At 31.5% G+C, this 121,896-nt stretch overlaps 2 protein-coding genes and 1 pseudogene across 9 annotated transcripts; 2 read left to right on the forward strand and 1 right to left on the reverse strand.

Annotated features, from left to right (window-relative positions):
• Positions 1–12,398: 12,398 nt before the first annotated feature.
• Positions 12,399–80,449, forward strand: LOC113548785 (teneurin-m). Of its 4 annotated transcripts, none has more exons than XM_026949847.1 (32): positions 12,399–12,699; positions 46,188–46,463; positions 61,900–62,121; positions 62,556–62,640; positions 63,873–64,075; positions 64,303–64,437; positions 66,234–66,511; positions 67,326–67,542; positions 67,934–68,128; positions 68,203–68,412; positions 68,570–68,905; positions 69,204–69,411; positions 70,084–70,110; positions 70,959–71,175; positions 71,254–71,430; positions 71,541–72,202; positions 72,277–72,512; positions 72,595–73,038; positions 74,334–74,514; positions 74,595–75,178; positions 75,259–75,504; positions 75,582–75,750; positions 75,833–76,010; positions 76,073–76,355; positions 76,418–76,589; positions 76,676–76,933; positions 77,011–77,239; positions 77,359–77,678; positions 77,741–78,084; positions 78,171–78,331; positions 78,405–78,680; positions 78,777–80,449. In XM_026949847.1, exons 1-32 carry the CDS (start codon positions 12,666–12,668, stop codon positions 79,230–79,232), a joined length of 8,019 nt encoding a protein of 2,672 aa, XP_026805648.1. In that variant the 5' UTR covers positions 12,399–12,665; the 3' UTR covers positions 79,233–80,449. The 4 variants fall into 4 exon arrangements, with proteins under 4 accessions (XP_026805648.1, XP_026805650.1, XP_026805651.1 ...); XM_026949848.1 differs by lacking the exon at positions 12,399–12,699 and adding an exon at positions 22,642–22,669; XM_026949849.1 differs by lacking the exon at positions 70,084–70,110.
• Positions 80,450–83,857: 3,408 nt separating this feature from the next.
• Positions 83,858–96,902, reverse strand: LOC113547828 (soluble guanylate cyclase 88E-like). 5 transcript variants are annotated; one of them, XM_026948348.1, is made up of 14 exons: positions 96,587–96,902; positions 93,150–93,406; positions 92,924–93,050; positions 90,859–91,037; positions 90,610–90,791; positions 90,298–90,421; positions 90,081–90,216; positions 89,813–89,939; positions 89,458–89,662; positions 89,256–89,402; positions 89,032–89,164; positions 88,643–88,846; positions 88,301–88,555; positions 83,858–85,637 (listed from the first exon to the last, which is right to left on the reverse strand). In XM_026948348.1, exons 1-14 carry the CDS (start codon positions 96,738–96,740, stop codon positions 84,772–84,774), a joined length of 3,096 nt encoding a protein of 1,031 aa, XP_026804149.1. In that variant the 5' UTR covers positions 96,741–96,902; the 3' UTR covers positions 83,858–84,771. The 5 variants fall into 5 exon arrangements, with proteins under 5 accessions (XP_026804149.1, XP_026804148.1, XP_026804152.1 ...); XM_026948347.1 differs by having other exon boundaries at positions 88,619–88,846; XM_026948351.1 differs by having other exon boundaries at positions 84,772–85,637; positions 88,619–88,846; positions 93,150–93,324.
• A 17,757-nt stretch (positions 96,903–114,659) lies between these two features.
• On the forward strand, positions 114,660–115,157 carry LOC113550272 (annotated as a pseudogene).
• Positions 115,158–121,896: the final 6,739 nt, after the last annotated feature.

Genomic DNA, 121,896 nt, shown 5'->3' on the forward strand with positions numbered 1-121,896 from the left:
CTGACGGAGCTCAAATACTCGGTAATTCAAGGATACTAACGTGGATCGTTCCTTGTATTCGGAAATTCTTGCGTTACAACCTCCCCGACCGCGGTAATACTTACATACATCGGTCATCGGAACACGCGTATAATTATAACGCAGCGTACGTACACATAACCAGCCATCGCGGGTACCGCGACTATCAAGTTTTTGTTTTTGATTTTCTCCGGGAGAATTCCAACCGAACAGTTGAAAGTATTCGGCAAAGTTTTGAATAATATAAATAAATAATGTAGTTGGCGAATCCTGTAATATATAGAGTGTACCCCGGATAATTTTACCGAAGAATTTAAATGATAAATTGTTAAATCTACCATATTACTATTATTTATTTATTGATAACTCAACTTTATAATATTAAATATTTCATTTACCACTACAAGTTCCTATCTATACACTCCTTATGAGCACAGTATATATTATATTTTTTGTGAACAAGCAATAAAACGAATGCATATAAATTAAGCAGTATCTTTAGACTATGATATTTGTCATAACTTTTTAGGGCTTCGTAAAACGATTTAACCTGCGCTGCAGTAACATAATATAATATCAGTACCTTTAGCCATAGAATACACTAAAATATATAGAGCAATCCTATAATGGTAAACGGTATGATTTCACGAACATTTCATCATGCCAAAAAATGAAGAGTAAAAAGAAGAAACCACATCATCGTCATCATGATAAATCGTGAGTCCTAAATCTCCCTCTCTCTTTATCCGCTCGTATAGTCGTTACATCGTTATTGATACTCGTATACGCGGTAGTCGTAAAAATATAATATAAATTACGATGTCTTAAAAAGGTCGAATAAAAACCGTTCTCAAAGCAATGACAGCAGTCGATATAATGCGGACTTGAGTAATTCGCGCGATATTACTATAAGCACATGTGGGGGAGATTTGATTGTCACAGATGAATTTCCTACAGTCGTCCTCGCGCATATATACATATTATATCTAATATAATATATCGCGGGCTGATTCACCGCGCCGGAAACGCGCGACAGAGGGTCCGGATTACTTCTGTGAAGCACCTACGCGCCGCCGCCGCGGCAGTTCCCCCCGTTATTCTCGTTGCGTTTGCGCTCGAATTATATTATTATTTGGACCGCGCTGTAACTGCGTGCCGCCGCCGTCTGATTTATGCCTAATAATGCGGACTTGGTGAAACGCGTTTCCAATGTCGCCAAATGTTCCGGAGCCGCAGTCGACGCCTTTTTGCAACGGCACTGTGTTGTGTATTATTATTATTTTTATATAGTCGTATTATAACGAAATGTGCAAATGCGAAAACTAATAAAACTCGTATAACCCTCGCCCTCGTCCGACCCGTGGACCGTACACAGTCTCGCTCGACTCGCACTACACGCAACTATTGCAGCGCGCGATGACATTAGTCTTCGGTCGTAAACAAATCGCCAGAACCGTGGGGGGAGGGAGGAGGGTTTAAAACAGCCAACTACATCATACACCCCGCGTATATGGCGACCGCCACCGCGTGGAAGAGAAGTGAAAGACGTTTTTTTGGGGGTGGGCGAGGTGGAGGGGGAAGGATAGCAGTAGCGTCTGCGATGGCTAATTAAAAGCGATTAATCAAAGCGACGAATAAGCCGTAAGACACCTGTGACACTATAAAGCGATCGGACGTACAAGCATAATAATATAATTGTTATTGTTTTTTCTTTTTAATCATTATATTATCGTAAAACCTACCCGTTAAAACGACGGAAGAATAAATTGTTTTATAATTATATTATTATTATTATTATGCTTTGGTTTCGCGTTTATGTATACCAATAAAATACTTATACAACGTACTATTTCATCGACGAGACTACGCGTAGTAAACAGATTCCGCACCATACGTTATTTCGCCATCACGTTTGAGTACGTCACATTACTATATATATTATTGTATATTTTATATCTTATGACAAAAGTTTTGATATTGGTTTGTGCGCGCGCAATATGGGTATTTTAAAGTTTTATATCGTGTGTGTTGTGCGTATACATTATAATATATTATACATGATATCCGTTTAATAGTTTTGATTGCTGCTGTCGTGCGTATATACGTATATTAATATAGGCAGGTATACAAGAGCCGCGGGCCGCGTACGTCATAATAATAATACATACATAATACGCGGTCGAGTGGAAACTTTTTAACATGTGTAGTTTATGTCTGCGCATCCTATTAATAGCTGTTATTGAAAATTATTATGATGGAACTTTTGACTAGAATCGTTTAATTACAATATAGTGATACAGTATTTCATAATAGTCGTGTCGAGGATAGTGTTTATGAAGAACATGATACACGTCGCGGTACCGGGTGCAAGTATTATATAAAGACACCAATACATTACATAAATATCGAGTTATTTTTATATCTATAAACAATAATATTATATTATAACCTCAAGAGTGTAGTGGTTAAAAAATGTATATATATTTTTTTTAAATCATAAAGACCAGTCGCATATAATATTTTTCGAGTGCGCGTGGATAGCGAATAACGATTACCACATTAAATATATACACACGCGCACCGAGCCAGCCGGCGTATTCAATACAATATTATAATCTAATTTCACGTTTTATTTGCCTCCTCCAAAATTTCGTTTTCAGAACAAATAACACTAATTTCACCGCACCGGGCTCCGAAAAATATTTACTGCTGCCGTTATTAAATATATACCTACGCGTTATGGCCAATCATTACTATAAACACGTACCACGTAACTAATACGAAAACCGTAGTAGTAGGTCCGCGGAGGAGTTTATCCTGTCTTTAGACCTAATATACAGGTAGAAAGGGGTGTACAACAGAAAGAAGAAGAAAAAAATAAAAACGGACGAAATAGCTGTTGCAGATGTGGCCCTCAGACTATCATTCGTGCCCGCCTATCGTTTTGGAGCACCGGTATCGATTACCTGGTAATTTTAAAGAGACCCGGCTAGCTACTATATACTAACAATCCAGAAGAAAAACGAAACAAACGCACGGTACAAGCGTATATAAGTATAATATTCCTACAGCGTATAATGGGTGTTAGCCGTGGGTCATTCCAGAACCGAATCCGTACGCCCACACACACACACACTCACACACACTCACTACTCATATATACTACTACATATTATATATATATATATATATATGTATATGATTTTTTATACGTATATTGTGTACGCGCATGTTGTCATTATCTCGGCGGCCAACGACGGTTTATTGAATACTTAAGTGGATTTAACCCGAATCCTGGCGTTATTATATACACGCGTATGTGTACCTATACACATAAAATGTGTATGTATATATTATAATACGTTATGTATATAATATGTGCACAGTGTTTAGAGTGCCGTCTGCCAGAACCGCCTTTAAGTCGTTATTATTATCATCTTTTTTTCGTCCTTTCATATTTTATTATGTTATATAATACATATATATGTATAAACGTGTGGTATGTATATTATATTTTTTCTACGGTCCCGCGGGGCCTTTAAAAACGTGTCGTTTTCATTCCATAATCATTTCGGTCGTTCTGTGAGCGTTCCCCGCAGTGCCGATAGTCCTCGCAGGCGATATGACGACGGCCACTTTATTATAAACGTAATTATTTGAATATGTACACGGAAGCTTAGATACGACTGTTATTCGAGTTCTAAAATAAAACGTTTCGAACCTTCAGGCCGAGCGGTCGTATTTCACACGATTTATTTTATCAAAACGTATAGGGAATAAGAGAAGATTATAATTTATAATGTATAATATGTTTACTGCAGTCTTCACGTGTTTGTAGTTTTGTGGCTGCATAAAATATGCTCATATTGTTTCAACAATCATTCGAGGCCGATAATAGTATTCAATGTTTATCGATTGAAAATCGGTATACACCCAATGCATATACGATATCATTTTATGATACGTACAGCAGGACAGAATGTATAGTTGTCCATAAAACCTGACGAATATCTTACGACAATCTAATATTCGTGTCCGGATTGAAACGACTGCAATTAGTTGCGTGTGTAGGCCGTTACGTACCATAGTGTACTAACACTCGAGTGTACACCGGCCGCAGGCTATAACATATTGTTTAAAATCATATAGATACATCTGCAAAACGAATGATACAAGTGAACATTCCACGTTCGTGGCTTAACGCAACAGTCAAAGCGCAAGTCGCAAACAATATGCGATATATTATTACCGTTAAGAATATCCGTGATGCAGATAGACGTTTTGATAAAGACAATAATCATAATATATACCAGGGGTGGCCAACATGACTATGTACGCGAGCCACGAGCCACATATATTAATGCGATTCTATCATATCAAGAGCCAAATTATCTAATCTGTACTTTTACACCACAAAAACAACTAACATCCGATGATCATATGAAATTATAAGATAATAATAATAATAAAAGCATTTTTTTTTTTTTTATAAATGTATACAGAAAAATTAAAATTTTGGTTTTTGTAATTAATTTGGCCACTCCTGATGTATACCAATAGGAATATACATAAATATTTTATTAAGAAACGTACTTTTTTTTTTATTATTATTTAAATCAATAATTTATTTTTATCGGTTACAACTTACGATTTGTTAACGAATTACAATATTGTTATGATCAAATATATTGGGTACAATAATCTTTGGTACTACCTATACGCTGCAGTAATGACTATTATTGCTTTGCTAGTATTTGTATGTATGAATGTATGTATATATGTATGATATATATAAGTATCTACCGAATTGTCAACTGTCAAGTGCTTATTTCATTATTCGCGTGTCATTTGTAACGACAATCATTCGATACGTAGGTACTTGTCTATGCAAATGATATTATTTTTTTTTATCCTATGTCCTGGCGGTCGTCTGTTGGGACAAATTACAATATGCAGCGACGTCAACGCATTTTGTATATAAGAATGGAGACTTTGTGATGCCACCATTAAAAATATCGTCGATTCATGGTCGTCCATTGTGTATATGTATTATATACATTATACAAGTGAATAATATCGTAATCGCCTAAAGTATATATTTATAATAACAATAATATGCATGCCATGCACATTGCGCCGTCTTCAACGCGGTCGGCCATCATGTGGCGGGCGACGGACTAATGAGTACCGCGCGTGGACCTGGCTCTGCCGGCAGGAGAACCGATTCGGAACCGGCCGGATGTAAAATATTATTGTTACGTCAACGCTTTAGCAGCGCCAACCCGACGTCCGGGGCCTCGTAAACGCTACATAATAATAAACGGACGATGGTGACCCACGACTACTGCAGTGCTAGGAGATTTGCATTATGCTGGCGCTTTCGCTGACATCGTCTCTATATCACAGGCTCATCGGCTCTAGATGTCGAGAGGTAATGATGGTAATCGCGAATGGTTGTACACAAAACTCGGTGGGACACGGGCGTGTGCGAGTTTTGACCAGGAGTAATGCGTCGTTTTGCGGACCAAATGAGAAAAATAAATAAACACGCCAATGGACAGAAACACAGAGAGAGTGAGAGAGAGAGAGGTTGTAGAAATACTTGCCAATTATTGCGATCCGAGTACAAAAAAGTAAAATAAGAAAATAAAAACGTGCGTTCGGTTAGCAACGACGAACAAGCACGCAACAATGTCGTCGTACAATATTATTAAAACATACATAGGTAACCGTCATTTGTTTGATTTTCTTCATTGTTATTATTATTATTATTATTATTTATTTACCTTGCAGATAAAATATCACGCCACCGGTCGGTGCCCTGTGCATATTACTCATCACTGTCGGGTTAGGAGGTAGAAAATCAAATAGCAAGTGTTCATATTTTATCACCACCAGCGCCTACCTTTTTAATTAAATTAATTTTCATTCTGACGATTCTCCAAACTGCCCCCTAATGTATGCAAATTTCTAGTTAAACAATCGCACTTGGCAAAAAGCGTCTACACACAACAAATGGCATACACATATACATACTCGCATATACGTTTATTTCTGTATGCTGTTAAAACAAATATAACATTTACATAATAATATTATTACAAATTTACGTCAGCCGTAATAAAAATTCGAAAATTAAGCGTACAACGTTCTAAAGGCTTAACAACACGCTTGTATTAATTTTTATAAAAGCATAACACATAATATACGTACACGTGTTAGCAATTTCCATATGCTACCTACTTGCAAATTCCGATATCCCTGTGCAGCACACACATACATATATTTATCTTTGATATAATATTTTCCAAACGAAAATCAACGGCTTTACGTAGAATGGCACATCATTAAACTTTAAACTTTGCTAGATCTCAATTTTATAATACTCTTGTTTTCCGAGTAATGTGTTGTTTTAACTTTAAAATCATAAATTAAAATAAATTAATAAAAAACGTCAAGATTGCATAGTTAAAATATAATCATCTATAATAATAAAAATAAAAACATTTTTAATGATATATTCAAAATATTTACTGAGATAATTAAAAAATAACTGTAATAAATGTATATATGTATTTATATTATATACACTTACGTCTTTTAAACAATATATTTCTCATTCACTATTTCAAAGACTAGTATTTATTTTTTTTAATGAAGTTACGAAAATGATAATTAGATATTTTTATTTTAAATTAATATTTTTTCACAAACCATTATGGCATACGTATAATAAGCGATGTGGCGTTATAGGTACTATGCAATACACTATTTTTTACACCAACGCATGTATTACAAGGGCATGTAAAATTCAAGTTTTATATGTATTTCACGTAATCAGACAAAAAAACAATACTCGACTGTAGCAACTCGTTTTTTCTTCAAATATATTTTGTAAGTTTTTATCGGAAGACGTATACCTCTATATCTTATATCCACAGATGACAGATAAACAGATTCTTTGTAAATGCATTAAACCGTAAAGACGAGTATAACACGGCCGCACGTGGTTACAAATTAGATAAAAAAAAAAAAAGAAAAGAAGAATAACGATAAAAAGATGTTTATAAACTGTTTTGTCCGTCTATGCTATTGTTGGCGTTTGTATTATTTTCTCGATATGTTATTATAATATTATACGTTCGGCGTGCTGTGAAGACGGATAATAACGTAGGGACACTATGTAATTATTATACGTGTAGTACGTGTTCACAGTGATTAAAACAACTACGATTACACACACAATTATACCATTAAACATTGTACGAACCGAGTATTTTTATCGAATTTTGTTATGTCTCGTAAAAATAGCGTTTTCTGTTTAAGTAAAAACGATTTTCTCGCGAACATTTCAGGACAAATACAGTAATAATGACGTTGCATATTTTGCACTCGGTCATGCATTTTTCCGACAACAGCAGTGTACATAATATTGTCACGCTGGTTAAAATGTTTTCAAATGTTTGCGTTTAAAGCCGAATCCGCGAGGATACTATTGAATAAACATTGCGTATTGTCTCATTTTGCATTTTTGTGGTCAAATGTACATAATAGTATTATACCAAACTCTCCGGCAGCCGGTCGACTGTATTATTATCCATTCTCTTTCTTCCTCTCTGTGGCTCACTCTCTCTCTCTCTCTCACACACACACACACTTAGTCTCGCACAGTTTCCAACACACTCGCATTCATACTCGTTTTTATTTCGTAGTCGCTGCTGCAGGCATATATTACACTCAAACACAATTGCGGATCTATAATACAATAATAATAATAATAATAATAATAATAATATCCATACAGGTTTCGGCGGCTCCCTAATAATATCGGTTACAAACGATATGTTTTCATCTGAGTTGGCACAGCCATACATACGCGTGTACAATGTGCATAATATTCAAAAAAGGGAGAAAAAATGTTTTTTTTTTCGATCCTCGATGAGGGTGCGTCGTTCTCCCATACGGCACATACATTTTGTACACACACACACACACACACACACACACACATATATATATATATAATGTATGAAAACGGTATCGTCCTGGTGTACAAGTGATCGGTTGGCGGGTGGTGGGAAGGTTGCCCGGATAGGGGTATATATCGCAGCGATTACGGATTTGTCGTCACCCCCGGGGTACATGATGGATCGATGACATGCGGATGATGAGTGAGCTCACACACACGCGCGTTCCGACCTGCACAGAGGCTCTTTCCCGGTTGCACTTCGTCGGCCATCCGATGCTAATATCCCGACAAACATCCATCATCGGTTTTCCATTTAAGATTATATACCGTTTTTATTTTTTTCCTCCTCATCTCCTTTCCCGCGGGGTTTTTTCTTTTCTTCGAGATATTGCCTTCACGATGGGATACACACAGGTCGAGGGATGATATTATTCGGACCAGCGGCGGAGAGGGTATTTTTCTCGTGGCCCTGTCCGATTGAATTCAGTGATGTTGGCGGTGGTGGGGTGGTCTTTTCTACGGGTCATTTATTTCATGACCCGTCCAACAATATTCGACCTCTCCTACCCGCATTCATTCTTACCGACCATGACGTGAGCCCGATTTTATTCCTGCCGTTCGACCATACCGTTTTTCGCGGTCGTGGTGACAGTGGTGGGACTTCAGGGGGGATGCTTCGAGGAATTCCGTCACATCCGTAAATAATACGCACAGGATCTACGTATAGAGATTAGAAATCTAATTTATCGATGGACCTGTCCTGCAGCACGCCATTGCCATGGCTATATTATTTACTATATATATATATTATATATATATGCATAGGTTGAACATAAAAAAAAGCATTGCATGAAGTTGAACTTTTATTTCTGCACTACATATTATGTCTTTAAGTAAAATTATATATTAATTCGTAACCGGTAACATAATAAAAATACGAGTATAATTAGAAATATTATTATACATTTATCATTACAAATAAAAATATATCATTATAATTAGTAATAATTATTTTACCTATTTATTTTGTCTTAATGGTCAATCTTAATCACCTTGTTTGTTAATTGTTATTTCTTTAATTTAAACGTTAATATAAATATTTTTAATTCCCATACATAGAGTTTGAGTTGCATTTTATTTTATTTATAATAAGCTATATTTAAACTTTAATTGTTAATCGAATACATTTTATATTGTCGGTTTAAGTAAAAACCCTCGTGTTACAACATAAGTATAAATAATAATGCGTTTTACAGCAAAAATATTTCTTTGTTCTCTATAGTTTTATTATGTGGTTCCAGTGAAATAATTATAATATATATTAAAATTATTGACGTTTAAATTTTTCACTGGGTTCTCACCTCGCTTAGCTTTAATAATTAATAAAAGTAAACGACAGAGCACAGAGAAAAACTAATATAAACAATTTAAATAGTATACCTACGCCGTGGTATTTCATTTAGTTAGATATCCTTTGAGCCTCGATGTTTGTCTGTAGTCAAACAGTTTCATTTTGTTTCTTTTTGTTTCGTATTTCTTTTATTTTTTCAGTAGTCAGCGAAATTGCTCAAGTATCCGTTTTATTGTCATCCTGCAGTTTTACCCTTTAAGTGGTCTCCAGGTATCCGCCGGGTTTTGTTTCTTTCCGACGGACCGTCTAAATATTAAAGTGGTCTTTTGCCAGAGAGATTTCAAAGCGGAATTCAGACAAACCTTATAACCTGCTGACTTGCATATAATATATATATATTAGTAATATTAATAATATTACTGTTTACTTATTTATACAATATAAAACATTCTATATGCGTATACGTATTAGTATGGTATTAGAGTGAAAAGTGGTAAAGATAGTGGTAGTGGCGCTATAAGCAACTGGCTAACTGTTTCTTCTTTATCCACAGTAAGTATATGTGCAAATGAGACTGATATGAACTTAGTTTGTAAAATAGTAATGAGCATTAGTAATAAGGCGGAAGGTATTAGATTCGTACATACAAAATAACGCAGTGGTGACGAATCCTAATGTACGACACAAACACGTCGGTGTACACAACTCTCTTAACGATAATGGTCTGGAGTATTGTGAATCCCACACATGCAGAAACTTTTTTTTTTTATTCAATTCTACCGTGAACGCGTAATAATAATAATAATATAAAAAGCGTATATGCGTCTGCCACACAATCTTTGTGACATACGACCTATTATTATGGTAACGATGTCGGATAAAAATAAAATAAAAAATGTAAAGACGATAGCGGTCCATATGTCGAAGTGCAGAAAATATCGGATTCGCAAACGCTCAGACGTATAGCGCGATTGCTCGCGCACTGCAGATGATATCATCGCGTGGCATCGCATTTTATACAACGCACACTGCAGACCGTTATATAGGATAAAATATTGATGTCTCCATTATATTATCGGTCGTGTGTCGGACCCATTGTCCGGCGTCATGGATTAAAGGCCTTATACTTTTCTCTTTATTTATATATATATATGTGTGTGTGTGTGTGTGTATAATAAAGAAAACGTATAAAATATAATATATATATATATTGCTTTTTTTTTTACACAGATACGGTCTTCCTTTTTTTCACAGTATACGTGTTTCTACGTTACAACAGGAGGCGCATGACTGTGTCCTTTCTAGATCGGCCAAAGATATCCTCGTGTCCTCCTCCCCTTGACAGTTCAGGTAATAATAAACGCTCGTGGATCGCTATCGAAGACTAATCTGATCCTAAGGGTGTTTTTAGTCGCCAGAAAATGTACTCGAAACACACAATAATGCACGTCAGCAACATTTTCCACACTCCTCGAGCGACCGTAAAACTCCTCAGTTTTTTCTAAAAACATTTTATTGAATTTAAGTACGAAATTGAAAAATCGGTATTGTTTATGAATGTTTATCGCTGAAATGTGACATGAGTAATGTTGGAATTTTGTCAGTATACTATTATTAGCGTATAGGTACAATACACTTAATCTATTCATAAAATACACATTGTAGGCGCCTATAATTTATAGATTTTTCCGTGTAGCATTACAATTTCATAGATTTCAGAGGGAATTGAACGCAGACTATTTATTTTACCAATAACAAAAATATGCACTTTAATGGATTAAAAATGAATAGTTAAAAGCTCGTTTGTGAAATATTATTTTAAAATAATCAATTACCGATATTGTGTTTTAATATACATTTGTTTGTTCATCTGTTTATTTTGCATTCTTTGTGGACTATGGTAATGGATGTTTAGCCATTAAATTGTATTTTATTTATTATGATTTAATGCCGTCGTTCGTGTATATATTTTTATTGTAATTAAATTACTACTATTAATGTTTTCTTAGTCTCGTGGCTTTTTTCCGATTTAACATAAATACATTATACACATTTAAATTATTGTTAACATTATATGGATATCGTTAAATGACAATTGGATTAAAAAATATCTGAATCGGTTTTATATGGGTTTGTAAGTGTCCAACATTAATAATATATTAATTATAGTATATTATTATATATAATAATATATCGTCGAACAATAGAGCAATAATAACACATACTAATATATAACAAATTATACGAATCGAAACACTAAATGAATATACTGAATAATAGCTTATATATTAATATCATCTTATCGTATAGCAAACAATTATTATTAGTCAATATTAACAATTATGAGGAATGTCTATTTTCGTATTGTTCATCGGATACAAATGTTATAATAATATATAGTGGAACAATATTACAATAAGATCTGCTCGAAATGCGCAAAACGAATAATATAATAGTAAATTAACGTAATAAATGTACGTTTTGGTTTTTATTTTATTTTTTTTTTCGTTTTTATATTTATTACGAGTATGTAGTTATTTTATATTTTTTTCCGGGTATAGGTACTTCCAAAGGTTTTCCAAATAATGTTCGTCGATGTTTTTTACTTTTTTTTGAATACTTCTAATGGCCGGAGGTCAAATGTTTTCCGTATACTTCCCCCTCCCTCTTCCACCGGACCAAAGTACATTTCCCAGACACGCACTTAGGATTTGATTTTTGATTTTTCCATCTTACCGCGGTTGAACATTGTCAGCATTGGCCATTGTCGCCACTGCCCCCTCCCCTCTCACCACCACCCACACCGTACCGAACTACGCCGAAACAGGCCGCCCTGCCTGACCGTTTCACTTGTCTTCACCCTTCTGCTGTTCTGCTACAAAACGGGGGGGGAGACGGTTTTTACGAGTGGCGACAAGAGAGGGACCCGCGCGCACTCTCGCCGCACCGTACCGTCATCGTATTATTATTATTATTATTATTACTAACGTTCTCACCGCCGAAACCAGTGCCGCCGCCGCCGCCGCCGCCACCACCGCCGTTCGTCGTCCCGGCGCGTATCCAGTCAGTTAGTTTGACGTCGCCCTGCCGTGCGCATCTTCAGACCGTTTCGTATTGCCTACTCGTCGTCGCGGTAAGGTTTGCGTTCGAAATCGTTTACGTTTCGTTTCGGGTTACGTGTTATTTTTTTTTTTCATTTGTTTTTCCTAAATAATTTATTGTAATATTTCCGGACAATCGTCTTTTATGTTTCATTCTTGTTAAAATATCGTACCGTGCCAATCGTGCTATGTTCACTATTATTATTGATCTAAACCACCGTGATTTATGAAAAGCATGATACTTGGATATCCACCGTATGGTAAGCAATCCGAGGCTTTTGGTTGTTATTTTTGTTTAAAAAAAAAAAATCATTTTCGTCTCTCTTTTTATTGATTTTTAACGATGTTTGTTATAAATCCGTTTTATTTTTATCGAACGGCGTGTGAATATTGTATTTTCGTCACATCAAAATGCCTGATGTATACCTATGCTTCGTATGAGCGATAGGATTGAGCTTTGCAAGTTGAGAACTAGGGTCAATATTTATATGTTACCTTTTTTTTGGTACATGACATCAATAAGAAAGAAACTCGGAGGAATAAAATGTCATGTTTTATAGATGTGCGAGATTTAAATCAATTTTGTATGTACAATATTATATATACATGCATACATGCATTTCTATCAACGATTGCCCAACGGGATGTAAAATCGAGTTATAGACAAAATCGATCTCTAGGGATTTAAATCCCTAGCTTCATTAAATCAGTAAGGGGAGAAAAAGTCGTAAGTTGGAAAATCTAAGTAATATAATATTTCAATTGAAATATTTTATGTCATATTCCTAATCTCAATTTGAAGATATATACCATAATATCGTAAGTTTAGTAAAATATTAAAAAATAGCTATTTCAGACTTATTTTCATTTATAATACTTAAGATAAAATAATATTTTTTAAATAGGAATTTATTTTGTTTGTTTAGACTTTGTCACATTATTTTAGTCATTATTGATTAGTTAGAAACAATACGTCGTGTGCTGTGCACACATATCTAAAACAATAAATAATAACAATAATATATAATAACTTAATAATCATCAAGTTTTTAGTTCAAGTTCCGTTATTTGACGGGAGAAATATTCTGGTATATTGACATAAGCATAGGTAGTGTAAAAAAAAATGAAATCAAAGAATAAATACTGAATGAATGTGTGTGTACTGTGTATGTGGAGTCGTGCGTTTCGAGGTATATAGACCTAAACGGGAAGAGCCATTAATTGACCGCATTGTATGGTTGACTGTAAATCATCTAACAATAAATAACAAAATAATAACCATTACGTTTAGAAGAATGAAAAAAACAACACATCGTATTATTATTATTATTATTATTTTCTAAATCAGAAGTTAGGGTATATAGGTACGATAATACTTATACAAACTAAAGCCATCGCCGACGATTACGATCGCCACACGTCTCAGTGCTAGAGTAGGATTTTACCGGAGATTGACGGCTCCGATCAAAGGATTTGTTATTTATTTTGGTTTATTTTTTTATGATCGAAACACCCTGTATGTAAAAAATAAAAAAGATATGTGTACAATAAGAAGAATGTGGTTTTCGGCAGGGTGCAGGCGGGGGAGTATTTAATAATAATTTCGACCTGACAATGGGTGCCCCGGAGCTTCGGATGATACTGATATTTTTGTATTCTTTTGTTTTACAGGTAAGTGTTCAGATTAACAAGCGCATTGTCTGTGTGCTATAATGTAATATACAAACACGTCGTAATACAATGGCGACCGATAAGATGAGACGGCCGGCGACACTGGTCGACGACCGAGTGTCAGGCCGTCAAACATTGTTACGTCCGTCACCGCGGTAAAGGACGACAACGATGGTCACAGCTCATCGGACGAATCCCGGGCGAAAACTAATAGAAGACAATGGACCGTGTGCATAATAATAATGATGATAATAGTAATAGTAATAATAATTATTATTATTATTGTCAGTATCATTGCTAACAGGGACATGAGGGTACCGTGGGAAATTTGTGAGCGGACAATGACCGGCTGTCAATTAAAAAAAAAACAACGAAATTTCTAGCAAAGCACAGTACAGTAGTAGTGTTAGTAGGTAGTCGCAGGAATAGTGGTGTAGAATTAGTATAGAAGTAGTAGTAGTTGGATTTAAATTTCTGTGCAAGGTCGAATTCTATATTCAGAGATATTTGTAAAGCGCCGATGGCCAATCCGGTTTTGAACTTTGTGCTATACAACCATATGGCTTATATTTAGACATCGTGAGATTTCGCTTAATGTGCGTTTCTCGCTAAATTGTACGGTTTATCGTAGGTAAGATTTAAAATATAAATATACACAATTTTATTGCTAAAATATTCGGTTTTATTTTTGAATAGTTTTATTTCATTCCAAACTAGTTCGTTGAAAATAAATAATGAAGTTGCGACATTTCTTTTAAAATTATTGCAATTAGCAGCTAAACTTACTATTACTTAATAATAAATTATACATTTATAAAATATATTATATTAATTTGTACATGTAATAAATGATAAACATTATAATAATATTAACAAATTAATAAATGTGCGACTATTATAACAAACGTGAAATCCCAATGGCCATGATGCCGTGGGTTATTCTAATAAAAATAATAATAAAATTAATTAAAGATTCGTTTGAAACTTACCGGTACCTATTTTAGTACGGCTGCAAACGAATAACATAATATTGCTTTATTCTTTTTGTACTGTAGAAACTGAAATTTTCATTTGTAGTAATTCAAGCGAAAAAATTACAATGATTTTCAATTATTTTGTGCATCCGAGAATGGTAATAGGTACCTATAGTCAAAGGACAATCGTTTAAAAAGTGATAACGGTTGATCGAATATCATTAGATTTTAAATCCGATTAGAAATGGCTATGGCCAATATGCTTTGAATGAGGGTTGTAATCCTACTCAAACTATTCTTACACGACGAAGACTGAACGTAAGCGTAAACCCAAAATATTTCTCAAAAAATCTGGGCAGGTAAGTGAGTGTTTGATCTTTTCTTCAAAAACCTTAATGAATTGTAAATGTCCATAGAATTGCTCGTCCCGGTGGTTCCTACTACATCGTGTACAGTATACTCTGTTAAATCCGACGAATCATAAATGTATATCTATGTATGTAATATTGCTATTCGAACATATTATTATTTTGTGTCATTTTTATCATTTTGCGTGTTATGGTTGAAATATGGGCAAAATTAATTATGGAGGTAACACGGTCTCGTGGGATATACTAAATATCAAAACCAAGCGTATAATTCAATTAGTCAAATTTTGTACTTTATCAATTTATCAATAATGTTCGTATTATTTATAACGCAATTATACTTCATTCGAAATACGGTATACTCTATAAATATAATACTTAGCTAATAAACATTGCCGTCAAGTATTTTTCTCGAAATATAGTAAATACTCAATATATATATAAATATAAAATATTGTACGATTTGTGCAAACCTTCAGGTTAACCTAATAACCTCTTCATGCACGAGATTTTCTACAAAACGGTTGATTTTTATTAACATTATTCATATTATGACAACATTAACGATAACGTTTCGTACAATAAACGAAAACACTAACATTGCAACTAAGATTTCTCGATTTTATATTTTTATCGCCGGTGTTCAGTGGCATCATAATAATATTATGATACCTACCCACATATAGCATGAAGTACACGCTAAAGTATCTTTTTCTTAGCGCATAATATTTTTCGTTTTCATTTCTCTCGTTCGTGCAATACTACAATACGAAACCATAGATATTTTTACGATCTCGACATTAAAAACAATACATAATATTTTCCCTACGTACGTGTCCGTTCTGTTCCACCACGATTTATGGTCGTTTACTATATAATAATATTATAGTGTCGTATTCCGTTTTAAACACCCGGTCGCCAGCCAATCGTTTCAGTTCAATTGCCTCGGAATGCTGCTCATCCGCACATGCAGCTCGAGGGCAAACCGGCGCATCGTATAGGTTGATTTTTTCCGTATCGCTCCCTTTCCGCAACCCCCGCCGCCTTGTTGTCCACCCTTCAAAAAGGGTTTACATCTGCATACGGATTTTTTTCCGTTTCGTTTTGTTTTGGCAAATTATACCTTCGGGGAGGTAGGTACGTATAATATGTGCGATGGCGTATATGGTGTTTTTATTTTTATCTATCCACGGTAATTACACGCTGTCTGCTCGAAACCAGACATCTAGATACGGTTGGCCGCGGAAACAAAGCTAATTCGTTAGGAATCCCTTCAGCGGCGCGTTGTGTATTAAAATTATTATTATTATTATTTATAGCACTAAATGTACGGGGGTAAACATTACCGGGATTAGTGAGTACGTGCGTGGAAAGAGAGGGGATATTATTACACTCTACTCCGGGAGAAACAGAGAGAAAAAACGACTCGTATTTAATGGCACTTAATGTCGTGCAGCTGTAGTTCCGATTAAACGAGAGAAATATATTCTTATATTCTTATACCACGACGCACGTGAACGCGTACTGTTATGTATTATAGTTGATTGATTGATATTCGAATCGGTGACTACCGGTGTCCAACACATGGCTGTTTGTGTGTGTGTGTGTGTTTTTTTTTTCGTCTTACCGGTGGTAAAAACAATAATGCCTGTTGTACTAAGCCGTTATTGTATAATATTTTAAACCATCAAAGCCACCGATTTGTATCGAGACGATTGTGATCCAAGGTCGTCCGATATAGTGAATAACATTTCTCTTCGGCCGAAAACATGATATTTTAATTATTTTATTCACACAAATGGTTTTATTTGTATTAAACACAATGTAAGGAACAGAACATAATAATATTATAGTAGAAAGGTCGCGGCTTACTGATAATCAACAACGAAAGTATTATTTACAATAGACCTTAGACGGTAAACATTTAAATATTACGCGAGTTGTTTTAACACGCTACAAAAGTATTACCTACACTTGGTTCCAGCAACTTTTCGTCGACAGCCAGTGTAATATATTATCCCAAACACGGTTGGCTTATTGTATGCTTAGGTCGTTTGGTTAATATTAATGTGTACAAGTTTTAAAAATTAATTTTGTTCTATAACTACGTAATCGTGTAAAATGACACAATAATATTAATAACTCATGTCAGATATATCTTTGTATAAATACCTGCAAAGTAATCTTTTTTGGATTTTTGTTTTATTTAATCCGCGTGATAATTTATTGTTTATTTCGTCGTATTTAATAATAATACTCTACGATTATATTCGTATTATAGTGTTCGAGTAAATATTTTTTTACACTGCGAAGTAACATTACTGAGGTTGAAAAACTCGTTAGTCGGTACCAAAACGTTTTGCTACGTATTCATTAGTGACAGAGGTTGTAAATGACTTATTTCACGTCAGCCCTCCCTCTCCCCAACAATCCCTCACGATCTTTAAGAGTTCACGAAACCATCCACAAAATAATATGTTCCGCGTTTCAGATAAGTTCGCAGTATATATTATTTTAACAACATAATGAATAGTGTTACAGTCACAGAACGCGCACACAATATTATAAGAATGTATAAATTAAAATAAGTGTAGCGAATTAAACTTCAATCTCAAACCTAACCTAGACCGTAACCCGGTACTTAACTATTGTTGTGCGTAATGCTCTCGTGTTAATTTGTTGTCATTCAACGGTATTGCAATCAAAGTACAGAGACCGATAGAATTTTTCAAAAGTGTATTATATTATATAAATCAGGTTTATACAAAACGACCATATGGTCTCTTGGCTCGTACGGATTCTTCCGTCTATTAAATAAATTCTTTATCGTCGTATCTCGGACATCGATACATGCTAGTTTCGCATAGCATAGGTACATGATTTTTTTTTTGTTATAGAAAATAAATATATGTATACATATATATATCTATCATACCACCCTTTTTTTCTTCTATAAGGTTAAACAAACAATGTAGATTTGAAAAAAAAAAAATGTTTCATATTGTTACCTAAGGTATTATTAATTTTTCACCGTGTTTTTTTTTTTTTTTGCTACTCGCGTATACGTTATTGTTATTCCAGTTTTGTAATTCGAGAATTATCTCAACGGGACGCCCGGGCCAATTCCCCTTTCGAATCTGCATTGTGTCCATTGTTGTTCCACATTCAGCAACATCAACAAAACAATATAACCGGCTCCATCTGTAAGCCTTTGCGCCGGCTAATAACATGAAATATTAAGGGACCGTGTATTATGCACGAGCGTTTGAGGAATTCGATTTGTATTATACATGTACGGTTCCTCGGTGGCGGTTTTAAAAAGGCGTGCGCGTGATTGCGATTCATAATAATATTTTCGGTTTACTGTTAAACCGTGAAAAACGGAATAGCAGCCACTTCAGACGCGATTCGGCCGGTCGTCGGAGAGGCGTGACCCATTGTAGGACCTCACCATGTTTATTTTATAGTGTACGACGCACACATGCGAGACGTTAGTTTCTTTGCACCGTGTTCGTACACAACAGCGAATTTATCGATTATTCGCGACCAGCGAGACGAATCGTAATGAGACACCTGGAAAATTAGCCATAAAGACCGAGGCGGCGGGTGCGTGAATGAGAATACCTTCGAGCGGAGGCTATCTTGGACGCGGTGGTCGCGGGACGAGCGTGTGCGGAGTCAGTTTCGAACGTATATTATGTTATTTTTCGCGGAGATGGGCCGTTCAGGTACATAATATAATATAATAACTGCCTATTATCATAATAGGTGTCGTGTATGTATATACCGACCGGGTAATTAATTTTATTTTAAACTCTCGGCCATTGTTCGTGTGCACTTGACTCGCAGGTCGAGTTTTGAGAACCCTCGTTGGTACGTATAGCACATATATAGGGGATAACGTGACGGCAACAGCTGTTCAAGATGTCGAGTGATCTTGCGCGGACAATGTGCGATTGTCGATGCGATTAAAAGCCGCCTCTTTAGAGGTTCTTATAGTCGTTTCGTCTCGTATTATTATTATTATTTTTTTTTGTTGATTTAGCTGCACACATATTTATCCGTTCGTGTGGAATATAATAATAATAATATCCTCCCGTCCCTTTCGATTCTATCCGTGTGTTATTTTAACGCCTCCGCCTCCAACCACTGTCGCGTCGTACCGCTCACACGACCAATACGATATACATATTTATATATATTTATGTGTGATGCGAATTGCTATCGATCCTGGGGCGGTTATATAGTATATTTATATATATATATATACACCTAATATCCGTTCCGGTTTGACGGACCACAGCTGACAACGGATACTGGCAGCATCCGGTCGACGCGTGATAACAGTGCCGGAGTTTAAACGCCTACGCGTTATTACGATATATTATTATTATTATGTACTGCGCTGTTCTATAAACGGAATATCCATTTCAAAACTAAGGGTACGGCACCTGGCCCGCCGTATTGTCCCCCATTTCTCTTTACACGTTTAATCCCAGTTTAAAGTAAAATCAAACGCGATGCAGGCATTATATGCGTCTTGTAATACGCTAATAATATATGTTGTACGCGCCGTATAGTATAACATCAGCTGCCTCGGTTATGTATACATCTCGTACGAACGTATCGGATTTCAGAGGGATGCCGACGTCTAAGGTTTTTTAGGTACTTATATATAATAATGTAATTGTAAAAAATATGTATAGGTATACGTTTATCAGTGTAATAAAATCTTTTTAGACAAATTGTTACGAACGCGACGTATTTTTTTAAGAAGACCATAGCAATATATATTGTATACGATTGGCATACTATTTGGGTAGGAACATCTCGCGTTATATCCACGGATGAACGGGGTTATATAATATATATTATACACACGCGCCGTATAGTATATTAATACCCCACACTATCGATGGAAGATAAAAACTTGGCAGTCGAAAACGGTCCCAGATAATATAACGTGCGACGTATCGACGCGGAAGTACGCGGCTGTATTCAAAATGCGTTTCTAGTGTACCTAACTCACGCTGCAAAAATAATATAAGCTATCCCGGGAAAGCGCTTTTTGTAACAAAATACACAATATACAGAGAAAGATCCTATTCTGTTATTTTCCCCTTTCCGAGCCGGCGTGAAAAATGTCCTAAGCAAAACTAATGGATGCACGTTTTCGATAAATTGTCCCATTTAGTGCTTACAGCAGATGTTTATCCGGTCGGCGGGCGACGGTGGACTTTCGCAACATCCTGCGATGTATCTTTACACTTCTCTACCGAGGGAAAACCGTCATATTCTATTTCAAAAACTTATTTTCATTTCCTCTTACAAAGGTTCGGCGCAGTCGAAGTAATAATAATGCCTACCCCGTAACCACTCAGATCGTCCGTAATAATATGATCACTATGTCCTCAGTGTTGCAATAAAAAACACATAGTGCGCGTTGTACTTATTTATTTTACCTTCATACATGAAAGTATACTCATCGGAGTATAACACATTGAAGTACTTGTGTGATGTAAAATATAATAATACGCAATCTAGATTAAATAGTTTTAACTCGACGTTAACATAAGCGAAAAAAGTTTTATATGCAAACCACCGAGGTAAATTATGTTTTTGCGGAATAAATGGGTTATTATTTTCACTAACAATAATACATATATTAGATGTCCTGATATAAAACACAAAAATAATTTAAAAACAGGGTAGAGAACACGGCGTTTTTATCCAAAAGTATCTGAGATCGACAAAATATACGGTATATAACATTGTATATTATTATTATATAAAATATATATAAGGTACAGGCTATAGACACGAATAATACACGACGTACTCTGGTATTGTAAAGTTGTTGATAATATACTCTTTTAGTCTGTAAACGGTTAATTGCATCGTGTTCAATATCTTACCCTAATGTATTTTTTTTTACCTGCTCCTTGACAAATGAAAACACATTAGTTTATAACAGTGGGTAAAAAAAAAAATTATAATAAAATACGTACGTGCACTAGGCGAGAGAAAACAACTAAACAAAAAGAGTTTTTTAAAATAACATGTTAGGTATATAATATAATAATGTAGTTTTGTAATATTGTTTCTCGGTAACCATATGTCGCCGCATGCACAGGTACCTGTGGTCCGCCAGGATCGTTAACTCGTTCCACACCCTTTCCGACCTGGCAAGATTAAAACCCTCGTGTATGTGTATGTAACAGATTGGAAATTCATCTTTAAAAACCCCTTTTACACTTTTTCTTATCCGCACCCATATGCTTTACCAATATTACGTCGGGCAACAGATGACGGCGAGACTTAGCTGGCACTCGATACCGAACTGTTAATCGATGTCCCCTTCGGCACACCTGTTTGGTCAAATGTTACAAATATATCATAACAATTTTACAGTATACGCCTACACATTGTACAATAATACAGTTCTATTTTTTTTTTGTCTCAGTGTCGAAATCTTTTTAAATGCCTTAGGCATAAACTTAAATGTTCAGTAAATTATTTTGTGTATTAAAATTTTAAATCGATCATTAAATTTTTATTTTTATTTTATAATAAATTATATTTGTATTCACATTGATTTAAAAATTTAACGTTCAACACAATATATGTCTTCGATAAAATAATAAATATATAAAATTTTTTAATGACACGGTTAATAGCAAGAGCAAATAAATATGTTTGCTCTGTATAAATAATTTTTTTAAATAATTTTGTCTGATAATTCGTTGTCGATACTTTTTTGTAGCTGATACTATGAAAAAAAAATAACTATATCAACTGTAGTAAAGTAGTTAATGACTTTTGTCCTATTTTATAACGATAAGAAATTAATGTTATGAAATGTCAACTACTGATAAGACATCAAGGCTAACCCGGAAATTATTTAAATTTGATAATGAAGTATTAAAAAGCAATAATTTTATCGATTTATTTTTAGTTTAAAATAACACTGAGAGTTCGATATCTATAGTTCTAAATTGCCGGATGTTGTGCAATTTCCATTTATATTTTTAAGAGCTCACGATAACACAAAAAAAAATGTATATCCTGGTTGTTTTTGGCAAGTATCACGACTAATTGGACGTTGTCTCTACTGCTTGCATCAAGAGTGTGCGCAATTAATTATCTCAATTATAACAGACAAATGCGACGTTTCTGTGCCGGGAACAATTAGGAGTTTTCGGGGATGAAGGTGGCAGGTAAGAAACTGAAACAAGGCTCCAAGTTCGTTTAATCATTACCAAAAAGCCTGTGAGAAAGTTTGTGAGTTCCCCACTCCCCCCCGTCCTTTATTCCATGTATTTTGTTGCCGTGTGAACTTTTTGATAAATAGCTTTACGTCCGAACGATATTCGAATCATTTAAGTCTTTTTAAACCGACTTGCCTTCTACCCTGCCTTCGCTAACTCCGGAGATGATAGTCCGATATTATAATAAAATTGCAATTAAAGTTTCACGTTGACGGTGGATACATACATATATATATATGTATATATATAGTTGTATTCGGTGTGTGACGTGTGCGTTTTCTCTCACAATTAGTTTGGCGCACCGGTGGCACGCTTCAGTGTGTGGTGGTCGGGCGAGGACACTGCAAAAGTTCTGCCGACGTTATACACCTTCCGTGCACCATGCCGGCGAAGAGAGTTCGCAGAGTTGACAGAAAACCACCGCCTCCTTTGAGTTTATCCGGACCCGGGGATTTTCCGACCAATTAAAGTTGCAACCTAATTACTACTATACCCTTTAAGGCGGATGCGCGTGTGTATGTGTACAAGTTTACACGTACATATATTATATACAGCTGAGTCGTATGCGTGGAGAAAGTGTGTGACGGTAGGCGGGGGTAGTATGTACGATGTTGTTGGCGGGGTCTTTTGGAAATGATTTATCAGCACAGACGCCGAGGATATTATGAATCCGACCGGAAATACGCTTAGACTGGCGAAACATCCGGTCCGATGAATTAAGTATAAGAGCTCTCTACTACGGGCTTCGTATTATAATATACTCCGCTGTGCGATACCAAACCGAGCTCTAATGAATATTGAATTGTATTTACTTTCGATCGTGTCGCGGTGTAGGTTTCGCGAGTTTCCGTGCTGGCACGCACCGATTGCAATCGGTGTCAAACATATTATTTCACGGCTAATTAAATTCTCAAACGTCCACGTCTTATCATTATAACTTATTATATTATCACCGTCGTCATCTCATTAATTCTTTAAGGAAACTGTATGGTAATGCTATTATTGTCACCTATCGCATACAATAATGCTGCTGTCGTGGCGGTAAAGTGCTAAAGTTTGGTGCTCGTATACCATGAACTTTAAAGCGCCTATTGTTAATTTTTTTGTCGCGCAAGTCATCGAACGCATTAATTTTTTATGTTTTTTGTAATGTACTTATATTTTTTCGGAAACATAAGAGTATTTGCCCGCTCGTGTCATTTCTATACGTCGAACGTTGATAAATGAGATCAAGAATATTTTGAATAATTGTATACAATCGCCTTATTAAATCCGCCGTCCTCTGAGTTCACCCCCGGGGACGTGAATAGTCTCGGCGGACACACAGAGTTGGTGTAAGATTTATGGCGTCCCGCGGTATCTGCTCGGGCAATAAGCCGGCCATGCGCGACGGGAACGTCGTGTGCCGGTGGGATGGCGAGGAGAACCGGGGAAAACCATTGTCGTTGGGCATACACAAAAATGTAATTTGGAAAAGCCGTTAATGTCAAACGCCCGAGCAACGGCACATAAATATCACTTCTTACAGCAAGTAGTGTTCAGGGGAATGGGACTCTGCGGCATGTTGAGCGGGGTCATTTTTCGGCGCGCTTGAAATAAAGATGATGCTAAAATATGAATTACGAGTTTTCATTAAACGCCATTCGGATGGCGGTCATAAAAATGGCCAATTGACTATGCTCCAACAACGATCCGGAGGCGTTATAAATACCTGAACACAAGGCCACTTGTGAAATATTATTCAAGTTGGTTCATTGACGCGTTCGATGTGGTGCCTGTTTGCGTATAATATTATGTTATTTTGTTTTAAAAATTCAATACTTATAATTTGAATATCGCCGCCATTGGCTATAAACGTATAACATTACAAAAATAATCGTGTATAAATAGTAATCTATATCGGCTATATCGATACTTCCATCACTTGGTAAGCAATGAGTTATATTTATTCGCGTTATTTCTGTATTCTCACGAGTTAATGTTTCAGTATTGAAAATAATATGATTTAAGTAATAATACAATTATTTAAAATTTTATATTTTATTTTAATATTGTAGTCTAGTAATTTAATAGGAAAAAAATCACTCATTTGTTCGGTTGAATAAATATATTATGAAGAAAAAGAATGCATAAATCTATCATTAGGTAGTTTTTGTTATAATTTACAATTTAAATAAATATAATTTAATAATGAATTACATTTTTTTTTCAAATTATATTATGTTTATAATATACACTTTACATTGTATAGTTATTGTATCAATATGATTTATACATTGATTAATTAATTTTCTAGATTATTGCATTTTAAATTACAATCATTATTGTTACCTATACTTAACGCGAGTATTTATTTTTATCTTCATTATTTGGTGTAGATAAAAAGTAAAATGTGGATAAGTAGTATAGTTATACGTCAGATTATGAGCAATTATTAAATGTGTTTTACAACTATTAAGGTACTATAGTTATGACGTGTCATGTGGTAGGATTTTAAACAGTTTAGAATTTTTCGTTCTGTACGTAGATAAATGTATTCCTTTGTTTTGTATTTTGGGACTACTTCAATTGTATTACATCCCCTTTTGTTGACCAAGCCAATAAACATACGAAAGCTTCCCGATTTGTGTCAATTTGTTCCGAACCTGAACCCTCATGGGACACATTCACCCATAAATCTAGAAGAATCTGACTTTTCTGTGTGCCTAAGATTATATTTTAACAAATTGATTTCAATGGGACCCAGAAGTTTTCGAAATATGGTCGAAGTAAACATCTGGCTGGCATGTTGCGTAAGTTAATACCGACTTCCGAACATTGAAAAGACAGATAGGTAAACTATGAAAAAAAAATCTGCATAATTATATTGTTCGTACAGAGTATTAAATTTAACATACTAACGCACGAATAAGTTTGTAAGGCCGGATTTGCCACCCGTTTTAACATCCCCGCCACCGTAGTCGTGTTTCATAAATGTCACAGTAACAAACTTTTTCCGCGTCCTGGGAACAAAACTTCCAGAGAACACGTTGTTCGTTGCGTGCAATACTACTATATACCCGATACACACTATATAGTGTATAGTATATAAGCTATCGAGAAGCTGCGAAATCCGTTTAGCGAACGTTAAGCTGACAAGCCGACGTAGGGCGTATTCGGTTACTAATGAAATTCTAGCAAAAATAAAATAAATACAGAAAATAAAAAAAGAGAAAAAATAAAAAGTCTATCCCAGGGGTTACGCCGACTGTATATATATAAATATATATATATATATATGCACGGAATCGAATGTCCCGCAGACCTAATTGTGTGCTGAGCAAGCGATAGAAGAGACGGGGGGCCAGGAGGGGCTTAACGAACCGCCCGGACTGCGATGTTCTGTAACATTACAATCCAGAGGGAGACCGTGTCGTAATTAAAGGCTTCGATGGCCAGGTCGAGTTTGCGGGTAGGGGTGGGTGGCAAATTCAATGCGACTTTGTTCGCCCTGTAATTGTAGTTAGCCGAAGTTCCAGGGAGAGACCCCGCCGTAGCAGCACCCTCTACACGTCATCGTGTACATCCGATACAACTCCGCCTTGCCACTCCACCGTGACCATAATATTTCACCAAACCTATGTACACAGACCGTACAAATACTCGCGCGAGACAGTAATTGGGCCCATTCATCACCGAATGATTTCACACCACTTTCCGACCGCCCGAAAAACCGGACACGGACGGACGTTTCCCGTCCTAATCTGCATCGGCCGCCCACACTCAGCATTCCGCCAAGTCCATTTAACCACTTCACGCACTTGTGCAATCGGCGCGCACGGGTGTATTATTGTATATAATTATTATTATAGGCGTCGGCAGTGTTACCTACTGCGAGTCATTTCACTCAGTACAACCCCCGCCCACGTATAAATGGAGACGCGCGGTTGTAGTGCTTAAAAAACATATTGCCCAATCACCATAGTTAATGCACTAACTGCATGTTGTTGTTTTTTTTGTTTTTTATTATTATTACTTTCAACATGGTAAACAATGTCGTTTTAAAGGCATATTTTTACGTTAAAATAACAGTATCGCTGGGTTGAATAATGACAAATTGTTGTAACTTATTAACAACTGGTGTACCTATGTATATATGCATACCGTGGCTTTCCGCTCTATTACGCACATGCATGAAATATTTTATACTTCAATCACTTCATATGCAAAATATATTTTGTATCAAATAGAGGAACTAAAATAAATATTTAACGGGGTATTTTGAATTTTGATTACTATATGTTTAATTACATTTTTGTCATATTACGTTGAGCACATAATTAGCATTTATTATTCTTTATACCATTCCTATATAATATGATATTAGGAATGTATTTTAAGACTTATATCAGTCTAAATCAATTTAATAGGTATTTATTTTACTCAGTATGCAATTCGCTTCCATCGGGCGTAACTATGCCGAGTAAAACGATTTTCCCGTATAAATTGCTGGAGAACGTATATAGTATGGAATATATAATATGGGCGAACACTTTTCCACTTTATTCTTGATAATTTTCTTCTCGGAAATTACACGAAATAGTGTTTTTCCCGAAGGTTGAATATACTATGGTTATAATATTATGAAGCGAGCAATGAATGCAAATTTTTAACTACAGTTCAAAGATTCTTATCAACACCGTGTACCAGTGGCACAGTATTATAATAACATTCTGCTAATAACGTTTCCCGATCATTTTTCCCGTTGGGAAAGGTGTCCCCTCTCCACATCAGACTATACAACACTGCCACTAACATCGGGGATACACTATTGAGAAAAATTCGTTAGCGTTCCCCATGTAAACGATTATTATATGAGAGAGTATAGAGTACGGTAAGAACGAGTAGAAGTTTAATGGCGTCAGCTATGCTGTGGAGCGCGCCACGGTTAATATGTAGTTTAATAAAAGGTCCTCTGACTCACTCTCTCTCTCTCTCTCTCTCTATCAGTCTTTCTCAGTCTCTCTCACCATCCATGTCGCTCACATGCACTCGTTTCCTATCCCTTAATAGCCGCCATAATATTATCTGAGTTTGACATAAATGCTATTCAGCCTGGCTGTCGTCCAAAAGCCCTCGTGGGTCTCTAGTTCCCGAGAATGAGGAAAACGAATTAATCGACGGGTGAGGTGGTGTGTTTATATCGTGCTATATATAATATTATATCGCAGGAATTGCCAAAAAACAAACAAAAACAAAACCAAAACCAAAAGCTATCCTTTAAATCTTTTTAAAAATGTTCTCGATTCACGTATTCTAAAAATACTGTTATGTATTTACGTGGTTTGCCTTTAATATAATATGCCATTGTATTATTTTCGTTTTTTTTTCAATTTAACTATCAATACTTATTCTAAGTGTATTTTAATATTCTATTATCTATTATTGGTTTACTATAGTTTTTTTTTATTTAATTTAAATTTGTATTTTTCAATTTGCTTCAGTCCATTAATTCATTATAGTTTAGATTTTCAGCTATAATTTTGAATAAATTATTTTTATCAGTTTTTAGTTATTTCCATAACGATCACTATTTTCGTAATATCATTTTATTAAGTTTTTCATTCAAAATGTTATGTCAACTTTAATTTCAATGCGATCATAATAGGGAGTCTTTCGCTGGAATTCAGTATGCGTTGAATAATGAATATATTATTGCATATAATATATATATATATATATATGCGTATGTGTGTATATAATATGCGGTAATGTTGGCCGTATATTATTTGACACGATTGTGGCCTACCATGGCCGGCGAGGTTTTTAATTACTTCAAATGCTCAGTGCCCCTCGGTGCTCGTTTAACCGACACGAAATAACCGTTTTCATTAATTGCGTGCTCGCTGCCGGAGCACAGCAGTATATAATATAATATAAATACATAATATACCGTCCCTAGGTTAGTTGCCCCTTTCCTCAAAGAAGAGCTACTGCTTGTCGCGATTACGTGTTAAACAAGTTCCGAACGAAAAAAATGTATTTATTGCGTTAGCGTGTTAATATTAACGATTGTTTGCCGAAGATCGTAATGATAATGATAATAATAAGTAGGTAAACGGCAGGCTAGGGTGAAGTAGTATAAAGGACTTTTAAAAACAATTCCAAACACGACAACCGAGAACCTGGTACGATCGGATAGCGTGTAATTCGACCTGGGGATTGAGTATTATCGAACTAACGAGGTGTTTATTTATTTCAATTTGCCGTTTTTATCCTCGATGACGGCGCGCCGCATTCGAACGAAACGAAAATTAGGTTAAAGCAATTTCAGTATTGAGTTAATAGTAAACCATTACATATATAGATATTCGAATTAGACGTTTAATATTTAAGTATGAATAATAATTGTATTATTGAAATATCGTATGGTGGAGTATCGTATAGTAACGTTAGCCAGTACAAAGTAGTTGTATATACTGATGGAAAATCATTCATGCGCGGGACTATACATAAATAATTTCTAGCATTGCAAAGGCTTAAATTAAACGTTAAATGGTCATCCTACGATCGCAGTCCGTAGTGGATGGCGCAGTTTTTAAATTAAAATCAATACAATTACTATCGTTGAACTGTTTCGGCGTGACAGGGAATTCGATTAAAAAGTACACGCCTAATCCGATTTCCACCATGGTGCGTGGTGCAACCTTTAGCGGTCTGGACTGCTGTAGAGGTATTTTGCGGGAAACGAGTGAAACGTTTTCAGAGGTGAAATGATTAATACCCCTTGTCCAACGGCGACTATTATTACACATAATTCGGTACGCCGTATACAGCTGTGGCGGTGGTGGCAGTGACATAATTAACAGGTCCGGCACGAAATGGCCATCAGACAGACTCTCTCTCTCTCACACACACACTATATAATATATAATGTAGAGTGTATATATATATATATATATATATATGTGTGTGTGTGTGTGTATGTGTATGCATTGTACACACACACACACAGACGTCCCAACAAATGTGTTGCTCTCCGCCCGCGTCGGCCATTTGACTTCACCCGTACAGGGGGTAGCAGTTGAGGTGATTTGAGCTGTGAGTGTGTGTGTGTATGTATGTGACAGGGGGGTGGCGGCAGCCGTTTAATCCGGCATTAATCCTGCGTGGCGAGACGGTCCTGTGGCCGAGAAAATCGTCAGGCGCCCGCGTCCGGAATGTCGCCGAATTAATCTTGTGACAGTGTGAATTGGTCTGGGATAGCTGCAGTGAGACCACCCGAGACGTGCAGTTTTAGGTTTGGGACTTTAAGATACTGTCGTGTTTAATTTATCGTATTTAATAGTATTATTATAGGTGGTACAAAATTCGAACTTATGTATAAAATAAAATATAAGTGACCCTATAAATGTCAATATTATAATATTAATAACAAAAAGTTTCAACTTATTGATGAAATGAGCACGAAAAAAAATTCAAAATATCTATAAACTGTTAATACTGATTTATCTAATTGTCGAGATAAATAACAACATTATGTTACCTTAATTTTTTTTCACACTATTTTATATTTTTCTCTTAGTATCCAGTAAACTTTAACTATAGAAATAAGTATCTACATTTTTGTGCACACATTTCACAGAAATACAATTAAACGTCAATGTTTAACACATTTTTCGTTTTACTAAAAACATAAAAATTTACGAGTGTAAGAAACTAGTAATTAAATTTAAATATATTAATGTGTGTAAATATTCCGTATACAATTATAATTATTATTGCGTTGAAAATTGACGTCAGATTTCAGAAGATTCTACACAAATAACTATTGATAACTATAACAAGATGCTTATTTTTAATTTTACAAATATTCTATAAATACTTAAGTAGTTTTATGTTTTTGTTAAAAATATTCAAATACTCATGTTAAGGCCATATCTAGATGGCCTATATGAAAAATGTTGTCATATTTCGTCAAATCAAAACCAACTTTCAGTGCCCTGTATTGTGTGAAAATTATCAATAATAACAGAGGTAATGTTGAATTTACAAATGTCTGCAGAAATGTGCGAGACGTGTAAAAAATGTCAAAATGTGTATTTTTATTGGAAAAATCATCGAAATGGTATGCAAAAAATCATACTTTTATGGTCACGATATTGTGATAAAAATGTTCGTCTTGGTTAGCTTTGTGTGAAAGCCAAGTGTAGAAAAAAAACACGCAAATCCCATAATTTCTCCGTCCTGACAATAATAATACACTCGTCTTACGCGCATCGCGTTCAAACGGTATATACTGTTTTATATTATAGTCACAAAGAAACACGCTATCACGTGTCCGGGTAGTCTTGTGGTGTGCTCGTTTTGACGTTGTTGTAGGTATACGTTCAATTTTATTTGTACCGCTGTATTTTAATATTGAACTACACCGTCTGACTGAATAAATAATTATTGTTGGCTCGTGTTACAGCGTATTGTTTTAATATGCGTTCTATAATTATCGGGTTACAAACACGGTTTTAATTGACGGGGGAAAAAAATTGTGGCAAATTAAATATAGGTTCTATAAAGAAATATTTAATAATATAACATCTACCACCCGATCATCATCGCATAACGCTACCTACAATAAAGTAATTTTTTTCATATATGAAATATAATATTATTTTTTTTTTTATTATTATTTCCCCTGATTTCAATGTATTACGCAACTTCAAATCAAAAAAAGGTATCTAGTAAATTGTTTAAAAAAAAAAAAAAATCCCTATGCGTGGGTACATTCGTACGTTACAAAACAAATTTTTTTTTCCTAATACTGTATCGTGATATTATTATAAGCGTAGCCTTCTTCTATGGTCAAATCCCTCCGACAGACACTCGACTAAGAATCTTACAATTGTATCCTTTTCATATTTTGTCGCCACAGTGTTATGGGCATACCTTAGTCGGGCGCCACCGCTCCATTTATCGCGCGTCATCTGTACTCAGAAAATTACAAACCTATACCTGTACCTCTCCACGGGTCACAGACGCCGCAAGGACAAACTCGTGTCGCCGTCGCTCTTCGTTGGTTCTATTGTTCGTGAAAAGGGACTGTATTTTGGTGTAGCACTCCTCGTTATTTATTGTCTATGTATAGTATAGGCGCCGACGCCGCCAGTCTGTGTTTATCGATTACGAATTTGCGTTTTTTCTTTCATATTTATATTTAATTGTCCATGACAATGGTCAAACGTTCAAATGAATATTAAAATATTAAACATTCCGGAACCACCTCTGCAGCGTTTCGGGGAGAAAAAAAGTAAGGTATCGTCCGACGAATACTATATCCATCGGACATCATGTTACGACTTCGTAATGAACGAATAGGGTTCAAATACCAATGAATTTATTTGCATATTTTATTTAGGTATTCATTTTAATCGAAATTTTTAACATACTTCCAATTCGTCTCATTGTACATAAAGAAAATGTAATTTTATTAAATATATATCTGTGGCATTTTGAATAATTTGGTTTTTAAATTAAGAATAAAATATTACTGTGGTTGAAAGAATTTTTTTTAAACACATTTCAGTAAGTACATTTTTAAATTGCAGTAAATCATCTTAATTAATAAATGTTTAATTTTAATGTTCATATAAATATATATTATATTTATATTAAATTTTCTTAAAAATCGGTTTCACACTTGTTCAATTTGGATCGAATCCAAGATTTTCAGTCTTGTATATAAATAATGTTGTTATAATAAAAACCCCAAAATAACGCACATATTTTAACAAATTAATGGTTTCAAGTATTTATCTTATAATTAATCAAAGAATATTCAATTTATTTGTGTAAAATTAATATAATTCATATTTGTTTTTTTCTTTAAATAGAAATCATTCAGCCGTGAAATTATTAAAATAATATATACCTACCTGTGTATATATTTTTTGAACTGAACAAATTCTTGGTTTTAGTTGTCTAAAAAAAAAAAAATTCTCCACTGATACAATTAATTATTTGTTAGCTGAAAAAAACAAAAATCGTTTTCACTTCGTTAACTTTTGTTACAGACATAAAAAAAACAACGTTGTTATATTTTTACAGTGCGATATTTAAAGTGTAAAACCTTTACCGTTATGAAAGATAAAAAATTAAAATATGCAAGCCGATTCCCGTTGTAGGCCAATTATTTTAGTTCATATACAGGCAAATCGTGATACTCAACTAATACGGACTATATTCACTAATAACGCTAATATTGTCCGTTTATTTCGTTTTATGTAGGTGGGTATCCAGTTTACCACCAACGGCAATATTACGCGGGAATACGGCGAGGAGAGAGAGAGAGAGAGAGAAAGATAATTTAGTATAGTGCCTATGAGCATTTTTACGGTGTTTACAATAACAATATAAACATGATAAACAATAATAACAATAGAGGCAGTCGTTTTATGAGGGTTTTATTTGACAATCGCCACACACTTATGATGATATATACCTATACGTCATCGTATCTTCCAGTTTGTCGTCTTTACAATTTTTTTTTTTTTTATATAATAATATTTATTAATTCGACCGGATTTGCCTGGAAGCCGATGTCCGCGTCGCACATAACGATATCTATTGCAGTGATGCGCGCACTACACCTGACCTATTAATGTATTGTCAAGCGAGATCGGAGTCGCTGCTTCCACCGGGTCACGCACCGGTGCACTAGTCGCGGCCGGCGGCAGAGACCGTACAGATTTTTAAGTAAAGCCCAGCGAACGTGCCGAACGGATAAGCACACACGACGTATTGGTTTTATATATATATATATATTTTAATTTTATTTCGGTTTATCCGTTCCGCTTACACACAGGTGTCTATTCCACAACACGCGTATACCTACTGATATTATACGCACCTCTTCATACGTACAGCTCGCGATATATTGCGCCAGCTATTTCGCGGGTCCGGGCGCTGCGGCGATGCTGCCACTATAATAAACAACTATATACGGTGTAATTAGCGTAATTAATACGTTCGCACGTGCTAACACCTGCTGTCCTCGCTCGTATCTTCTGCCCGTGTGTCCGCACGGTGCCGGGGCAGCTGCCTGCGGCGGCGGCGGCGGGGGGGGGGGGGTTTGGTAAAACTTTTGGACACGCGTCGACCGTACCCGAACTTTCAGCCTTGGCGTCGTGTATATGCATGTGCGTACATTGTGCGAGTTTATGCGTGTGTGTACACATACGCATTCGGCGGTCGGCGTATAAAGGGTCCACGGGGAGGGGACGGAGGGGCAACACGAGATCAATAAACCGGGCGATGCGCACCGGCGGGGGTAGATGATCTCCGCCGGGCCTTCATTATGACCCCTGTGTGTGGCTGTGCGTTATTCGTCGTGACGGGTAGCGGGAGAGGAGGGAGGGATACTGCTGGAGGCGGCGGCGGCCAGGCGTCCGGTGTTGTTGTACCCGACCGGCGGCGGTGGTCGACTGTCGGACGAGTCTTTAAACAGCGATTTTGCCGACGGAATGCATTACTATATTATATACGTTTGTGTGAGAGTGGGTGTATATTTTTACTTTTCGAAACCATCATCGAGACCGTTTTTGAAAATCGTACATAATATTAAAAGTTTCTCTTTTTTTTTTGAATCCTTTTACGCAAAATCCACAGCGATCGGTTTGTGCGCGCCTACTCGTATTGTACTACGCACTACTGACCGCGTTTTTTTCCTCCGCAAATGAATGGTTGTTCAAAGGGTGGTAGTGGAACGGGGTAATAGCCCGTCACAACGCATTAAGTGACATCAATAATTTATATAAAGTGGTACCCATGTGGCTTCGTTTCACAGAAGTGTACAGTTCGGTTAATCTGTGCATTGGACACACGACGAGCGTTGCGTGCGTGCACGTCGCGGCGAATTCACTAGATCCAAGATAATTCACTTGAGGTTATTTAGTAAATACCATAAAACATAGTAATATTAATAAAGCGTGTAATATATAATATATTATAATGTATGAACACGATAAATAAATAAAATCAGTTACTCGTTCAACACGATGGACGGTCCTGTGAGAAAACGTATCGAATGGTTTTTATTTCATAAAACTGGATTTGAGATTTACAAATGATAATGGCGCAGCGGAGTGTATTGATATTCTTAATCGATAGTAGGTGGGTACTTTATAATAATATCATTTTATTATTAGAAATGGATAATATGAAACCGATAAATATTTGGAATCAAACATTTTTGTTTATTTTCTTTTTTTTTTTTTGCATAGTCTGTATTAAATTTCAATAGTATTATGAGTAATAACATATATTATTAGTTTCACTAGTTATCACGTTACATAATAATATTATCATAATTATAATATCGACAAAATTCAAGTTTGTTGAATAATTTTAGTCACATAAATTAGTACGGTGAGTTACCTATTCAAATATAAATTTTCCTCTTTACATCAGAATAATAATTACTCTTCTGCTTAAATATTCATTCCGTCGATTACGAGTTCATGCGACTCTGGGGTTGAAGAAGTGGGCCGAACATATAAAAATATTAACACCAATTCGGTGCCTTTCTGGCCACTCAACATGATTATCACGGACTGGACGTTTATAAAACAGGAAATTAAAATAACGCAAGATTTACTGACGTTTCACCCACCTCAAGACAAACTTACGCCCGTCATGTCGTTTTATACATTTTTGATGCATATACCCTTCTCAGTTATCGTTCCACACCTGCTGCAGACCCACACCGTTTGATCAATATCGTCGGAATATCTATTATATATGCGTATTATAGGCGGGCCCACGCGGTGTTCGAACCGGGAAGACGAGAGACTAAAGATAATATTTGCTCGGACACGGTTGCTGTGTTTTCGTTTACAATTCTGGTTTACCTTACGCTAGGCAAAATAAAAATATACTGTTTTCCGATCGGAGGGAAACAATAATGTCCGTCGGCTATGAAAACATATAGTCTCCACGGAATTACTTAGCGAACGACGACTAGTTCTAGTGAAAACTGTTTCGATTTTTCCGACAGTTTATTAATTTTACCAACGCACAGCTCAATAATTTTAAATCATTTGGGAAATGTACTTTGGAATAATTGAAATCTAAAATTCTATTAATATTGTTTACTGCGATTGTACGGCAGAGGGGAAAAAAAAAATCTTAATACTATTTATATTGTACGAACATAACATTTTCCTAGGTAGATAGTTTATATTTTACTGTCGGGTTTACATGCGATTTGAAGAATTAAAACGAACTACGCATTACTGCCGTTTCCATGACGAAGAGCTGCCTTTTCCGGTAAATGCGCGGTGCACAAAGTCGAGACATCTGCTAACGTTGGCAAATTTGTCATGTGCCATTTTCCGAATCCAATTGCCAACGACAGTTATTCCGGAATAGCCAATGAAATTTTGTGCATAACGTTCTGAGTAACAGAATATTGCGTTTCTACAACACGGTCGTTGCGATTTATCTTCCGAACAGTTGCACGGAATGGCCAAACGAAACACATTGGAGAGGCGGGTCAGACGTAAAAGAAATGAAAAGGAAATAATATTCGTAAACATAAGTAATATCGTGAGATATTGATTAAAAATAAAACAGAACTGAGAAAGAAGGGTGAATAAAAAGGTGGCTATAAAAATATGTGTCTCACAAAAAAAAAAAAAAAGAAAGAAAGAAAGAAAACAATATAATGAAGAGAAAATAATGAATAAATAATATATTAATATATATATATATGTATAATGAAGATTGATTTCCTGGCATCCGCGAGCGGATTCCATCTGGCCGTTTAATTACCGTGTATTCAAGACGAAAAACAATGAAAAGGAAATTAATTCTCCCCGAAGACGACCGGAGGAGAACGAATACTGAACTTTGCTCGCACCGCCGTCGCCCTACCGAAACTTCGATTAAACTTCCTCGCATAATAGTACACACACCCATATATATACATATATATATATATATATCCGCAATCGGCAGACCGCCGCCGTTCCCGTTTAAAATGATACCAACGAACCAGACCTCACCGACTTCTCGTATATGTTATATACCAAATAACACAATAAATTATATTATCCACACGCACGCCACCGAAGACTGCTGCAGCTGTATTATATGAAAATCGCATTCGGATTGCATTTCGGTCGTAAATATTCATGCGCGCTCGCGCGTTAAACGCCGTCGTGACGCACGACCGAAATCGACGAAATAAATTTCGTACGATAAACACTGCGACGATATATATATATATATATATATATATTTATAACGCGATAATAGTGTGTTCGTGTACTATATATACAGTTGTAATTCAGTTTGTTCGAAAATATTGTGTTCGCGTAGTTTCCATAATTTTTACAATTATTATTAATCGTAGGTACGAGGTGACTCGATCGTTGTATAAAACTAAAACCTTTCGTCTTTGTTTCTTCTAGTCTTTTATGTCCATACGTTTTTTTTTTTTGTTATTGTTGTCATATGAGTGGCTTTGTAGGTTATATAGGTAAGTACAGTAGAAAAATAATGTCTAATTAAAAACTGTACAATTCAAGAGAACATAATATATAATATACCTCTCTATTTGGCCAACGATATTACTATTGGTGTTGATGAGTACTTTTTATTATTCACTCGGATCACTTTTGTTTTCGCTTTACAATCGAAAAAATATTTTGAGATGACGCGAGTAAAATGGTGTTTTGTTTTAATGAACACTCAGCCAAGCGTACAAGGTAAGGTGTTTTGTAGGTAGCAGGTATTATATTTTGTGATTCTGCGAGCTGTGATGATCTCGAGGTGGAAAATAAAGAATAAATATATATTCGCACAGCAGCCGGTAAAGCACACAAACAAAAGGACCATTGTCAAATCGACATCAGCGAACACCTCGGTAACATGAACATTATTGTTTTATGGCTGGATGATCGCCCGCGGCGTCTTGACACCATCTCACCGGTGTACAATGACGCGTACTTCCAATTATTATTATTATTATTATTTTTTTTTTCGAACACGGATAATACACTAACACACTAACCGATGTGCATCATCGACTTCCTGCTATTCCGGAGGACGGGTTAGGTCAACAAGGATTAAAAAGAAATGAAAAAAAATAACTAGGACATTCGTTTATGACCAAACAATGCGTGCCTAGTGTTATTTTAAGTTTTTTCTTTACTCGTTTTTTTTTTTGTTCGTCGAGAGAAAACTGTTAGCTAAAGATTATAATATAATTATTCAAATTGTTTTCTTCGATTGAGCGTACGTATTCGTTATTTTTCGTACTGTTTACTTTAATATACATCGGTAGGTTTACTGCATACGTATTGAACGCATCTTCGGCAAAGTTTTCACTATGACTTATGAAATTATTTTCTATAAGGTTTTATAAAGTTTTCCATTATAAAATTGTAATTTAGATATATTATTATTCTCTGAATATCTCTTATTTATTTTCCTAAATCTGCTACGAATACTATACTACAATGAACGATGATATAGTTGAACGTAGGTACAGAATAGTTTTTATTAACTACCCATTTAATATTGTAATGTTTATACTATTTAAATATTTTTGAGATTTATTTGTTTCAATATATTCCGAATGCTAATTAATAATATAATACCGATATTAAGGAGTATATTAATTTAATGTAAATCATTTCTATAATTTATGTAATGTATATTATATAATCTCAGTGATGTTGTTTTACTGTATCATGAAAATACTTACTAAGAAGTCTATAAATACATAATTCTTGAAGTATAAGTCTTATTATTTAAATACATATTATAGTGTATATTTAGTAAATAAAAGTCCCCTAAAAGTCTTTTTTAAAAAATACAAAAAATGAATGTCGGATCGTTGATTGGAAATCAAAAGAAAAGTTGTCTGTAGAATTTTACGTATTTTTTTGTTTTGTTTATTTTTCTTAGAAAAATCAGTTTTCAGAGATAAACTCCTAAGACATTTCGGATGTCATTCTCTACTCTATGCCACTAAAACGGAATAACGATTTTGAACGCTTCCCGCCTGAAGTCGGCTCGTGATGTTTTTAACAAACTCAGCCGACATAATAACGGCCGTGTGCAGAGCTTTCGGTTCATTAAAATCAAACTTTTCTCATTACCGGGCGTTTTAACTTTGTTAAGCTGTCGGAGAGGCGAGCGGCGAAGATAATAATAATAATAATAATAATAATAAAAAAAACCGTCACTCTTTAGTTCAATTTTTTTAAACGTCATCGTAACCGTGAAAAATACAATTTAATGATTTAATGATTCTGTTTTTTAACTATCTATATGTGGTATATTTGTTTAAAAAATGTTCTAAAATGTTGTCAATTATAATTTAATCACATTTTGAATAGTGTCGTATTTATATAAAGGTATAAATAATATGAATGAACTCTTTAAAAAAACGTTTCACGACACTGTAAACAAAAATTATGATGATAATGATGGTGATGATAATAATAATAATAATAAAATACTTTAGAATTGTAATTAAAATGTACGCAATATTGTCAAATAATACATTTTTACTCTGTTTAATTTTTCTCAGTCATTAATGTTTCGATATAAAACTTTTTAACAAAAAACACTTCTCAATGGTGATAATGATGTGTATGCCATAATTGTATATGTTTCAAAAGTATCTAAAATGTAATTCAATAAACAACTATGATTAAAAATATATTATGTTTAATAAGTAATTACTATAAAGAAAATACATAGCATTACGTCGCGTAAACTATCAACCGTGGATGAAAAATGGACGGTGAAAACATATCATGGCATCGTAGTCATACATGGGTGATTTGCATTCTTCGGTACTTCTTTTACATTTCCGTTACACATTATAGTGAATAGTGTTATTATATCGTGTTCAAAAATATTGTTTATCTTTTATTTCAATTATAACTGGAACGTTTTATTTGAGGTGGTCTACTATTAAAGATTCGTTTCTTTTAAAATAAACTCCACCGCCGCCGTATAGTTATTAATACTATATTATTAACTATTATTAGTAGAGTAGTAGCAATAAAAGTAGTGGTAATTGCACTTAACTCCGTATCTAATTACATTATGAAAGTCTATACACTAACGTTTTCCCAAATATTTTGCGGTTTCCTAGCACCCTCGACGCATTTTACTCTCCCTTAAATTAGCAAAACATAAAATTATTATGATCAAGTTTAATTATGATTCACGAGTGTTATTTCAGGCAAAAACCCTCCAATGATACTGTGGGAAAACGGGCCAGGCGATTTTTACATCAATTAAACGACGGTCCCTCGCTGTCGTAACTAATGGACTCGCTGAGAGTGTGATCCATGAAAGCCATCTACTATGGAGGTCTGTTCGACGCTAGTTGGAAGGGGAAAAATATAATATATATATTACGAGGTCGTCTTAACGATTTGTTTGACAAACGAGCGGGGAACGGTTTTTAAGATTATTTAATCTTAAATATAGAATATACTGCTGCGCTTACGAAAGAAGAAGGATGGAGATAGAACGAGAATGAGAGCGATTCGGCGGAGTTGTTATCATCGTGTCCCTCACGTTTAATTATAAAATCATTATCATCCACCCGGTATACACCATTAAAATCTGTCACGGGAGGTTTGAATATTGTAAAGTGTTTTTTTTTTCATGAAAAATATTATTAATGAACGAAGTACGGAAGGGGGGAGTATAGAACTGCTTAGTCCGGTTGAAACAAAAGACAAGGTCGGCACTGAAATTCAACACTCTAATATATTTTTTCGCTTGTCGACTAATCGGTTTAAATCAGTCTCATCTGACGGAGTTGTGTTACACCGCGGCGAAGATCCTCTCGCATCGCTGACTGTACTGGTCGTGCTCAAGGACTCTGTGGAAATGTAATTTCTCATTTTTCACTAAAATTAAATAAAACTGATTTTGATTATATGAAATCGAACTCTATTGCATTGTAAGAATCTATTTTTATTTAGATTAAATTAATATAAACAAAAATTATTGAATGAAAATCGAATACACCTATAACATACCAAATAAAGTTGTTATACTTAATATAGGAATTATCAATTTGAGATGTACAGTAATCTTTATATATTTAAAAAATATCGTATCTCGACAATATTTAATTATGTATTTATATTAAAAAGTTTAAATTATGTAAGGTGCGTAGTATTATTTTGTTGCCCGGTTTTCTTTCTCTTTTATGAGATTGACCTATCAGATTACTGGGTAAAACGATACCGACTGTATACCAGTGGGTAGTATTTTTTATTTTTTTTATGTTTTTTTTTTTTAAATAATATATACATTAGTCAAGTACAGTTTTTTTTTTAGATGTTATAGATATTCTAGAAAATAGTAAAATATTTTAAGCAGACAAATAAAAATATCATTATGTCTATATTAAATAAATAACTAGAAATAAAATGCAAATAGAATAACAATAATTTGTAGTAGGATATAATTTTTATTTAATGTTATGACGGGTGTTATCGTGTTGGATTTAAAATTATTAACGAAAAGAAAAAAAAATCGGAAGTTAAATTATAGTTTACCGACAGTGATACGAATAAACAATAGTGGTAAACTGGTGACTTCTATGGTATAATGGTTTTTAAGAATTTAAATCAAATCGATAATACAACGGAATCTCCAACAGTCGTATTTTCTCATTTTTTAAATTATATTTGTAAAGGGGAAACATAACACATGTATATACAATGAAATGACCCAATGAAAGACGAGGTCCCTGGAATATTGCTGGAAGTCGTAAGAACATCAATCTTATAAAGGACGTCTGTATGTGTGCTCGGGAAACTAAAATTACATGCCATTATATTATAAAAATAAATTATATTTAATATTACATAGACATTTGTTATTTTTTGTACTTAAAGAAGTCATATTCTGATAAATATATATGTTCTAATACAATATTTTATCATATTTTTATTAAATTATATAAGAGTTTAAATTTATTTGTTAAGATTTACACAATCAATATTATATCAGTTGAACATAAAGAAACTGAGGTAGAAAATAATAATTAGAATTTTGATTGATTTTTTTTTTTTAACTAAGATAATACAATAAGATACATGATGATCAGAGTTTCAATGAAAAAAATGAAATTGAATACCATTGTACATTATATGGATGATCATTAATGTTTAAGAAATTCTATAAGATTCATTTCAATCAAGAAAATTGATTTGTTGCACATTCATTGTCATCAGTACATCATCTTTTCAAAATTTAATGTTTAAAATAAATGATAAATTACTGCTGTTAAAATTTATAATGTATATCCCAGATGACATTTTTAGATATTATATATTACCCTGGAATTTAGAGTATATTTTATTGATATTAAATTTTGATTGAAACATAATTTTAAATAGACCGATATACGGTTTTTCGTTTCAACTATAATAAAAAATATTATGTACACTAATTTGACACAATATATGTATAAAAATATAAGACGACATACGTTGGGAGAAGGGCGCAGTTATAGTGACTTTGTAAATGTCACCCTTGGGATGGTTGACAGGCAATCAAAACACATACCTCCGGCCATTCACGGGTTACCGTCCGAAATCAACCCTTTTTGATTAGTGCTTCCTGACCAGGAGGTGGTTTATCGCACTTATACAGCGCTATTCACCCTGTCCACAGCACTACAGCTCGTCTTTTAGCCATTCAAAATTAACAAACCCCCGGGAGTCCACTTTCCGAGGATTAGTTGTTCGAGCGTAAATCCTGCGACACACGAATTTACAACGTAGGTACACTGACTTTACGCATAAACATTTTATTTACGAGACGTTTTCTGTGCTCAGTAAATTTATCCCCGTTAAACGCATTTATAAGCTATTATTATTTATTTAAATTTATTTTTTTTTATGATCACTGAAAGCTATGAAATCGATTTCGCGTAGTCGTGCGATGACGCTCAAAAAATTTTCTGACAAAGACGGATGATAACCGCCAAACTACGAGCTCGGTTTATTACAAAAGAAAAAAAACTGCTAGGACGGCGTCCTCCCGGATTTGAAAAATGAGTGTACCCCTTTATTTTTACTGCTTCTTTTTTTCCGCCATCAGCTCTGAGTTATTGCAAATGCAATATGAATTTGAGGATTTCAAGAGGCTTTCACAATAAAAGTTTCTTTTCCCATCACCGTTCCTCGTCTACAAAACCCTTCCATGCACCGCTCATATTGTCTTTAGACAATATTGTTCATATTGTCAATACGTAGCTTTGCTCGTATTGACAGTGTGAACTATAATAAGTTCTTCCGGCTGTTCTTTGTATTATAGATTCTGAGCGGAGCGATGAATGTATTGATTTTACACTGATGTGTGTGTATTTTTATGTCCATCATCTCCTTTTGGGACAATAAAAATGCTTCAATTTTCAAAAATGGGGGTTGTATCTGGTAGCAAAGTACGTCTAGTTAGTACTTCGGAAAGTCAAAACTTTAAAAGTAAAAAAAAAATACAAATTTTGAAAAAACGTGAATTTTTGACAAAATTAATTTTGTTTTTTTATGTAGCTCATAAACGAGAATTATCGTGGATACTTTGAATTGTTACCAACTGTTTATATTATTATTTTATATTTACGATCATATTTTCAAATATTTCAATTATTTTTGATCGATTCATAAACAACTAATTTTCAATTTTTTTTTTTAAAATAAATGTCTATAGAAAATTGATGGCCAAAAATTTTGAAAAATTAATACAAAATTCTAAATAAGTTGTTTTTATATCTGTATAAAATTGTTTAAAATTAATAAGCAACATTTTATTTGATAATTTTATATTAGAATAGTTTTACATTGAGATTGTTATTTTTGTATTATATATCAATTGTCTTTCGTGTTAATTTCAAAATCGTAGAAAATGTAAATTGTTCATGATAGTATAATATGTACCCTTACTTATTATGTATCCTAAATATTAATAGCTAACAATGTCAATTTGATATATTCGTGTAAGTTAATAAACGAAATAAATAATCTAAATAAATAAAAAGCTAAATTATATTTGACTGTCAGGTCGCCTTTTCAAATGTTAAAATAATATAAAAATTAACAATGTAATAGATTGCATCTTTTATCACGTGCCAGTATTAATGTATTGCGCTTATACTACTTGGCTAGTTTACTGATGCAGTCATATGATACATCATTTAAGTTTACAACAGACTAATGGATTTTATAATTGACTATCGGTTGAGTAGTAAAATAACTAAACACGTACATTTCAATTATACTCGTAAACACTTAACGGTATTATGGGCTTATTTTAATTACCAAGTGAACGTACCATGCCTTTATTAAAATAAAATCATACTTCGGTGGAATAACTTGACGTGCGAAATGTATTATTAGGTTCTACTAATCATAATAACAATTATTATTGCTAATAAATTACCGTTACAATATAAATAATAATATTTGCTTTGTTTGACCGAAGAATGAATTCAACATAAATCAAAAAGGGTGCGTTGAAATCGTATTTGCATTTTGATGAATAACGCAAAATGTCTTTATTTTAAAATCCTATTTAGATCCGAAAAGTTGAGAAACAAAAACCACTCACTTTTTGGCTTATAAATGCTCAAAAATACAATAACAATATATAATTATAATATAAAACGTTGAATTTTCGATTGTCGTTTTTAATAGAAAACGAAGACTTGTAATAATGGGGAACGCAAAACAGACAAGTGGCTGTTAAAGAGCTTAACATGGACCGAGGGGTCGTAGAATGTGCCTCCATCGTATGTTTGTTTTTCAAGTAACTATAAGGGTAAACAACATTGGTCCCGGCGTTAAAAGCCTCGAGTCGTCGTTGTGTTTAAACGTTTTCTCGGGGCAACAAACATGAGATATTGCTCGGGTCACTAATTCTTGTTCCGGGCCTTTTATTCAGTAATAGACGAGAAATGCACCGCTGACAATGCCCCGTTCATTTCCTCACTATATAACTCACCCCCTCTAAACCAAATACATGTTTATATATATATATTTATTCTCTCATTGGCAACGATAGAGGAAAAGGGTTGGGAATAGTCAGAAAATAAATAACAGCTGTACACGTTATTAGAAACAGTAAAGTGTGAGGCAAAATTCCATCGTATTCTATGGAAGAAAATCCCTTTTATTATTTTCCATGCATTTAAATTAAACTGTTTTCACCCGGAAAACTACATTTTTCGCACACCATAGGCTTACCATGCAATAGTAAGCTTCTGTTGATACTTTACAGCCCTCTTACTTCTGTAAAGACTTTTGTAGAGCTACTCATAAACAACTGTGTTTATGGTGCGAAGGTTATAGTGTTCTCCATTTCTTTTAAAGTGATCGTACAAGAAATGCATTGTTCAACAAAAATTATTTAAGTAACAAAAATTATGTAACAGTATTTAAAAAGAAAAAATTCTATCAAAAAGTTGTCTGGAAATAACGTTAAAAGTTAATATTTTTCCTCGTTCGAGATATCTATAGCTTTAATTTTAAAACAACCAAATAAAACTATTTTGTTGATTTATTTTATTATAATTTGCTTGGAAGTTGTTAGTTTTAAAAAATGAAAATCAAAGGATATAGATTGCAGTTATATTAAAAGAAAGTCATATTGTTCACGGTAGAGCGTACCATAACGTCGTTGAAGAATTTTTTTTATTATTAATAATATCTACGAACAAACGCCGGACAGCCGGGTTCCGCTGTATTGCACACAACCGTCCATTTCGTAATTAAAGGAAGCAGGTCGGTCTCGTATTGCATTGATCACTTGCCACGCGAACCCGTTTGCCAATTATCGTGATTGAGTTCTCTGGTAAACGGGCGGAGCCCCTTTAGATCGCAACACTATTATATATCACCACAGCCACAATAACAACAAAAACAACAACAGTAATAATAGTAATAAAGTAGGTACATCGTTTAAGGATGCTGTACGACGATCGTATTAACTAAATCAACGTACTATATCTGGGCACTTCCTAAGTTTGACGATAAGTGAAAAGCTTCTTGGAAAATATATGATGATTAGATACACATTGTTTCTTCATTGTTGTCCCAACTTTATTCTATGGTAAAAGAAAAACTGTTATTGATCCATCGGTTTCGAGTTGGTCAAAATCGCTATTTTTTTCTTTATTTTAATGCACGTAGGTTGTACGTATTTGTGAATCGAATCGATTCAAACGTTATAAAGTGTTTTAGTCGGAAATATTATATTATGACATATTCGCCGGGGCCTATTAATAATGAAGTACGCGCCATATTGTATAATCAAGTAGTGATAACGTGACATTTTTGTTCTGTTATTCGAAAAGTACGGTCGAGCTTAGGCCTTACACAATCGTTTTGTGACTTCAGTACCTTATTATCTTTTATTTTTTATTTAAAATACAACGTTTTCTTTGCAGGAAAAGCGAACCGAGCGTACCAACCGTACCAGCATCGCGGTGACAGCAGCGACGGGGAATGTGACGAAGACACTGCCGAGTTCCAGCCCAACCGTCATCAACACAGCTTACAGCACCAGTATCATCGGCACCGTAGGCCGAACCACACATACCAGCAGCCCGGTGCTCTGCTCAACACCGACACCAGTGGCACGTCAGGAAACTGTTCGGACGCGACGCTCACAGATTCGGAACTAGCGTTCACCAGGGACGCGACTTTGCAACTGCACGACGGCGGTAAGAGCGACGTTTTTGTTTCCGTTTCATAGTCATAAGATTGTTGTAACCTAACATTCAATCGGCCCCAGTGGACCAGCGGTTCACAGATCAGTACGAATCATTTCCCGGGTTGGTCTTGGAATAAGCAATTATCCCCCCTCCCGAAATGATTTACGATCAAAATAACGACGGCGTTTTTCCAACGTTTCGGATACGATGCTATTTTCAATTTCAAGTTTAATACCAATACTCATATGAATAAATATGTTACTATAAAATAATGTGACGAGAGTATGCATAATTTATGTTCCTTTGACTAGTAAATTGACATAATGAGCTTTTGACATAAAAATATTTAACGTTTTGGATTCCTTACCGTGAAATATTCATATACATATATAAAGAGCTATACAAAGCTATAGGAGGTACGTCGTCTGTTTTTAATTTTGTGGATTGTTTTGTTTTTACTTTTTGCTGCCTACATTTTTCAAACCGAATCTGACGCGCAGATAATTTTGAATAATATCCAGTGAACACTGCATATTTTTTCTTTCTGTAACTACGTGTACTGTGTATAGCTAGTATTTTTGTCGTGTTGTCGGATTTTTCTTATTTTTTTTTCTTACGAATAATGGTCGTTTTTCAAAATTAGCGACTACTGTCGTCCCCGCCAAACAACGAGCCAATAAGATTTATGTGCGTTTAAGAGTCGTGACGAAAACCGTGGGCGAGCGGAGGGTGTCCCTCTTGGGACTACTCCGAAATGGTAAAAGAAACATAGAAAAAACCCAACCTCGAGAATATCCAAACACACTTGTTATCAAAACAAATTGTTCCTCCATTATGGCTACGAATAATAAGACATTTATTACGATTCGCTCACAGTTAATTTTTGTTCTGCTGTGCTTGTTCGTCATTTCTATATAGTCCAGAGAACGCTATTAGTACCATTACTAAAGTTATAAAATAATATTATATTATAATACAATGTCGTCGGATGTGCAAATATTTTTTATTTTGATTGGTAATCTTTAAATGGTTCCGTTCATTTTTTATCTAATAACAGTAATAACTATATTACTATTTAGTGCAAATTGAAATAAGTGGACAAAGTAAACCATCAATCAATTCAATATTCTATATTAATATATTCATTATACACGTGTTCGTATGTATGCGTGTTGTTCATTAGGTAATTATAATTATTCTGCGGTGCTTTTAGAACGTTTATACACAGAGCCTTCGATGTAAAATATCCAATACGCTTTTAACGTGATTAACGATCAGACCGGGATATTATTATAACATGCTTTGCGGAAGGGGTGGTAAGAAAATGCATAATGCTAATACGAAATACAACTATACTATAATATAATAATATACAACATACCGCTACCAGCAGCAGTGGCGGGGTAGAATATTGTGTTTGACCGGCGTCCATCAATTAGGGGAAATTGATGTAAGCGCTCGCGCCGTCCGTATTATTCCACTGGGCACCGTGTACATATTCACTATGGTATAATACATTAGATATGATAACTGGAAATATCCGATGCCGATCGGTATTGTGTGTTGGTGTGTGGACTAGCGGTAGGGGGTGGGAAAAAGAGAACGGTCGACCAACCAATGTAGTAAATCAGGTAAATTAAATTGTTGTATGAAATATTAATATAATATCGTTAAAAAGCTTCTAGTCAGCAAACACGAGTATACGATTTAATAATAATAATAATAATAATATGTATAAATGGAACGGTACTGCGTACACTCAGTACATCTGCAGCATCTAAAAAGTTAATTAAAAATGCTTAAAGTTTAACCTAATAAAAAGTACTTGATTATCGAAAATGATACAGTTCTAGCGCTTACATTATTTACTCCTCGAGAATGTAATAATATGTTTGAAGCTTATAGCAAGGTTTAATATGTTATTTCATAATTTATTTTTGACAAGACATTTTCCGCTTCCATCGATAAGTAGATTAAATGATAAAATCATGAAACTTACTAGCACTTTAAAACACAGTTTATCATTTTAATTAAAGATTTAATTTTATAATAAACCATAAAAATTTTACATTTTATACTTTCACAGGAAAATAAAATTTTTGTGTAGATAAAAACATTGTATTTCATTCAACGTACAATTACTTAATGAATCCCCTTTATTCCTTTTAATGATCGTTTAAAAAGTTACTTTAATATTGTTATTATTATTGTTCAACATATATTTTATACCTTATATTATAATTTTTAATTAAATTATCCCCTTCGTAAATACTAAATTTTAAAATGTAAGTACTATATAATTGTGTATAGGTATAACTAAGAAATACTAATAATTTAATATTACAATTTTAATTTATCGAATATTACAGTTAATATAATAAAATAATTTTCAAAATAGATAGAGTAGGTAATCCAAATCAAGTTTTAAATTAGTCTTTAATAATATTAATTTAATTTATCCTAATATAATACGTAAAATCCAATTTTTCATAAATTTGTTTTACTGTAATATTAGTACACTAATAAAGATATAATATACCTATAGGCAATAGGCACCCACATATACTCGTACAATACATATACATAGTATTTTGATTTTTCACTAGAAAATTTGTTTGTTAAGCTTATTTTTTTTTACATGGATATTATAATGATTAACTTTTAAAGTTCATGGCCAACAAATAGCGGCTGTCCATTCGGACTTTTTTATTGCATAATCTCTCGTTGTTTGTTTTTCTTTGAGAAAGTTTTATCCCCTTTTCTTGATAATTTTTTCACAGGCGAGTAAATCCTGTTCTTCTATTCTGTTATTCTTCCCGTTGATATTAAATATCATTATAATGTAATGTTTTCCGCTTAAACTCATTCGATACAAAACATTCGTCGTATGTTTTTATTTCTCATTGAATTTTCTCCGCCGTATCATAATAATTTTTCAATGAAAAATAACGAGGAAATACGCTGGAAAATTAGGATATGTATAATAATATTGGCTGAATACGGCATATATACGAATTCAATGGAGTTTTATAAGTACTCGGTCAGTGTAAAAAGTTCTGTAAAAGTTTAGCTGTTGTTTATGTAACGTAGTAGTTATCTTTACTTTTAATATTAAACATCTTAGTTTAATTCTAAATTGAACTCGCCAAAAAACATTATTCGGACTACATGGCGTATTAGTTTAAAACGTAAAAATATGATATGTCTAAATTTATTATAAAATACAATAAATCCATGTAAAATAAGATAATAAAAATTTGATAACTAATTATTTCAATTACTTCAATCGGCTCAGTAGTCAGTACCTACTATTAATTTAATGTCACATCGTTGACTATGGGCAGAATAGTAAAATAAAAGTACTTTGCTTATTTTAATTGATAAAAATACATTCTGAAGGGTAAGATTATATAATTAATATTTAATACACACGTATATAGAATACAAATTAAGTATAAAAGTAGAAAATAGTTAATTTAGTCTGTATATTAGGTTTTACAGTTTTGTAATTAAATATAATTAAATTTACTTAAGGTATAAGACAAGGGCACATTTGTTTGAAAACCATGAAATATTAACTTCTATACGAATATATTACAATATATATTTTATATATACCTACTATAATATGTATAAATTGTCATAAATTGCATTTATAATAATATTGTATTAACGCAAATAATTGATAGGTAAATTGAAAACCGCTAAAATTATATTATAGATTGTATAGCAAATTACTTAAAAGGAGTTCCCTGTTAAAATTGATTCAAAAGCTTTTATGCTATACCAGTAATTTTATGTTATTGGTTAGTAAGTTAAACACGACGGAAATAATATAGATATAATTCAAAATCAATTATTAATGGTTGATACTGTTGCTCATAAAAAAATGTGTGATTATTCAAAAGTTTTTTTAAGGCGTAATACACGATGTACTTTTTTCAATTTAATTTGTTTATTTATAAATTTAATAAAAACAGCCACGATGAATGCCCATAATGTAGACAGTTCGATATTATCATAAGGCTGGAAAGAAATGAAGTATACTTTTGGAAAGGTAAATTGAAATAAAATTCATAATATTTATTTCCTAAATATAATGGGTCAAGTTTGACTATAAAATTATCAAACATACTAAAACAAATATTTAAATGTCTACATTTCGTTATGAAATATTATCCTCACTTTTGTTCGATATGACTATATGCATACAATATAATGAGACATATGATAATATTGTAATAAATGGTAAATATCAGAGGGGTAAACTGGAATGGAACAATAAATATTTTGTTCATTTCCGGTTCAGTCAACCAGCTCAAAAACGACAATTCGGGGGATTTAACACACGTTTGTTTTACGGCATTTAAAGTCATTTGTGTTTCACAAATTTTAATGGCGCGGCCGACACGCGACCTAAAATTTTGAAAGAGTACCACGAAGTGTTTGGACTGATGCACACGAAGATAGTAATCAATCTTTTTCTCGGTTTTAGCCCACACAAGCATTATGTCTATCTTTTCTGTAAACAGCGACGGATAAAAGAGGTTTTTCCTGATAGTAGTGTCTATATACACTTACATTATAAATAAATAAACAAAATGGAATACTATTTTTCATGAACACGGTTTGCGGTAAGCACAAGTGATGTATATGGAAAAATCCAAAACGTTATATTACGAAGAAAAAAACAGTAGGTACACAGCTTAATGGCTGTGAATCTATTGCGGACGTTGATAATCGAGTGATATACTGACATATGCATAAATATTTCTGAAATATGTATGATTAAATAAAATTGAGGAATAATAGGAATAAACCATTACATTTTCTAACCTAACATTTTTATTTATTTAATTAATTTAGAAAAAAAATATGACTGTATAAATAAAACTGAATTTAATATTTGATAAATATTGACTTGAATTTATACCACTTAATTTTTATGAAAAGTCAAGTAACATTAAGCTTGATAATCTGATCCTGTTACTTGATTTTATAATGTACTTTGGATTTTTAAAGAAAAATGCTTGAGTCTATTTATTTGTATCCGAGTACATAAATCTTGATTTTTTTTTCATATTGGTATAAATAAGGCTGATAAAAAGTTAGCGAAATTAAAAAAAAAAATAATGATATTTTGCCAGCCGATATTCTGGGAATTACGTTTGGAGAAAAAAATCACAAGGTCTTACATCATTTTCTATTTAAAACTAAAATCCAATTTCATAATTGGAATGCACGCAACCACCGACAAATGAGCCATTGAACCGTGAATATTTATTTTATTAGCCCGGCTTCGATATTATTCCCTTCATATGGGCTTTTACGTAGATTATTGTGTTATACACCATGCGTGGGATTGGGGAGGGGGAATAGAAGTCGGTGGGCGTCTGTCACTTTGAGCTACGAGCTTATCTCGCGAGTTCAAAGCTCCGGAACTCTCTCGCCCTATCAATTTCACAGCGCGTCCCCTATTAATTGGACCGGCGGCTCGTCCATTATTGTGCGCAACCCCTTGCTCGATCCTTTCAAAAAGATTCATTACTCGAAGATTTTATCGCTGGGATTAATGCGCTGAGTTTATTTCATTTCACACAAGCCCGCACACACTCGCACACATACGCATATGCATTATGTCTTGATGTTCTCTTAAGACGAGCGCACGTCTTAACAAAGCTCTATCCGTATCGTGACAGTACAGGATTCATAATATTTATTATTATTTATTTCTAATTTCTAATATTATTATTTATTTATAATTTCTCATATTATTAATTATTTATAACTTCTAATACTATCGTTGTCTGTCACCTAATAATATTATTATCATGTCCAAATTATTTAAACACTGTAAACATAGTAGACCATAGCGGACGAGCGCAGACAGTCGTGAACGTATTTTGGTACACGACAAAGCAGAGCTTTCGTCAAAGACTTAGATTAATGAAAATCCTTTATCGATGATTATATTTTATAATTCGTTACAATACAATTAGAATACTAATTAATACTTTGTCAAAAGTATACAAGCTGGTTTTCATAGCGTCCATTTCGCCGCATAGAATGAGCTTACAGCCATCATCCTCACGTACCGAACTAAGTTCTTACGTTAACTTGACCGGTATGCGTAGTACAGCTGTAGTGACTTTGTTACTATTGTTGTGCACTTGTGCGTGACTAGTGGTATTGCGTGTCACGTGCGTTAAACGTCATAATTCTTAAAAGTCACGATCATTGCCCGTGAGGTTGGTGCAAATATAGTTCAGTTTGACCAGCTGTTAATAAGGGTGCTGGGGCATTTAATTGCTAGTTTACCTGGTAGAGGGGTGTATTTTGTGTTATCTAAGTCCTTGATATGGCTCACTGGGGTTGTCATTGTTTATTATTTGTGCTAAATATAAGCCAAATTAGTGGTTTATGCATGTTAAGTACTTGGTAAATCGATATTTCCGTTTTTATTTATATTGAGACGATTTTTAAAAATAATACGAAATACTTATATTTGTATATATGGTAATGGTCACGCATATATACTTCGCTAAATATTTTAAAATGTCGGATGTTCCATTTATTCCATTACATCTATAGTGACGTATTTTATTTAATATGAAAAAAGGGGGTTTTATATTTTTTATGAATTATTTGGATTTATACCACACGAGTGGATAGTCGAGGGTTTATCATTTTAGAGTTTAGACCAGAAGGGGAGCCAGCCTATAATACCTCCTAAAACATAACTACTCAATACACCAAATCATTCATAAAAACGAGCTTAACCGTAAACCACAACCAATATTGGGGTTCATATATTTTTAAAGTTTAGTAAATTGCTTCTGTGCATCTCTTTCGTAAGTATATTAGCAAAGCAAAAATATTGCATCCATGAACGTTAGATATTCTCGTGTATCATTACATAGAATATATAAGTATATGGTATAAATAATATAGTTCCACTTTTAGTGATTTGCTTTGTAGGCAAGAGTTAAGTATAATATCTAAATCTAACTTACATTTATACAATTTTGATGTACATTGAAAATTATGAAGTTTTATGGTAAATTATCCCTACGTACGTACTCGTCATTATTATATCGCTATAGTTGAATGTCAATAATTTATGGAAACCATAATGCGGTTATGTCCCGTAAAAATGTGGGACATACTCATATGAACTGTTTAGAAAAAAAAATGTAAATAAAATTAATATGTTATGAGTGTGTTATAACTATTGTGACATACATTTTGATTAGAGATAATTTGTTTATAAAATTCTGGTGAGAATTGTGGGCGTTTGTATTTTGGACTTTAACGAATTTACGTCTTATGCTGTCTTAGTGTCTACAATAATTTACATTTTTATTTCATCTATATGTTGTATATACGCATATATATGTATATATATATACACTCACATTCACATTGTTTCGTAAAAGTTAAAAATAAAAATTGTAAAATGTTGACGACTTTAAAGTTACATGTGGGAAAAATGAAAAGTTTTTGGCAGATGGTTCTTACTCACGGGCTTGACACGGAAGAAGCATTTGCTAGATATTTGATGTTGCTATCCAAAGTTTTAATTTTCTTTTTCTCCCATAACCCACTCGAGTTCCTACGTCAGAAAACGTTAACTCACGCAATACATATAATATGTGTGTTTATATTTAGGATTCGGGGTTTTCAAAGCCCAAGGGTCCCTAATTAAACGCCGTGGCTCATTAATCCGGTCACTAAACCTTATTGGCCTCTTAATAACAGAGGGCGCCTGAAATGGTGTGTATGTATGTGCATGTGTATATGAGTGGAGGAGAGGGTGCAAGACAGGTAGGCCATTTAGTTCAAACAATATTGTTACTAATTATATACACCGCGGGGAGTGGGTTTTCTGTGGACGATATGGTTTTGTTGAAATACCATTGATTATCTTAAAATTTCACATTATTATTTTCAAATTGGAATTCCATTAAAAAACACACAATATTTACAATATTATAATTAAAAAGACCAACTCAACACTTTACAAGCGTAGAGATTCGCGAGAAACTATAACGGTTTTAGTAACTTATATAGCTTTTATACTGACCTAATCGATTAAAAATAAACCAAAGCATTTTTAATTTTGTGCTGACATTAATACTAAAAGTAGTATTTCTGCACATTGATCATGTATATATATATATGTAATATGTATGTATTATAAGTATCTATTAATCGATGTTCACATACCGTTATGAAGTGTTAAAACGGTTTATAATATTATTCAATGTAGTTTTAATTCTCGATTGAAAACAATGCAAATAGTTGGTATTAAAGTTGTAACAGTTAATGTAAACTCACAAATTTTTAACGAAGTCGTGTTCATCGAAATAGTGTTTTATTGTGATATGAGTGCATGACTCGTGTGCAACGATAATAACAATTTTGAATTACACCGCCGTGTGGATTCATGATACTCGATCAACTGGTTCGAAAGGAATAGTTAATCGTTTTAAAGCGCACAATCGATTGATTCAACGATGCACAGCGGCGGCGATCGGCACTAAATTGGATCAGACAGATGAGTCCTCACCAGACCGGCGATCCGCTCAAAACAGCAGACGACAGATGGGAGGGGGATGGGAAACCAACTAAAAAATCAGATAAAAAAACGTCACCCCTGTCTCCTCCCACACGTTCACTTTCGATCGGGTCGCGCGGCTCTGATGTAAAACATTCGAAACTCGGTTGACGGCGGCCAATATGCGCTCGGGCCGATTGTCATTTAATTGGCATATTCTCGTGCACCGCGAGTACACGTTATAAAATAATATACACATATTACCACCGCATCGGCCGGCTGTACGACCCGGAACCGTGCGTAGGAACGCTCAAATGTAGTATATTGTAAAGCTCGGTCAGCCGATTATTCAAAAGCCCTAATCACTCTCCACCCCGCACCGACGTACAAACGCGCGCGCTCACACACACCCGCAAGAATTATAGGCGCTCGCCCGCCAGTGGAAACGCTGACACTGATCCCGAGTCTGCACCGGTGCGTGCGTGCGTGCGTGTGGGTGTCACGGTCCGGCGAATCGCGGGGATCGTTATTTATACGCATCGTTATATTGCACGCGCACTCACACTGTCTGTACGGGCGCCTGTAAATTTGCAACGATATAATAACGTACATTTAAAACCGTACGCGTCGCGTATATGTACACACACACACACACACACACACACACACACACACACACACACACACACTATGTTGTTATACGCGTATGTATTTTGCGTTCCCGCGCGCCCGCCACTGATTTACTGTTTTGTTTTTTTGTTTTCGTTACGCGTATACTCCGTATAGAGGTACGCGTGCATGCAGTAGGTGCTCGCATGCGCGCCGCCCGTTTATGATACGGCGTGTGTTATATATTACGAACCGCCGTCGTCGTTCATCCCGCCGCCCCTATCGTATACACTTTTTTTCGCGCCGATATTTTTTTTTTTTATCCCGTTCGCATCGCTTCCACAGGTCTCCGGGATTACAATATCATATATATTATGGAAAAAAAAAAACGAAATAACGCTGATTCGCCGTCGCAGTTATACGCGCGCGGTATTGCGCCGCATGAGATACAACGCGGCCGGTGTGCGCTTCCGGCAGTTTTTCCCAGACCTAATCCTAGGACGCTCACCGAATTTGTGTTTTGATCGCTGTAAATTTATTTGGAATTATAATTCTATCTATGTACACATGACCGGTGGTCCCCCGCGTCGTAAACAGTAACGCCCTGGCCAAAGCGCATTAAAATACTTTAATCCGCCATATATCGACGTTTAACTGCGGAAACACATCTGTAGGAGGGTAATACTATTATGATATTAGTATTTATTATTATTATTATTATTATTTCGGGGGGCTGTTATATTATTATTGCTATATTATGAACACGACCTCGTTTTGGGACGCGGAGCTTCTATCGCTGGCGTTAAAAATAATGTCTTGTTTACTCATCCGTCAGATTGGTCTAATACGATTCGACGCTGTGGACTGCGAGTCACTGCAGTGTGCGCAGAGGGATGAGACGTGTTTTTCTTCTTTAAGCTACTCCTCCCAAACACACCCCCTCCCTAACCGATATCGTACCCTTTTCCACCAGGGGTGCCTTTGTGTGTTGTTGTTTCGTCGGTGGTTGGTCGTTATCTCCGGTCGGCAGCCGCCACTTCCTCCGCCGACACGATCAACGTGAGCTACGGAAGTGTACAGTATTTTTTTTGTTTTTTTTACTCTCCCCAAAAACATCGGTCGCGACGGTATCGCGCCACTGCTCCTGTCCATTTGAAATTGTTTTGTCACGTTTCAGAGTTTCACCGCCCACGATAATAATAATGTATTGTACGTTTCGTATCTGTGTGGCGTGTCCCCGCGTTAATTGCTCCGGCGGAATAATACCTGTCTACATAAACAAATGACGTGCGAATTAACGGCGAGCGTACATATTATGACCAGTGTGCCATACGTATCTGATACTAATACATATAATAACGACATGTATCTATTAAAATGATAAAATCGTTATTATTACGTTAGTTGTATGTATTTTAATTTGTGTGTGTGTGTGGTGTGAATGGTGTTCGCCTATTACCGAGAGAATACAGTGTTTATCAACTGATTATGATGTATCGTATTGACAGGAATAGCGAGGGATTGTCGGTTAAGTTAATTATTACGCGTGTAACGTTATGTTTGTATCTGTTGTTTGATTTAAAACAAACATTATTAACATGATTTCAAATATAAAATAGTAAAAACGGCGGTGTGACCTATTATTATTTCGTGTAAAAATCTACGATACAGGTTGATCGAATTCCCACTTGTATTTAAATGAAATAGCGGGAAAAAATTAATTTGTACGAAAAAAACCAACCCTCTGTGGTCCTCCCCAGTCCCTCTCGAAGGATCGCTGCCGTTACCGTATAACGTGTTCATAAAAAAACGTTTCGTGCAGTGTATGAATATCTCATGTACATGCGTATACCGGGAACCTATCCCACGCATTTATATGTGTATATATAATATATATATATATATGGTATGTGTGTATGCGTGAGTGTGTCTTCGAAGGGTCGCCGTGATTTATGAAACGTCTAATCGATTCCGGTCGTATACTCCAGGGTTTCGAATCGAACCTCTAACGCGGTATAATGTGCGTATACGAGGATGGTGGTTCGATTTTCCAATGCTATTATTTTTTATTTTTCGTTATTCCCTCCTGCTCTCGACTATATATAATAAAATATATACATATATGTATATGTATATGTATATATATTTGTGTGTACATTTGTGTGTGTGTGTGTGTGTGTGTGCGCGTGTATATGTGTCTTGGTTACGCAGTCTGCAGATGATTAACAATATACGTCAACCGAGACAAATTCAAAACCGGAGCGTGTAGAAGAGTTCTCTGTTCGGCAACCCCTTGTGAATTTTATAAAGGGTTGTTACTATGTATATTTCCACAATTTGTGTTTGTGTGTGTGTATATATATATATGTATAAGTTCGTATGTACACATTTGCTCACTCTGTATCTCTAACTCTCTATCAGCTCGTGTAGCATATATACGCACAGCAATTTGTTAATGGATATAGTGCTCTTAATTTTCCCTCCATATCTGCTGATATTTAGACACTCCAAAACACACTGTTTGCGTTGGCACTGCATGACGTGTATTCGCCGCTATCATCCCACCCCGCAACAACTGCAGATCATCATCGCGCACGTATATCCCTCCGTGTACACACGGTGATACATTACGCGCGTAAACAACAAGGGTATTATTATATCGAATACCACACGAATTTTAAAGACAATATAAAGTGTCTCGTAAGTTGTAACAGCAGCCAAAACGAGACTATAAAAACATTTCGGTACTTGTGCAGTCGATGAAAATAAACTTTTCTAGATTTCATAAAATAAAATACATTTTAAGACTTGCCACATAACGTATCATTGTAAGAATTTTTAAACTTTTATTTATCTCAAAATGGTTTTACAAATACTCGTTATTAGAACTAATTGTGCCATAAACTTTCGACGTTTATCGATGGTTTACGCACTGATTTATACTACATTACGTTTGCTTCTTTCGTGTTAGGCGTTGTCGATAATCAGTTCAATATTTATTACCCATCTCGCTCTTTCCGTATGCGAATTTCAAAGTACATATATAACGATTTTTACTAATAAAAGTTTGTTTTTATCAGTATTAAGAGATAGGTTAATAACATCTATGATTTCGTTTCATGTTTTTATCATCGTGATGAGCAAACTATTTGAAAATGTTTGGGTGTAGTCAATGAGTGGTGATTTTTTTTCGACACGAAAGTCGTGAGAAGCGCTTTTAATATCCGACACACGTCACCAGCTGGGGAAGAATAAACGCTGACGACAGACCCCGTGGGTCGTTATTATTGGCCCGGTGTCAAAATTTCAAACCACGGCAGTGCGGAATAGGTAAATACCGAAAGGTCAAACATAGCACGAGTAACTCGGATGGCATTTTGAGAGGGTGACATTTGTGAGTGTACGTAGTGGCAGGAGGAAGGGGAGGGGTTTAAGAGAAGGTGCGTCATTAGAGAGCAAAGGCCGTGGCTAGGACGTGATCGAGTTGTCAACGGTTTTCGGTCAAGTCGTTAAGACGGTGACTGAGTTCCACCCCTATCCACACCGTCCTTTTCTACTTCCTGTTTTCTATCCGTACGCCTTTATATATCCTTTTATAACCAGCTGGCCTAACGAACCGGCAACTGGACGACAAGAACGAAATTCCCTTTGTAAGAATACATATACACACACGCTCGCGCGCGCGCGCGCGTGAGCTACGTACACATTAAAAAGAATAAACCGACACGACTCATTGGACAGTTGGGGTTCATTATGCAACAACAAAGCAATTTTTTTTCTTTTTAAAAATATTTCTTCTCTTCTCTGCTCTTTATTGAACTTTTATAAAATCTGTATTAACAAAATTTCATCATTATTTTAACGATGAAAATAATGGACATAAGATTATTTCCGTGATGAGGTAAAATTATCAACAAGTAACTTTTAAAGATACGACTATGCATAATTATTATTATTAGTATTATATTTTTAATTCATAATAAATTAGAATAATTTCGTTTAAAATTGAACTGTTTTCGTTGCTTACATATTAGATTTGTCATTTACTATTCAGGAGGATATAGATGAAAGTAATTACTAAATCTAGTAATATATTTTAATCACAATTTTTGTATAGTGAACCATGTGTTCATGTACTGGTTGAAACAAAGTTTGTCATCCTGTGCTTTCTTTTCATTTAATACAAAACCAGATTGTGTATATGCAAATACTTTGAGAAAGTAACCGGGCGTTTTCTTCTTAAGCACCTAACGCTCGAGGGTTATCATAGAGACGTGATGTGCATTATACGGGATTAACAAACGAAAGCGGAACGTGACGTACCCAGATTGAATAAATGCAACTTAAAAAACAACCAACCATAAAGTTTTCGACCAAATGTTGAGACCCTGAAAAGCCTAAGTTCAACCGTCTTGAACGATACATACTATGTATTCTTGTCCTTTGTCCAGCACATTGTTTAAATCGGAAATAAATTGGAAAACTTTTATCCATCGTGTACAGAGTATGACAAAAGAAGGCTGAAAACTTTTTTAATTCGTTTAAATTCGTCAACTGAAATTTGGAGACAAAAAATTGGACATAACAAACTTATAATCTTATTTTATACCTACTGAAATGAATTGCACCTATACACTTTACAGTGGAAGTTCTATTACAAATAATTACATGCATCTATTTAGATTTTAAAAAATATGTTAATTTACTATAAAAATATACAGACGTATATTTCATTTAAAAGTCGATAATTTCTATTTCGTGTGTCTATATTATGCTCTTATTTATTATTAACACTTATAACAAAACAGATTTATTAAAAAATTGAAAATTGAAAATCAGAAAATTCATTCTGTCTTGTCGAGCTTTTTATGAAAAACTTTTTAACGACCGGTTTTATATTGTTTTCGTTAATTGTAATTTACCCCGTTAATAACTATAGTTTAATAATATATGCTAGTGGGTTCAAAAAACGTAAAAAGTTTCTTTCGCAAAAACTTTGGATGAATCGTAATAAGTTGCACTAATACTGAACTTTAGCGATTGATGGTGTTCTATAATTATTGATCAAAGCAGCGTCATATTTACAATATAGTACCTAATATTGTCGTCCCTTTTTCTTCTTTCTATTCGGTACTGAGCATTGTTATTGTTTCTCTTTTGGTTTTTATCACCCTTCTGCGTTAAACAAAAACCGTATTTTATTAGCAAGCTTCAATTTATTTATATATATTTTTTTTTTTAAATCCGATTGTTTAAGCCACCCCACATTTATCGTATACATTATCGTAGGAAAACTTCCCCGTCCTGTTGGAAACGATAATCTAAATGTGTTTCTCTGTGCATGTGACTCACACGTCACCGAACTCCTCTCTTTCTCTCGATTTCTATTTGACGGATCACTTAATACCACGTACGTTCCTTCCTCATGTACATAGTAATCTTGTATATTATTCCAGTAAGGTCCTAATCTGATACGACACGCCGAGACGACGCAACGCCCGCCACTCCCTTCATATAATACATATTATAGCGTACTATTTAATACGGCCCGGGATAATGTCCCTTATTCCGATTACAGACTTCACTCTTGTCGTCTTCGTCCCCACGGTTTTAATCCTGCCGCGAGCTCACAGTATTACGCTCAAAATCAATTGCTATTTCGTGGTGGAGAATAGTGGTGGTTGAAGGTGTCAAACGGAATTCGACTACACGTTGTTATTTTGCTTTATGAAAAGTTATATCTCTAGGTTTTCGTTCGCTCCTCTTGTTCTTTTTTTTCTATAGTTCCAACTCAGTGTCGTTGAATTGTATAATATGATTTATAATATTTTAATATTAATGGTATGCATTGTGCATACATTATTAATCAACAGAAATTCCGAATTTTCATGAAAAAAAAAACCGTTTATTATTTTGTTACTATTCTATTTTCAGTTTTATAAGTTTTTTCAAACTAACAAAAATAATGATTTTTCATAAAAAAAAAACTTTATCACACATAAATATATTAATTTACCCATGTCAAATAACAGTGTCGTTGAAATTTCAGTTCCATATTGTGTTATATATATGATATAATATATATATATATAAAAACTATATTATAAATTACAGTTTAACACTTAAAATAGCAATATACATTGTCTATAAAACGCACTTGGATTAACAAACATTTTTTCGTTGTTATTATTGATAATATAACTAGTTATAATAGTTTTATCTAGTTTTATAATAAAATTAATTTAATTCTGATTTTAATTATTGGTATTTTATTTCCAGGTTGTTTGTTAAACGATTCTTTGAGAAATCCACCAGATGTGCCACCGAGGAATCCCGGCACGATGAGTAGATTGAACGGTCGGCTGAAGGGTTCCGGTCAGGGATCCAATGCCGGCACGATGGTACATCTTGCAGGAGATCATCAACACCCGATGGACTTAGACTTTGAACCATCCAATTGTGTCATAAGAACTGCTTCTGGGTCCGTCTACATACAGCCGGGTATGAATCATTGTAATAATAAGATTTTTTCTTCATCTTTATTTCTGTTCCACTTAACTGAAAATATTTAACGATATCCTCTGAAATAAAAAAAAAAAAAAAAAAAAACGCCATTAGCAAACAATAACGATAAAAGACGGTTTCGAGAAAAGTTGGAGGGCTCTCAATTATTATTCCGAACACTGTCGTCGGAGAGAACGCCGAGCCGTTAATAATGCATCTAGAAATTCTCCTTTTAAAAATCATACAGTTGAGTTAACACTTTCTTAAGTGGAGGGGGAGGGACAATATTTTGAACTGATTATAATATTATATATAGCGCCTTAAAAAAAAAAAAAAAAACATTGTACAATATTAAATTTTAGTCTTTTTTTAAGTAAACTGTAGAATACATTTTTATTATAAATATAATTTATATTTTTATGTTTTTACAGACATGACGAAAAGTGTGTTGGACTACAAGAATACGTCATCGTGCAGTAGTCCTTCTAAGACTGATATTCACAAATCATCGGAAAGGTATGCTTAAAATATTCAATAACTGGTGGTTATACAAAACATTATATTATTAACGTTATCAGTTTAACTGGAAAAATTGACTTATGACTATATTCATTATTTATTATTATTTACAATCATTTATTTTGATATCTTGATCATGATTGATATGTTCAGTTTTTACCTATACCTAAACACGTGTCGGAAACAAGAATCGGGTGTCCCAGTGTCATACTTTTTTGTTTTGTTTTGGAGAGGGTTCGAAAACATAAATCAGTCATAATGAAAGGAGCCATTACGTATGGTATTGTTGGAATTATTTAATGGGGTTCGTTCTGAGAACTGTTTTGAAAAACGAATTCTAACTAGCAAATGGAAACGCCCGCAAATTGCTATTAAAAACAAAGAGGGTTCTGCTGACCACACGATTTCACCCCTCATCGTTTCTGTACAATGATATTTCTGTGATAAAAATCTCTCCAATATACATATATATATATAACTTATTGATATTTCTGGTGTGTATTTCAGCATTGAATTGGGATACCAGTAGCTACTGAGTACCGGGTAGAACTATAATACTTGTATTTACTATAGGTTTCGTTTCATCATCAACATAATAATCAATATAATAGTATAGGACAGTATTTATTGCATCAGTATTAGACATTTTTTTTACTGCACTCTAATAGGAATTTGTTTAGTGATGTCCATGCATCAAGTGGTGTATTTTTTAATTTTAATATCTTTTTTTTGAGTATAATGCATATTATTCAAGACTTTGACTTAAAAAAAATGAATAATGATTAAGTAATACATGTTAGATAGTATAATGAGATATTATAACAATACAAAAAAAAAGCATACTAATTAAAAATAATAAAAAATGAATAATAATTTAAAACATTTTATTATAATTCGTACCAATTACATAATGTGATGCCAAACTGAGCTTTTGAAATTTAATAATTTATTTTAAATCCCACTTCAGATCACTATTATATTATTATTATTATTTTTGTAACACAAATTTATTTTATGTAATACATTTGAATAATTTTGGTGATATTCAAAATAATATTTAATACATTATATTATTAACATTTTATATTTATATATTGCATATAGGTATAATTTATATTTACGTATTTTCGAATATTTAAATAAAATAAATATATATTTTAAATCGTATTATTTTCTGTTCAACTAAGAATTTTTCTAGTATTTTATTTAAAAGTATGGTGTGATTACAGGTGCTCTTTAGGTTACGGTGTAGGCATGCCGGTACTACCAGTCAGGAACAACTTGAGACGACCAACGTCTTCTCATCATTTTTCATCCGCGTCTCGATTCCAGTTCCAAAAAGGTTTCGCCTCCCGGTGTTCATGGAAGTGCTCGTCAATTGTATTAATAATTGTGTGTTTACTGATGGCTGTTGCGTTAACTTATATCACGTGTAAGTTTACAAAATACGTTTATTTTTACCAGTATTAAATATTAATTAAAAAAAAAAAAAAAAAAAAAAAAAAAAAACAAATACATTGATAATAATTTAAACAAAAACGAAAGAACGTATTTTATTTATTTAAATTAAAATACTTTTTCTTAAATTTCAATAAAAATATAACAGCATTACCTATCGACGATATAAATAAATATGAAAATTATCCATTTGGTTTACAGCATCCAATCTCTTGCGGTTATCGTACCAAGGTCCAGCATCGTGTTCGGTGCTGGTCGACGAGAACGGTGGAAATGGTGACTCACTGGCCATACCGAAATCGCTGAACCACTCGAAATCAACTTCGGAAAACACAGGTAGGTGGCGTCCCCGAAACCCAGAAACCCGAGCACGTAGTAAACGTAGTTTGGAACGACAACGTCAAAATCACCGACCATTGGACTTGCTTGACGGCGGTGATAATGACGTTGGAGCTAACGGTGATGGTACGGTAGTGCAGCATGATAACCTGGTAAAAAATAGTTTATTCTCTCGCACGCTTTATGCACGCACTAACAGAGCTTTACCCCGACAATTGTACGACGCCGTGGTGGAAGTAAAGTCTTCGTCGTCCAAACAGTCACCATTGACGCGTAGAAATCGAAAACGGCAGGCGTCTGACATGATTGTGTATCGGAAGGATTCCAATGACGACGAAGACGATAACAGTCATGAATGGGAACGTGGACATCGTGCCGTTAGATCCCGAGCACCGTATCCGGGTAAATTTGACGATAGCGTCTGACGACGGTTCAGCTGGAAGCCCGATGTACGCCTTGTCCCTGTCATTGCCCAGAGCCGACCAGGTTGTTGAACCCGTAAGAACCGCTCCCGTCGCTAATCCGCTGAACTCTATGCCACCGTTGCAATCGTCCGGCGCAGAGTGCGATTGTTTCTGTCCGTGTCTCGATCAGGACGACGATGACGGCAATCCGATGACCACGACTAATATCATACCTACAAACCCGACATTAACGCCGTTCGATAACATGACGTCCGATACGATTTGGACGACTGAGTTTTCCACGACCGAATATCCCGAACGAACTGTGGACGCAGTTTCGTGTCCTCCTCCCGTTTTGCTGTTTTGTGACACAGGTAAGTCGTCAATATCTCATTTAAAAATAATAAAACGACGAAAATAATGGCGACGACTACCAACAACTTAAGCTGGACCATAAAAGTAACTTCATACAATTTGAAGTTTAATACCTCTAATGAATTTGCAGGTTTTTTTTAAATATATTTTTTTAATAATTTAGTAATTTGATTAGTACACGGTGATTGGAAATATAGTATATCTTATTTGCGTTGTATTGGATTCTGTAGATGGTTTTGGTAGTGGTGCTTACAATTTCTTTAATTTTTTAGTAGTTTAGTTGATTTTATTTATAGTATTAATATAATTGGTTATTGTTGTTTTACGTATTTACCAACAGCAATAATCGTTATTGTGTTTCGTAGAAATACGAAAACTGTAGCTTACATATTATTTGCTGTTGTATTAATATTTTATGAGTTTAATAATATCATAAGTATAATTTGCACGATAAACTTTAATAGTTCCCATTATATACTTCATAAACATATTAATTTACAGTTTAAACTAACTATAATAAATGTATATTCGATTTATCAATCAACAAATAATTTAAACGAATAATGACATTTTATTTTTATAAATATTTGATAATTTGTGTAAATTGAATATGAAATAGGTTTAAATAATTTCCATAAGGAAATACGATTAAAATTAAACGCACGTAGTTATACTGGTAGGCAATTTATTGATGTTGCAATGTGCTACAAAATTACTTTGTTAACTTGGTCGTTTATTGGTCAATATTATATAAAAAAAAAAACATTTCACATATTTATTTATTAATTTATTCATAAATCCTCTGGTACAAGAAAAAAAATATAATAATTAACTAATATTTTATTCTGTAGATTTAATTACATTTTACATTTGATAAAAAAAAGAAAATAAAACTATTTATTTTCTCATAGTTTTATACATTTTAGCGGCATATAAAATTATTGACCTGGTAGCATATTGCAATGTTTAATGTGAATTAGTGGATTTTTACTTATTATTTCGTTTGTCGTATAGGGTCAAAGTTATTCCCAGTAAGGACTGCACCACCCGACGGTACTACTTTTGCGCAGATAACATTAGGCGATAAAATTGATGGAGAAATACCGGCGTTCGGCTACTGGAATGTCCAGTTTTATCATCCGCGGGCTGCCTACGTTCGGTTTAACTATGACTTTCCGAGAGGCGCCAGCATTGCCGTGTACGGGCGAAGGAACGCACTGCCCACGCACACCCAATACGAGATATTGGAGTTGCTCAATGGCTTTCAATCACGACAGACCCGGTCTACACACGTGAGTTTTTCTAACATTTTAATACGTCTATACGTTTGCCAGTTTTAGTAATTTAATAACATAGTAACAATATATACTATGATTTACTACATATTAATTTAATTGGAATAAAAATTTCCAATATTAAAACTATAATAAAACAATTGGATTATATATTGCTCTTTATACAATAATAAGTTTAAAATAAAAATTCAAAAACAATCTGACAACTTTTTACAAATATAAAATACCTCAAAAAATATATATAGACATTATTGTAAAAGTTTAATATACAATAAAATAACATCTTGTATTTTTTTAGTTAAGATTTAAATAACATTAATTAGGAGGTTTACTTGTAGTGTAATATGTTTTTAAATAAACTATTAAAATAAAATAAATTGTATACTTATTTTATTATAAAATGAATTTTGTTTTAATTTATAGTAGTATCATTTATTTTTTTAAAACAAGTTAGAATATATTATAAAGTATACTTGTGTATCAAATATAACGTCACGTAAAATAATTAATTGACTATGATAAGTGATTTCCATCATTATAAATAAACATGACGATTCAATGTAAAAATTACAATTATTGGCATTTGATAGGTAATCGAGTTATCTTTTGTAGAGTACATATTAATAATTACATAATTAGATAAATACCATAGCATAATTTAATTTAACTTTGATAATGTTATTGGAAATAAGGTCAAATGTTTAAAATATTATTTTGAGGAACCAACTAAAATGTCTGTTGATTATATTTTAGTATAATATTAATCGATTAAATACATATTTTAATATAAATAATGGTATTAATTTTACAGTCAATTATTAAAAAGGAAGTTACACATTATCTGGAACCAGGCCACTGGTTTGTATCGATGTATAATGACGATGGAGATTTAACTACGGTGACGTTTTCGGCATCAGTATCGCAAGATATGACTTTGAGCTGCCCTAATGGATGTAGTGGTAAAGGGGAATGCATGGTAGGCCATTGTCAGTGTAACCCTGGATTTAGCGGAGACGACTGCAGTGACAGTAAGTAGACTAACCCTATACTCTGATTTTTATTATTATTTTTTTTTCTACAGGCGTATCTCTGAATTCAAACACTTCGGCCATTTTTAGATTCATTCACGTTTTATTTAAAATTGTTTACTAACAATTTTTTAACATATATGTTTCATATTATATTGCTTTATCATTATTATTTTTTCACTATGCATAACATTATTATTTGAAAATAATTGATTTTCGTGTTAAGAATGATGATACTATATAGTACCATATGTTACTAATGTATTTTTATTTAAACGCATAATATTTGAGGTGTGCTTTCAAAGCATGTAAACATTTGTATTGCTACAATTTTATAACAAGCTGTTCGCAATGGAATGCTCAAATAGTAATTTTTATTTTTCCATTAAAGGCGTGTGCCCAGTATTATGTAGCCAAAGAGGCGAGTACATAAATGGCGAATGTCAGTGCAACCCTGGATGGAAAGGCAAAGAGTGTAATTTAAGGCACGATGAATGTGAAGTACCGGATTGTAATGGCCATGGTTACTGCACAAATGGTAAATGTATTTGTGCACTTGGTTTCAAAGGGAAATTTTGTTCTGAAGGTAATGTTTTGAAAAATCAACTATCAACAAATTCAAAGCATAGTAATTTATAATTATTTCATTTAACTATGTAGTGGACTGCCCAAATCCAAATTGTAGTGGCCACGGGGTATGCGTTGAAGGAACTTGTATTTGCAAAAAAGGTTGGAAAGGCGTCAACTGTGACGAAATGGATAAAGATGCGCTACAATGTTTACCCGATTGTTCGGGACACGGGACATTTGATTTGGAAGCACAGACATGTCAGTGTGAACCCATGTGGTCTGGTGAAGATTGTTCCAAAGGTAAAATATATTTCCTTCGTTCTTAAGTTTATATACGCAAATAAAGCATGAAAAAAAATGTTTAAGTAATCATAAACGCATCATGGATTTTTTATTATTACATTTTTCGTCCGATGATTATTTTAAGATTTAATGTGGATAATATATTATTTTTTAGAACTGTGTGACTTGGACTGTGGCACACATGGTCATTGTGTAGGTGACACTTGTTCCTGTCACTCTGGTTGGTCTGGCCAATATTGTAATTCCAAACTATGCGATAGCCGATGCAATGAGCATGGACAGTGCAAAAATGGCACTTGTTTGTGTGTCACTGGTTGGAATGGAAAGCATTGTACGCTCGAAGGATGTCCAAACAGTTGTTCTGGACACGGGCAGTGCCGGGTAAACGGTGATAACGTATGGCAGTGTAAATGTGCCGATGGATGGGATGGCCTAGATTGCAATACTCAATTAGAACGGGATTGTAACGATAATATTGATAATGACAAAGGTGATTATAAAAAACAGTAAGAGAGTAAAACCTCACGGATCCATAAAAAATACTCGTAAAATGTGTAAAAATGTAATTAGCCTCACAATATTATCCCACCATGATAGGTATAGACATACAAAGGTTGGATTTAAATTAATTTAAACCTCCAAAAATGTCTTCATATTTTTGAACCTATGATCATGTAAAATATTAATTAGGGAGTGGGACAACTTTATTATGGACAATGTCAAAATTTATCCAAATGTCGTATTTTTATGTAAAATATATAATTAATAATAATATTGTGTTTGTGCAGATGGTCTTATGGATTGCGAGGATCCAGAATGTTGTTTAAACCATTTGTGTCGTAGTAGTCAGCACTGCGTATCATCGCCAAAGCCCATTGACATTCTCTTGCGGAAACAGCCTCCGGCAATAACTGCATCATTTTTTGAACGAACAAAGTTTTTAATCGAAGAAGGCAGTCTACAAAATTATGTTAGACCTGATACATTCAATGAAAGGTAATTTTTAAGTATATTATTATTATTATTATTTTTATTTTTATTTTTGTAATGACTATAACTCATACTTTGTTGTACTCGGGGAACGAATAGGACTAGTAAATTACTAGAAATTCCGTAGTTCTCCAAAATGTTAAAATATTGCATTATTGAGAGAATATCGGAATGCCAGAAAATGATAAACACATATCGATGTATTATATAAATTGAAATTCTTAAGTGACTGTGTTTATTGTGTATGGTGTTACCTTCAATGTTTTCTGTCTTGAATCTTTCTATTGAAACTGCGTTGTGCCCATGTGAAAATATCCTTTCCTCAATTTTCCAATCTCCATTGATTAAATGTCGTTAGCATCACTTCTTGACATATGCATACAAACAATATCAGATTAAATAAATTTAAAAATGTTTTCTGTTTACTCATTTTTTTTTTTTCATTCAATTTTTATAATATGCAAATGTTGAAAGGTAGTGCTTGCATTTAACATTACAATTAATGACTACCAAGCAGCTTAATGTGTACCTATGCTTAATGTGTACTAATAGGGATTCATATTTTTCATTAACAATTGCGTAAAAAAAAAAAACAATTAAATAAAAATATCTATATACTTTTTTTTTATTACTTAACTAAAGCCTAACGCTTTCTTTCGAATATTATCTTGTTTCCAGCATTTTCTGGAGTCACTTCAACACGAGGTAAGAAATGGCCATAGTTTGCCCAGAATGGATTTTGTTTTTGTATTATTTTTGAAGGGAAATATAACTCCTTTTATTTTTTACGGGTGTTTTTATTCTCTTACGTCTTCTCCTATATATTTCGCTTAGCAAAAATTAGCATTTTTCACACAATTATATTTTAATAAAAAATAAAAAAATTATAAAATAAAATTCACATTAATTTTCGAATGAATTAACTTTCAATGCGTATTAGTAATAAAATATTGATAGACCTTTCATCATTACTATACGATATGTTTAATTAAATATATTTCACCATTTGATTAGGAATAAAATGAGCTTTCGCTTGCATGACCTATACGCTTTTATCCAAAAAAACCCTTTGTATTGTGTACTCGTCAAAGCTTTATTCTTCATTTGTAGTTGTATATGTTTGTGTTGTTTTAATAAATTGTGACGTTTTGTGTTTGGTTCCGTTAACTGGAAATAATTAGATACGTAACACAAATTCTATCACTTGATGCTTTGTCGTATGGTTTATAAATAATCATTCAAGTGAAATGTATTTTAACATTGTAATTTTGTGTACCTAATCAAATTCAAAAATACATACACTCGCTGGGGGGGAAATATATAAATTAATTAAATTAAAATTGTTTTACAGTTTAAAAATAAAAAAGTGACGTAATATCATCCCAGATTAATTTCCTTTTACTTAGTTGAATATTGTTTTATTATTTTTTTATTATTATTATTGTTTTAACATTTTTATGCATAGCACGTTAAATACAGTAAATTAGATTTTTTGGTTTTTAATTCAAACTCAAGAAAACATTAGAATTAAACAAAATATTTATTTTATTTAGCCGATCAGCTGTTATTCGTGGTCGAGTTGTTACGTCAACTGGAATGGGATTAATGGGTGTTCGTGTTAGCACGAACATTGCACCCGAAGGATTCACATTAACTCGTGAAGATGGTTGGTTTGATTTATTAGTAAATGGAGGAGGAGCTGTAACTTTGCAGTTTGGTAGAAGCCCATTTAAAGCACAAACTCAAATTGTAAACGTACCTTGGAATGAGGTAATATTTATTTGGATGATTGGAAATTTAAAATTATATAAATAAACTAATTTTTTCGTTTAAATTATAAATTGGTAGATCGTTATTATTGAGACAATATTGATGTCATTGACTGACGATAAAGGTATTCAACTTAGCGGACAAGCTTGTAAAGCTCATGATTATGATCTTATGAAACCCGTCGTATTAGCGTCTTGGAAACATGGTTTTCAAGGATCTTGGTCCGATAAAAGTGCAGTTTTAGCGGAATCGCAGGTTAATAGTTTATTTTGTATTATTTATTTAATAGTGTGTATTTTTCAACTTTTATATTTAAATGTACTATATACATTAATATTTTAATTAAAATATATAATTTAAATTAGGTCGTCCAAGAAACCTTCCAGATTCCAGGAACAGGGTTAAATTTGGTTTACCATAGCTCTAGATCAGCTGGATATTTATCTACAATACAATTACAACTTACACCCGAGACAATTCCGCCAACTTTGAAATTGATTCACTTAAGAATAACCATTGAAGGAATACTTTTTGAAAAGATATTCGAGGCTGATCCTGTTATAAAATATACATACGCTTGGAATAGACTTAATGTTTATCGCCAAAACGTATATGGAGTTACAACAGCCTTGGTTAAGGTCGGATATGAGTATACCGATTGCCGAAATATTGTTTGGGATGTTCAGACAACCAAACTAAGTGGAAATGATATGAGTATTTCAGAAGTAGGCTCTTGGAATCTAGATATTCACCATCGTTACAACTTTCATGAAGGGATACTGCAAAAGGGTGATGGATCGAATATTTATTTGAAACAAAAGCCTAGAATTATACTGACTACTATGGGTGATGGACATCAAAGACCATTAGATTGTGTAGATTGTGATGGTGATAATGGATTAAAACAAAGACTTTTGGCTCCAGTCGCATTAGCTTCTGCCCCTGATGGCTCGATATATGTTGGTGATTTTAATCTGATTCGACGTATCATGACAGACGGTACAGTTAAAACCGTTGTCAGATTAAAGTGAGAATACAATTTATTATTAATTTTAGTTGTTGTAAAACAAAATATTAATTTTATATTATTGTATTTCATAGTGTTACAAGGGTTTCATATCGGTATCATATCGCTGTTAGTCCTTTAGATGGATCATTGTTTATTTCTGATCCAGAGAGTCATCAAATTCTAAAAGTTAAAAACCCAAATAACTTTTCTGACCCAGATCATAATTGGGAACCAGCAGTTGGTTCGGGTGAACGTTGTCTACCAGGAGATGAAGCACATTGTGGAGATGGTGCATTAGCTAGAGATGCAAAACTAGCTTACCCCAAAGGTATATACATACCAATAAATAGTTTTAATATTAAATAAAAATAAAAAAAATCTATAAAAATACAATTTTTATTTTATTTTAGGTGTTGCCATATCTTCAGATAATATTTTATACTTTGCCGATGGAACAAACATTCGAATGGTGGACAAAGATGGTTTAGTATCTACTTTGATTGGTAACCATATGCATAAATCACACTGGAAACCTATACCATGTGAAGGGACTTTAAATACGGGTGAAGTGCATCTAAGGTGGCCAACTGATCTTAGTATCAACCCCTTAGATAACACTTTACACATTATCGACGACCATATGGTACTGAAATTGACCACAGACAACCGATTAAAAGTTATTGCTGGCCGTCCAATGCACTGTCCACCCGTTGGACGTATTGGTTTAAATACAGATCAAGAACTAGCTATACAAACTGCGTTAGTTATGCCTCAGAGTATTGCATTTGCACCTAATGGAAATATGTATGTCGCTGAATCGGATTCACAGAGAACAAATAGGATTAGAGTTATAAGTAAGTTTCGGTATTTGTTAATACAATTATTTTAATACATGCGTTTTGGTTTATAAAACGAATAATTTATTTTAATTTCTTTAGTCGTCTAAAACCAATTAATATATACCAGGGTGGCCAAACTTTTTTGGTAGTGATCTACCTAAAATATATTTCACCTTTGAGGATCGACTTCCATAAAAATGTTTTTTTATTATTGAATAACTATAATTATTAAGAAAGATACTTGTATAAAATGTATATAAATATACAACAAGTGTTCTAATTTAATTACTAAAATCAATTTTAACATGATCGACTTTAAAATTGTTTGCGATTGGCCGCCCCTGATATACTGTCAAAATTATTTGTTTCAAAAGGACGTTAAATGATAATTCTGATTAGTAATTTTATTTTATAATACGTAGGTATCTTATTAATTTCATCATACAGTAAATCACTGTAATACAGGCATTTAAAAAATAATAATCAATAGAACCAAAAATATTTAATAGAATACTATTATTTCACATAATAATACTTATTGTTATTATTATGATTATGAACTCATGAGTCACTACCAACGTATCGTATAATGGTGTAAATAAATACATGATATAAATAGTTTAATATTATGAATTGAAAATTTCATTGAGTATAAAAAATGATAATTTATAAAATTATGAGTAATAAAGAAATGTTTCAAATTTATATGGTAAATAGTTTGTTATAAAACTACATCGATTAAAAAAAAAAAAAAATTAATTTATAAAATGTATTGATTGAAATTGTATAAACTTTTAATTTTAAAGATAAAAGCATTTTTTCTACTATTAAGTATTTTCAGACACATAAAAAATTCACATCATTTTAAAACCAACTCATTGACTAGCTAAGAATCTAAAACAGAATGTAGATCATTTATTAATTATGTTTAAACATTATAGTTACATACCTTCGAAAGAGTAGAAGGTCATTTTCTAATCTATTTAGGATGTGCATGATTTAGGTACATTAAACATGATTCAATTCAGAAAATTATTTTTTAAATTACACAATGAGTGTTATATAACTATAAATTCATACTGCACATATTGTATATTCATATTTATTTATTTTTAATATAATTTAAACTAATTTAATATATAAGTAATTATTACTTATAATTATTTAAAATATAATATTATTAGTTTTCAAAGTTTAAAATTCGTAGTGCTTATGTAATATTATTTTGTATTTAATCATAAATTATATTATATAAATAACAAACTTATATAATAACTCTAACTTAAATTTTAATAATTTTTATATTTTAGGCACTGAAGGTAAGATTTCTCGTTTTGCTGGTACGGAGTCAAAATGTAATTGTTTGGACCGTGGGTGTGACTGTTATGAAGAAGATCATTATTTAGCAGCGACGGCAAAGTTTAATACAATTTCGTCAATCACTATATCTCCCGATGGTGTAATCCATGTCGCAGATCAAGCAAATTATAGGTAGGTTTCAAAAATATATGTATTTTAGCATTTTAGCTGTATTTTTATTATTTATTTATAAAATCTAATAAATATTTCAGAATAAGATCTATTATGTCGAGGTCTCCTGAAGCTACAGCTACACGTGAATATGAAGTTTACTCGCCGACCACTCAAGAACTTTATGTTTTCAACCGTTTTGGCCAACATATCACAACTCGTAATATTCTTACTGGAGAGACTAGTTATCAATTCACTTACAATCAATTCACCAGTAGTGGAAAACTAAGTTCTGTTACTGATGCAGCTGGAAATAAAGTGTTCTTATTAAGAGATCATGCTCAGCAAGTCAATTCAATCGAAAATACTAAGGGTCAGAAATGTAGATTACGAATGTCTCGTATGAAACTATTAACGGAGGTTAACACTCCAGATAATTACAATATAACTTTTGATTATTATGGGCCGTCTGGCTTATTACGATCAAAGTTAGATTCAGCTGGTAGAGGTTATGTGTACACTTACGATGATTTTGGACGATTAACTGGCGCTGTTACACCTACTGGAAAACTCATTAGATTGGCATTTGACTTGAGCGTAAAAGGAGCAACTGTAATGGTATATAACGATGATAGTCAACCAACAACAATGTTAATTAAGGGGACGTCTGTAGAAACAAAATTAGGTATATTTTTCATTTTCATTTGATCTATTATAATTTAAATAAATTATGTAAATACTTATACAATTGGTTTTTTTTATTAGGTGGTTCAGAAGAACATACTTCAATAACCAGTGAAGGTGATATTGTATCGGAAACATCTTGGGGAAACCGAGTGACAATTGAGTCAGTTCCTTATGCAGTACTAATGGAAGCTAACTCAGTATTAGTAGAAAGTTACCCCGTACCGGGAAAATTAAAAACCGAAATAGGATCTGAATTAGCAAATAGGTTTGAATGGAGATACTATCTAAGAGGACAATCAGGAGGCAAATTAAAACCTGGTGAAGGTAATAATATCTCTATATAAGAATAAATAATATTATTATATAAATCCAATTTTAAAATTAAAACATTTAATTTACAGCCAAATCTGTTGCCCAAGTGGGTAAAAAATTACGAATAAACGGTGAAAACATTGTATCTCTCGAGTTTGACAGAGATAGTGCGACCGTGGCAGCATTTATTGACGAACATATTGAATTATTAAATATAACCTACGATATCGCTGGAAGACCGTTTAGATGGGGACCTAGGTAAATTATTGTCAAATTATTTTATGTATTATACATATATTATTTAACTTGATTAAACTGTATCTATTTACTTTTTTAATAGGAACAAAATATATTCAGAAGTGGAGTTGACATACGATCGTTTTAGTCGACTTAGTGTATGGCGTTGGGGTGACCTTAAAGAAATATACGGCTATGATAGGGCCGGTCGATTAGCTGAAATTCGTTATGCAGATGGCAAATCTACGCTTTACGTTTTCAAAGATATGTTTAGTAGCTTGGTAAGTTTTTAAATTTTAACAAACCTATGTTTATAAATATTTAATAAACATTTATTGTACAGCCATTGAAAGTGACTACCCCAAGAGGTAGTGATTACCTGTTACAATACGACGAATCTGGTGCTCTTCAATCACTAACAACTCCTAGAGGACACATACACGCGTTTTCAATACAAACCTCATTAGGTTTCTATAAGTATCAATATCATTCACCAGTAAGCCCACACCCATATGAATTAAGATACGATGACAACACAAATATTTTGGCGAAAATTTATCCACATCAATCTGGCCGTGTATCTTACTTATATGACCAACATGGAAACATTGAAATAATATTAGCTGGTATGCATAACTAATATTATTTTGAGTTAATCACAAATTTTAATAATAATATATTTTTTAAGGTATGTTATCTATACATTATACTTATCAAGCTAATACAAATTTGGTAAAAAATATAAATGTTGTTGAACCTGGTTTTGAGTTAAAACACGAAATTCGTTATCATCTGGGTATGATCAAAGATGAACGTTATTTGTTCAGTGCAAAATGTGGATTACATAATACGCATTTGAAGTAAGTTAAATACATGAAGCTTAATATGTATGACTACACAATTACTATTTTCCTCATTATTTAATTTTATAATTATTATTTTTTAGGTACCAAGTAGATGGTAATGCACGAGTAACTTCCATTGATGTCACTATCGGTAACAAAGAACTCTCACAGTTAAAACTGAAATATAATCAAAATATTGGGACACTAGAAAGCATAAGTGACTTAAGAATTTACAAAAATACTTTTAATAAGACTGTCATACATGATACTGCTAAACAATTTTTCTCTATATCTGAGTATGACAATCATGGTCGTCTGAAATCTATAATGACCAACATAAAGTCTATGGATGTGTATAGGTAAGATTTTGTGTAAATATTTTTGTGAGCATTCAATGTAAATAAACAATTATTGATTTTTTTTTTTTTATATATAGAATGGAATTAGAATATGATGTCAGAAATAGAATTTCATCTCAAAAGATTACTCTGGGCAGAACAAAAATTCAAAACACAATGACTTACAGTGCCGATGGTCATTTGTTTGAAGTGGCTGGTAGTAACGACTGGAAGTATATCTACGATGAAAATGGCAATGTTATTGGTGTCATGGATTATGGTCAAAAATTGACATTGGGTTACGATGTCGGTGATAGAGTGGTTCAGGTGAGAAAGGGTCTAGATTTCTAATTTATTACCACTACTTAAAATTCATAGATATGTATTAGAACGATAAAATATGTAATAATATACTTTATAACTAAAACAAAAATGTAAATTTATAGGTAGCTGATGTTCAACTTTATAGTTATGATACACGAGGTTTTGTATCTAAACGAGGTGAAACACACTTAAACTATAACGACATGGGATTACTTAGTGATGCTACCGAAAGTGACCGTTTTAGTGTTTCTTATTACTATGATCACAAAAATCGCTTGTTAGGTATCAGAAACACAGGTGAAAACGTAACTCAATTCCTTTATACTGATCCTCAACGGCCTAATTTAGTAATGGCCATACACTACCCAAGTACAGGAAGAACTTTCCATTACTTGTATGATGATCGTAACACTTTGATTGCAATTGATTCACCTGAACAAAGGTAAGTTACATAAAATAAAATAATATTGCATGTTATAATTAATTTATTTGTGTTTATGTTAGGTTCTTTGTTGCTACTGATCAAAACGGATCACCATTGGCTGTTTTCGATGTTTCTGGAAACATAATTAAAGAAATTACAAGAACTCCATTTGGTGGGCTCATAAAAGATAGCCATCCAGACTTATACATTCCAATCGACTTCCATGGCGGAATTTTGGATCCGCATACTAGACTTATTTATCTTGATAAAAAGTGGTATGACTCTTCTGTTGGTCAATGGATTACTCCTGACTGGGAACGATTATCGTCAAGACTTAGCTATCCCACGGACATATTTATCTATAGATTCCAAAATAATGACCCAATCAGTTCGAGTAGCGCACAAAATATTAATTACATGACAGGTACGAAATAAAACTATTATCAAACATTTTATAAAACATCAATAAATACGTGCTATATTATATTATTAATTGACTGTGTCTTATAGACTTGAATAGTTGGTTGAAACTTTACGGTTATGATATTGGAAACATGATCGGATCGTCTTACACGAGAACTCAACTACATCAGCCAAGCGCAAAGGTGTCCTCTCCACAACTTACGCCTCAGTTTAATGTCGTGTCTGGACTTCAGTGTATTGTGGAAAAGGTATTTGAAAAATAGCTATGAATGTTATAAACACGATAGTAACTAACGTTTCTATTAATTTTTTCTCCTGAAGGAAATGTCATTGTTTGGTGAATTTGGATTCATTCCTGAGCCACTATTGAAGATGGAAACACAGACGAGAAACCTGTTGCCAAGAGTGGCATTCCAGAGATCCATATTCGGCGAAGGTGTGCTGGTGTCGCGTAGCAACGAAGGTCTAGCGTTGATATCCGTGGTGGACGGAGATAACAGCGTCGTACAAGATGTTGTCATGTCCGTGTTCAACGGGTCGTATTTCTTGGACTTGCATTTTGAACAACACGACAAGGATCTATTCTATTTTGTCAAGGTACAGTTTTTTCGATTGTTCAAAGTAGTATCATAAGATAATATCAACGAAAACGGTTAGACCCGAGACGATAACGGAAAATGTGTGTTTTTACAGGACAACGCGCTTAAGCAGACTGATGACATGGAAGAGTTGAAACGACTGGGTGGCATGTTCAACGTGACCACCCACGAGACAGCAGACGGTAGGGAGCTGAGGCTTCTGAGTGCCGAGGCACTGATATCGATTCGGTACGGTACGGACCCGCAACAGGAACGTCACCGGTTGCTGAAGCATGCGCACAAGCGAGCGGTTGAGCGCGCATGGGAGTCTGAGCGTTCGCTGGTGGCAGCCGGGTCGAGGGGTGCCAGGGCAGAGTGGAATACCGAGGAGCGAGAGGAACTGGTGAATCGCGGCCGAGTGGACGGTTACGAGGGACAGGTCATACACGACGTCAGTGGCCACAGACCGCAGCTAGCCGACGACCCCGGAAACATAAGGTTCCAGAAAACGCCAAACCGGAAGAAAAGAAACAGACGAACGCATTACAAAAAGACCACCAAGGACGAATGAACGGTACTTAATTAGGGCCCAATCGGATGTATAGTGCCAACGTTTACTTATTATTTATTTACGATTATCATTATTATTATTATTATTATTATATTTATAATATATACTTCAACATGTTATTATTATTATTATTATACTATTATTATCTACTATTATTATTATTAATTTATTTATTTATTACTCGCTTAACTTATTCACCGGTCTACGATCAATAATATGTTCAATATCCGTTTCGCCCTACTCCATGACCATAACCACTCTGTCTCGTAAATGACCCACCAGCCCAACGACGTTTCGATTTTAGACATTTTGCGTATTGTTTTTAAATCATTATTCCATTCGTCGTCCTTATCAAAAAAGTTAAGATTTTAATCCATTTTCACGTATTTTATTTTTTATCAAATGCTCAATTTCCGTCCATTCGATACACGTCTGATCATATACATCTTCCAGGCCGTGATTTGTTTTTAATTGAAAAAAAGAAAATAATAACCAATAGTATCTAGTCATCTGAGCGAGTAAATAACACAATAATTTAATTTTAAATACTCATAGTTCTTCTTACGTCTTGATTTATATATTTAAAAAAATATATATAACGAAAAATACATATATTTTTGTATTGGTACACTCGGGAACCAAAAATTGGTACCATATTTCACCCGAGAATAAATATCCATATTAATCATTATTATTTTTATTTTTTATTTTTTTGACCCTTCGTAATATTATGTAACACGATGTATAATTTGTGTTATTCAGTAATAGTTTGTTCTATTGTGATCTTGTTAAAACTTTTCTTTTTCACAAGTGTATGTAATTATATTTACACACGTCATTGAAACAGATGATTTGTATATCCATTCAAACAGAAACTTTTTTGTAAATAAAAATCAACTGAATTGTAAATATAGATTGTTAATTTTTTTTTTTTTTGTGCAATTGTTTATTATTTTTGTTTTTCTTATTATTTTTACGTATTACATTACAATTAAATGATATATATATATATATAACTTAATGATAATGTAATGTTACCATAATCAATAACATATGTCTATTATGATTATTAGACTATGTTAATTAATTGCTTGCATGACAATTAAAAAAAAAAAAAAAAAGAAGAAGAAGTAGTTTATACAGTTATTCGTATATGGTGCGTTAGGCTTTATTATAATAATAATATATAGCAACCTACATGGTTAACTCTATAATAACAGCATATAACAAACGATTTAATTTAGTAACTGAAAAAATACTATTAAGATAGGTATATTATATTTATATAAATATATTTTTTTTTTTTAATTTGTGTAATTTGCTTTACGATTAAAGAAAAAAAAATATGATCACACTAATAACTATACAGTATTATAGGGCCTTATATTAATTAACTGAAAAACATGTAATATATACAAAATACATGTAGAAATAGTTATGTGTTTTATACAGAACTGACGTTGATTAAACATGGAAATGTTTCATGTTCTTTCTTAGCCTTAGCCTATAGATGACTTGTAAATATACTTTTTTTTTCATGCAGACTTATTATGTACATAAATTATATACATATATATATATATATATTATATTTATAAATATGTATACTTTAAGACGATACATGAATTAGTTTGGAGTAATACATGATATTTATTATTGAAATAAAAATTGAATTAGTTATATTATGGATTTTTTTTATTTCCACACCAATTGAAATTGAAACGAAGAAATATTAAATTTTCAATGCATTTACTATAAGAAAAAAAAAAGAATGATAATAAAAAGTAACTTATTAATTAAACAGGTAAGTATGCATTACATAATATAAAATTTGTTGAAATATTTAGGGAGTAAAAATTACAATATTATTAAGTTAGTTTGTTTATATAAAAATAAGGAAATTATCCATGGGTACACTGCATTCTTTTATGAGATTTCAATGTATATAATTTATATTAAATTCAACAGATATAAAAATAACAGTACCTTACTATTTAATACTCTAAAGTTTAATAAATACATTTTTTAAAATCATTTTTTTACATATCAATAATGCATTTGAATGTCTTTGTTCTATAAATTATAATTGTTATAAATATTGGAATTATGTAATAGAAAATTCTTTTATTTTCTAGATTACCTATTTGAAGTATCCCCTACATTTTATTAATTTGTATCTTCATGTACTCGTATGATCTACCATGTTAAAATATTATAACAAAATGTGTTATAATATATTATTTTGAATATGTTTTATTTGAGATTAATTTCAAATCATAGCCCATAGGTAATGTTGTATGTGTAAGTTATTTTTTTCATATATTCAGAAAAAAATCTTTATTTTTTTACTTGTTTTTTATTTTTTTAAGAGCTATTTCCTTCGATAATCTATTACTAAACTTGACTGTTAAAACGTTAGACTAGTTTTTTCTAATCTTGCAATATTGAATTATTATATTTAATACAGACATGATACTTATTAATCTAATAATGCAATTTAAATAACATAACTATTAAATTAGATAAATTAAGTAGTTAAAAGTAGTTTGATTAATTTTCTAAATGTGTTTTGAAAAGTGATTACCTAAATTCTCTATGGTTCTTAGATTTATCTATACGTATGTAGTCTGAAAATGAGTAGTTAATAGTTTAGATGCATGTTAAGTTGAATATCTAAATATAAAATAGGATAATTATTTTTTATACCCGTATGATCAATACATAGGTACCTACGACCTACCTATTTAATAATAAAATTTAAAGTTACTTACGTGGTCATTAAATATAAAGTTTATGAAGTTTGTAATTATTCAATTATAAAGTTTCCAGACTTAGATTGCTGACTTTTAGGTTAGACTACATTTTTATGATTTATAAAAAGAGTTAATTGAAACTTCGGATAATATTTATGATAATTAGATAATAATAATAATAATAACATTTATCTTTATTCCGTCATATATGACGTACCAACCTATGGTCCTATTCGTTACGGTTCATAAAATGTTTTAATGAAAATATGGGAAAATAATATATAAACACAGTTGTTAATATTATTGGTAAAACATAATTGCATTTGTAATTCTTTTGTCGGTGTAAATTTGTTTGTATAACATTTACAAAATATTTATTAACGATCAATTAGCACGCCACTGTTAGCACGACGTGTAGTTTGAAATCATAATAACATTAATGGTTCACACGCATGGTCATAATTCATTCAAAATACAATAACTGTGACAAGTGATGTTGAACGGTTTTCAATTTCCACATGGACAGAAAAATAAACAACGAAGAATTTTTCATTTTAATAGTTCCTATGATAATATTTTGTCAATAAGTGTTCATAAACTATGAATGGTAAATACAAAATTGTACATAATACAGTTAAGTATGAACGTCATACTATTCACGTGAAATATGAAGATTCCCAACATGTGTAGGTATACAATGCAGTCAAAAGTTCTTGTCAAAGCTTAATTTAAATATATAGGTAAGTACATACTAAGTACATTATAGAAACGTATAAACCTTTAAATATTTTTTAAGTACGTACCTATGTATATTTGAATAGTATAATGTTGAAGTAAAAACTAATTATATAAATAAATACAAATTTCATTCGAAGTAATGTGGATAATATAAATGGCGATATATTATAAAATAAAACAAAGTATAGTATTTATTTGACTTATAATGTATACAAAAGTAAATTATTCAATTGTAAGAGAACTTAGACAATGTCTATAATTTTAAAACAAATCCAAACCACTCATAATTAAAAGTATCAAAGATAAGTAAATTAATGTACAAATAAAAGCTCAAAAATTCCAGCTAAATTGTTTTGGCCGATTCAATCGAACATGCCAACTTTGTGATTTATCTATAAATCTAAATCTTGTTCACATAATTATTGAAACCAAGATTACAAAATATAATAATATATAATTTATAAAATCTAAAGTTTATTACGATATTACACAAATGCTTTAACGGGACATTTTATTTTTGAAATGGGAAACTTAAATTAATTGATTAGGTAATACTTATCTAAATAAGTCGTTGGAAGAATCTATTTAATTTAATAAATTATATCAGAATAACATATTTATTGAATTATTTATAAAGCCTTAGAAAACAAATAGTTATGAATACATATTTTATGTAATACCTAAACCACTGCGTATGATAAAATGAATTTGAAAAAAAGATAGTCTATTGGGAGAGGTTGAAAATAAGCTCAGTTCTGATTACACTATTCCTGGAATGTTTCTCATTTTAGCTATGTATTCGTCCCATGTGGGATCGTTAAAAAAATGTTAGGGGCCTGTCAATTTTTCATGGAAAACGTAAATCTTATAAGGTATAGATTTAAGATTATCTAACTTAATATTGAAAATATTACTATACATAATATTATTAATGTTAAAGAAATTCAAGTAATAATTAGGAACTAAACCTATTGTTGTATTATATAATAAGAAGATAATATGCAAAACATATACATAATCGGTCAAGAACGATTAAGTAAAAAAAAAAAAAAAATTAAAATTCAATACATGATTACCTATATTTGTATATTTGTTTTTATTTTTTGGTCTTTCATACTTGTGATTTATATTTAAAATAGGTTATTGAAATATTATACTATTCTCATGTAAATAAAATGTACTAATATCTTTAATTTGATATTTTGATTGTAAACATTTAACTCGCATCACTCACACACACACATATACACACACAAATCCACCACTTTATTATCTATAGGTATACGTATGATTATGATATGCTATGTAAAATGACAACGGTTTAATGAGGCTTCACAAAAATAAACCGGAAGCTCTAATTATGCAGAAACTCTCAAAAACTCATGCCACATACTTTTCTGTTTATTTTACTAATTTTAAAGGATGATGATTTTATTGATAATTTTGGAGAAATTTAAACATAATATACACGGTTGTTGCACACTTTGTTAAATGTATACTACTGCACGATCGCATTTTAGTAATGAACAGCAAAGTGGGGGCTTGACCTAACCGGGAGAGGGGGCTAATTTGTGGTATGATATTTTTACAATAGAATTATAAACTTTGTCGAATTTTTTTTTTTTTATCGATTTGATTGTTTGGACTATTGGTGGTAATAAGCTTTAACGGGTTTTTATAAGCAACCCAAAACATCGTTACCGTCGCTGTAAGCGCATATAATTTAATTATGCTTGTATGAATTGAATGTATTGGGCAGTGTTCGCATATTATGGTAATGAATCTATTATTACGTACTATGATGATTTTATTACAATCGATCCGCATGTCGGTTACCACGACAAGTCTATAGTCTACATATTCAATAAAAACAATTTACACACACACACACACATATGTACAGAATACATATATATATAGTACCTATAGTAGTAAAGTATAATTTTATTTCACGACTCGCGGACAACAGCGCGTGATAGAAGCGGCTAACACGAATATAATATATATTATATATACACGAGCGAATTTGGGGGTGATGCGACGACATATTAGATCAATTTGCAGGAGTGGGACTGCGATCGCTTCCTGGACGACTTCGGGTGCGTTTTGAATCTCATGCAGCACTGAGTCTGCCGGTTAAGACTGGACGTGCTCGCGTCGTCATCGGGTTCGTCGTCTGCACACCGCCGCCGCCGGCCGTATATCTGCCCGTCCGACTTGGACGTGGTCACTGCAGTTCGGGCGGCGTCGGTCGGCGACGCTGACGAAGGTGACGATCTGGGCGGCGGAGTGGTGGGACCCGCCGAAGACAGGTCCAAATCGTCGTCGTCCTCGTCGTCGTCCGGCGGTAGATCGTCGTCGGAAGACTCAGGGAAAGGGTGCGGGTGGTCCCCTCCGACGTCCGATCCGCCCAGGTCGTCCGCGTCTCTAGTCTGCAGCGACCGCTGATCGTCCGAATCGACGCTGTCCACGCAATCGGACGAGACGTAATCGGCCACGTGCACCAGAACGGGATTGGACTTAATGACCGGCGGCGGTGGCGGCGGCGGTGGCGGCGGTGGCGGTGGCAACGGTGGCGACTGCGAAATTGCCGCCGACTCCGCGGGTGGTTCCGGAAGCGCTACCGGAAGTAGCGGTGACGAATCGGCCGAGACGTCCTCTTCCTTGTGCGTCTCCGGCGACGACGGAGCCGTCTGCGTGCCGCCGCGGCCGCCCACTGTGTTTCTCACGTATCTGTGTCTCTGGACGGCGACCGCGACAGCTGCAGTGGAAGTGCAGTCCGGCGGCTTTGGTAGCTGTTCGATTTTCCTCGCAAACCGCGACAGCGGCGACGAGCTCCTGTTCAGACACGTCAACCGTTGCAGCTCTTTCTGCGACACGATGGGCGTGCAACTTATTGAATTCGATCGGGACTCTGTAACATTCACGGCGCGCGGTTTATTATTTTCTTGACTAGGACAGTTACATTAAACGGCTATCTAATTATTCTCATTTCAAAGGGAAAACAAGTTAAATATCAACTGTTTTTATTATATCGTTGTTGTTGTTGTTGTTGTTGTAGAATTGTACACAATTTATTTAATGGAATAGATCTGAAAAGGGAGAATATTGCAGAAATTACGTTTTTAGTTTTAGTAGGAACTCTATAAACGCATACAAATAAACAAAAACAACGACGAATATTGCTTAAATTATTGATATTTATATTTACACTGTGCCATTCGTTAATAATGTTCTATGCACATTCTGTAAAGATTGTTTTTAATAACACACGTTTATTCAGCAAATTATTCTCTTAGTTAATTTTTACGGTTTTATGGATTTGTAAAGATATTTAAATGTATAATATAAAATTTAAATTACACATTTAAGTATAATAGGTTTCGACTTACTTTTTGACTAAATAAAATCTTGGATTATAATAATTAGGCAAGTAGGATTTGTGAGTTAGTATAATAATACTTTTAATTATTTTATGAAAATATGTGCCCTCATTATTAGTTATTAGTTAATAAAATACATTTTTATTAATTTATTTATTGTTTGACATAAATTATATTTAAGTACCTATTAAGTTTTGCGTGTATTATTCTTGAAACCAAAAAGTTGTATATCAAAACATGATCTAATTTATAATAGTTACCATAATAATTATAGGTATTGTTATTTAAAACTATTATAATGATTGACAATACATTACCTACTCTTAATGCATCGCATAATAGATTTCATTTTATAAGAGACAAGTAACATAATATTTAACGTTGTGTTTTTCTTAAAATAAATTACTTAATACAAGCACTATCATAATAATATTATTTAAGAGTTCGTTTAAAAAGCTTATGGTACATTTTCATTTTTCAAGTCGTGTGCAAACATATTTTATGTTATTTTTATGGTAATATAAAACATGAACTTTAAATCATGTTTTATTTTTATTATTCTTATTCTAAAGTACAGCATAGGTGCATTAAATAAAATAAAGTAGGTGCTTAAAATAATCTCAATAATATGTAAAACAATACATATATATCGTACCAGTATTATGTTTTTGCAATGAATTCTATATTTTATCACGTGATTCGAGTCATACATTATTGATTTTAAAAGATGATTTGGTATTGCTAAAAAAAGGGGTATATAATATTTTCAAAATAATTCAATTTAATAACTGTTAAATCAGTGCTTTAGATAATACATGTAACCTCATAAACTAATAGACAATAAATTTGTATTATAGTAAGTATTATTAATATTCGATTAAAATCAAAAAGTAAAACATTGATAATAAGTACACTATTCGAAAGAATAATAGTCCTTACAATTATAATGTAACCATTGAATAAAAAAAAAAAAATATAAAAATGGATCCTAATTGTTGTCAATGAAATCTCGTTTTATTTTTGAAATATTTTTATTGCAATAATAAAAGTAATTCAATCCATATGAATAAGACACAAAAAACTTTAAAACATTCTAATGATTTACGAGTGATCAAAGAACAGTAAAGATTATACCATCGTAAACTATAACATTCAAATGCTCGTAAGTTCGTGACCTTAGCCGCTAAACCTTTACGATCGTAAAGAAAAAAAGGATTATAATATTATCTTTTACATTTTATTTTTCAATCTTCATTGCTATCATAAAAAGTATTCAATTTTGTTATTTTAATTACAAAGAAATTACTGCATTGTTTTGGAAATTGTAAAAATTAGACATTTTTTTTTATACTTTAGAATTTAAGATTATTAGATTATTATTTTCTTTAATATATTGCATTAAAGGGTTTTTCATCTACCATTGTTTTATTCGAAAATATTTTTATTATCTGATTTAGTTTTCTTTTTATGATTTTCATTTATTCTTATCTAATTAGAATCAGTTTATTCATTTCTATCTTTTGTTTAAGAAGTTATTTTATTTTAAACTACTTGTATTTTTTTATAGAGAATATGGTTTTTTTTTTAAATTGAAACCTTAATAGATGAATGGTTGAAAAATAATAACAATAAACATTTCACGTATCCAATATATTATAGTGAAATTCATCATTTTTAACGTTAGAAATTACATTTTATTTATATATATATATATTTTTTTTATATTCATCTATTCTATATAATAATATAATAAGAAAATTTGACTAAAAGAGAAAAAAAATGACATTTAATTTCAAAAAATAATGTACATACCATTTTGAGATTTATTTATATTTGAATAATATGTTCTTAAAAATATATTGTATTTAACCATACAATGTTGAACTTTTTATTTAAATATTCCGATTTCATTTATATAATTTACGCGTAATGTGTTGTATTATTTAAGCATTTAGGATTGCACACAAATAAGATAGATTTTAGAACTTTTTAAATTATAATAGATTAATAGCCCACTCATTGATCACTGTTTACTGTTGAAGAAATATACAATAAAATATATTTTGAGGGTGCATAAATCTGTATAATGAACGATTTTAGTATTAAACATACAATGTTTATTATACATTACACAATAGTATTGTTAAGACATCGCAAATAGATATTAGTTTATGTTGCAGTGCTGTGTACAAACCTCGATAATATTCTCTAACTGGTGAACGCGATATCGAGTGCCTAGCCACTTCTTGAAATGTCACTGGCGAGTATGTCCTGATCCTGTCTTCGGCCAACTGCATGGTCATGTCCGTGTTGCGTTCCACAATGTCAAATACCGTATCGGCACTACGCTCCCACTCCAATTCTGGTAAATCAGAATTGGCCAGTGGCAATACCCGGCTTAATGGTGGTCGGCTTTCCCGGTGTTCCAACCAATACGTTTTCATGGCGCCTGAAAAATAAATTTTGGAATCAAAACAGACCACGCCAGGACCACAGCAATGGCGGCCCTTACCTTTTCCTTTCACATAAATCTCACCACGCTCTTTGACCATGTACGATGCTGAAATCAGATCTCTAGTGGTTTGTGATATATGAATTTTCATTGCTTCGCTCGTGGATTCCATTCGAGATGCGGTGTTGACCGAGTCACCGAACAAACAGTATCTCGGCATTTTCAAGCCGACAATACCAGCTACCACTGCTCCGGAATGTACGCCGACGCGGATTTGTAAATGTGACCCTATGGCCAAAATAAAATATAATATGTACGTATAATATATAAGCGAATTCGTTATGTGTGTAAAATGTGAATATGTGATTTCTAATTAAATTTGTTTTCACTTTTCAAAATATATCGCAAAGACATCAGCGGAAACTTTATACGTCATGAATGTATCTAAACAATTATAAATTAAAGAAAATTACCTGTCGACGGATCTTTTAGATCTGTAATGGCGTCAACCATATCCAATGCCATATCACACACTTTTTCTGCGTGATTGTCTTCAGTCATCGGTGCACCCGAAACAACCATATATGCATCACCAATAGTTTCCACCTGAAATTGTATTTTTAATTCGTGTAGTTGTAATTAGCAATACGCTGTCATGACATAAATTATATGATGTATCCGTTAACGGATGTTTAACCTTATAAACTTTGTTCCGTTCAGTTAGTGTGTCGAATATAGAATACATGGCGTTAAGCATTGAAACCACTTCCATCGGGGTGATTCTGCTACATATTTCGGTAAACGTGACAATGTCCGAAAACAATATGGACACGCTGTCAAACATCTGAAAAATAATTTATGTACTATTAATAATCAATTCATATTTTAATACTTATTACTTGGCATGTGTCTATGGGGTTTTCGCCCGACCTCAGTCGATCGGCCACTTGTTTGGGTATCATCTGATACAGCAGCTCATCAGTACGCTTCATTTCTTCATCTAGTTTCCGCATCGACTCTTCCAGTTTTTTTGACTTTAACTGCTCTTGGTCTAGTGCCAGCTTTAATTCAACCGACTGTTGTGTCCCTGCCAACATTAGGTCCCTGGGGTATAACAGAGACGAAACGAGCACCCATCAATTTGTATAGTCATACACGTGTATTTTAGTAATCAACCATCGTGTACAGTTTTATTGACAACAATTAAACAGATAAACGAAGTATTTCCAATGAATTATTTTACTGACAACCAACCTGCTGAAGTCGTGCATGGAGAGATCATTTATGTATAAGCCGGTAGTAACTAATGCATTGAGATCAGGCATCACGGGCGTACCCAAGTACATCATCATTTGCCAATTGTCCATATAAATCATTTGTCCTAAATTAATCGAGGGTTGTCTTTATTTAGTAATAGTTTTTTAATTCAAATAATATGTTTTGGGTATATAACGAAACGATTTAGAATTTAATTTTTAATATACGATTTATAGACTTACACCTTATTAATATATTTTTATACCTTTTAATCGAAGTTTGTTTTCTTCTGGGGAAAAATAAGATTCATCGCTTAGAATGACGTGTCTGTCTGTTGGTCGATTAGAAAGCACTGGTTGAACAGTAACTAGCTCAAAAATATTATTCGTTCGATTCAAAATCTATTTCACAAACGTTTGGTTATTTTTTTAAATGTTTAAATTGTTTATTTAATATATATATATATATATATAAATATTTACCGTTTGAAATTTAAAAGCTATCAAAGGTCTAACAAGGTCAAACCAATTAGTAATCCGTTTTCCAACTAGATCTGGTAGAATGACCATCAATGAGTTTCCAATGCTTTGAACAATCATATTGGAGCTGTATGAGAAATAATATCAGTTCAATACATGTATTTTGTGTACAGCTATTATTTCCTCTGCAGATTTAAAATTAATTACGTGTATAAAAAATCTTTATGAAAAAAAAAAATAATAAAAAAAATAGCTAAAAAAAATAATTAATGAAGCGAAATAATATTAATTTTACGTCTGTTTTTTGTCATCGACCTGAACACAATGCAAAACGGAAATATTTCGAACAGCACCGATGCACTTATTGGAAGATGTTTTTCCTCCCTTGTCATTGTCATCGATGCTAATGTGAACGCTCTATTATCAAATTTCAATTGAAACGTCACGTGCACTGTATCCATTAAAATCTCTTCACGAACTAGTTCAATGCGCATTTCCTAAAATTATTACACACTCGTTGAAAAAGGTTGACTTGGAACTTTACTATTGGTTCGTGTTATCGACCTTGTGATAAAAATGCCTAGCCACTTCCTTTATTTGGCCCATAGTATAGTACACGAAACCGCGGCGTTTACTACGGTAATGCAATGTCAATCCTTGTCTAGATTCGTTTTCACAAATGAATGAAGGCGCCTGCATTCTTGGGTATGAAAACTTAAGATATTCATGTAAATTATCCAAACCTATAATCCAATTTATACAATCTCTAAAATATTGTCAAGTGCTTTTATAATTGGTATTGGGTATGGCTATTAGTAAAGCCAAATCTAAATACATTTTAGAACCGATTATTTAAAATATAAAATATTTTAAAAAACAAAAAAAATGTATTCCCACTATTTTTTAACTGTAATGTATATATATAGTGTATAACACTGCTAAATGCCAATGGATCTTTTTTTCACAACATGCTACAACATGTTTTATTAGTTGTTATAACCAATCCAATAAATTTACTACAAATATATAACAATAAAAAAAACAATTAATCTAGTGCCCCTGCCATTTTTATTTGTATTGATTAAAAACTTTAATAAATAACAGAGGAATAAAAAAGTGTAACAACTCATGTTCTTAATTATATGAAACATAACAAATATTGAATTGAATGAAATTTCTTATTTAAAAATTACTAAAAATAAACATAACAATGTTTTTAAATTAAATTAACATACTTTTATTATATTAAACATTTAGGTTTATAGTACAATTTAATAAAATACATTGCTTATAATATAATTATATAGTATCCAGGTATAATAAGAAATAATAATGTTAATTAAACGAATTAAATTAAATACTTTCATAAGAGTTATAATATTTTATAGGTTGAAACTGTAAGAAAATATAAGACATTGTTTTAATGTATGTTCATAATATTATCATCTCATGTTTTTGTTTGTGTTTGCTCATTTTGTTGTTTCATAACTGTGTAACAATTACGAACATTAATGGGTAGTATGCGACACTATTGGTTCTCTGTAAGCATTAGCGGAAGAAAAGCACCCGTTGTTTTAATATACAAATATATTATAAATATATAAATGCACCTAGCTTATAGTATTAAGATAATTTAGAGAAATAGAATCAGATAAAAATATGAAAAATAAAGTTAAGACTAGAAGAAAAAAAAAAGAAAATGAAAAAATACGCATACGCATAATAAATAAAGAAAAAACGTAGAAAAAATAACACAGTTAAATTTTTGAAAATTCAAGTATAAAGATATTAGTCGGAACAACTTTTCTTTTTATAAAAATGATACTTGAATATTATAAAAAATAACAAATAGTTAGGTAGTAGGTACTACTGTTGTACTAGTATGTATTCATAACATTTAAGTGGAAAGGTAGTGAATAACGATTAGCGAATTATATACTATATACATATCATATAAAAATTATAAATTTATATGAGTAATACAATATAATATGATTTATATAAAATATATAAAAATTCCAGAGCTAATGTTTATTTCATTGTCGAACAAAACAAGAATAGGTACTAACATAATTATAATTAATATTTCGAAACATTTATTTTACCAAATGCCATATACATTTATTTTACGTCGCTAATATTCTAGGTATTTATATCAGTTGAGTTTGTGAACTATCTTTATTACAATAATATAATACCGTCCGTATAATAATATCGTTGTGCACAGATTATCAAATGATCGGTACGAAACCTTATTTTTTTTTTTTTTCATTAATAATCAATATTATTCTATGCACAATGATAGTTTAATTTGAAGTGCATATTATAATGGAGAAGGTAGGGTTTCATACATGTGTACATAATACGAACGCATATATTTTAAGGTCAAACGTGCATTATTGATTCAAGTCACGAATAAGCGCATGAATGAAACTTATGAATCGTTACTACTTGTTCTATAAATAACCGTTATCGTGAAATTTGGATTATACATTCGTGCTATAAAATAATTACAGAGAGTTATTGATTTCAACGTTAGATTAAAAAGCGAAACTTCTATGTACCTATCAAAGTCGTTTTAAAATAGATTAAACAATAATTAAATTTGTGATTTTAATTTATTGCATACCGTTTAGAAAGTCTCTCATGTGTCGTCCCAATACCGATAGTACTCTATCATAACCGTATTGGCCAACAAAACTGACAAAATGAACTCCCATTTGTTCAAAAAATTCTTTTTCCGTAATTCCAAGCACCTTAAAAACACATCAAATACGAGTTTAAACGAATTGATGCTATTATAAAATACACTTATGTGAATAATTTTTATGAATGTGGTTAAATGTGCATAATACTTGTTGGGATTTTTTCGCTAGTCGTGGAATAAGCGTTTCACAATACACTTGGTGTACACTAAAACTAGGTTGGTCCACATTGGCCATTCGCCGAATCTCTTCCCATCTGTCTTCGCCGTACATTTTTTTTATATACTCCGAGAGGTTTTCCAATAAAAGCCCGTACATTTTTGATCTGAAATAGAATAGTCGCTTTATGAATTGATATCGACGTGTTTTGACCGGAGCCTTGTGTTGGAGATATTGGACCAAACTGTCTGTGAAATTGGTTTAAAAAAGACTAGATAAAACGTTTCAAACCAATGGCCCCAACCGTAAAATGTGTTCTTAGATAATAAAAAATCTAAAAAGAACTTAAGAAATAATAATTTATATAATATATATATATTTCAATTAATTTACCAAACACAAAGTAGTAATATGATATCAAACGTAAATTGTATAAAAAAGGTTCCCCTCGTTTGATAATACATTATTTACTGTGCTCAATTCTTGTTTATCAGTGACACGCAGCTTGCAGCTTTTATTTTTATTTTTGTAGTTTCCCCGATGAGTTACGAATCACAAATCACACATTACCATCAATTCTAAAGTCTTTTTTGATACGATTTATAAGCAAAACCTTACCAGTGTATTGATAACTTTAAGCATAAAAGACTTTTGTGTTAATTATTAATCCATGCACGACAAATTTTTCAAAGCTAAAAAGTAAAAAAAAGAAAACCATCGAATCTGATCATATTTCAATCACGATTTTCCTTTTGTCATTTATTTTGTTATATAGTATGATTATAATATGGGTTATATTATATTTCTTTTATACATATAGATCTGTTTAGCATTCTTTATTATCCCATTTTAAATTATTGAGTAAAAAAATACGTGACACAGCCATTGCGTTTTTATTCCTTGAAAAATACTCATGCTTAATTCAATTCCAATATATTCAACGACACAATCGCATGTTCTGAAATCACAATTTTAGCCGTTTGCCATTTAATTCTATGCCCGTGTTTGATACTAACAAATATTTAGCGGTACCATTGCGAGTGAAATCTGAAATTACTAACATCCCATTAGACGTTTAATTTTATACCTGTGTTTTGTTAGTGACAAGTATTTATTAATTTGAAACGTTTGGCTCGATGTAAACGGGACACTATTGGTGTGCCAATTACGCGGTAGGATAGGGTGTTTCTTTTTAACGTACTTTTCACACAGGTGCAATGATTTCGAGCTATAAATTACTCTAAATGTCGTCGCCATAGAAACATCTGGTCATTGCATAAGCTCACAAGTCTAATATCCAAGGTGTCGTAAATTTCCTTTCAACTATAAGAGTACGGTTACGAGATGTCATTTTCAGACATCATATATTTTTTTATGTCACATTATAAAATAATATACAAATTTATAAACTTTTGATGAAATCAAATCTTAAAAAAATTTAAGAAAATAATTAATTAAAATTAAGACATTTAATCTAACTATTAATTCTAACGAGATGCTAATATTTTGTCAAATTAGATGAAAATACTTTGAAAGAGAAAAATTGGATTGTTCGCTTACAACTAATATAATCCTTATTTAAATTTAATTATAACATACAAATATATAGAAACTACGTTTTAAAATAACTTAGCCAATTATTAATCTTATAAACGTTTTGATCTTTGACTAGTATATATGTAGACACATAATTGTGAGTGCACTTTTAGAAATATAAAATAGCAAACAAAAATAAAAAAATCTATAGATTTTTATTTCGTTATAAAAAATTCATTCTGTGCTACATTCTGAATAAAACATTATATTCGGACAATAAAAAAAGTTATTAGCATGAAAAAATGATTTCTATAGTCCCAACTTTAATTTCAAAGCTTAGAATTATTGTTCGTACTTTACAGCTGTAAATTTTCAAATTATAGAATAAATTTATTTTATTTTTATGTGTATATTTTATTTTTTATGGAATGAATTTTTTTTTTTCATAAACGTAATATTCAAATTGTTTTAAATGTATAAACATAATAAATTGTCAAGTTTAAAATTATATATGAATAGTTATATTTAAATAAAATATAATAATTAATAAGTATCTTTACTATATTGATATTTTTTATTGATAAAGTATTTAGATACTTATTGACAATAATGAACACTTTAATTTTCAATTTTTTTAGATTCTCGAAAATATTTTAATAATTTATCAATAATGTATTATTATTTATTTGTTTTTATTATATTCTTAAGAAATAAATATTAAATCAAGTTTTCATTTAATTTCATCTTATACAATACGCAATATATTTTATTGATTAGACGGAAATTGCGATATGTGTTACAATATTTATCCTATGGTTTAAAAATCACTAAATTCAAAAAAAAAAAAATTGTAAGTTTAATTTAACGTCGTTTGGTTTACATTATGTCTATTTGAATCGCACTTCAATTTACCTATACCATAATAAAATATATCATGCCATTTTGGACCATGAAATTATGAGTTGTGTATACATAATTTTTAAATGGAATCGTGTGTGGGTAAGCAAACATCACAACAGCAAGTAGGTATTTCGAATATGCCGTGATCCATTCCGATCACGTTATGTTTGCTGCTCACAATTCGTCTATGTATGACCTTCTACAGGTCCACAGAACCGACGCGACAGTTTACTAGTATACTCAATGACGTTTTGCAATGAATTTATAGGAACCTATTACACCTTATTCATGTAAGTACGCGTAATTGAAAAATCTGACAATATATAGCTAAGTGTAAAACGTATTTGGCGTAAAAAGCGTTTTCGCGCCACATAAAAAAAAAACATTTTTTAAGCTCTGAAGCTGTAGTATTTTATACAATTCATTATTTCGGAAGAATACAACTATTGTACTTTGTATAGTAATTTGAAAAAACGAACGGTGACATTATAATGATATTTTAAATTGTTCAAACAGCATTTGAGCTATAAAATCGCGAATAAAATATTAAATTATTAAAAGTTACGAACAAGACTGTAATTAAGTACACCCAGTGGGTTCGCGCACTAATGGATCTCGAAAAGAATGATTTTGATGTGCAACCGTTTGCGCGGGAGCGTTGCCGGTCGACGGTAGACCTGCATACGGTTTCGAAATTATTGTCTTTTGCGCGGTCGTAAAAAAAAAGTTTCGAGCTTAAATAAAAAAAAATAAAAACAGAAAGCTGTAAAAAATGAAAAACCTCGTAAAAACAATAGTTTATTTTTGGGGAAATTGATGGCACCTTGGGTATGCGAGGGCGTAGTAAAAATAAATAAATACCGCGACGTCGAAACTCGAAACGATATAATAACGTCGCACGCGCAAACGTAAGTAGGTATACACACACACTAATAATATTAATAATGACAATAATACGAGAATATCATTAATATCGAATTCTCTGTACTCACGTGTTTTGTTGCACACCGCGATTATATTATAATGATAACAATAATAATAATAATAACGACGATATGTCGCATAAGACGTATACTCAATGCGTATATTATATGTTATCGTAGTATCGCGTGTTGGGCGGATCGTCGTGCTATTACTAATTAGCATCAAATATGTACAAAGCCGTTTATCGTCGTCGGTTTTTTCGCGAAAAAAAGAATGAAACGTCGCGGCGGCTCCTCAGCGGACGGCACGTGAAATCTCCACCAGAATCATAGTGCGGCGCGGGCAGACCGTCGTCGAAATGTGTGAATCAACCAGTGCGTGCGGCGATAGTTGGCCGACGACGACGGCTGGCACTCGGGAGTCGGCAGCGTCGGCGGCGGCGGCGGCGGCGGCAGCGGCGGCGGCGGCGGCAGCGGCGGCGGCGAGATAGGCCCCAAACGACGACGTGTCCTCGGCCCTCGCCCTCTCCGATGCCGTTTTTTCCATTATTATTTTATCGTTATGATATTATTATTATTATTCTCAGCTCTCTCGTCGTCTCCCGATGGCCCTGCCACGCGCCGCCGTCCTACCGCTGCGGCGGCACTGCACCGCGAGCGCCAAACACTCGACGACGAATTAACGTGCGTTACGCGTTTCTGGTTTTCGATTGTCCCTGTGCACGAAACGTCGCGGCCGGCGCATAATGAAGAGTTACAATAAATAATAATAATATATTAGTATTACGATATTATTGTTATGCGTCGATAAAATAATGACAATAATAACAATAACGACAATACGGGTAGGTATATGGCTACGCCGTCGTATTAATAATATGCTAATGTAACGACGGCGGCGGCGGCGGTTGAATTAATTTTGCGCGGCGCACGAAATCGTTTCGCGAAACGTTTTACGACAAGACCAGTTCGATGGGGCGCTCGGTCCCGGTGGTATCGGCGGACGGCGGTTTATCGACATTGCTCTGCAGTGTGTGTGTGTGTGTGTGTGTGTGTGTGTGTGTGTGTGTGTGCCTGTCAAGGCGTGTGCGAAAAACATCCCATCTGGGGAACCACGTCAAAACGTGCCACCCACAGTTACGATTCGAACGTTTTAAAAGGCATCATAGAATGTTTTTCTAGTGCGTGTGTGTGTGTGTGTGTGTGTTTTTTGTTATGTTACTTTAAGAAATTGCAAACCAAATTTTGAGACGTTCAATTATTATTATTACTATTTTCGAACGCGTGACTACAATATCTGAAACAAGGACGAACAGTACATTTGTTTCAGATCGCCGTCGCATTCGTTTTTGGACGGAATGGGTTTAAAGTTGAATAGTTATTTTATCGTATAACTAGGTACGCAATTTGTCGAATCGGATATTCGTAAGACTCGTGATACGGTTGACGGTTGTTGTTTCAAAGTTATGTATATAATATACTGTGGTATTTAAATCAACGTGGTATGAAAAAACATGATGTGTGGCCTGTCGTGTTAGGTGTGGCTTTTTCATTTCATTATATTAATAGAAAATAATATATTGTAATGCCTAACATACACACAATTCAATAACACTAAGCTTATAGTATAGTAACATCACGTAGGTACACTCTGTTAATTTTCAAACGATTAATATTGTAAATAATAGTCATCATATTATCTACGTATTGCCATATAATATATTATCATACTTTTATTTACAGATATTTTAAAAACAATAACAATGTAAAACATTCGTTTACCACGTCATTCCGATACGTATGTTACTACTGATAAAACACTAAGCCGTGTGGTAAGCATGTGCCACCTGCAGAAAATACTTAAAGAAACAATGGTAACCGAGATCTATGTCCGCGTGGGTATAGGGGGTACTAGCGGGTTTGTATCGTCAATGGTTCACTAAAACGACCATTTTTATTTATAGAAAAGAAAAGATACCGAGTGACATCTTTAAATCTCATAAAAATAGTGTTATACGCAAAACTATTCGCAGTGTTCGGCTATAGAGGGCTGCACGGTAAACGAGCGCAGATTTATCCAAAAGCTGATAAATCGCGGTGAAAATGTTTGAGGATTCTACTGCTGATACACATAAACAATAGAATATTTATGGACATAACCTAAGCAGCGATTGGTCCTAAAGCTATAAATTGGTTCTAAAGCTGTAGATTTTATACTGCGAAATAAAATCGGATATTTCCAATAATATAAAATACATATGTCCTAAATTTCAAAATCCGTGATGGCCAACGTAATATTTTTACGTGAATTAATTGATTTTATGACTGTAAGCAGTGTACATATTATAGAACTTTTATATTACCTATCATTTTTTCATATTTATTCATATATTTGAAAAAGATAGTACACACAAAACACTTTAAATTACACTAATAAATTCACGTATCATCATAATTTTATTAAAACGTGTTACATAACATAAGTATTTGAATTTTAACACAACTTTTACAATGAGGATTTTAAATATTTTGAAAGCAGAATTCAATTTACAGAAAAAAATAAATCAGTTGCATACCACGTAGTACATGGCATGTACTATAATATGTTAACCGAAATATTGAATGTTTAACTTTAGACGTCCACTTAACTTCAATATAAAAATATATTATATCAATGTATAATATATTATACCACTAAAATAGGTGTATGAAAATACAAGTTAAAATGGAAGTCATGTTTAATATGTGCTCAACTTTAAGTTAAACATTTCTAAAGTTAATCTAATAAAATAAATATATAAATACGAAACAACGTACCTATACATTTAAATACAGTAGAGTTAGTTGTAAGTGGCCATAATAAAAAAGTTGGATAGAAATAGGGGTGGGAGAATCGCGCTGGACCGCAAACAGAAATATTGCACGCAGACCGCTTGGGATGACCCATGAAAGTAATAAACTTGTTTAGCATGTATGTAATCGATTTTGATGTGAATACAGTACCAGAAATAAAATTGTTTTTATGTCACCTATTATAAAGACCCACGCTAAATTATAAGATGAGAGTCAACGGACTACGAAAACATTAATAGAGGGTTCGTGGTATAGTGAGCATTCGAGAGAAAATAATTGGGATTAAATGTAGTGCAAAGGGTGCAATGCTCCAACATAACTTTCGAAGAGACAAAACATTTCTACATTGATTTTTTTACTATTTTTATTTCACTTTGATCTACAAGTAAATATTTTTGAGAAAAAATACCTATAAAATTAATTTATTGTTCACACTTCAATAATTTCAGATGAAATCATTGACTTCTTGTTATAACTCTTTTTAATAACATCGTGGTTTGTCTTGTATTAAAGACTTGAGAGAACTCTTGTTTAAAAAAAAAAAAAACGAAATAACCAGCGAAGTGAAAACAATTGTGTCCATAATATCATGTACTAGATGAATATTGAAATAAAAATTACATGTTATACTATACTAATAAAAAAGTAGGCAAATTGTTATTAAATTATAGATGTGTTTTGCTTTTTTATTAAAGTTCATATTTTTCTATTATTCATATATTGTTATTTATATTTTATCTATTAATTGTAATAACAGAGTATTATTTCAATTTCCGTTGATTTAATTATCGAGTTTATTAATTTGATTAATTTTATTATTTATTAATCTTTTTTTTTTTTGTAAAAATAAAAGTCAATAGAAACCAAAAAAATTAAAACTATATACATTACAAGAAAGAACAAAATACAACTAAAAAAAAAACCTATTTATTTAGTCAAACATAATTTATGATTCAAGTTAACCTAATTTTTTGATAAGATAGAATTATTTTAATTTTAAATAATATTATAATAACCGTTAAACTAAAATTAAAATATCATATATGTATAATTTAGTTTTTTTAATAATTCACTAGTCAACGGTTTATTTTATATATAATCCACAGGTAATTCTAAAAATATGAAATTAAAACATTTTAGTTAATGTTAAGTTAAATCATTTTTTTTTTTAATTTTTGCGTCTCGTGTATTGAATAAAAAAAATAGATTCGTTTCTTTTTAATCACTGTTTCTGTCAAAAATTGTCTGGTGGAAGTAATGTTTATTTTTTTTAATTCGCTTAGTCAAGTATCGACCAAGTTTACTGCAGTGCAGTCGTTGGTGAATCGTATAGCAAAACTTTGTTCGTTACCAAAATCTATGGTGGTCATAACCAAAGTTTGTCAACCGGAAACATTGAACGCGTTCGGTGGACGTAATTCGCGCAGAACGGTGACGGCGGCACTGTAGGTACCACAATTTTACATGTGTTAAAGAATTCATATTATTACACTACTACCGCCTTAGACACCTAAGCAAAATACCTAATCGTATAGCGTTACATCGAAGACGAAATATAAGAAAAAAACAATTATATTTTGGCAATCGCTCAATGGAATTCGTCGATGCCACATGTATTTTTTAACTTTGTTTTCATTCAAAAATCTCTTTGAACCATCCAAAGTAAACGATAGGCTTCCGAAACTTTATGACTCAACTCAGTAAATCCATCATCATCTACCAAAAGTAAACACCATTATTGCGTTTCCACACCGGTGTTTATCTAACTACACAGTAGGTATACACATTGATTAATTGAATTTCCACGAAGGAAAAATGTGTCCAAAGGTATCAAATATAACAAAATAACCAAAATCTATAGAGGGAAAATCTAATAAACCAAATTTGGTATTAGATCAAAATGTTCTTATTATACACGGATAGAGTATAGATTGTAAATAAATTATTAAATGCAAAACGTAAGTAGGTAATCTGCTTTGCACTTCTGCCGTACAGATGGTGTAGAGTGAACCTCGTCATTGAGGAGTAAGTCACTTTAACGCATACGTTAGATTTAAATCCAAATATGTATCATTGCATATGAAAACAGTTCTGAGTGAAGATGGTTTGTCAGCCTATATAACAAAATACTAATAATTAAATGTTGCGTTGTATATTTATAATGCTATCAAAATAATTTATATTATTATTAATCATACAGTAGGCTGAATTAATTTTTTCCAATAACATTGCATTTTAATGTGTCATTTTGTAATGTATAAATAAAATGTCATAGTACAAGTTAAGAGTTTCAAATAGCCATGGATAATATTTTTTAAATTAAAACAAAATATAACTAAATTCATTATCCTTTGTTTAAATATCTAGTTTTATTCAATTTTAAATTTAAAATATCAGTAAAAAATATTGTACTTATATAAGTATAAGGTTTTTTGGTTATAGTACCTATATATTATGAATTAGTTATGACAAATGTTGTATTCAATTTTTAAGTCTTAGCTATAAAAATTGTATATTTTAGTTTGGGAGACCCCCAAAAATCGAAGGTAATATGTTATACTTTTGTATAAAAAAAAGAAGGGGTACGTGGTCACTTTACATTAGATTATTAAAGCCCCCTACAAATTCAATCAAATGTCCGCCTATAATGATATAATTTTTTCCGAAAATATTGCATTCATATTAATAGTATTATTATAAGTACCTACCTAATATATATTTTAACCGTATTATATTAACTCAAAATGTGATAAAATTTTTCTGTAAAAACCATAAAACAGTGAAGATAGGTCTTAATTGAACTTGTGTATTTTTAATATATTTATACTGATACAAAAACAGCTTGTGTGGAATATTGTATTACATTTTCAAGAATTTTGACCGCACTCTGCAGTACTTTTATATAAACATTATAGAATTAACATTTGATGAAAATGTCAAGTATTTTCTTTTTTTTATTATTATTATTTTTTTTTTTTTGATATACAACACAATACAACAAAATATCAATAATTGTTTGTGAAGAAATAGTTATTACTTATTTTACGGGTAAATATCAAATGTCGTAAAAATTTGAACTTGAAATGCTCATAAAAAATTAATTTGGATTCCTGGTAAAACAATTTTTTTAACACAAAAAAAAACACATCATTGTAAAATCAATACATTCATTGCTTAGTTAAGAATCTAACAAACTTTCAAACTTCAATATTTTCGGTGTTGCTAAACAACACTTGCCAATATACTTTTAAGTGTTTTGAAATGATACACTTGCAACACCCAAATTATTCCGCCGCTGATCCTGATATTATTTTTTCGTAACCGTTATACCACAAGCAATACATTTGTACTTTACGACGTATTGCGTTCATGAAGTATAAAATAATTTAATTTTAAAAACCGTAATGATTAACGGACATAATTCTCAACAAACGATATGAACTATAGACTATTATAATAAACTATATTAAAAATTCCGTGACTGAACGAGAAAACAATGAACGAATACCGTCAATAAATGTCGTCACCAAGCTATGAAGAGTATTTTTAAGTATATATGTTTCGTCAATCAGTCATGTAATCAACTTGATTATTTTATTACTCATTTTAACAATATTTTATTATTCTACTTGAAATGTTTAGTGAAAAACATAATGTTAACACCAATTATTGAATTTTAATTTTAGAACAATTAGCCGTGCAAACCACTTTATCGGTATACCGTAACGCTAAATTCAAAAACGATTTCTAAACCGGCAAGCATGGCATCCCTAGACAATACTCACTGCGCATACAATGTCGAATACGCATACCGCAGTAACCTCAGACCAGTCAAACACTCAAACTGCATTATCGCCAGTTAAAAATCAGGGAATTATTATTATGATTTTTTTTATTTTATTTTTATTTAAAGACATTATTATAAAAAAGTACATACATAATTGATTTAAGTATGTGTATTTATTTTTACGTTTAATCTAATCGTATATAATGATATATCGAGTGTATCTCATATTGTAGTCATTCGGGTGGTTTTTTTAATGGTTCTGGTTCGATTTTATGGAATTAAAAAAAAAAAAAAAACCAAAAAATATACGTGTCTATATGTTTAAATAGTAATTTTTCATTACAATAAAAAAAAAAATCATCACGCAATCTTACCAACAGCAAAATCAATTAATTTTTTTTAAATGGTAACAATTATATTTTTAAATTTAATCCGGTAGAATTTTTTTTTCTAAAAACGTCGATGATTAAATTATCCGCTTATAAGTACTTGTATATTATAATACTTGTATTCGCCTTGATTATATCGTCGATATCGGCAAACAAACACTACTCCGAGCCATCTACATATATATACATATATATATATATATATATATATATGTATAATACGCTTGACACCATCGGCATCGTCTGTGATTGGTTCGTCAAATAAAGATAGGACTTTTTTAATTGATAATAGTTACACCACGTTTTAAACGACACGTCCACTTTTTATTCGTAAAACCACCAGTTTTGTTACTCGCATAAAAAGCTATGTACCGTAACCAAATCATTTGTTTTTGGTTAGCGCAAATGATCGATTTGAAATAATTCATATTTGATTAAACAAATGTGCACATGTTGTAACATATTGCGACCGGGGGTTGATCGACGTTAAACGTCCTTTTACAGCGTTTAGCGAATGATCGGCCTCGGTAGTTCATGTATCACACAATAATATATTAGCCGAAGATCCTAACGCAGTACATAAATATTAAATATGTATAGAATACAATCGGGTTAATTCGTTACGTTTATGTGAAATATATAATATGTAGGACGTAGCTGGTAGGTATATCAAAATTTTTTTTCAAAATAATGTCAGTGTTGTGTTTAATGTAGAAAGTATGATATTATTTATTATGAATGTAAAAGCACTCTCTCGTTAAATTTATATCTCAACAAAAATATTGAGCAAGGTTAATATTTCAACAAAAAATTCCTCATCTTAAGTCTAATAATATTCTTTTAACTCTAAAATTGAAAACATTTTATAGAATCGACTTATATAATTGTAATTGCATATACGTGCCTAATGGAGTTATTACCTTATTAATAAGTAATAAAACAAAAATATTTATTTACAAAACTACTATTAAAAATGCTGTTTTGTTACTCACCATTTAAATTGTATGAAAAAAAAAAACTACTTAATATAATTAACTGTGTAATCTGTATAAATTAATAGTTTGAGAAAAAAATATAATTTTTATAATCAAATTAGTACTCGTATGAATAGCACTATAAAGAGTAATACTAACTTATTTATTGTAAAAAAGGTTTTTTATTTGAAATTATAATTTAATTTTTTCTTTGTAAATTACTATACTTCGATACTTTTAAAACTTTATTTCATATTTAAAATATTTTGGACCCAAGTATACGAACCTTTAAATTGATCTGTTATAAGATTTAAACTCTTGCCTTATTGTCTTTGTATTACACAATTATCAGTAAATCACTTATGTAATTAATACACATTTTAGTTAAATGCTTTCAAATATTTAATCATGGTAATGTGTTTGCATTAGGAGGCGGACAATCGACCGACAACCATTCGACCGACAGAACAATCTAACGACAACCAAAATACTGACAAGACAATTTTATCTTTAATTTATATTCTTATTTTAAAAAAACTGCGCATAATGAATATAATTGTCTAGCTTAATAATACATTTTTTTATGATATTGTATAATAATAATATTGATAGTAAATAGTAATAGCTAGTAAAGTATAATAATGAAATCTTTAAAAAAATAATTCGTTATATAATAAAAAAAAAAAATACATAAAAGACTAGAAATAATATATAAATTTATGCGATTCTAAAGTGTATATTACATGGTTAGGTTGTGACTCTGTGAGCAATACCTCGAAGATACTCCAGATGTGTCTTACCTTCACGATTGTTAAAAGCAGTGTTTAAGCGCTGTTTATGTTTTCGCTGAAGATTTGTTGGGCGTGACTTTGGAGTTTCTCGAAGAATTGCTTCGATATCTGCATCAACCTTAACTTGTTCTTTCTGAAGTTCTTTAATCAGCGTAAACAGACCAATATAAGTTCTTCCTACCAATTCATTCCAACGCCGATGCCATTTTCTACTGTAAGCAACATTCAAAAACCCAGTCAATCAATGTTTTGGATAGTTGATGGTACTTTTAAAACAGTGCCCACTCTTCTTACACAACTATATACAATTCACGCACAAGTTGGTTTCGGTGACAATTCTAGGGTTTTGCCTCTAGTAGTCTAGTGTATGTTCTTATGACAAGTAAAACTTCAATCTGGAGTATCTTCGAGGTATTACTTGTGAGCAACCTAACCATGTAATATACATTCCAAAATCGCATATATTTATATATTATTTTTAGTTTTAAGTATTTTTTTTTTATTGTATAACGAATTATTTTTTTAATTATTTTATTATGATACTTTACTAGCTATTACTTATATTTATTATAAAACAATTATTATCAATATTATTATAATACAATATCATAAAAAATGTATTATTAACATAGTCAATTATATACATTATGAGGAGATTTTTTAAAATAAGAATAATATAAATTAAAGGTAAATTGTCTTGTCGGTATTTTGGTTGTCGGTAGATTGTCCTGTCGGTCAAATGGTTGTCGATCGATTGACCCAGAACCGTTTGAATTACCTATATAAAAATAAGTATTAACAATTTAAAACTGATACGCATTATAACTTTAGAATAAATGAAGATTATTTAAATGAGTAACTTGTAATTGTATATGATTATTCATGATTGGTGTATCTATAAAGATAATACAAAAATATGTATGTTATAATTAAGTAATATAAATCAATAAATATTAAAAAAAAAAAAGAAGAATAAACTTCTTTTTACATTTAGTATAGAAAATAATAGTTTAAATCGTAATTTAATATGACATTAATTTTTAGACTGGTAAATAAATAACACGTGCCATCATCGAGAGGTTTCTTCAATTAAGCAATTGAGTATGTACAATCATTTAAATTGGCACTTTAACTTATTTATACCTGTATGCGAAAAATGTGTGTGTAAAATAAATTTAAAAAATAAATTAAATATGACACTGAATATTAGATTTACTAATATTATATTCAAGAATAATTCATTTATATAAAACCTCATTTACCATAATATGTATGTTTCAAAACACATTTTTAATTATTAAAACATTTATTTTATTATGGTATATTGTACAATTATTATAAGTTTTCCATAAAAAAAAAAAAATTCAATAGTTTAATATAGATTAATGTATTAGTGCTTTTATTTTCTAATTTAAAAACTGTAAAGAAAAAAAAATATTTAATATCAAATAACTATAAATCGAACAATAAAATGAATAATTTATAAATATTGAATTGTAATAAACATGATTTGAGAGAGTTCGTTTAAATATCGAATTTCGTCAAAATGTAAACTTAAAAGTTAACACGTTTGTAAAAAAAATAATTTGGCTTTACGTTAATTATTATTAAAAAAAAAAAAATAATAATAACTAACTTTAACATTTAGGAATCTCGCTAGTATTCAATTTTTGTTTCCATTACTTATTTTTCTATGATTCGTTTTCCTGTAAATCCATTACTTATATTATTTTTTATACTTTTTTAGACTTAACAACGCAATTAGTGTTAAAACGAGTATTTCCAATCATATTTATTTCGATTTTACAGCCGTACAATTCCTTTCCAACGTCAACTGCAATATTTTATAACTATAGGTACCTTTTACGTGATAAAAATGGTCTATATAGTTTTCATGTTGAATCATAATAAATGGTCATACTTGTTGATTTTTTCCGTTAAACTCTATTCTATTATTCGCACTTCTGTAGATGTCGTTTGAAAACATTTAAGTTACAGCTTTTGTGTTATTTTCATTTTAAAAATAAATATAATATGTATACTTCTCGTTACCACTATCGACTTCAGAACATTATAACTCAGCTTGAATATCCCAAGAGTAAGATTTTAAATAACTTTATAAATAACATAACAAGTGTGTTAAGTATAATATAAAAAAAAATATGTAGATTGTTCAGGTGTAAAAAAACATTATTCTCAGAAACTCTAAGAATTGGATAACTTTTGTAAAGTACCTTTTTAAGTGAACACCTTTTATCTTTTGAAATATACTTTTTTATTCTGGTGGTTTAGGTAACGATGTTATAATTTAGCAAACCAAAGTAACAAAAAATTATCTTTATCCAGTATTTCAATCGGATATAAATGTAAATAAATATACATTTAAAATAAACAGTATATTTTTAAAAAAATACATCATATTATCTATCTATTATTTTTATGTATGTTACTAAAAGGTCAGAAAATGATAAAACTAGGTACAGTTATAATTATTGTGGTAATATAAAATATATTATTTTCAAAGCGGAAATTCATCATAAAACAAATACAAATACGACTAGAATCTATTACAAATATTGTTTTGGATTTAATAAATTATAATGTAATAACAATATAAATAAAAAAAAGTAAATAATTAAGAGCACCCATTAGGGGGTGCAAGGGGGTGACATATCACCCACCTAGAAAAATTATTGTTATTTTTATTACTATGAATAATAAATTAATTTTTCTAATGATAATACAATATATTATGTACATATTCATACTTGTATTTTATTAATCGATTACGGTCGTATGTCCTAATACCATGTCGATCAATCAGCTACACACACACACACACATATTATATATATAAATACATTTATGCGCTTTGAAAAAAGTTTTTTTATTTTATGATTTTCACCCCCTAGGTAATGACAAATGGGCGCCCTTGTAGGTAAGTGACTTACAGTGAGTTATAGGTCTGTTAAATTTGAATTAAATGATATATTATTGTATACGAAAAACGATTCTGAGCGGAACCGGTTTATCAGCCTATGTCACTATAAATTTTTTTTCAAAAATATTGCATTTATTATAATATTATTAGTATTATTACCTATATATACCATATTATATCAACTTATATAACACAGCATTTAATAAAGTCGTTCTGTAAATAACGTAAAACAGTAAAAATAGATTTATAGTACCTATTAATAAATAATATTTTTAAATAAATCAAACATTTTATTTCGTAAAGTGAAATTCATAATAATATAAAGTACATAAAAATTTAAGTTCTCGCGAATAATGTTTTTTAAATGATGGCAAAATAATTTATATATCGTTATTTATTATTTAAATAAGTAATTTCCTTCAAATTGGAACTTAAAATATAAATATAAAATACAAAGCAATTGTCTTTATATATTTTATAGATTTCATATTTCCAAATTTTCAATATGATACACTCACGAGGAATTTTGTATTCAATTTTCAAAACTTACATACAAAAAGCGAAGATTTTATGCAATTATAACTACAAGAAAGTTTTTAATTTTTTGCAATTTAATCGTTATCTAACTTTAAAACTTTAAAATAAAAATCGTGACTATAAATTTCTGATAGTTTTAATTAAAAAATTGCTAACTTATAAGTAGCTTTGTATTGAATTTCCAAAAAATGTTACCACGTGAATAATTTAAAATTGACATTTATAAAAAAAAATATAAATTGAAAATTGTATTATTTAGAAAACGATAATTTAAATATTTGGTGATAATTTCAAGAGGTATTTATGGTTATTTGTTTATGAGTAACGTAAAAGAAAAAGAAAATCAATTTTGTCTAAAACATGCTATAATATTTCAACTACTGTTCAAAAGTTGTGAGGAATTTATTAACATTAATTTAATCCTTATATGGGTGTATTGTAGGTACGTTGCTACATTACGTTTGAAAGTCATTATATAATTCTGAAAACTATTTGGAGTTTAACTGTTTTTGCAGTTTTTTGCGACTTTGAAATGTTACCAGAAATTCAGTTTATGTTCAATTTCCAATTGAATAGACATGCTACGTAGGTGTAGGTCTTAGAGTGTTTTAACTATCCTAACCTTATATAATCTCTTGCATGTGTTTTATTCAAAAAAATTAAATAATATTGACTATTTTTTGATATTCTTGAATTCAAAAGTGTATGAAAATTTTTTTTATTATAATGTGCATTCAAAAAAAAAAAATAAATAAAAAAAAATAATTGCATAGTTATTTTACATAAGTATGTCAAAACCAGTGTAGAATCCAAGTATGTGTTTCAATATAATCATAAATTAAATCAATTAAAACTTGGTGAACTACACGAATTAATTATCGTAAAATATTGTATTAAGTGACTTGGGCTGGATAATAAAACATTATTTTGATCATATGCATATTAAAACGTAAAGTTTAGGAAAGTCTTAAAATACAGTTAGTATACCTTTATGTATAACAAGCAACGATAATACTCGTATATATTCATGTTTAAGTTTTTCAATTACTCCTTATTACTTAATTTATATTAACTTAAAAATCGAATTAAAAATTGTGTTCAAAACTAGATTTATATTATCTAATTTTGGTTTATACAAAAAAAAAAAATGGATTATCACTTATTAAAAAAAATATATTTTTTGATAAAATGTTGCTTAATTTAAATTACCTATTAAACAGTTATTATACTATCAAAAATTTGATTATATTTATTTGTGTATTTATAATAATACTCATATGCTCGGTAACTTTATACGAATATTTTTTAATAGCTAGGTCCTGAATTTATATTATCTAAAAAGTATCAAAAAATATTCTTAACAAAAAAATAAAAACAAAATATGCTCTATGACCGAAATAATTTCCTTAAAAGAATACCTAAGACAATGACAAATTTAAAAAAAAAATATTGAAAAATAACAGTTTCACTTTTGAAATATTTGTTAATTAAACTGAATTATCTACGGAGCGCATTGTTATATTGTAAGTTCTAAAAAAAAATCATTTTCATTTTAATCTTGGTTCTATAATTATTGATAAAAGTTAATGGATTGATGGACTCGTAGTACATAATAACTAAATAACATTGTAAACACCTTATAAATTAAAGACTAAAACAAAAATATGCACTCACAAATCATTTTACTTGAAAACCGTTAAAAATATAATTATTATAGTATTTACGCATTGCCCAAAATAAAAATAAAATTATATTTTTAGACTTCTAGTTGATATTGGCTTTCGTTTGATAATTAAATGTTCAATATTTAATATATATTAAAACAATGAAACTAATCAACACTTTAAAAAATAACTGTGTACTAATGTACCATTAATTCTTTTATATTATAAAAAAAAATAATAATAATAATAATAACAAATCTATTATCCTACTGTGAAATAAATGATAAATTAAATTGATGGACGTTCTTATAAATTATTTTGTTCAAGATAGATTATAACAGGCATATAAGGGATTATAAGGCATCTAGTACTTTAGTTAAGTTTTAATTTTTAAATGTTTGGTGTGATAAATGTCAATGAACAATTAGTACTATAAAATTACATGTCTTAAAAATTATATTGAATTCAATAGACGTTTAAAAGTTATTACATTTCAAAATAACGTGATGAATAATCATTAAAAACGTTTTCCAAAAACGTAACTGTTTTTTAACAATACATAAACTGGAACGGGTTATCACTCTTTTTGTACATGTCATTCCAGTAAGACTTGTTCAATTTACTAATCTCAAAGCATGTTAATTTTTTTCTTTTATTTTTTGTTATAAGACAAGGCATTGATTTGGAATAGTATATGAAGTTTTGAGTTTTCATTAAAGTGCTAAGCGTTAATCTGTACAATAACAAAAGTTTGAGATATTTAATCTCCGTGGCCTTTTATTTCTGATTCTGTATTTCTCAAACGAACATTCTATGGGGTCACGGTACTTACTGTTTTGCTATATTTGTCTCTCACATGCATGTCCTTACAAAATACGATTGTAGTTTAAGGAACAACAACACGTATAACAAAAATTATAGAAAACAATATAATATGTTTTCCGTAGAAAATAATATTACACATTAAATTAAATTTTGAGAATCTGATATTTAATGGTTTTCTTACAGACATATATTGAAAAAAAAAGGTTATAAAATGTATTAAACCATTATTTTATTACTACTCCCATACTTGATGTTTTTGATCTAAAATCATTTTATATTCATGAACGATCTACATAAACAACATACGTTGTTTTGATATGTCACATGTGTGGCCCAGGAAAATAATAAATCATTGTGTGATGTCTTCTTGATAAAATGTATTCACATTTTATTACACTGATGAAATCAAATATTAAAGTACAAAGATCTTAGTTGCATGCTAAAGTAAATTATAAGATGTTGTGTAACAGTTTGACAATACATGTGGTATTGCTTATTAAATTTGATAATAATTTATTGGTTATTCTTTTTATTTATTTTATTGTCAGCAAATGACATTGAATCAAAATAAAAATTATTTGTAACAAGGCAATAATAAATAGTAAAATATATTTTCCGTTTTATTTAAATTATCTTAGGTTTAATATTATTTAACTCACCATAGGGTATTTCTATAAAAGAAATCTTTTTATTATTTAGAATTTACGAATAAATCAGTTATTAAATTAGCATATAAAAAGCTAGTGAATATTTATCTGAATGGAGCGATGAATGAATTGGTTTTAGAATCATGGGTGTTTTTTTTTGTCTGTTATAAAATTTTTGAGCAGTAAACAATTTTTAAATTCGAGAATTTCTAGTGGTAAATAGCATCAAGTTATTACTTTAAAAAGTCAAAAGTAGAACATTTCTAATACTTATCATAATAATCAAAGAAAAATAATAAAATAATGAAAAACGAGAATATTTAAACAACATAAGTTTTTAACAAAATGTATTTTGTATTTTTTTTATAAAAGATTAACTTAAAAATGTATTACAAATATTACAATGTTATTCAATGTTGTTCTTACAGAAATTAAAACAATATATAAATTACATAGGTACATCATTTTTCATCATACATTTTTAATTTTAAATCCCAATACTTGAACAGTTAATTCAATTTTTCTTGTAAACAAAGAAATTACAAGAATTAAAAAAATAAGTTTGTAACAATACCTCATTAGCATTTATGTAGGTATGAATATTTAAAATAAATATTGATGAAAATGGATATTAAATGTAAAATAACAATTTATTCTTTAACCATTTTAGTAATTTTTTTGTAATTCTGAAATGATTAACCGTAAAAGCACATGACATTTTTGAAAGTTACATAAATTATAATTTTTATATTACGAATTTTTTTTTTAACTAGTTAAATTTTTTCTTCTGTTCATAAAATCAAATTATCCCAAGTTTTAAAAGTTTTCATACGCATAATAATGTTATTTATATGATATTTATTTTAAAAGTAGCTACTGGTAACTTCAGAAATGTGTAACATAGTATATATTGCTGTATCATTAAACTAAAATAATAATATTTGAATAATATAAATTATTAATATGATCGATTTTAATGCTACAATTGTCTGTAATTAATATTAACGCTTTATACTAAGTTCGATAAATAAATAAATAATTTTTATTTTCGGATATTTATTATAATATTGCTATACATACAATCATATAGCAAAAATAATAATAATAATAATATACACCGCATAATAATACTTCAGATATTCCATACCTTTTTTTTTTTATATACTTTATCGCACATTATGATCATGTGCATCAGATAACTCATATTCATAACATATGGATTCTTCTTAGGCATTTGTAAGTGGATAACTGTTACGATGCCTTGCGCAGACTAATAATGTTATTACCGACGCCTGCAGTGCATGGTAACATTCATAAACACTGTTACTCCAGAAAGCCTTTGCTAGTTTGACCAAATTTAACACATGCATTAGTAATGACATTCAAAATCGGTTGAATTGTTCAACAGCACGGGTTAAGTACAATAACGTGCTAAAGCAGACTAAGCTGTTGTTAACGTTATCAGTGTTCAGTATATTCGATGTTGACTGATTATTTTCGTAAATATAATAAATTATGTGTTTATATTATAAGATTTCAAAACAATAGAATTATTTAAAAAATACGTATATTAGGTATATTGTAGTTATAGAAATATTCATATCGATTTGTAAGAAGTGAAAAAAAATAATTATAATTTTCCAATATTTTATAACCGGCTATTACAACATATAATGTTTATTTTTACATTAAATTTTTTAAATATTTAAAAAACATTTTTTGAAACACAATTATTCTGTATAAAATATGAATATAATAGCATGATTCAATTTAATCGTAACGAAAAAATAATCACAACAAAAAAAGGAAATTTAAATAAATGGTGTTAAATAAAATTATATGTCAAATAAAAACAATTTCATTCACATTATGTGTCACTTATCATCGAACGGACGTGTATAAAAAAAAAAAAAAATAGTTTTCCTTTGATAAATATTCTATTGGCACCGATGTCTGTATCACTACTTAAAATAAAACACTTCAAGTTCAATATATATATTTGGTGGAGGACATTAATATAAATATGATATATTTTATGAAAGAAACTTGTAGCGCAATCTATTTGTAAAACTACAATTAATTTTTTAACAATTTTATCGAAATCTAGGAACTAATATTTATATGTATCAATACAATTTTCTTTAACTATTCTGACGTGAGAATGAATACACGTTTATTATGTATGAGTATTATATATATATATCTATGTAAAATAATATAGCAAGTTACTTTTATTTATTATTATTCTGGTAGTAAATTTACCAGAGTAGTTTAAAATGTTTCCCATGAAATTTTATCTAAGTGATATTTCCATAAATATATGTACAAAAGTAATAAAAATTAACAAAATGTATTATTGTATAAATAACATAATATCGACGCATAGAATTTCGAGTAATGGTTTTTAATTTATTCACCAATTTTTAAGAAAGTAATTTCTCAATATGACCAATAATTAACGTGGTTAGGATAACATATTAGGGTACAAACGTAATACAAAATTACAATATCTATGCAAAATAATATAATAGTTACATGTTTTAATATAAATTGCAGTTATTTATTATTATTAAATATATATGTTACGGTAAATGATGTTAACGGGGTAAATGTCGTCATTCCCCGGTAAATGTTGTGAATGTAGACATTCCCCGGTTATTAACGTCAGTCCCCAGTTTAATTGGAGAATGACCTTCAATACATTTATGGAAAGAATTGTATCGAATTTTAAAAAATGTTGAGATTGACTAACGAAAAATTTTCAAATTTCAAAGTCGGTACAACTGTTCGTGTCCCAATACCAGATGTTGATAGGGCTCGGTTCTCCGCGTAATTTACTTGCTATTATTATTTTTTTGTGAAGATGACATGTATAAATTATGTAAGCCAATTTTAATTTGATAATATTTATTTAATTTTAAATAATATAGGTACCTGAATGTTTGAACCATATTCTGTATATGGTGTGTTGAAACATAAACATACAAGAGCTCAAATTTGCCCAAGCAAAGAAATATTTCTAGAACTAAATGAAGCTATGAAAAAAATTAAAGATAGGGAAATAACATTACGCGAAGCTGCTGGACAATAAATAGCTGGTCATCAAAAGCATTTAATCGATGCAATTTCAAAACTGGTTGTGTCACTAAAAAATGTGCTTACAGGTTACAATGCATCAGAAATGTTGTGCAGTTCAAAATTTCATGGTAACCAAAACTGTACAAATGAATAGTTTGTAATAATATGCACCTATTTTATTCACTTCGATTAACCTAACCTTTCATTGACTTCATTTAAATCAAAAATGATGAGATTCAAAAATGAATCACCAGCCGATAATAAATCATTATTTAACAGTATCTATATTAAAACAATCAGTGTATTGTATTTGAGATTTATCTTAATTTACCACAAGTTTTGGTAAATGACGTCAATGACCGGTGAAAGATGTACATTTGAATTTATAATATGTGTTTTTACAACATTTACCCACATAATTGAATCATATTGGTTAATGACGTCATTGGCCGGGGAAGGACGGCATTTACCAATTTTCGTCTTTCACCGTAACATATACATAATATTTGCTTAAGTAATACTATTATTATTTCATAGATCGACATGGGCAGAATGTAGTTGGATGGGCAAATTGATAATAATTATTTTAATCCAGTATATAATAAAACATAGTTTGTAGTATCACATGTGTTTAACACAGGGAAGTTTTAGAGGCGTATGCCTACATTTAATTTTATGTGTGCACATAACCATATTTTACATTGTGAAATTATAACTTTAAATTTAAAAACATGATTTATTTATACTTATTTCTTGTTTAGGTATTAGATAAAACTGTTATTAGTGATAATATATGGATATAGGTATTTAACAAATATGTTATAGCTTACAGTTTTAACATGACAAAAGAAATTAATATTAGAAAATTATTTATACTCTGTATCTACCTACTAAAGATCGGTGCTTACGATAGTAGAAATATTCCAGAAGTGCTTCATGTAGCAACTTTTTAGATTGGAAATTTTATCTCGTTATAGTACCTAAAGTAAAAATGGGTAGTTTTTAAATTTTGAAATATTCTTCTTGAGTGCATGTAAATATTACCTAGGTATACATTGAAACAAATAGAACATTTTACGATATACCGGTTTTAACCATAATCGATTTTGGTCATTTAATGGTATAGTAAACCGAATACCATTCAGAGTCGTTTGTAACGAATAACTTTCAAATCTATTACAATACCACTATCCTGCAACTCCGAGCTGAAGAACGCATAACGCACCTGTATTATATTACTGCATCTTTTTTGATATGTATATATGTATATTTGTTTGACACACATTGTTTTTTGCTCAATATAGACGATATACAAACACTTCTACGTGAAAAAAATTATACAGAATATTTAAAAAAAAATGAGTTTTGTTGACTAACAGTATTCTTTGTAGTAATGTTTTTTTAAATGGTCAGAATATCAGCTTTACCGTGTCTCAGTTTGAAGCTCACAATACTTTTGTTTTTGCATCATAGAAGATAAATAGTGTTAAATCTGGCAGAATAATAAATCATCACTTGTTTTTCAATAATTAATATTTAAATTAAAAGTTTTTATAGTTTTAATGAAATTCATATTTTTCCTTCCACAAGAATCACTAAAATAAAATGAATATAACCAAAATAGACATATTATATTAATATGTGCATTTATCAAAAGTTGATCTTATGTTTTTTTTTTTTAATTTGATTAAAAATGAATAGGATGGAGTATTCTCTCTGAGGATAATCTTTGCCATCTAATTAAAATTTTAAATTATTTAAAATGTAAAATGTAAAATTATATTATTAATCATTTAAATCCGCTGGCCTTTTAAAACATTTTCATTTCCAACAATAAAGCGCAGTAAATAATACATATAGGGATTATAATATAACTTCAATAATTAACAATGCTGTATAATAATTATAACAATAATAATATAAAAAATAAAGTAATAAAATAATAAGATTAGGTATAGCTTAATAATAATAATTAGGTATAGTTTAACAACATACTTATGATATTAAAATGTATAAAATGATATTTCAAAAGTCTACAGCTTTATCGTACATAATATCCATTGTGTCATTATTTAAACAGATTGAAACATCATTGTTTGAATTTTAAGATAGATTAATTAAAAATAGGTGTCTGTCGGCTGATGTACATTTTTTGTACTATTTAGTATATTTCAAATTGGTATTATATATAAATTTAGTCAAATGCAGCATAAAGTAAAACAACGCGAATAGCGAATTTGGTTCTTTATCATAAGATTATAATTTTAACCTAACCTAACCTAACCTAACGTTGTCTCGATTTATTCGTAGTAAATAATATGCGCATATATAAAAATAGTATTATTATTCATTTTTATAGGTTAACACCACAGTAACACGCCCTTTTACCTGCGTCGGATTAAGTCGGACGCTAATTTTAAAGCACTATTGTTGCAGTGCACCGAAATATGATGATGATCTATACACGTCATAATATGTACATAATACTGCACAGTGTGCACGAATTAACTACTACTAACCCGCCATGAGTCGCATCATTGTTTGTAACACGTGTGGTCGCACACGGTGTTTTTGACCGTTTCCTTATATCTCATATATTTTTTTAAATTTTACATGTAAATGCATTTATTAATGATTTACAAAAAATATACTTTATTTGTTTATTATATTTTACAATACAAACTGGTGTTACTGGTACTATTATACTCAAGATTAAAGTGAAAATAAATTAAAAATAATTTGATTGAAAGAATGTGTTTGAATACAATACAGTTTTGATATTATTCTGAAAATATAGCAATCTTCGAAGAAATAAGAGGTATGTGACTGGATATGTTGTTTTTGATGGTTTTTATATTTTAAATTAGATGCCAACGAAAATAATACGTAATGAAATTGATACTGAGTATAGTCGCATACGGTCTTTTTGACCGGTTACGGACTTTAAAAAAAGCTACAAATTCGACAAATAATAATTGACTGTTCTAAATAGTTTTAAAAAATAGGTTTACATGTATATTAAAGGTAACAAAATGCACTAAACAAAGTAAATCACTCACAACGACTTATTAGTAAAATAATAAACTCACGGTCTTTTAGACCGTGATGCGACTCACGGCGGGTTAAGGATAATGATGTGAACGCTGATCGTCGAACGCGCGTGCTTTTCGGACGAGTCGCTTCGGCGGGTGTCATTCCATAGGTTACGTCAAGTCGAATGTAAAAAATATTATGTTTCGGACAGTTATTCGATTAATATTGGTGAGTCACGTAAAATGACAAACTATAGACGGGATAACGGTATAACACCTACCGGTAAACGCGTCTTGACACTTCGAGTAGGTGTGCTTATCTATATACTATATTGTAACCTGTAGTATAATTAATAAAATATTATAATCGTTAATCTGTATTTCTGTAACCGAAAGAACTAAATGAAAATAGTTATATGCGGAGTGAGCAATATCGTATTCACGGATCGATGTATAAAACGTCGTGTATCTTTTCGCAGATGTGCAATCCTGTGGAGTGAGAAATATCACCAAATTTATTAGTAACTGTATACGCAATACCATGTTGGATAGTAAAATCTCAGTAACACCGAGAGTGGATCAGAGTTTTTATTAAAGAAAGGTAATTAAATAAATTATGGGTATTATATTATAGTAAACAATACCTACTATAAGATCGATGTCTTATATATACGATACCAACATAATTATTTACGGCCTCGTAAATATTAATAATATTACCACTAAAATATAGATTTTGAAGCGCTAAACACAATAAAAAAAGCAGTTAATATAAACCCATTGAGTATTTGAGTTCTAAAAATACTTTAAAAAAAAATGAAAATGAATTTTTTGAATTTTACTTATTTTTATTTATTAATAAAGTAATTGTTCATTCATTAATTATAAAACGTTACAAAAGTAATTTATTACAATATAATAGATTCATATTAACAATACTGCTAAAATAAAATAAATATTTTAGTGATATCTAAGTTTATTAAAATTGATTAAATATCTAAAAAGCATTGAACAAAAACATTAAATCCAAATTACTTGAACCATATTAATAGCTAATAAAAATTCTTTTGTAATAAATTAGTAGAATGATAAAGTAAACCTCATCAAAATTCCTGAATAACTAATTAGCAGAGTACATTTTTGAAATTGCATTGCGTAAACGACTCGTAGTGGTATAAGATTTTGAAATACTATGAATACTTCATGTTAATTTGACTAGAATTACCACTGGAAATGCAGTAAATGAGTAATCAATAATCGAAATACAATGATTTTCAACAATACAATTAAATGTAAATGCGTATTATTGGGGAATCCGAGATATCTTACCATCGGAGATTAACACACGTTCGGCAGTCATATATAGACCGTAAATTAAACTGATTAAGAATTAATAAATTATTATCTATTTCGTCATGAGAACAACGGCAACTACAATTATCATTGGTCTGAATGTATTCGGACATAAAAGTATTATTCCTTTTTGCGCTGTATAAATAGCGACATAGCAATACAATAATTGGATTACTTTAAAACACTTTATTTGAAATTTAATTATTTCAATAATTCGATGAAACGCCTTGTCGAATAAACATAACTTAATCGGTTTTAGTTTTATTGTTTTAATTAAAAGAATACTAATTGTACGCTTAGAAATCTTAACCTACACGTATGTTTTCTATACACAATTATATAACTATAATATATTAAGTTCATTATATCACTGCCGTTTTACACCTTTCAATAGTAAAATTAGTACATCGGTATTGATTTATAAATATTATTATGTAGGGCTAAGATTTTAATGATCACAAAGTCAATAAATATTCTACAAGAAAAATTACTTAAAAATTTAAAAAATCTCTACAATATACAACTATATATTATACAAATTTGATTAAATATAATATGTTTTTCGATTACAAGGTTAGAATAATAATATTAAAATATATATGTTTTTTCTTTTTGATAGTTATATCCAATTATAAATAATAATATATAATTAAATATTGTCTTCTGGTAAACTATTCTAAAATTTCAATGAAAATAAAATAATGTTCATTAATTAATTAAACTAACCTAAAACCCACACGAATAAAGTACAATGCACATACTACTTATATGATGTAATGGTTTTATTTAACATTAAACTTGAGTACAATCGTGTTATAAAAATAAATTGTAGTGTTGCTGTTCAATGATACGATATCGCATCAAAAGCTATAACTTAACCTAACCTCTAATGTTAACCATTATGTTATTTTTAATCAAATACAAATATTAAATGAATTAGTTTATAGAAAAGTTAACATGTTTTAAAATTAGAAAAAATCTACAAAAAGATCGAAATTAGCCTTAAATTATAAATTAAATTAAAAAAAGTCGTAATAAAAAAAACTTTAAATTGATCAGAATTCCTTAAAAAATCGGTGTTCATCAATTGCGCCATTTTTTCAGACTACCTGGAATAAATAATTTTTTTTGCCCAAGGGAATTTATTAAAAATATAAAAAGATGTATGTCAATTTTTTGCACTGGTGAATTTATTAGAAATTAAATAGGTTTATTCGTACATCAATAATTGCACCAGGAAAATATAACGGATTTTTCAAATCGATAATCAATTTACATACTATATTATAAGAAATTATTAATTAGGTATAATATTTTTTGAATTTTCGATGTTTAATTTTTGCTTATTTTAAATTTAATTAATATAAAAATGAAAGGGTATATTTCAAAATATTTTCGATAAAAAATTGAAAATATGTCCATATTTAAAATTAATTTATATAAAATAAATGATTGATAATTTCTTTGATTTTTTGTGTCTATAATAATAATAATGTATGTTATAATATGTATTACATTATAACAAACTATTTTGTGTTGAAAAAAAAAATTATAATATAAAATAAAAATAACTTGAGATTAAATTATTTATTATTCATGTTATAAGTTTATGGTTTAAATGTTTTAATTGTTTATAATAGTAACTTAATGACTTCACAAATTGGAACATATTGATTATGTCTTTTTTATATTTTGAAATAATTTTTTAAACGATTGTTGTTATATTATTTATTATTTAATTTAATTTTTGAATAATTGTAATTTTAATATATCATTGTACTTGAATAGGTTTCAAATTTACAAAAACTACAAAAATATTTAGGTACTTATGTTTGTTCGGCACAAATTATGTATAACATTATTAGAACTTCAATTCAATATCGTTATTTTTAAATCCTATATAATATATATATATATTTCTTATACACGATATATGGTGCAATTAACATATTATAGCCTAAAATAATTTTTTCTCATATAATAAAGTTTGAAAATACTATAAAAAAATAATATTTGGTTACAAAATTATAATTAAATGTACTTTTATATTTGTCCAATTAAAATTTCCATGATAAATTACATAGGTAATGGCAAATAAATATATTGTCAATAAAATGTATTTTTTCCAAATAAAATCTAAACATTTTTTATGTAGAATAAACTATTCAAGGAGATTGTATTTTATTTTTTTAAATAAAAACTTTTAATAAGAGCGGAAAAATTAAAAAAAAAGAATTTCAACTAATCGAAATTTTAAATTAAAAAATATTAAAAAACCCCTAATAAAATAAATTACATTTCCACCGTATTTTTAATAATAATTATAAAATAATGTAGATCATCGTCTGCCACGCGATTATGTTGAACACATTTACAGTTTTTTATTTATGCTACAATACGATTCAGGCCTCCATATTCGTTTGGTAACTATAATTTTGATAAGGTGAATAACAACCTGTAGTATTATTATTAACTAAATTTCTATGATATGAGTAGGTTAGTATATAT

This window comes from Rhopalosiphum maidis, chromosome 1 (assembly GCF_003676215.2).
Source record: "Rhopalosiphum maidis isolate BTI-1 chromosome 1, ASM367621v3, whole genome shotgun sequence".
Lineage (NCBI taxonomy): Eukaryota > Metazoa > Arthropoda > Insecta > Hemiptera > Aphididae > Rhopalosiphum > Rhopalosiphum maidis.

Coding starts and splice junctions, on each gene's coding strand:
- LOC113547828 (XM_026948347.1), bottom strand. CDS start 96,740: ATGCTAATTAGTAATAGCACGACGATCCGCCCAACACGCGATACTACG. Junction 93,407..96,586: donor CGCGGTGTGCAACAAAACAC/GTGAGTACAGAG, acceptor CCAATTTCACAG/ACAGTTTGGTCCAATATCTC. Junction 90,422..90,609: donor CCGTTTTGCATTGTGTTCAG/GTCGATGACAAA, acceptor TTTCTCATACAG/CTCCAATATGATTGTTCAAA.
- LOC113548785 (XM_026949847.1), top strand. CDS start 12,666: ATGAAAAGCATGATACTTGGATATCCACCGTATG. Junction 62,641..63,872: donor ATTCACAAATCATCGGAAAG/GTATGCTTAAAA, acceptor GTGTGATTACAG/GTGCTCTTTAGGTTACGGTG. Junction 77,679..77,740: donor ATTGATTCACCTGAACAAAG/GTAAGTTACATA, acceptor TGTTTATGTTAG/GTTCTTTGTTGCTACTGATC.